Raw genomic sequence first — 137,794 nt, forward strand, 5'->3', positions numbered from 1 at the left:
TGCTGAGTATAGGAAACTGTTTGTCATGGGGTGGAGAATTGTGCTGTGTGTGGTAAATGAGTTGCAGGTATGTTGGGATCAGCACAAACGCCCAGTCCCCGAGTGAAGGGAATTAACCAGTTTAAGTTTAAAATTCTTCGACCTGGCTGGGAATCAAACTCAGAGCCACAAGGCTAAGACGCTGACCACTCAGCCATGGAGGCGGAAAAATAATTAGATGCAACGGTGCGAGACTGAGCTCCATGGCTCCATCAGTGGCCACTATCAGTGTATATGTAAGACGTGTATAGGTCGAATTTTTCCGTCGACGATCCTCTAATTGATTTCTTCGTTTGCAATTCGGGTAAATGCTTGAAGGTATCTTTCCGTAGACCATAGTCGCTTGCTTCCCAGTGTACATTACATATCATCTCCCTGATATGATGGTAGTATAACAAACTACTAACTGGAAGAGCGTTAGGTACATTACATATCATATCATATATTACATATCACCTCCCTGATATGATGGTAGTATAACAAACTACTAACTGGAAGAGCGTTAGGTACATTACATATCATATCATATATTACATATCATCTCCCTGATATGATGGTAGTATAACAAACTACTAACTGGAAGAGCGTTAGGTTCGATACAGAGTTTTTCCTGCAATTGCAAAGATTTTACTAAACTTACAGTCATATATAAACGTAAGTCCACTGTCATTTTATTTTTATGGCAATAAAATAATAATTAACCATTTTAAGTGTAAATTATGTCCGCCTCTGTGGTGTAGTGGTTAGCGTGATTAGCTGCCACACCCGGAGGCCCGGGTTCCATTCCCGGCCTGCCACGAAATTTGAAAAGTTGTACGAGGGCTGGAACGGAGTCCACTCAGCCTCGGGAGGCCAACTGAGTAGAGGTGGGTTCGATTCCCACCTCAGCCATCCTGGAAGTGGTTTTCCGTGGTTTTCCCATTTCTCCTCCAGGCAAATGCTGGGATGGTACCTAACTTAAGGCCACGACCGCTTCCTTCCCTCTTCCTTGTCTAACCCTTCCAATCTTCCCATCCCCCACCAAGGTCCCTGTTCAACATAGCAGGTGAGGCCGCCTGGGCGAGGTATTGGTCATCCTCCCCAGTTGTATTCCCAGACCCAATGTCTCACGCTCCAGGACACTGCCCTTGAGCCGGTAGAGGTGGGATCCCTTGCTGAGTCCGAGGGAATTAATGGCGTATGGTCTCCGGAGAGGCCTGGTGCAGATCTTTTTCTAGTAGACGGTCTGTGAAGATGAGGGCCCTACCTAGGATGATTTCTAATGTTGAATACGTCACACACACCCAGCCCCTGAGCCCTTGGAATTAACCCTCAAACATACGCGTATGGGGTGGAATCCACCCCAGGTCATTTTATTTCCTAGCGAAATGTACAAATAACGTTTCTGTGCTCTCCCCACTCTTGTACTTTTCTGGCTAGATCCCCGCAGAAGGAGTCATTCTTACATAATCTATCTTAAAATCTACAATTAATACAGTAATTCATATTTTACAATACAATGATAGGTGGGGTGGAAAGCACCCCCACGCGTGTGTCTGTGTCCTAAGATCTGGCGCGTGTGCTTGAGGGTTAACCAATTAAGGTTAAAATCCCCGACCCGGCCGGGAATCGAACCCGGGACCCTGTGAACCGAAGGCCAGTACGCTGACCATTCAGCCAACGAGTCAGACATTATTAATGTTAAAGAAGAGAGAAAATAAATACAAGAGCAGATCTGTGCCTGAGAGGCAAACCAACGTAAGTCACCCCACACTTTAGTAATTTGACAGGAGAGAAGAAACACGTCAGTGAAGAGCATTTTTGCTGGATTTTGACTTAGGCGATAAATGTTCATCATTGTTCTTTATATATTTTGCGTAATTTTGGTCACTGATCACCTTCACTAATATAATTTACAATTAAAAGTATTTATTATTATTTTATTGCCATAAAAATTACAGTGGACTTACAGTTATATGGCTCTAAGTTTCACAAAATGTAACTTACGTTGGTTAGGCTCTCAGGTACAGAATTAGGAACATGCAGGTGACAAATAAAGAGGAGGAGAGGAACAACTCGGCAACTCATTACGCTTTGACACTGTATGTGCTTATTGGAGAGGTTCAATTCACATAAAAGTGCGTGGAACCGGTACAGGTCCTACCCCTTAAAATACACCAGCAATAATACATCACTATCAAGCTCAACAACAATAAGGATTATCCGAAAATGTTCCAAGAGTAAGTGTGCGGGACTGAAGTAGCATCTACTACCACTGCAAGTATGTTGAGCATTTCACTGTAGTCGCATCAAATGGGGCAAGGAAGGGCAAGTTCAAGGTCCTGATAGCATTCTACGACAGCGTGATTAGATCGTGCTCGTCGAAACATTGACGCCTCGTTTGTACGGGTATTTTTGAGCAAGCCAAGGTTTCAATTGTCTGAACTCACTTCAAAAAATATCGCCCGGTCGTTCATGAATTTTATATATTACTAGCTGTAGTACTCGGCTCTGCTTGGGTACTTTTTAAATGTTTAATTTTATGATTTGTATTAGGTAGACTTGCCCGTTTGAAGTGATTTTTGTTGCTTTATTTGTCGTGACGTTGATTGATATTTTACGAACGTTTTTTGTAGAATTATACAGTTGCTGTTATATCTTTAGTTTTAAGTTACGGTACAGATTATTTAGTTTCGCGTTAAACTTCATCGTTGTGGCCGCTCGGATTGTCTAGGAAGTAGTTGACCTTTCAAATAAATAACAAAACTATAAGTTATAACTGTAACATACGGTACATATTTACGCGTGCACTATAAATATGATGTACTCGATACCCATGGGCGTAATTTGAGCATTTCGACTGGGGGTGGGGTGGGCGCAGGGATTACCGGGGCTCAAAGGGTTCCTGCTTTTGAGGGCGATTTCTAATCTATCTCTTGTTCAAGTATGTCAATAATACGAAACGGCATTTAGTTTTGTAGTAGGTAGGCCTACCGTACTGTTGAACTGTCTCAAATGGAGTTTTACTTCCACCGACAGTTTTTGCCGGATTGTTTCCTTGGCAACTCTGCTGCTTTAAATCCACATTTCTCTGCTACCTCCGTGCAGTGATTGAACAATATTGAGTAAAAATTCTTCAATCCTAAAAAATCGTAAAATTACAAGTGTGTTGTTATTCACTGGCTTTACAAGTTCGTAGCTCAGGGTCTTTGATGATGAGTCACACTGCGTTACAACTCTACCAGTGGCGACGCGTGACGTTTTGAAAACTGTTACCACACTCCTTCTGAGAGTATATTGCCGCTCGCACCGCAGTATTTTTATGTGCAGTACCGACGTCATTTCATAAAAGTGAAAGACTTGATAATTGATATTACTTTTGTAAAATATAACAGCATGTGAAGTCTCCGTGGCTCAGACGGCAGCGCGTCGGCCTCTCACCACTAGATACCGTGGTTCAAATCCCGGTCACTCCATGTGAGATTTGTGCTGGACAAAGCGGAGGCGGGTCAGCTTTTTCTCCGGGTACTCCGGTTTTCCCTGTCATCTTTCATTCCAGCAACATTCTCCATTCTCACTTCATAGCATCTATCAGTCATTAATACATCACTTTGGGAGTGGCGACCCCATCGTACTAACAGCCTATATCTGCTTCATTCATTCCATCCCTGACCCGTCAGTGACTGGAAAACAGGTTGTAGGTTTTCATTTTCAACATCATGTGAAAATGATGAAATGGCACAATATATATTGAACACGAGTGAGAAACTAGCAGTCTCGATCATGCACTCAGGCCCGGAACTAGGGCGGGGCAGGGGGAGCACCTGCCCCGGGCGGCACATTTCAGGGGGCGGCAAAATTTGAAAAGTTTATTAAAAAATAATAAGTTATTTAATTTTTCAAAATAATAATACCACAATTAATATTGTTTAATTTTATTTAATTTTGTTGCCCAATTCATCAACTTTATTACACTGACAATGTACACCAAGTTATTTTCTTCATTATAAGACACGACACAAGAATTAACGTAATTCATGGGTCTGGAATGAGTCTTATACTGTTATGTCTACTACTGATACGAAAATTAATAGTATGAGCGCTCGGCAGCGGGGTCGGTCTCGAAAACAGCCTGACCTTGACGCAATGCATGAGCATCTCATCTACCTCACCCTCTTACTCCCCATGCTCCTCTCTGCTTCCATAAACAGTAACAAAACAGACACCTGGAGTCATCCTTGTCGTTATTGACGGCTACACCTGTAGCCTGCGTACACTGTTGTCTGCGTGTGTTGATAGGAACCGACCAGGCGCGGCTCCATAATACAATCTGCAGAGCTGCAGAACCACCACAATGAAAGATGTACAGTAATATATAGCGATTAGCGAACCTATCCTTCATATTGAGTGTATATATCGAGCCAAAGATCGATACCCATACAGCTGCTGGTGATCTGGCAACCCTGTTTAGATCTGTGAACGACAGAACATTAGGACAGCACACTTAACTACAGCTTTCTTCCGGTAGATGGCTAAGAGTCGCCCATAAGATTCTGTATGAACTGCACGCCTGGCTGGCCTATTCCCGTGACCATAGAGTTAGTAAATAACACGCTAGAGGTAGCACCAGCGCCACCGTCCGTGAGAGAATCGTTGCAGCAAGCGAGCATGTTGAAATGTCAGCTGTTTGGGAAAAGCTCCCTTGTATTCATCAGTGTAAATAGAAAAATTGTAAAACTGTGTGGATATTGATATGGTTTAAATTCTTACATGTAAACATTCTCAGATACTAAAGTATAGTTGTGGTGCTTCTCTTCAGTAGAAAGAAACTCCAAATGGCTTAAATACAGGATAAATGCGCACCGGTATTAAAAGAGGATGGTTGTGATTAAGTAACACAAAATCAATTTAATGTTCATGTTAAGTCTTCAAACAACGTAACTTAAGATTGGGGGTATGTATATTTCTCTATCTTTTGTGTAAAGGACCAGGACTTCAGCATAATTCTATACAACGAACGTAAACATTCTCTCTCGTACGAAACGAATGAGCGAGTTCTTAGGCCTACAAGTAATCATGACTATGTTTCTCCATAATGGTAGTGAATTCTTCCGAGTTAGGTAGTCATGAAAATGAAAACATAAACGACAGTACCGTACTATTAGATGATGTTCCCCCTCCATTAAGAAAGCCGGAAACTTTGGAAATATGAATGTGTCGATAGGTCAACATTTTTTTTTCAATAAGCGGAAGAGGGGCTTTTTGTAACTCTTTAATTGTTGTTTTTTTGTACAAGTCAGTTATTTATATTGTCAATGTCCCTCGAAATCGAGGTCTTACAAATTGAAATGAACATCTACTTGTATTATTTCGGTACATTTTTGAGAAGTTCACACTGATAGGACATGGAGTAAAGCGTTTCCGCAGAGTTGGTGGACGGATTCACACAAGCTCAGCTGATACTTCCCGAATGCAATACGAATTTAGATAAGTCTATTACACTTACTGCAATGGACTGGGCATCACAGAGCAGAACCACCAATATTATTCAGCACGAGTCGCCACTGGAACCGACAGATGATTTATTTTATTTGCATTTAGTATTTAGTTATTAGTGTTCGGAGTGTTGGTTAGTTATTCGTGTTACCGTTTATCAGCGTTTGGAAAACGGAATTGTTTAGTACACTTTGAGCTGCGTTTTCATCAATTTCTAAATTATGGATGGCAGGAAACGACTCAGTGGAACCGAGTATAGCAAACTTGCCAAAGAAAAAAGAAGAAAGAAAGCCATGTGCTGTCACAAACACCAAAATTAGAAGCATTTTTTTAAAAATCTAATGTTAATGAAGATGAAGGCTCAAAAGAAAAATCAGGTAAGTAAACATTAATTTTTATTTCAATAATTATATTGTAGCACACTAGGGAAGAGATGAATTAATTGTGCCTTATCGGACTTTACGACAACTGTTTTAATACTTCATTTTTTAATATATCATATTACTGATTGAATTTTAATCCCGGCTTTTAATATTTTAGATGACATTGAAGCTGGAGAGGAAGGCACGCAACATGTCAAACTTTGCAAGAAACTCAGTCCTACTGGTGAAGCGAATGAAGATGAATTATTATCTCGTCCAGACACTACAACGGGTCTTCAAGAAACGTCCGAGTTTTCCTTTGATTTTAGAGATCCTGGTTCAAGGCCACAGAATTTTTCAGATTCTGAAAGGTGTTACATAACAAAAATGAGCTTTGAAAATCTGATTGAGCCAAATTTAAGTAATAACAGCAGAGAAGTATGTAACTTAACGAAAGATTGGTTTTATATAGTTCTCACAAATGGAGAAAAAGTGAAGAGATCATGGTTAGGCTATAGTGAAAGTAAGAAAGCTCTATGTTGTGTTCCCTGCAGACAGTTTTCACACTTAGCATCAAAACAAGTGCCTTCCTTAGATAAAGAAAAAGGACTTACTAATTGGAGAAAACTCAGTGAAAAATTGCCTGAACATGAAAATTCATCCAACCACAGACTTTGCTTTTGTTCGCGGAAAGCTTTAGAATCCTGTTTAGGAAAGGGAGGTATTGATGCAGAACTCCAAAACCAGATCCATCAAGAAGAGTCTCACTGGAAGGCGGTATTGCGCTGCATTATCGATGCTATTATATTCCTAGCAAAGCAAGGGAGTCCATTCCGAGGAACTAAAGAAGACTGTGATTTCAGCGACCCATCCAGTGGAAAGTTTTTGAACACAGTAGAACTTATATCGCATTACAATGTCCCTCTTCTACAACATATTGAGGGGCATAAGAAAGGGAAAATCTCGTATTTCTCACATAAAATACAAGATGAGTTCCTTGAAATTATTGCCAATAACATAAGGCAAAAGATAATACAAGACATTTTGGATGCGTAATATTATTCCTTAATATTTGACTGCACTCCGGATATCAGCCACAGTGAGCAAGTATTTCGTTATGTCAAAACAAATACATCGGAAGTAGAAGAAAGTTTTATTGATTTTTTCCCAGTTAGTGATAAAACAGGTGAAGGTCTCAACCAAGAAATCCTAAAAAAAAACCATTAGACAAAGATGGACTAAACTTAGAGAACTGTAGAGGCCAATCCTACGACAATAAGGCAAGTACAGCCGGGAAGTACACAGGAGTTTAGTCCAGGCTACTTCAGGAGAAAGAGCCAGCATATTTTGTCCTATGTGCTGCTCACTCCCTCAATTTAGCTGGTGCTAATGCAGCCAGTGCTACTATTGAGGCTCAGAATTTTTTTAGGAACTTTGAACCGTATGTATTCTTTCTTTGCGGCTTCAACTTCACGCTGGTAAGTTCTCCGAAAATATGTGCCACTGACATTGAAACCTGAAAGCAATATCAGATGGTCTGAAAGTTTAGATGCGGTCGAACCTGTGTGTAAACATTACGGTAAAGTTGTGCAGGCTCTAGGGGATCTTAAAAGCCATGATCTCTCAACACGTCAAACTAAGAGTGAGGCCAGCTCCCTTTTGAAAAATATTGTGAAACTTGAATTAATCGTTTTCACATGGTTTTAGCATGCTTTGTTCAAAAAGGTCAAACATGTCAAGGAGTTTTGCAAAGAAAAGATGTAATTGTAGATTTGGCTGCCCGGAACCTTCAAGGGCTTTTAACCCCTTAAAGTCTTACAGAGAGTTTGCTCAATCTGAGGCCATTAGTGAGGATAAATTCTTAGCAAGCATGAGAGATCTACCATCTGAGTTCTCAGAAAAAAAGGCAAAGAAAAAGAAAAATTGTCTGATGAGCTGTGTGGCTAATGAAGCTCCGACAAGTACTGAAAATGTGTACCAGTAGCTACGTTAGAAGTTATTGACCAGATGATTACGGAACTCAGTGACGGGTTTAAGGCGTTGGACAACATAAACAGCAAATTTGGAATTTTTAATGGAGCTCGAATTAAAGAAATGCAAAGAAAAGATCTAGAAATGAAAGCAGAAGAATTGGCAAATATCTACACTGTTGATCTCAACATTGAAGAATTTAAATTTGAAATAGAAGGTTCCTAGCACCACGCTTTATCAGTTGACGAAATTTAAAGGAAGCCACATCAAGAGAAATGTTGAGTCTTATTTATAAAATAAACTATAGGAAGGCTACCCTAACATTACTACTGCACTGATAATGTTTCTCACGTTGCCAGTTACAGTGTCATCTGGAGAACGAAGTTTTGGCAAACTCAAAATCATCAAAAACTACATGAGAAATACAATGGAATAGGAGAGACTCTCTAATCTAAGTATAATATCAATTGAACACAAAGGGGCATCCCTTATCAACTTTGACGACATCAGCAGTACATTTGCAGCTAAGAAAGCTCAAAGAATTCAATTTTGGGGTACAATACATAACACATTTTTGCGTAGTTACAATTGAGTTACACTATGAACAAATTATCTGTATTAGTCATGTATAAGTGTATTAATATGTATAAGTATATTAATATAAGTGTTTTTCATAAATAAAACTTCTTAATAGTATACATGTGGTGTGTAATTTCAACTGCCGCATCTAAAAATATAGCTTACGGAGGTATTATATTTTAGTGGTAGGGGGAAGGAGGGGTGTCTGGAGTTGGTGGGCGGCAAACTGATTTTTCCCCCTGACAAATCTCCTAGTTCCAGTCTTGCACTCTGCCACGAAATTTGAAAAGTGGTACGAAGGATTTAACGGGGTCCACTCAGCCTCGGGAGGTCAACTGAGTAGAGGGGGTTCGATTCTCACCTCAGACATCCTCGGAGTGGTTTTTCGTGGTTTCGCCACTTCTTCTCCAGGCAAATGCGTGGATGGTACCTAATTTAAAGCCATTGCCGCTTCCTTCCCACTGGGATTTTCCTCTCCCACCGTCGCCATAAAATCGATCTATGTCGGTGCGACATGAGAAAATTTGTAAGTACATCTTCCACTAATCTCGGAGATATGTTCGGAATTACAAGATTAATAATTCGGACTTCTTGTCAGATCACTACTTTCTTTAGTATTTTCTGACAGATTAAGAGCTACGAAGTTTGAGTGTAGCGTTTAATTTTTATTTTCATAATAGTTGTAGTAATAGACTAATACAGTTATAATAATAATAATAATAATAATAATAATAATAATAATAATAATAATAATAATAATAATAATAACAATGTTTTTTATGTTCCATTGGAGACGCGAGGTGGTGCTGGCCTTCTGACCCCAATTTAGGACGTTCGATTCTGGTCAGCCCAATGGTATTTGATGGTGATCAAATACGTCGGGCTCTTGTCGACAGATTTACTGGCACGTAAAAGCACTCCTAAGGGACTAAATTCCGGTACCTTGGCGTCTCCGGAAACCGCCGGAAAAGTAGTTAGTAGTTAGACGTATATTATTATAGATGCGAGGTGTTGGAGTTTTGCCCGCAGTATTCTTTAACGTGCTTTGTAAATCTATCGATCAGAAGCGGACGTATTTGAGCAGCTTCTAATACCACCGGACTGAGCTAGGATCGAGAGCTGAAACACGCGCAAATCGCATAGTATAATGTGAGTGGTTTAGCGGTAAAAATGTTTACCTTATGGTATTTAGAGGTGTCTAGTACACTAATCGGACGTCCTATAGGCTTTGTGTTTGCGCTATGTTGTGCATTATAACAAAATGCAGAAATGAAGTCCGGGGTGTTTCTGCAAACTGCGAGTAGTTCTCCCAAAAATCCATGATAATGAAATCACGTTGTGGGAGAACATTCAACATAAGGAGTTCGATAATAGCACTAGACGCGTCACGTGCCGGTTCGGTTGTCTGCTGTTCCTAGCGACGGGGATGTGGTTAGACGGTTTCCCGCCCCCTACATGCAACCGGACTAAGGTATGAGCTACCCGCCTGACCTTCACCTGAATAACAGCTATCAGAGAGGCGAATTATCGTCCGTACTGGTCGTACGCGAGTTAATTCGTAGTTCCACTACATGCCAGTATATGAAAACCATGAATACCATGATATGCTGCTAGTGTATCGTGAGACAGAACAGAATACGGGTCGCGCTCAACGAAACTATTGAAAAAGGTCTCCCAACATATGGATGCCGAATCTAGAAACGATACTTGCTGTAGTGTAGCGTGTTCGCGATACAGGCTGTGTTACATCACGCTATGAAAGGCGAGGGCCTGAATGGCCACGTGTAATCCTAGACGCGGAAGAAGACATCCTGACAACGATGATCCCGGACGCCGTACGCGTAGTTTAACACGTGCCGTTGCTATACCAACTTGGACCATACGTAGGATACTGCATGAAGAGTCGTAACCACATTCAACGTGTGCAGTGTCTTTCACTAGCTGATTACCAATTTTTTTACAAGCTGATGTACGTCGCCACGACACAGATAGGTCTTACGGCAACAGATATATCTAAGGGCTAGAATCTGAAAGAAAGCAACCGTGGTCTTAATTAAGGTACAGCCCCAGCATTTGCTTGTGTGAAAATGGGAAACCACGGAAAACCATCTTCAGGGCTGATAACAGAGGGGTTCGAACCCACTATATCACACTCATGGGCTGTGGAACAGCCCCATTCAGTAGGACAAGGCAATTTCCAGCACCGCTTCCTAATTAATATCTGATTGGGTGCAGTAGGATGTCAGTTACGTGGACGAATCATCTTTTTATTAATGCCATCTTGCTCCTGTAGATACAGTAAGTTAGTGGAGCTTTCAGAGGACGTGTCGCTTCCACTACGTAGAACCACGTGTATTTTACACGATGGTGCAGACATTTCCTTAACGGTGGACAGGACGATGTGGAACTATCAATTGGCCAGCCCGATCTCCAGACCTTATTCCAATGGATTTTTTATGTCTGGAGGGACATGAAACACAATGTATATCGAACTGAAGTAACCACTTCGGATGACTTCCGTGAACGTATTGTTTAAGCAGCAAAGGATATTCTGAACAACCCTGGTGTCTTGGCTCGAATGCGCCGCAACTGGATTCAGAGAAGTGAAGCCTGCAGAGATGCCCAGGGTGGTCACTTTGAACAATTGCTACGAGTTTCACTTTGGTATGTCAGATGTTACGCCATTTCTGCAGCGTTTTGACTTGGAAGCACAGTACTGAAACGATGTAGTATTTTGAGTCTCGATAGTTCGATATTCTCATAAATCCGAGCAGAGAAACTGATGTACCGGTAACAAAAATTATAAATCTAGAGTTTCAGTGCGCGAGTGCCTTGTACGTGGCGAAAGCTGAACACAACACACGGAAGACGTGCTTGTTAAAACGCTAGACATTGACCTTGAACACAGTTCAGCAGTTCGTCAATCCTACCCTGCACGTGGTTTGGGTTCATTACGTGTGTTCGAGCAGTTTATATTTTGTTTTTATTCACTATGAGGTAAAACAGAAGACATTTTGCGTTTTTAAGGACCGATGACCTTAAAATAGCCATCATCATCATCATTATCACATTTAATTATTCAATAAAATGCTTGTTTTTTATTCATCACTACTGAAATAGGAATTATAAGTTAACATATAACTTAAGAAGGTTGCCTACGGCGTTTTTTAAAATACAAGAGACAATATAAAATTTCCTTTAGTGTAAGGCAATCTGTATATTTTTGTTTTCTAAACTATTGTGCTATAATGCTTAACATAGGTACATTTTTCGTGTAGTCAGGCGTTTTCGTGTACGGTCGTAAATCCGTGCTTTTCTATTCCAAATAGTCTTGTTATTGTCCACCTGAAATTACGGAGCCCCTACTGTATGTCAATTCATTCTTTTCTACAACAGAGTGTTACTATTACGACTGTAGTTTCTACGACCACACCACTCTTATGTCTGTGTCACAAATGTGAGCCTAGGTCCGCTATGTCCTGCTTGACTATGTGGCTCTCGTTACCTTCTTATTCTTCTACTGGATCTTTATGCCATAACAGGTATATTCTACCGCACCATCTTAACACGCAGTAGCGTAATCTGCTGCGATTTGTTATTAGCACCATCATAGTAAAATGTAGGGTGTAGTTGTGGCGAAATCCTCTTAGATACGTTCGACATCTCTGAATTGTGTATAATTTGATAACTCATCTTGTACTCATGAAAGCAACCGTCGGACTGGCGTTCAGTTTAACAGCTACATGTATCTCACGTTTAACCTTGTTTATGTTTCTCAGATTTGTTGATGTGTATGTTTGATGTTTATACACGAAAACCGGTTTGTCACACTTCGTCCTCTCGTGCTTACCACAATGCTAGATTAAAGCTGATTCATCCCCAAGAGACCTGGTTCTCGTCTTACGCATAGTAATCTGTAGTTAACTACTGCGACCGATGATGTCTCACGTGACGTATATTTCACCTTGTTTCCTCAGAAACCACGCATATTTTACTATTTTATTCCACGTATTTCAGCTCTTAATGAACTGATAATAATAATAATAATAATAATAATAATAATAATAATAATAATAATAATAATAATAATAATAATAATAATAATAATAATAATAATAATAATAATTGCTTTACGTCCCACTAAATACTTTAACGGTTTTCTGAGACTCAGAGATGTCAGACTTTAGTCCCGCAGGTGTTCGTTTAATGTACCAGTAAATCTACCGACACGAGGCTGACGTATTTGAGCACCTCCAAATACCACCGGACTGGGCCAGGTTCGAACCTGCGAAGTTGGAGTCAAAAGGCCGGCACTTCAACTGTCTGAGCCACTCAGCCCGAACGAAACGTAGGTGCGTTTAATTTACTTAGTTGTATAACATATCCATTATTCGTTTGAAACAAAACGTTCGATGTGCTTCGATAATTCAATTCCGATGCTACTCGTTTGGCCATCCTATCCATGCATGTTTTTCCTTTGCGTAAGGAACTGCATTCTTCCTTCTACTTTTACGCAATGCACAACGGGGATCGTACCATATTTCACGTCCCGGAGTGCCTATCCCAACCAATAATTATATTACACGCTCGTACAGGTCCCCCACCGACACAGATTTTCAGGTCATTTACATACTCACAGGACCATGGGGATGATGACCACAGATATCCCAATCCCTTAAAGGACGTAACAGCAAATGAACCATTATTAACGCTGACAATTCAATACATCTCTAGGGTCCGAAACCGATGACCAGGGTTGTCTGAAGCCCCTAAGACGGAAACTAAATACTAAAACCCACAAAACCAGTCTGGCGAAAATGTAAAGTAACATGCATACACTAGTAGCAGCCTTCAGCTCTTATCGTAGTTCAGTTGCTCTTAAACATAAAACCAGTTTGGCGAGTATATTACGTAATATCTCGTGGCATTGCATATGTAGCGCTCAGCTGTTACAGTAGTACATTTGCTCTTAAACAGAAACCAGTTTTTCATGTGTGGCGCGTAACTTGCCTGTTATCTAAGGAAAGCTATTCATTCAGAAGAAAAAGGCATACTACCTATTCTAAAAAAATTGTATCCCTTTGCTCTCAAAAATAACTTCAGGCGATTACTAAAAGTTTGATATATAGTGGTTCGTCACATCGTTCTGTATTGCTACTAAATTTTCTGCACTTATACCCCTAACACACTGTATAATTACTTAGCTAGTATGGTGCAAATGCTTTAGTTTCTCCCTCCTAATAGTGATCGGTCTAGTTCTATATAAAAATTCGCAGTGCATCCGCTACGTTCAGATTCAAATCCTCTTATTTCATTTTTATGATCTGTACTCCCTTCTTTACAGACTTGTCTACGTTTAACAGTAGATCACAATACCAGCACCTCCTAGAGAACAAGGCCTGGCAACACGAATGAGAGTACCTGATGACGTACGTGCGCGTGGGCCCATGCCAGTATCTCAGTTAGCTTGGTGCCGCTTGGCGTATTAGGACGCGTTTCCCTGTTATGTGTGTTTGTTATCTGGTATATCAATCTTAATCGAGTCTTGTGTGTTAACACTCGCTTAATATTCCTATTAGTGTAAGTTCAGTTAAATGTGTTATTACTTATACATTGTTAATATTAATAAATTGTTTTAAAGTGCCGGCATGGCCGCCACGTGGGGTTAGAACTAAGTTTATTTTAATGGTGTGTTGCTGTGAATTGCGATCACTGTTTTTCAAATTATGAATAAAGATGCCTCAGAAATGCAGTGTTCCAAATTGTAAGGGCAAATCTCGCACTGACCCTAAAGTGAGAGTTTTCTCGTTTCCAACTGACGACTCGGAGAGAGCTAAGTGGTTAAGGGATATTCGCGGAGATGATTTCGTTCCTTCCAAAAATGCAAAGGTAAATCTTAGTTATTAGGGTATTATGTCTGATTTCAATCATTCAGTGACTTAAGTTGTGGAATGGTCCTTGAAATGGAGCCCTGTGTTGTAGATGTTATGAGCTCCATTTCAAAACTCAGGAGGTTGAATGAACGACCAGCATGTATGATGAGAGGAATGGGAAATTATTGACTGCACCTTTATCTAATCCAAAGCTTGTGAAAGGTTTGTGGATAGGTCTCTAATATCTTTAATATTTATTTATTTTTTGATAGGGGCTTTACGTCGCACCGACACAGATAGGTCTTATGGCGACGATTGATATTTATAAATTAACTAGAAGATTTTTTCGGGGTGATTTATATCTTACTTGTTTAAGCATTCGCTGTATTGAATTTACCAGTTATTACATTTAGTTTGGGATGTGCTGAGTATTCACATTACTTTATAGGAGTACTGTTGTGATTATAGTGTTATTCTGGCACAAGTTACTCATTATGAAGGCATATAAGGTATTGGCTTTCAAGTATTCTTACTGTGCTGGATCCTTAACTGCAAGTGAGGCAGTTCTATTTATTATATCGTATGAGGGAATATACCTCTTAGTGTGGTTTAATATTTTTAGTTCATGCTAGACAACAATGTTATTGTGTTTATTGCAATTATGTTAGGTTCTATATAATTATTTTTAAATTACATTCACTCAATGATTTTTTCTGTCTCCTTGTGTGCTATTCATTTTATATTAAAATCAAGCAGATATATCTAGGACATGACATAGTCCTGTGAAGTAAGTGGTGCCATGAATTAATAGATGAGTGCATTTATATCCAGGTGAATGAATTAGAATTCGGTCTAAACGCTCTAGGAGCTGTTCCTTCTCAGTTTCCAAACTGCCCAGAGTACTTGTCTGATACCACATCTGCCCACTGAGAAGCGTTGTCGAGTAGACAATGAAAGTTTGGCCAAGGCTCTTGCTCAAAGTCTAGATACCTATCAAGATCATGTCAGTAGCCTACTATTTCAGTCAAGAACTTCCAGGAATTTAAGGGAAAATTAAGTTCAATATCTGTAAAACAAGGCTGAAACTGCATTGAAAAGGAACAGTGTGTTTACTTCATTTTAAGCAATGAAGAGCCTATCCCACGTCTTCATTGCTGTGTTAAGGTCAGCAGAGGGGCTGAGGCTTTCTCATTTTCTCAGTGCATTACTATAATTAATTACTGAATTGATGAACCTCTATAAATTCCATCGAAAGGGAATGTTTAAACTCTGAATTCAGGGTAAGTTCCTTCAGTAGTAAACATTCCTGTTTGAGTAATTGTGAATTCAATTATGAATTTCCTCTTCCTGCATTATAACCTATTCGTACACTCTGGTAATGAATTTTCTCTTGGAAAAGTACTCCTTCCAGCTTTTGTTATTGCATTAATGAATGTAACATGTATCTGTGAAAAATTGGGGATTAACTTTAATTGATCTCATTTGTATCATATCTACGCAATGCAGCTGGTTCATAAAGCATGAAATGAGTAGTTCAATGAAGGTTCTGCTACATTTTTATTGATGTAATGACAGGGATGCAAGTACTTAATATGGTTTCTTAGGATTTTAACAATTACTGTTCACAGAGATTTCCTTTTATATTTTCTTATATCAAGTTCACCTCATGTCCGTTTCAATTTTAAGCAACCTGTTGAAGTTAAATTGAAAACAATTTCAGAAAGTGTGAGATGGACAGCAGGCAATGGTATGTTGATAAACGGGGTTAAAAGTCAGGTTGTGAGTGTCACAAATAGGAAAAGTCCTCTCAGTTTTAATTACTGCGTTGATGGGGTGAAGTTCCTTTTGGGGATCATTGTAAGTATCTAGGTGTTAATATACGGAAAGATCTTCATTGGGGGAATCACATAAATGGGATTGTAAATAAAGGGTACATATCTCTGCACATGGTTATGAGGGTGTTTAGGGGTTGTAGTAAGGATGTAAAGGAGAGGGCATATAAGTCTCTGGTAAGACCCCAACTAGAGTATGGTTCCAGTGTATGGAACCCTCACCAGGATTACCTGATTCAAGAACTGGAAAAATAAAAAAAAAAGCAGCTCGATTTGTTCTGGGAGATTTCCGACAAAAGAGTAGCGTTACAAAAATGTTGCAAAGTTTGGGTTGGGAAGAATTGAGAGAAAGAAGAAGAGCTGCTCGACTAAGTGGTATGTTCCGAGCTGTCAGCGGAGAGATGGCGTGGAATGACATTAGTAGACGAATAAGTTTGAATGGCGTTTATAAAAGTAGGAAAGATCACAGTATGAAGATAAAGTTGGAATTCAAGAGGACAAACTGGGGTAAATATTCATTTATAGGAAGGGGAGTTAGGGATTGGAATAACTTACCAAGGGAGACGTTCATTAAATTTCCAATTTCTTTGAAATCATTTAGGAAAAGGCTAGGAAAGTAACAGATAGGAAATCTGCCACCTGGGCGACTGCCCTAAATGCAGATCAGTATTGATTGATTGATTGATTGATTGAACATAGTGATGAAGAAGTTGCAGAATTTTACTCCCAAATCACAGGTGTTCTACAACAACTATCGAACAAAGATCTTAGTATAATCATGTGCGATTTTGTGTGATTTTAATGCCAAGATTGGAAGAGGATCTGACGGCGGCATTATAGGTCACTATGGACTTGGTGAAAGAAATGAGAGAGGCGAAGTACTTAGTGCATTTGCAGGAGAATGGAAATTTGTAATAACGAACACATTCTTCACACTACCACCCACACACCACTACCACACTATCACTGGAAATCCCCAGGAGATTCAGATGATAACATTACCGGGATTCAGACTGATTATGTCTTGATAAATCAAACGTATAAAATAGCTGTGTTTCAATGACAACATATCCAGGTGCTGATATTAACTCAGACCACATTCCCCTAGTTGGTGTCTTTAAAAATCAGAATGAAAAGAATTCAGAAGAAAAGATTCAAAGTGTATGATATCCGAAAATTTACAGAACATTCCATAAGAGAAAATGCAGGAGTCCATCTCAACAATGAACTTAAGTCTCTGTCAGGTAACTTGTGCACTGAAGAGAAAATTAAAAAAATATACTCGATAGTGGAATCCGTTAAAGAGGAACATTTGAAACTTAATGTGACAAAAAAAGAACTCATGAATGACCGAAGAAATACTTGAAATGATGGACAGAAGGAGGAGAGTGAAAAGTAAAACTGATGAACACAGGAATATCAACAAGATCAGGAAACGGATACGAGAAGCTAAGGAAAGAGAAATACAGGAATGCGCAATGAAATAGAGAAATTACAACTGAAGCATGACAATTTCAATGTTCACCGGAAGGTCAGAGAGGTGACTGGGAAATACAAATCAAGAACAACGAACAGGTTGGTGAATAGTGAAGGGGAAATAATCGTTGGACAATAGGAGCTAAAACACACATGGAAAACATACGTAGAACAACTCTTTTATGACAATCGTCCCGAACCTCCTGAAATAAACTGCGAAACAGGACCTAGAATTCTGATGGAAGAAGTACAAACTGCAATAAATGAAATGAAAGATGGTGAATCACCTGGCCCTGACAATGTAAATTCCGAAATTCTAAAGCTTCTCTGTGAAGATAATTTAAAATGGTTGACTGCATTATTCAACTACATCTACGACTCTGGTTTCATTCCACGGGATTGGTTTAAAACTGAATTTATTACATTGCCCAAAAAACCCGGAGCTAAAACATGTGGTGAATACAGGACCATCAGCCTCATGAGATATTTCTGAGGATCATTCACCGAAGAATATACAAGATCTGTGAAGAACAAATTTCTCCTACACAATTTGGTTTCAGAAATGCATTTCGTACGCGTGAAGCATTGTTTTGTATCCAGGTGGTATTTCAAAGGTGCAGAGACGTGAATTGCGACATTTATATCTGTTTTATTGATTACCAGAAGGCTTTCGACAGAGTAAAACACCAAAAGATCGTAGAAATCTTAAAAAGCATTGGTTTGGATGACAAGTACCTGCGTATAATAGTAAACTTATATTGGAACAAGTCGGCTTCTGTGAGGTTGGACAGAGAAAATGCGGAGAACATTTCAATATCTATTCAGAACGCACCTTTAAGGAAGCTCTTGATGAAGTGGAGATAGGAGTGCTCTTAAACGGCAAATATATCAACAACATCCGATATGCCGACGACACAGTCGTCTTTTCTGATAGTGAGGATAGTTTACAGTATCTTGTAGATAGACTTACACAAAAGAGCTCTGATCAACACTCAAAAAACGAAAACAATGATAATCAGTAAAAACAAGGTTCTTACATGTCATCTTAAGATAGGCCAGAACAACATTGAACAAGTCCATAAATACACGTATCTTGGTACCACCATAAATGACCAATGGATCTTTCTGATGAGGTGAAGACCCGAATTGGAAAAGCCAGGGCTGTTTTCAATAAGATGAGCATTCTGTTTAAGAATCACGGGTTAGAAACGTCGACGAAGATCAGACTTCTACGCTGCCATGTGTTCTCCACTCTCTTCTATGGTGTTGAAATATGAACTCTAACAGAATCGTTGGGTAAACGCTTGGAGGCTTTTGAGATGTGGCTCTATAGAAGAATGTTAAGAATACCGTGGACATTGCATGTCACAAATGTCGATATTCTACGAAGAATGAGGAAAGAGAAAGAAGTATTGACCACCGTGAAAGCAAGAAAGATCTAGTACCTGGGACACATCATCCGGAACAGCAGCAGATACAATCTCCTTCAGACCATCCTGCAAGGAAAAATTCCAGGGAAAAGAAGTGTTGGCCGAAGAAGAATATCCTGGCTTAAGAACATCAGAACGTGGACCTCTAAAACATCTACAGAGCTTTTCCGAGCCGCAAGTGACAGGACGAGCACAGCCAAGATGGTTGCCAAGATCCAGAACGGATAGGAACCAGAAGAAGAAGAAGAAGATTCGGGAGATAGGCGGTTCGAATTCCACTGTCGGCAGCCCCGAAGATGGTTTTCCGTGGTTTCCTATTTTCACACCAGGAAAATGCTGGAGCTGCACCTTTATTACGCTTCCTTCTCACTTCTACACCTTTTCTGTCCCATTGTCGTCATAATCTGTGTCGGTGTGACGTAAAGCCAATTTTAAAATGTCATCATATTTAGGACTATACAACTGTCGAGATCCATAGTTATAAACGATGAGAAGTATTTTCTGGGCAGACATTATTGGCGAGTAATCAATAATAATAATAATAATAATAATAATAATAATAATAATAATAATAATAATAATAATAATAATAATAATAATAATAATAATAATAGTTACGCGGTTACCCGTGGAGCAGAAAGAGGTTAAAGAACGTGCCGGGGTGAATGGGTCTATATGCAATATCAAAATTGAATTAAAACTTTAAAAGGTTATATTTCTTTTCCAAAACAAACTTAACAACATATTAGGAACAGAAGCAATTTTGAAACAAGAGTAGTGATTTTTACAAACTCTGGGCTTCAAGCCCCTAGTTTTACAATTTTACAAAAGGAAGAGGTATTATTTAGTGAGGGGAAGAAATTCCCTAATTCAAAGAGCACTTGCTCCCGAAATTACAACATCTAGCCTTCAAGAGGCATTCATTAATCTTACAAAAACTTTGAAAAAGAGCAAACAGGCTCTCAGTTTTCCAAGCCCACTCAAGGCAACACCAACTTACAATTTCTGGCCTCTCAAGGCACAACTTACAATTGGAAAATGATTATACAGGGGTATTTAATACCCAACCTACTGGGCCTTCAAAGAAAAAGAACAACGGTTAAATAAATGGCCCGAACACAAAATGAAAGGAGGCGAAAACTTGCACTCCTAGATGTGAACACTTAAAACCTAAAGGGCACTAGGCCGATGAAACAGGGGCTATTCCCAAACTACTGAGGTGATTCCTATAGAAATTACATTACCAAGTTACAGGATGAAAAGCAGTAATGAAAAGTAGTCACCTCAAACCAAGATGAAGGGGAGCTCGAGAGGGTACATCACTCTCTATCCCCGATTTACAGTTCAAGATTTTATGAAGTTTTTACATTAGCCGGCAGAATGTTACATTGTTAGAAAAGTAGATTACATAGTTAACGATTCGGACCTTTCCCTCAGGTTAAACTGCGGAGTTAGCAAGAAAGAAGATGTTATGTGGCCATTACCTTGTCGATGTACTGCAGACTGATGAAAGAGGCCGCCCGCCTCTTGCTTTGACACGCCCACTTAGTAAGATGACGATCAATTGGCCAAGAGAAGTGAAAAGCCGCAGTTTATAAACCCTCAGGGAAGGTTCGAGATCATTCATGAATAAACCAGCCACACCCTCTCCATTTAATTGGTCCAATTCAAAGTTACACTTCAGGATCCAACAAGAAGCCAGTGATAGGTAGAAAATTAATTACAGAAATTGGGGATTGGCTAGATTCAAAACTGGTGGAAAGGAAAATAAAATATTGCCAACCCAAAAATAAATGAACATCAATAAAAAACTTATGACTACAAAACTTCTTTAAATCAAAAGTTCTTTCACTTCGCAGTAGCGTGCATGATCATAGTTTTTGTGGTGTCATCTGTGGGAAAATGTCCAAACTTCTTGATGAATGGCAACCAAAACACTGATAACTTCAGTCAGTGTAGGCAACTACACAATAAAAAAATTACTCGATATTTTAGTGGTGACATCTTCTGATTACATTTCTAAGTAGGTGTAGTGTCAGTTTCACTGTTTTACCAATAGAGGAGTTCATTTAGGCGCTAGTTTTTAATGCGCGGCATTGAGGTGTATCTTCCGGTGAAACAATAATAATAATAATAATAATAATAATAATAATAATAATAATAATAATAATAATAATAATAATAATAATAATAATAATAATGTCTTTTGCGTTACGTCCAACTAACTACTTTAGGGTTTTCGGAGATGATGAGGTGCCGTAATTTAGTCCCGCAGGAGTTCTTTTTACGTGCCAGTAAATCTACTGGGACGAGTGTGACGTATTTGAGCACCTTCAAATACCACCGGACTGGGCCAGGTTCGAACTTGTGAGGTTGGAGTCAAAAGGCCAACACCTCAACCGTCTGAGTCACGCAGCCCGGTAGGAAGCACGAAATGTAGGTACGTTTAATTTATTTATTTGTATAACATGTCCATTATTCGTTTGAAGCAAAACTTTTGCTGTGCTTCGATAATTCACTTCCGATACTACTCATTTGAACATCCAATCCCATCCATGATTTCGTTGACGTAAAGAACTTGTTTACATACACGTCAACCGATTTTGCTTCTTTTTTTCTACCTTTACGCAATGCACAACGGGGATCGTAGCGTATTTCACGTCCCGATTCGCCCATCCCAACCTTACGCTCCAATAATTATACCACACGCTCGTACAGATCCCGCACCGACACAGGTTTTCAGGTCATTCCCATACTCAATAGACCATGGGGCTGATGGTCACAGATATCCCAATCCCCTAAAGGACGTAACACCAAAATAACCATTATTTACACTGACAATTCGACACATCTCCAGGGTCCGAAACCGATGACCAGGGTTTTCTGAAGCCCGTAAGACGGAAACAAAATACTAACAGCAGCAATACCAGTCTGGCGAGAATGTTACGTAACATGGCATACCGTAGTAGCAGTCTTCAGCTGTTATCGTAATTCAGTTGCTCTTAAACACAAAACCAGTTTTGCAAGTATGTTACGTAACATCTCGTGTGGCATTGCATCGGTAGCGTTCTGCTGTTACAGTAGTGCATGTGCTCTTAAACATAAATAGAAATCAGTTTGGCATGGATGGCGCGTAACCTGCCTGTTATCGAAGGAAAGTTATTCATTCATAAGAGCAAGTAGTATTACCTATTCTAAAACTTTGTATGCCTTTGCTCTCGAAAATAACTTCCGAAGATTACTAAAAGTTTGATATATAGTGGTCCGTCACATCGTTCTCTATTGCTACAAGAAATATCTGCACCTATACCCCTAACACCATGTATATAAATATAAGCAAACTTGAAGGTTCAATAATACTGCTTTGAGGAATTCTCCTCTTAATTAATACAGGGTCAGATAAAGCTACGCCTACTCTAATCCTCTGAGATCTATTTTCTAGAAATATAGCCACCCATTCAGTCACTGTTTTGTCAAGTCCTATTGCACTCATTTTTGCCAGTATTCTCCCATGATCCACCCTATCAAATGCCTTAGACAGGCCAATCGCGATACAATTCACTTGACGTCCAGATTCCAGGATATCTACTATATCTTGCTTGAATCCTACAAGTTGTGCTTCAGTTGAATAACCTTTCCTAAACCCGAACTGCCTTCTACCGAACCAGTTATTAATTTCGAAAACATGTCTAATATAATTAGAAAGAGTGCTTTCCCAAAGCTTACATGCAACGCATGTCAAACTCACTGGCCTGTAATTTTCAGTTTTATGTCTATCGCCTTTCCTTTGTACACAGGGGCTACTATAGCATAGTAGGTCGTTTACCACCTGGCATGCGGGTTGCCTACCTCACAGGCGATCCCCCATTTTCAATCCAACCTTGAACTAGTTCCCTTACCCATATAATATTTCTTCTCAACCATTTCCTGGACATTGTCGTTTTTTAGAATCCCTCACTTCATATTTTCTTATCTGCCATACTTGAGATATTTGCTTTAAGTTTCTGAAGCCATCCATTTCTCCTTCGTGACATCTACTACGCAGGTGTTGTATCCAACTTGTTCCTATTGGCCGCTCTGCACCTCTCACTTCCTTGGTACCCTGTTATTCAAAATTATATTAATTTACTGTTCAGTAGAAATTGCTAACCCGAACGGAATCGAACTACAAGTGTTCTGCATTCTCACGCCAGTGCCTTAACCCGAGACCACACTTCAATGTCGAGCATTTATCATGATATCATTGGTAATGAAGTGCAATAAATAAAAGGCTTAATGAAATCCATTTCTACAAGTAAAATTATCGTGAATTTTATTTAGCATGTACCCTACTATAACAAACATACTGTAAGTGACCTAAATAAGATTATAAATAAGAATTATTTTAAATACGGTATCTTTCTTTCTTTCTTTCTTTCTTTCTTAATCTGTTTACCCTCCAGGGTTGGTTTTTCCCTTGGACTCAGCGAGGGATCCCATCTCTACCGCCTTAAGGGCAGTGTCCTGGAGCGTGAGCCTTTAGGCTGGGGGATACAAATGGGGAGGAGGACCAGTAACTCGCCCAAGTGGTCTCACCTGCTATGCTTGACAGGGGCCTTGTGGAGGGGATGGGAAACTGGAAGGGATAGACAAGGAAGAGGGAAGGAAATAGCCGTAGCCTTAAGTTAGGTACCATCCCGGCTATTGCCTGGAGGAGAAGTGGGAAACCACGGATAACTTCCAGGATGGCTGAAGTGGGAATCGCACCCACCTCTACTCAGTTGACCTCCCGAGGCTGAGTGTACCCCGTTCCAGCCCTCGTACCACTTTTCAAATTTCGTAGCAGAGCCGGGAATCGAACGCGGGTCTCCGGGGATGGCAGCTAATCACGCTAAACACTACACCACAGAAGTGGACTCATTTCTTCTTCTTCTTCTTCTTCTTCTTCTTCTTCTTCTTCTTCTTCTAATACTTCATCTGTTTACCCTCCAGGGTCGGTTTTTCCCTCGGACTCAGCGAGGGATCCTACCTCCACCGCCTGAAGGGCAGTGTTTTGGAGTTTCAGACTTTGGGTAGGAGAATACAACTGGGGAGGAGGGCAAGTACCTCGCCCAGGCGGCCTCACCTGCTATGCTGAACAGGAGGCTTGATGGGGGGTGGGAAGATTGGAAGGGATAGACAAGGGGGAAGGAAATGGCCGTAGCCTTAAGTTAGGTACCATCCCGGCATTTGCCTGGAGGAGAAGTGGGAAAGAACGAAAAACCCCTTCCAGGATGGCTGAGGTGGGAATCGAACCCTCCTCTACTCAGTTTACCTCCCAAGGCTGATCGGACCCCGTTCTAGCCCTCGTGGCAGAGCCGGGAATCGAACCCGGGCCTCCGGGGGTGACAGCTAATCACACTAACCACTACACCACCGAGGCGGACTATATTGTGCCTACAAAATCAAATTCATGGTACTTAGACTTGAGGAATGGACTTTCTTAGTTCCCTTCTCTTTAGGGCTTTATTACCCAGTATATCAATGGCAACGTTCGACGGTGATGTGTGGTCTTGGAGTAAGGCGCTGGAGTATGGATGCTCAACACTGGGGTTCGAGTCCCAATAGGTCAGAGCATTTTTATTGAATAACTAGCAACAGTACCCGTCGTTGACGGGACGATCATAATATAGAATGTGCAAAGTTAACCAACTCCCTAGCTACTTTCCGCCAATATTCAGTCGTGTTGGTTTACTCGGAACGCATCTATCGGGGATGACTGACAGCAGAAGAGATTCATCACATCACAACAATGGTCAAAATAATGTCATTGTTGCTAAGTTTAATGAGTTTTCGATACTGTAGGCCTTCACATTTAATTTCCTTCCGACTCTGGGATGTGAGAGCATCTAATGTAAAGGCAGTCCTTACTTCTTTCATGACTCCCTCTTGTCTTATTATTCAAGCGATCGTTCCTTTAAGTTTTTAAAATCATTTTTATTACCATCTTCACAATTTTCCTTGTCGATACGGACCGATGACAACGCTGCTTTACACCTTAAGACAATCATGACAAAAATCATCGCTAGTTATCAGGATTAAACAATATTTCCATGTTAACAATGCTTGGTATTGATATGAACCAAGTAACCAAAGTCTAAATGAATTTTTCTATTATCATGGTAGGTACAGTAAAACGGTAAGAGCGCGCGGCTGTGAGCTTGCATCCGGGAGATAGTAGGTTCGAATCCCACTATCGGCAGCCCTGAAAATGGTTTTCCGTGGTTTCCCATTTTCACACCAGGCAAATGCTGGGGCTGTACCTTAATTAAGGCCACGGCCGCTTCCTTCCAACTCCTCGGCCTTACCTATCCCATCGTCGCCATAAGACCTATCTGTGTCGGCGCGACGTAAAGCCCCTAGCAAAAAAAAAAAAACAACGGTAAGACATAAAAGTTTGGAACTTGTATTCTCTGTAACTTTTGTTATGTAATACTTTTCGATATGATGAATGACATTGATTTTTAAACATTACATTTTAGGCACCTTCCCCTAAACTACCATTTTATCCAGCATGAATAAAAATTACTTATAACCTAGACTGTTTTTTGTTTTTATATCTTTGCTGCCCTTTCCCAGTAGTACCCCATTCCTAACGTTTCCAAAATATTCCTTACCCCATCCACCCAGTATCCTTGGTTCTGATATTTCATTTGGTGCTCGTAGACTATCAGTAATAACACTTCGCCTCCTGCTCCCACCTTCAGTCTTAACCAATACTTAATTATCTTTTTAACAATATCTCCCTGTAGACTTACATCATAGCCCATAGTTCTTACACCACAATTGGCTGTTCAATTGTGATTATCTCAAATGTAGAAACTTTTTCTTCAAATCCCCAGATCTCTGCTAAGTACAATATCTTTGATTTAACTACTGCATTAAATACATTAAATAGCATGTAATCATTGTTTAGCATCTTTTTGTCCAACATGTTAATAGCTGACAGTGAATCCAAACCCTTCAATTTTGCTCTCTTTATTTGTTCTCACCATTTCCGCTTATTATCATACGCAGGTGTTCTATTTTCCTAACAACTTCTAATTTTACCTCACCCATCCAGCATTTAGCATTCGTTGTTAATTTGTAGCCTTTTTTACACACCATTACCTTCGTTTTCTGTGTATAAATTTTTAAATTCCAATCTTTTCAGTAATTTATCACTTCATTTATACTACTCTGCATACTCGCAGGAATCAGTGTGAGTAAGAGGATGTCATCTGCAAAAATGAGACCCGGAATATCCTGATTCTCAAGACTTGGGCAAACCCCCGACGTCAAGCATTTCGATTGAAATATATTATTTACTAGCAATTACCCACGGCTTCGCTCGCGTAGAGTTCGTAATTTGATCAAAGTAATCGTTCCTCGGCATTGTACTAAGACATTATTTGAAAATTCCTAAAGTATAAAAACTCACCCAAAAATTGAGTTTCATTTTCCCAGAAAGTCTTCTCTCAAGTCGAAAAATAAATACATCTTACTTTATTTTTAAAGGAGATTCCAAATACCTACATATTCCCACATCTCTAACATCGTCAGTTTTTGAGACATACATAAGTATTCCCATAAAAAGAATTCTACCCCTTGATCAGTGTATTTTCAAAAAATAAAAATATATGTTTATTTTTAAAGGAGATTCCAAATACCAACTTTCACGTCTGTAGCATCCTCAGTTTTTAAGATATAAGTATCCTCACAAAAAATAATTCAACTATATTTCACTTCTTTTCATCCCCCGTTTAAGTGCCTTTTCCGAAAACAAAAAGGTACATGTTCCTGTATTTTTAAAGGACTTTCGAAATACTTTCTTGTCTCTAACATGTTAAGTTTTTGACATGTAATGTAGATATACCGGTACTCATTTTAAAAATTCACTCGCTTTTCCAATTCTTTACAGCCCCTTAACTGGATTTTCCGAAAACAATAAAATACTTGTTTCATTATTTTTAAAGGAGATTTCAAATACCAGTTTTCATGCTTGTACACTCATAAGAACAATTCAACTTTATTCTTCTTCACTTCTTTCCACAATTTACCGCCTTATGTGGACTTTCCGAAAACAAAAAATACGTGTTTATTTATTTTAAAAGGAAATTCAAAATACCAACGTTTACGTCTGTAAGAGCTTCAGTTTTTAAGATAAAGTATCCTCATAAACATATATCAACTCCTTATTTACTTATTTTCAACCCCACACCCCTTCCGTCGATTTTCCGAAGAAAAAACCAAATGCGTGTTTCTTTATTTTTAAAGGAGATTCCAAATTCTAATTTTCACGTCGGTAACATCTTCAATTTTTGAGATATAAATATTCTCATAAAAGTAATTCAACTCCTTTTTCACCCCCCCCCCTTCCCACCCGTTAAGTTGATTCCCCCTCCCCAAAATACGTGTTTCTTTATTTTTAAAGCAGATTCCAAATACCAATTTTCACGTCTTTAACATCTTTAGTTTTTGAGATATAATTATACTCATACAAAGAATTCAACTAATTTTTCAATTCATTCGCCCCCGTTAAGTGGATTTTCCGAAGACGAAAGAACACGTGTTTCTTTACTTTGAAAGAAGATTCCAAATACAAATGTTCATGCCTCTAACATCTTCAGTTTTTGATATGCAAGTATCCTCATAAAAAGAAATCAACTCCTTTTTCACCCCAGCCCGTTAAGTTGATTCCCCCCTCCAAAAATTTGTGTTTCTATTTAAAGGAGATACAAATACAAATCTTCACGTGTGTAGCCGTAAGTTTTAGAGATATAAGTTTCTCCATAAAAATTAACTTTTCACTTCCTTTCACCCTCCCCCTTTAGTGAATTTTCCGAAAACCAAAAATACCTGTTTCTTTATTTATAAAATAGCTTTTAAATGCCAATTATCACGACTGTAACATCTTCAGTTTTGAAATAGGCATATGTATTGTCATAAAAAGGATTTAGACTCCTTTATCACCGTCCCCGCTCCCAAGTTGATTTCCCCCAAAAAATATGTGTTCCTTTATTTTTAAAGGATATTCCAAATACTAATTTTCACGTCTGTAAGATCTTTAGTTTTTAAGATATAAGTATCCTCATACAAAGAATTAAACTAATTTTCAATTAATTCACCCCCTTAAGTGGATTTTTCAAAGACAAAAGATTACGTATTTCTATACTTTGAAAGAAAATTCCAAATACAAAATTTCATGTCTGTAACATCTTCAGTTTTTGAGATATAAGTTTCCTCATGAAAAGAATTCAACTCCTTTTTCACTCCACCCCGCTCGTTATGTTGGTTCCCCACCCCCACCCAAAAATGCGTGCTTCTTTATTTTAAAGGTGATTCCAAATACCAATTTCCACGTCTGTAACTTTCAGTTTTGAGATATAAGTTTCTCCAGAAAAAGAATTAATTTTTTCACTTCCTTTCACACCCCCACTCAAGTGAGTTTTCCAAAAACAAACAGTACCCGTTACTTTAAAAGTAATTATCACGACTGTAACATCTTCAGTTTTTTAGATATATGTACCCTCGTAAACAGAATTCATTTCCGTTTCCATTCCCCCTCACTAAAATGCGTGTTTATTTATTTTTAAATGAGATTCCAATTACTAGTTTTCACGTTTGTAACATCTTTAGATTTTTTGGTGTGTGTGTGTGTGTGTACATACTCATACAAATAATTATGTCACACACACCCCCCGCCGTTAAGTGTTTTTTTCCGAAAACAATAGAATACGTGTTTCCTTATTTTCAAGGAGATTCCAAATACCAGTTTTCACGTCTGAAACATGTTAAGTTTTTGAGATATACTGTAGATATGCTAATTTTAATAATTCACCCTATTTTCAGTTCCCCTTAATTGGATTTTCCGAAAAAAGATATTTATGATTCTTTACTTTTACAGGAAATTCCAAATACCAGTTTTCAAAATCTGTCTGAGATAATTTGCAGATGTAGTCTTTTCAAAAATTCACCCCGTTTGTCACTTCTGTTCACTCCCTATTCATCGGATTATCCATAAACACGTGTTTCTTTATTTTCAAAGGAGATTCCAAATACCTATTTTCATGTCTTTAACATCTTCAGTTTTTGAGATACAAGTCTCCTCATAAAAGGTGTTCAACCCATTTTCCCCCTTTTTACACCCCTTAATGGGATATTCCGAAAACACAGAAACACGTGTTTCTTTATTTTAAAAGGAGATTCCAAATACCAATTTTTACGTCTGTAAACTTTTAAGTTTTTTAGATACAGATATCCTCATTTTAAAAATTCACCCCCGTTTTCACCCCTTTAGCGAAGGAATATCCAAAAATCCCCCCTTAGTGAGCTCCTATACCCTAATATAAATGTATCCCCAAAATTTCATTTCTTTATGTCCAGTAGTTTTGGCTCGGCGATGATGAATCAGTCAGTCAGTCAGTCAGGACAGAGTGACGATTGGAATTTAGAAGTAGGGGGGCAAAAGATTGTACAGACAGCAAATTTACCCGGGATTGTGGGATATAGCGAACGCGGGGGGGGGGATGCACATCAAAACTGGAAAGAAAAAAAGGCTACAAAATGGTAAGTTTTTTAAGATCTCTGAGCGAATTTCGACAGAGAGGTAAAGGTTGAGAGTTTACCAATAGTGGGGTAATAATAGTTTTTTGAGATGTTGATTCAGTACTACCTATACATTAAAACTTTCACCAAAGGAACAATAATTACACATGTATTAATGTACTGTTAAACAGAAGTACGGCGTGTTTATACAATTAAAAATGTATTTACTGTTTGACTACACACCAAGAAACTAATACACTAAAGAGACTGCCAGGCTGACGAATGAGTGTGGCAAGTGGGTTAAACATACCTCAGTGTTCATGACCTTGGCAAATATATATACCCCTGCCATGGGCGCCCGCAAGGGGGGGCACTTGCCCCCCCTGGAATTCTAAAAATGTTGATGTTCAATTGTTTAATATCATACCAGATTATTTCATAAACTGAACTTACTGACAGTCATCTAGCATCTGTTATAACTGGAAATTTCTGTAAACAATTTAATGTTGCTGACGTTATATTGGTTTTATATTCAAGAAAATTGTTAATGTGCCCCCCCCCCCTGGAAAAGATCCTGCGGGCGCCCATGACCCCTGCTACCCTTCCTCACAGCACATGCAAAGTCTCCACTACTGCGGTGGCGCTATACAAATCGGTTAGCCAGGACGAATGACTTTTTGTGCGTATTTCCGATAATAATTTTGTTAATAATTAAAGAAAATAAAGGAACGAATTAGCTGATAAGATAACGGGGCTTGTACAAACGGCCTTTTTTAAATAATTCCTAGTTTCAGCCGGCTAAAATGGAATACAAATGTAATGTTTTGTCCAAAAAGTGTGTGGGGGGGGGGGTGACTGCCACTCTCCCCTCGCCCTCCTAATCGCCGCTACTGAGTCAGGACATGTAAGAGTAAAAACAGTATAGGGGACTACTTACATCCCTGTTTCAAACATATGTTGGAGACTATCTCTCCGATTACTTTACCGGTACCCTCTTTAACTGTAATTGAGCACTACCAAGTATATTCTTTCCACCGCTCTGATCATCTTGTGTAACATTCCTATTCTTCCCATCTTTGCCACAACAGCCCCTCTACTCACAGAATCAAATGCTTTCTCCAGATCAATAATAGTGATGTACCAATTTTCTTCCATTTAAAAAAAAAATACATACCGGTATTTAGCCTATCCATTATTGTTCTCACCACAAATATATTGTCAGATGTTCTCATTCCTTCTCTGAAGCCCGACTGGAGTATAACGTAGACTGTAGCATCTTATTCCCAGACTTTACATACCTACCGATTTTCATTAAATTCTCTTCAGCCATTTTCTCGTGATGTCCGTATGTAGGCCTACAGACAGACAGACAGACAGACAGACAGACAGACAGACAGACAGACAGACAGACAGACAGACAGACAGACAGACAGACAGACAGACAGACAGACAGACAGACAGAAATGACGCGAAGTTAAAAAAGATCATTTCCCGGTTATTGTGGACACGACTGATACAGAAATACCAGTCTTTTAAAATTCTAATCAATGTACAGACAAAACTCTTATTTTACATATAGTCTGTATAGATAATAATAATTTAACAACTTTTATCCAAAGTGCCGGAATTTAGTCCCGTAGGAGTTATTTACGTGCCAGTAAATCTAACGACATTAAGGTGTCATATTACAGTATCTTCAAATACCACCGGGCTGAGCTGAGATCGGACCCACCTAATTGAGCTCAGTCGGTTAGCGGGCATAGTTGAAGCCTACCATCCCCAAGGTTTTCTTCCAACTTGTTCTTGAATTTTTATATTTTCTGTGTACGGTATATTATTTTATCTTTGAGATGGTGGTCTTTTTTCATCCTTCTCCAGTGAAAAGGTGAACCTCGGAGTGCGGCATGCACATTGCATACCGTACCGTACGATTAACGGCGGTGTAGAGTAATAGTAGGCTAACGTACTGCAGTTTAGTGCCCGAGCTAACCAATTGAATAAAGAACCTCAATGCCCTTGTTGATGTCAGTGTTTCTTTTTAAACAGTTTTTAGAGCTGTACATATTTTGATTAGACTTCCAGACCTCTGATAATGAACTAGGGAACAGACTGGTAAGGTTATCGATAAATAGTATGACCCCTCAGCAATGAAGCCCGTTGAGGAAAGCAAGCGTTGAATTGAAAACACGCCAACATTTTAGAATTATGGTCATGAATAAATCCACGAATACCGTATTAACAATATAATGGCAATATAAAATAGTAAGTTGAGGCGAAAGAAATAGCAAAAGAAGCAAATAGCGTGATCTGAAAGGGCTTATTTATAGTGCCGGTAGGTGGTTTGTTCTGCATATACAGTAGCGTAATCTGAAGGGGCTTATAGCAGGTAGTTTGTTTCGCTTATAGGTACGGTAGCATAATCTGAAGGGGAGTATTTAGGGTATTGATCTAATTATGAATGTTTCAAGATGGGAAATGAGCTTTCATTTATAAACGTGAACTCTGTATTGAATGAAATCAAGTCGTTTATTAACTCGTGTATGATGGATGTTGGTACTGTGTACCGGTAGGTACTGTACCATGCGAAACCGGTAATTCCCACAGTGCAGAAGGATAGCTCGATCGAGATTAATTCAAGAAGCGCTCCGTCACTAGCTTATTTATGAGGTGGTACTCTGCTAAGACTAGCTTGTGATTGGCCTTAGATATGCCTAAGATGTACAGTCGACAATGACGTCAAAGAAAGAAACTTCTTTCGCGCTTGGTATTCGTGTAGTTTAGCAAGTGGCAGCAGGTTTGTCCACGTTTTAGGTTGATTGATGATTGAAAGAAGTTGTTAACTCTGAAGTGTCATTTTTATCCGATATTACTTCTAGGTCTGGGAAAGTAATTCCACCGTAACTATTCATCAATTTCTAGCGGAAAAGAAGTGAGGAAAATATTGGTAGGCCCCTACCCTGTCTAAAAGATCTAGGCCTAAGCATTTATGCAGACGTTCCGTACGTGTTTTCGGCACAGACTAGTATCACTGAAAGTTACGGTATTTAGTTCATAATAAATACCTACGGTATGTCAAAATTTCTGTGTAAAGATACAGTTAGGTAGAATGCCATTAGTGCCAGTATTTTGCATGTCAGTCACTTTTATCCAAATAAGTTGTAGATAATAATAATAATAATAATAATAATAATAATAATAATAATAATAATAATAATAAACAATCTTATCATAGCACAGAGAAAAAGAGTATTGCTGTACCAATAGGCTAATCATGACAATAATAATTAAGAAACCTTTGATTTTAATCCATTAACTCTTGATAGCAAATATTAATTCATAAGTAATTGGGATTAATCTTTATTGGGCAGGTACAGTATAGAATAATAAAGTGTTAAAAGCTTTTTTTTTTTTTTTAAATTAGCTGCATCCTGCTCCTCTTTCTTTTCTTTATAGCCTTTCTATAGGAACCATCATTAGCCAGAAGAGTAGTTGTTTGATTCTTGTTTGTTATTATTGAAATCGATTTTTGTAAAGATTGGAAAACAATTTATTACATTTAAAGAACACATTAAGAGTGAAGATATTATTCTTCCACTGCCTGACTACTTTCATATGCAAGTTTTATCTCATCAGAAGGAAATGGTTTTTAGGCCATTTACTTGGACTATATAGATCATACCGGTACTACAATCAATCTATATCTACATTGTTCTGAATTTTAAAAGAATGGTACGTTAGGCCTATTTCTGTATCGGTCGTGTCCATAGTAACAAAGAAATGCGCTTTTTAATTTCCGTAATTTCTGTCTGTATGTGCGGTGTGTACGCGCATCACCCAAAACGGCTGAAGAGAATTTAATGAAAATCGGTATGTAAAGTCGGGGGATAAGTCGCTACAATCTAGGCCATAAATAATTTTATTCACGCTGAGCGAAATGGTAGTTTAGGGGAAGGCCTAAAATTTAATTCTCAAATATTTATGTTATTAGTGGTCCTATCGATAAATACAGCATAACTAAAGTTATATAGTATTAAATGTTCAATCACTCATGTATTTTTACCGTACCGGCTGTGATAACGGAGATATTCATGAATTTGGATTTTTGTTGCTAAGTCCATATCAGCGCCGAGTCACGAGAAAATGGGTAAACAGAATTTAATGAAAATCGATATGTAAAGTCGAGGAATAAGGAACTACAGTCTACGCTATAAACAATTTTATTCGCCCAGGTTGTAATGGTAGTTTAGGGGAAGGTACCTAAAATTAATTTTTAATTACATATGTTATTGGTCCTATCAAAAAGTACTACATAAGAAAAGTTACGGTATAGAGAAAACAATTTTCGATCATTTATGTCTTATTCAGTTTTACCGTACCGACTATGATAAGAGTAGTACTGGTAGTGATGGAGATTATTTTAAGAGGGACTACAACAATGCAACCATCCTCTAGCCTATATAACACTAATCAAAGGGAAAAAAATGGAAGGGGTCCGACACTTCAAAGAATGAAGATATCCCCCTAAGAAAGACAAGGGCCACGAAGGACGTGAAAATGAAAGACTCCGTAGGTCTCCACACATAATACTGTCGGGGTCAGAAAATGACAAGCGTTGACCAAGGGAGGTTGGATAGAATAGGTGAAAGTGAGTTTGTGGGGTCACATTTAGTCGCCTCTTACAATAGGCAGGGGATACCATGGGTGATTTTTTACCGCCCCACCCATAGGAAAATGACTATAATAAGAGAATTCATGAATTTAGACTTTTGTTGCTTAATTCATATGAACACCGAGCATTGCTGTGTGGAAATATTGTTCAATCATATTAACTGGCGATGTATTTTGTCATGATTGTCTTAAGGTGTGAAAACGCATAGTCACTGGTCCATATCGACAAGAGAAATTGTGAAGATGATTATAATAATGAGGAAAAAATCATGAAGGAACGATCGCTTGAATAATAAGACAAGAGGGAGTCTTGAAAGAAAGGAGGACTCACTTTACATAAGATGCCCTAATATCACAGATTCAGAAGAAACTAAATGTGAAGGCCTACAATATAGAGAGCTCATAAAATTGATCAACAATGGAAGAGAAAAATGTAAGTACCGTATGTTACAGGATATAACATACTGTCTAAAAGATCTAGGCCTAAGCATTTATGCAGATCTTCTGTAGGTGTATTCGGCACAGACTAGTATCACTGAAAGTTATTTAGATCATAACAAACACCTGTAATTCTTCTGTAAAGGTCTCTCTCCAAACCTTTTGTTATAGCCATATTACATTCTAATTGCACTTTCAATTCATTCAAGCCCACATACAAGCATTGCTTATGCAGGATTCACTGTTGTGTATTCTTAGATAAAAAATAATGTAGCTTATCCATAGCTGTGAATAAAATGAAGTTTGCTATTACTACTACTATCAACTAGTGTACATACATTCTGAGAATTCTAGCTGCCCAGGAACACTGACAGTGACTGTTTATTTACACATTACCAGCGTGCATTATTTTATTCATAACTCAGATTGTATCTGATGAGGTGATGGTCAGGCAGTTTAGTTAAACTTGACAAGGAAGAGACTTATGTGTGCTAATTAATTATTTTTTTATTTCAAGCTTTCATTTCATACCCTGATGGGGCTCCTAGAGGTTGATGCTCTCTCTCAGTACTGGTAGTGATGGAGATTATTTTAAGAGGGCCTACAACTATGCAACCATCCTCGATTGAAAATACCCTAGTTATTATTGTAACTCTTTAAGGGTGGTTGGAAATTATAACTTAGTTTTTAAATGAATCTTGGTACAATTTTTTGTTCTGTAATACAAACAGGGATTGTATCAGTTTCTTAACAAAATGTAACAGATATAAATGGCTTTAACATTTGTGTGTCCATGGGTTCAAATGTTTGATTCTATGAGTATGTATTTATTTTCTGTTTCACTGTTCAGTCAGTTACCACTCATATGTATTTTGGGCAGTTGCCCAGGTGGAAAACTTCCAATCTGTTGTTTATATAGTCTTTTGTTAAATGTTCAAAGAAGTTGAAGATTTATTGAACATCGTCCTTGGTAAATTATTCCAATCCCTTACTTCTCCTCATATAAATAAATATTTGACCAATTTGTTCTTTTAAATTCCATTTTTGTTTTCATATTAAGATTTTCTACTTTTAAAAACACCACTCTAGTTTATTCATCTACAAATGTAATTCCATGCTATCTCTCCCTGACAGCTTGAACATACCACTTAGTCGAGCAGCTCATCCCAAGTCTTCTTAGATCAAAGTTTAAAATATTTTCACTACTCTTTTGTTGGAAATCATCCAGAACAAAATGTGCTGCTTTCCTTTGAATATTTTCCAGTTCTCAAATCAAGTAATATTGCTGAGGGTTCCATATACTGAAACCATACTTTAATTAGGGTCTTGCTAGTGACTTAAACTCCCACTCATTCCCATCCTCTAAATACCCTCACAACCATATGAAGAAATCTGTAACCTTCATTTACATTTCCATTAATGTGATTACCCCATTGAAGAACATTCCTTATGTTAATATTTGGTTACTTATAGTGATTACTTCCACTCCATCAACAATGGAATTAAAACCGAGAAGACTTTTACTCTTGGTGGAACTTACAACCTGACTCTTCACCCCATTTACTACCATACCACTGTCCGCTGTCTGTCTCACGTAATCATAAAGGTCTTTTTTTTCAATTGTTCACAATTCTGCATCTTATTTATTATTCTCTACAGTAAAACATCATCTGCAAAAAGCCTTATCTGTGATCCTAGTTCTTCACTGCAATCATTCATACAATCACACCTGTCCTTACAGACATCTTTATTCAGTGGACACCTCCCTATATGGACATTTTTTCCATGGACAATTTTATTTTACATAAGTGGACCCCTCAAACCCTGGACAGGAGCCATTCACCATTAGTCTTGTCCACTTATCTTAAACAGACACATTCCAAGACACTTTCTTTACAACGGGCTCCGTTATCCCTTCTTTTAAAACCATTCTGCAGACATATGGGAATTTCTTTTGAATGTACTATTTCGAATCCAAAGAACATCTAGTTGTTCAGGAATGCTGCCAGTGTGTTTGTTTAATGGATACCAAAGGATTTTCCAATCCAGTATGCATCATTTTATATATAACTGAGATTGTATCTGATGAGGTGGTCAGATAGTTTAGTTAACCTTGACAAGGAAGAGACTTACATGTGCTTACATTTCTTCATTTCAAGCTTTCATTCCATACCCTGATGGGCTACTAGAGGTTGATGCCCTTTCTCAGGCCAGGAGAAGTGTTGCGGTGATTTGGAGTGCAGAGAAGGGTGAGAGGGAGTGGCTGTGGCCTATAAAAGGAACTGTCCCTGTATTCATCTTAGTCAAGAAAATAGAAAACCATAGAAAAACCATTCTGAGGACAGCCAAAGGTGGGACTAACCCACTGCTGGCATGCTATAGAGCCGATGCCACTCTGTTCGGTATGCGCTAAATATTGAGACAGAAATACCATAGCATTTCAATTGCCCATTAAACATGGGTCAAAAGGGGTGAGCATGTTTAGATCTCAAGGCAATAAGAAATCTAATTACAGAAAGTGCGAAAAGACTTTCAGTGTGAAAACCAAACCCCATGGCTCAAAAGTCCCGAAGGGCCATGGCCTACCATGCGACCGCTGCTCAGCCCAAAGGCCTGCAGATTATGAGGTGTCATGTGGTCAGCATGACAATTCTTTCAGTGAAAAAGCTCTTCAAAAAATTCCAATGAGGTAACACAATTGTGAAGAATAAACATTACACTTTAAATCAGTGGGAAGAAAATAGACATCTAGGAGTGAAAAGAAAGTGAGAGTTAATTTTTACAGAAGTGAATGTGTATATGAGTGGTTCAAGTGTTCTTTAGTTAAGAAATAGTGAGTGAGTGGGCCAATGTTACAAGAAAAATCACACAAAATGTCAAATAATCTGACAGTTGAGATTCTTAATTAGATTTAAAATTTGTGTGTCATGCTGTATGAAGAAAAGATGTTCTGAATTTAATCAGACAAAATTTAAACATTACTTCCTCAAAACTGTAATGTTTGTAAAGGCTGTAAAATCATTTCTAATATCCCCCATTCCAATTAGAAATGATTTAGAATAATCAAAATCAAAATATTTTTTTTTACAAGCTTGTTTCAGTAGACACCTCTTGTAACAAACACTTTTCCACGGAACTGATGGTTTCTGCAGAAGAGAGGTTTCACTATATTTCAGATATGCCACTATATCCAAACACATAACCTGTTTATAAGCATTCTTTTTGATTATCCCGGTCTAGAAAGCCAAGAATAACGGCTGAGAGGATTCGTTGTGTTGACCACACAGCACCTCATAATCTACAGGCCTTCGGGCTGAGCAGCGGTCACTTGGTAGGCCAAGGCCCTTCAAGGGCTGTGGTGCCATGGGAGGGGGGGGGGGGTTCTGATTATATTAGACACGTTTGCAAAATTACTATCTGGTTTGATAGAAGGCAGTTCAGTTTTAGGAAAGGTTACTTGCAGGATTCCAGAAAAATATAGCAGATATTTTAGATTCAGGAGGCCACATGGACTGTACTGCTATTGACCTATCCAAGGCTTTTGATAGGGTACATCCTAGGAGGTTATTGATGAAAATGAGGGCTATTGGACTAGACAAAAGAGTGGTTGAATGGGTGAGTACATTTCTAGAAAACAGAACTCAGAGAATTAATGTAGGTGAAGTGTGATCTGATCCTGTAATGATTAAGTGGGGGGAGGAGTCCCCACAGGGCAGTATTATTTGACCTTTATTTTTCTTATGGGCCAATGACCTAGATGTTAGACCCTTTTAAGCAACAAGCATATTCATTATCAGCATATTTTTCTTATATATATATCAAATCAAAATCTCTTTATTTGCAAATGAGGTGTCTACCTCAGTGGCAAATGGTACACTAAAATACATTATTGTCAAGCACTAAATTTTAAATTGACAAGAGAAGAAAAATATTTTTTCTAGAATACAATAATATAAAATTTATGCTAACAATTGTTTTTCTATTAAACAAACAGATCATCCTTAATAAATTTATATTGTTTACAAAATTATACTTATAATATCTCCTATACTTACAAACATAGTCAATTCATATACAGTATGTGGAATTACTTCAAATAATACTATGCAACTGGTATAAGATTAAAATTTACATTGCATTTATTTACTTTTTTTTTTTTTTCTTTAACCCATTTTGGAACCTAAGTAGCATAACAACCTGCTGCGTCTTAACCAGAGCCCCCTTTTGCCACCACTTTCTAAATGATGTTAGTAAAGAACTGCAGTAAAGAACTACAGTAGTAAATGAGTTGCAGGATTGTGAGCAACTGCAGGGGGACCTAGACAATGTTGTGAGACGGACAGCAGATAATGGTATGATGGTAAATCAGTGAAAAGTGCAGTTGTAAGTTTCACCAAGAAGAAAAGTCCTCTCAGTTTTAATTACTGTGTTGATGGAGTGATAGTACCTCATGGGAAACTGTAAGTACTTAGGTGTTAATATAAGGAATGAATGATCTTTGTCGGGGTAATCATATTAACGAGGTTGTTAAGAAAGGTTGCAGATCTCTTCATATGGTTATGAGAGTATTTAGGGGTTGTAGTAAGGATGTAAAGGAGGGGGCGTATACGTCTCTGGTAAGACCTCAATTAGAGTATGGTTCCAGTGTTTGGGACCCATACCAGGACTGCTTGATATGAGAACGGGAAAAGATATAAGGGACAGCAGCAAGATTTATTCTGGGTGATTTGTGACAAAGGAGTAGTGTTACGAAAATGTTTGGGCTCTATCAAAGGGTAGGAAGGGTCCACCTATTCAATACTATTAGTTTGTATATTGTCTTATAAAACTGGGACTAGTTTCGACCTCATATATATTGGGTCATCTTCAGCTACGCTCTAATTGGAAGACATATGCACACATATTATCAATAATGATATAAACACTGATATGACACAATTTACAGTCTTAATTTAAACCATTGATGATGTATGTATGCCGGCCCCGTGGTGTAGGGGTAGCGTGCCTGCCTCTTACTTGGAGGCCCCGGGTTCGATTCCCGGCTAGGTCAGGGGTTTTTACCTGGACCTGAGGGCTGGTTCGAGGTCCACTCAGCCTACGTGATTAGAATTGAGGAGCCATCTGACGGTGAGATAGCGGCCCCGGTCTAGTAAGCCAAGAATAATGGCCGCGAGGGTTCGTCGTGCTAACCTCACGACACCTCGAAATCTGCAGGCCTTCGGGCTGAGCAGCAGTCGCTTGGTACGCCAAGGCCCTTCAAGGGCTGTAGTGCCATGGGATTTAGTTTGGTTTTTATGAAGTCTGAATAACATATCTACACTTTAAATTAAATAACACATCAAAAATGTTGTGGTTGATGGCAAACTATTTTGTCGTTTCTACAGCAGCTATTATTTTTGAGTTGATCTGGGAGTTGGTATCCTTTTCTGTGTAAACACTGATATAATTTAAACCATTGATGAAGTCCGAATAACATATCCACACTTTAAACTAAATAACACATCAAGAATGTTGTGGTTGATGGTGAACTCTTTTGTCGTTTCTACAGCAGCCATTGTTTTTGAGTTGATCTGGGAGTTGGTATCCTTTTCTGTGTAGACGAGCAACTTGTTGATATTCATGTTTGTGCAATAGTAATATGGGTCAAGACTTATGTAGCTTTAAGGGGAACATTTGTACTTTGAATAGGTTTCCCTTCTTATCAATGTAGTGATCTATTGTGTAATTTATTTGGAGGTGAATGTCTTTATGTTGTTTACAAGTTACGTGCACTTGGTACGGATACCAACACCAGACTGGGACATTCACCTCCAAATAAATTAAACAAGAGATCACTACATTGATTATAAGGAAAACCTACGCAGTGGCCTCCACGGTGTGCACTAGCCATGTGTGCTGGTGGGTGTGCTAAGTACCAACTGATGAGCCCATCTTAGCACACGGGGGCAAAACGGTGGTAACCAGGAATGAGTTCGCTGGAAAATTTATAATGTCCAATAATGGACCATTTATATTGGTATGTAATACGTTTCGAGCTGTCAGCGGAGAGATGGTGTGGGTTGATATTAGTAGACGAATAAGCTTGAGTAGAGCTTTGAAAAGTAGGAAAGATCATAATATGAAGATAAATTGGGGTTCAAACCTCACTGTTGGCAGCCCTGAAGACAGCTTTCTATTTTCCCATTTTCACACCAAGTAAATGCCAGGGCTCTAACTTAATTAAGGCCATGGTTGCGTCCTACCCAGCCCTAACGCCGTCCTATCATATCATTGCCATAAGCTCTCTCAGAGTCAACAGGACAAAAAACACACAGCAAAAAAGGTCTGTCTCAGGTTGTGACGAAGACTGATCATGATCACCCTTTGTTAATCTCTTTTCCTTTAACCACATATCCATCTAGATTCCTTTTGACATGACGCAATGTAAACCACAAGGATGACAGGCAGCTGGCTGTATTTCAGCTGAGCACAAACAAGCAAACTCCAGGTACTCTGCGTCTTCATCAGCACCAATCAGAATTTAGCCTTCTCATGGTCAGTATTAAATGCGAATTGCACGTGTCAATTGAAAGAAAAAAATAACGGCAAAAATGAGCACCTGGAATCTGAGAATATAACATAAATACGTTCAATCTCACTGGCTATTGTTCTCATGTTTAATGGCGCAGAATTATTTTCCGTTGTTAATTATCTTAAATTTCCTTATGGCTGATATAAATAAAATGAAAAGCTAAGAAAATAATGCACCACTCTTGCACACGTCTATGCTTTAGTACATTGCCAAAATCTTAATTCCAGCTGCTTTACCAGTTTTCAAATTTTGTCTTGTTTTGTAAATATCTTTGTTATCATAGGTAAATTTTAGTACTTTGGTAGTATTAGTCACTTCCTCTATCTGGACATTATCCTTATATCTGACTATCTTTACATACTGCTGACTAAATGCTTCTGCCTTTTTTAAATCTTCATGTGTACACTCACCTTGCTCATTAATGATTCCTGGAACCTGCTTCTGCCTTAAAGTACCTATAGGTATACATACCTTTCCATTTATTTATTCATTCATTCATTTACATATTGCTGACAAAAGGTCCCATGAGCCTAGGGAGAGTACAGTACATACTTTTGTTAAAGTGACATTAATAATTACATTACAGATGGTGTAGTATAACTTCGTCAGTAAAGTGACAGATACATTTTTGGATAACTAGGAATTTTTAATGTGTTAACATCATAGTTTTTCACAAGTATATTCATATATTGCATGGCTATAAGATATTAAATATGGACAATGTATCCATGTATTTATATTAAGATATCTGTAAAACACGGAGGGACAGAGCCCGTAATGAGGAAATCCACAAGCAGGCTCAAGTTGTAAGACTGCAGGACAACAGAATTATAGAGCAGCGACTGAGATGGTATGGACATATGCAACGCATGCGAGATACCAAATTACCAAAACAAATGTGTGATCTAAAACTTGAAGACAAAAGACCAACAGGGCGACCAAGACTCAGATACAAGGACATGGTGAAGATTGACATTGAACAGCAAGGACGTACTTTGGAAAGCATCAAAGAAGGAGAGAAGTTCAGAGACCGGAACTGGTGAAGAAGCCTCGTTCGCCTACCCATTGCTTAAGATGGAACAACATGGGATATGTATGTATGTATGTATGTATCTGTATAGGAGTAATATTCCTTCAGTTTTTTCTTAAAACATTTAACCAATTTACAGTTTTTTATAACAGGAGGCAATACACTATATTCCCTACACATTGACAATTCTATGCTTTTCACTCTGTTGCTAAAATTCATATGACTGCAAATTATAATGGCCATCATATTCAACCCATTCGTTCAAAATCTCATGAACAGCTTGCAGTGAATATGCCGATGTGTGAGCTGTCCTGTTGGAAGTAAGCATACTGTTTTCCTTCTTCTGTGAGCGTTTGCGTGAATCATCACAAAATGTTATTCACAAAGCACTCTGAATTCACTTTGTTTAAAAAGAAATTTAGGATCGATCATCCATTTTGGACTAATCACACACCATACTCTTGACTTTTTGTTTTACAACAGAACTTTGCAAACTGCATCAGGACTTTCACTGCCCCAATACACCATTCTGACCATTCACACAACCACTGAGATGAAAGGAAGATTTGTCACTCACGGGATCCACAATTCCATCGTGTATGACTTATAAAATCCACCTACAAAACTAGGCCAGTAATACGATTTAATTTATGAAGCACAGAAATTCTGTATTGCTGTGTTCTCCTCCAGAGGTACAAACTCAAGACAGCAGCTTTCTCCAAGAATCGACCCATAGGAAAGTAGGAGGAACTGCTATGGAATTATATATTAAGGAGTCAAGCAGCGTAGGGAGCTGGGATTCATTGTATGTGTAATAAGGTATTAAAAACTAAGGAAATTGAATTTATGACTGTGATTGGTGGAGCCCGTAACCATGTAGAATGTTATATGGTGCAAAATCATAGAACATTTTCATAGACTCTGAGAACATTGGGTGGGGCTCAGAGGTCTATATAAGCCCAGGCAGCCCTACCCCGGGACCTTCTGTTAGAAACTCGCTGGTGCAGGTGCCAGGCGAATCTCTGTCAGTCAACAAGGAAATTGCACAATTAATAATAATAATAATAATAATAATAATAATAATAATAATAATAATAATAAGGGTGCACGGCTGTGAGCTTGCATCCGGGATATAGTGGGTTCGAATCCCACTGTTGGCAGCCCGGAAGATGGTTTTCCGTGGTTTCCCATTTTCACACCAGGCAAATGCTGAGGCTGTACCTTTATTAAGGCCATGGCTGCTTCCTTCCAACTCCTAGGCCTTTCCTATCCCATCAGGATTACTTCATTCAAGAACTGGAAAAAATCCAAAGAAAAGCAGCTCTATTTGTCCTGGGTGATTCCTGACAAAAGAGCAGCATTACGAAAATGTTGTAAAGTTTGGGCTGGAAAGACTTGGGAGAAAGGAGACAAGCTGCTTGACTAAGTGGTATGTTCCGAGCTGTCAGTGGAGAGATGGCGTGGAATGACATTAGTAGACAAATAAGTTTCAGTGGTTTCCTTAAAAGTAGGAAAGATCATAATATGAAGATAAAGTTGGAATTCAAGAGGACAAATTGGGGCAAATATTCATTTGTAGGAAGGAGAGTTGGGGATTGGAAAAACTTATCAAGGGAGACGTTCAATAAATTTCCAATTTCTTTGCAATTATTTAAGAAAAGGCTAAGAAAACAACAAATAAGGAATATGCCACCTGGGTGACTGCCCTAAATGCAGATCAGAAATGACTGAAAAAAAAAAAAAAATTGAATTGACATGGTCAGCGACATGAGGATTTTTTAATGGTAAATATATTTAACTTCATTATTTCTCACCATATTTTAATATTTCCCTCAAATTTTCCCAGGAAGGCTGTTTGTTTCTCTGGAAGGCTGTTTGGTGTCCTCACTAGAAGTCTCAGGCATACCCGTAAGGTATGCATACTAGAGCTTGAAAACCACTGCTCGATTGATCTCATCTGGTTTTAACACCACCATGTCTGGGACATTCTTCCCTCTAGTTGGTTATGTCACTAAATATTCAGCTGCTCTCCTTTCCAGATTACCTTGTTTATCATTTCTTGGTAATGCTTTCTGTCCTTTACATTACCTTCCCAGTTAACATTTGAGAAATTGATATGTAAGATTGTAAATTATCTTCTGATACTAGAAACTCTTGTGTACCCGTTGTGGACAGGTTATATTTTGTAATTACAGCAGTAATACCATCTGGTGGACATGAGTGGCAACAGAAGAGACAGAGCACATTTCTACTAACAGCAACAGTCAATCAGCGTAATTTTACTGTTGATGAGTTTTAAGGGCTTAGAACTCCCTCAATCTTCTAGTGAATGTTCTTTCATGTTTTTCTTCTCGTTTCTACAGTCATTATCTTCTAGCTCAATGAATGCATCATTTTACAGCTTATAAAAATAATCACTACGACCACCACCATCACCACTAGTTCATTACCATGACGACTGACCAAGATTTCTATGTCAGCGATGCTCACCATTGATGGACTTAGTAATAAGAATGAAATTTATGAATATTTCCATGTAGTTAAATTGTTTCAGGTATAAAAGATTGGAAATTGGGTTTTCTATAATATTTGTTATATGCACTATTTAAATAGAACTAACATACCAAGTTTTGAGAAATTCTTTAAAGCTAAAGGTATCATGACAAACAAACACACAAAAAGTGAAATGAACCTATTTTCAACTTTTGTATGGAACGTATTTAATCCAAGATAAATATCAAATATGAGGCAACAATTTTAATTGTATTTATATAGATACCGTAGTAAATACATGCCGCAGTTCATGTGCAGGAGTTGAAAATGATGACAGGATGTCGTGTACAATTGCATAGGCCTATATTGTAAAAAAAACTCTCTAGTTAAACTTAAAAGATAGGCCTACAATATTTCTTACAGTATATACTGGTATATGTGTATGGTCATTTTTTACATTTAATTAACAAAAGAGTTAGGTACCATTCTAGGATTCCAATAGACCTGTAGGTTCTATGGGTTCAAGAAGAATGACAGTCAGAAATTGACTTTCTTTTTTCATTTTCTCCAGCCATTATTGAAGCTGTTTCAAGGAATGTCTTTTATGAGAAAATGCCTAATACCCTTGAGGAAGATTCTACTGGAAAATCCTAACCTAAGAAATTCAAGGTCCTCTTTCAGTACAGTTATTGACACACCCACACAAGATAAGGTAAGAAAATACATACAGTACTAATATCTTCTTAATCAATTCTATAACTCAGTTGAATATAGGCCTATGTTTTCAGCATTCATTTCAATATTGTTGATGCTCAAGTACAGTAATAGGTGATAGATTCTAATTCCATAAATCAATGTTTTGTTTATATCAGAAGTGTTCTACCTGTCGTAGTAGCATAATACAATAGGTACTACTATATAAGCTTTAAAAAAAAACACCCAGCAACACTTCTTCTTTTCTACCGCTTTTCCCACGCCTGTTGGGTGGCGGGTGCGGACTGCATAGCATGTAGATTTGGCCCTGTTTTACAGCCGGATACCTTTCTTTCCTTATGCTAACCCTATACGGAGGGGTGTAATCACTATTGTGTGTTTCTGTGGTGGTGGGTAGTGTGGTGTGTTGTCTGAATATGAAGAGGAGAGTGTTGGGACAGACACAAACACCCAGTCCCTGAGCCAGAAGAATTAACCAGAAGTGATTATAAAATCCTCGACCTGGCTGGGAATCAAACCCGGGACCCTCTGAACCGAAGGACAGTACGCTGACCATGCAACCAACAAGTCGGACCCAGCAACAGTTCTATATGAACTAAATTTATATGATATACTAGACAACTATTATTTGCCCTAACAGTGTTTAAAATGCACAATTTTTTTTTTTTTCTAGTTGCTTTACTTCACACCGACACTGATAGGTCTTATGGCGATGATGGAACAGGGAAGGGCTAGGAGTGGGAAGGAAGCGGCCGTGGCCTTAATTAAGGCACAGCCCCAGCATTTGCCTGGTGTGAAAATGAGAAACCACGGAAAACCATTTTCAGGGCTGCCGACAGTGGAGTTTGAACCTACTCTCTCCCGAATACTGGATACTGGCCGCACTTAAGCGACTGCAGCTATCGAGCAATATATAAATGAAACATGTAATAACTTATATAAATAGGCTTACTTTCACTCTCAAAGTTGTGGTTTATGGTAACTATGACCATGGCAGAGTACAGACATATGCGGCTGTTGATAATGCCATCCATGTGTAACTTTTGACCAAGTAGGTCCTCTGAAAAAACATATTCCACATCAACATTCATCACACGTGTTGACATTTTACCTACTTTCATAGTAGGTATTATCAAGCTGAATATCAACTGTTCTTTCATCACAATGCAACAAGCCTATGGCTATGACCAAATCATACTCTATGATACTATAAACCTTGCGAGCCCTTGGCCTACTGACTAGCAGCTGCTCGTTAGGAAGGAACTACATATTGTGAGATCAGCATAATGAATCCCATTGTTGTTGGTGCCAGTTTACTTAATTGGGGCAGTTAACTTTCTTGAGTTGCAGTTTAAGAAATTTTTAACACATCATCATCATCATCATCATCACCATCATCAATTTTTTTCTTTGAGTAATAACCACCTGTAAAAAACTTAAGTAAGATTAACAAAACAGAAACCTTAAAGAATGGAGTTTGTAGGATATAACATGTCATAGGGTTAACTGCGGAATAAATGCATCTGAAATAAGGAAATGATTGGAGAACAAGATAAATAAAGGAAGCTATTGGTCTCTTTCTTTATATTCCACTCTCTCAGGCAGGTCTTATGGTGACAATGGGATAGGACAGGGTTAAGACTGGGAAGGAGGCTACCATGGCAGTGAGTTAAAAGACCAACATGTATTTGGTGTGTAAATGGGGAACCATGGAAAACCATCTTTAGAGCTGCCAACAGTGGAGTTTGAACCCACTATCTCCTGAATACAGGTGAACATCCTAACAGCTGACTCACTTGGTAAATGAGGGAGGCTGATCGAGGACTAAGATAAAGTAATGAGATATACAGACAATTTATTGAAAGGTTCCTCCTGTTCCCTCCTCTCAGGCAGCAAAATCCTGCAGCATGTGGGGAAAAGTTGCATATTCTCAGCTCTGTGAAACTATGTGGCAAAGATATCATCCGCTAATCCTTACCAGTGAAAATCTTCCAATGTACTGATTGCGATAAAAGATTCCCACAGTGAATCCTAGTACAGTTAGTTAACATTTGGGAGTAATATTGTGTGGCTATTGCTAACCTGATGCAGCCCTTGTAAGGCAGACCCTCCAGCAAGGGTCTGCTGTCTATAGGAATGATAATGTGTGTGGCACATGAGTTGCAGGAATGTTGGGGATTAAGTGTTTACAATTAAAATATCTTGACCCAGCTGGGCATCGAACCGAGTATCCCGTAGATGCAACATCAAGGTGCTGGATGCTCAACCATGGAACCATACTAAAGTAAACTCATATACTCAAGATGGCACAGCTCTTTTAAAGCACATCCCTAATGGAGATGAGCTGCATGTTTCTTGTTAACCTCATACCAGCCCTCCCACCAGCCTTAAATCTCTGGCAGTACTGGGGATCAAATCCGGGTCCTTTGAGGAAGGCAGCTAATAATGCTATTGTTATGCTACAGAGGATAACATTTGGGAGTGCTTAAATACAAGATACTTGAGTAGTAATGGCATAAGAGAATATGAATTTCAGGAAAAAGAAATCAGTTCTTTATCATTTCTTGAGACTTATGGCAATTCAAGAGACATCAAACACATCATTTTCTTATTGTTACTATTATTGTGGTGTGACTGCTCAGTGACTTCATCACTGTATTCTCTCCAAAGGGATCACAGTTCAAATCCTTTCTGATGTAGATGAGGTTACTGAAATGAAAAGTAATGTTCATGTGGTCTGGATTTGATGTAAGACTGGAGATTCCATATCTAAGATCACAATATCAAAATAAATACAAAAATATTATTATTATTCATTCATCTCGCTTCAGCCAGCTATGGATTACATCACTTCAACTGTCTCCTTTGGGTTTTGACATTTGCCTAGTACTCCTGCATTTATTCTCGGTGTTGTTCCTTTCTCTTCTGTGTCCATGGCTGTCCTGTTTATAGCTTCAGCTTTTCCTGGAACCCATGACATGCTTGAAGCTTTTTCTTGAGTGGGGCATGCTGTGTGACCTCCAGTTCTTCAAAATCTCTTACTACCTCAGTGAACCAGCTCCCTTTGATTTTCTTGTCCTGAAAGTAATGATCTGATTGGCCAATCTGGGTGGTTTCATTTGAATCACCTGTCCATAAAAGTCAAGCCATCTTTCTGGATGGTGTCAGTTACCTTCTCCACATGGGTGTATAATTCATGGTTGTGCCATTTTCTGAATTTACCATTTTCTTTGACAGAGCCCAGGATTTTTTTCTCAAAATCTTTATTTCTTTGGCCTCCAGTTTTTCAATCAGGCCTTTCTTGTTTATTGTGAGACATTTCATAGCATATAAGACTTCTGGTCAGATGGCACTGCAAACTTTTGTTTGTAGACATCCTCAGTTAGCTGGTATGCCATTTCCATTTTGTTCATGCATGATGTGAAGGCTTCTTTCTCAGACATATAACGTTCTATCCACTCTCCTAGGTACTTACATTTTTCTGCTTGCTTCATTTTTTCTTGTCCCATCCCTAGCTCTCTTAATATTTTCTCAAAGGAGGTCCAGAGTCCCACCTTCTAAGAATGTGCCCTAAGCTGACTTTTTTAAGGGAAACAGAAAAGTTGTCAGGATCATCTGCAAATGCTAGACAATTGATTGCAACGTTTAGGTTTCTGTGGTTGAGTCTGACCCCAATTTTGATTATTTCATAATCTATTTATATAAAACACTAATGTGTATGTTTCACAAAACTCAAGCTCTTAAACCAGAGGGAGTTAAAAGGTGCGGTTTGTACCAAAATCTTCCAAATTGTCTCAATAGTACAGGAAAAATCTTGCATTTCTTGAAATGTCAATGGAAATATATTTATAATTATAATATAATAATCCATCGTGCAGTCACCAGGATTAAATGCATAGATTCACTGTCATTAGGCAACGTACATAAGATAGGCAATACAAGTCAAGGAGCCATTTTACGTCCATGGTGTAGGAAGCCATTTTCGGCCCCCGGCATGAGGAGCTATATTCAGTAGGTAATATCCAGAACTGTTTGTGTGTATGTGTGCGATGCCCAGCCAAATCTATGCCAAGCAGAGATTTGAAATTGTTAACAGAGGTATATTCTTAGATGAATCTTTTTACAAGTCAAGACATGCCTTCATTAATTATTTTATTACTTTTTATTATTTCAATTATTTATTTTATAGGGGCTGCCTGGCCGAGGCGGTAAAGGCGTGCTCGGTTCGCCCGGAAGGACGTGGGTTCGAATCTCCATCAGGAAGTCGTAAAATTTAAGAAACAAGATTTCCACTTCCGGAGGTGCATATGGCCCTGCGGTTCACTCAGCCTACACCAAAAATGAGTACAAGGTTAATTCCTGGGGGCAAAGGCGGCCGGGCGTAGAGCTAACCACTCTACCCCATCACGTGTCGAGGTTAACAATAGCGGAAGCATTTACCTTCCACTCCTCCAAGGGCCTTCATGGCCTGTACGGAGGGTGACTTTGTCTTTGTTTTGTTATTTATTTTATGGGTAAAGCTCAATATTTACCCAATATTCATTTCATTCACTTAAAATTTTCATGCATGGCTGTGGCAAATAGCAATTCTTGCTCCGAGAAATGAAGTTGTGAACGTCATCAACAAGCATTTACAAGAATTACGTGGTGTTCTGCAAATGTACAAGTCTAAATCTATTAAAGAAAATATTTAAAATAGTCTATGTTGGGCCCACCTTGTCAATACACTTTTAATGATGAAAATTATTTATTCTATCATACATGTTTCAGGAACAATATGCATTCTCTTCATCAGTGAAGTTAGAATAAATAATTTTCAATCAATAAAAGTATACTGACAAGGTTGACACAACATAAACCATTTTAAATAGTTTCTTTAATAGATTAAGACAAGTCAGTACAGGATCAAATAAAATACCTATTATGGTTAAGTTTATAAAAAATGTACAAGTCTTTCGACGCGGCATGTAATACAGATGAGGCTGTCAACTACACAACAGAGCTTTTGAACAACTTGGAGTCACCTGGAGTATCCTTAAACATCTTGGAGCTGAATATTACTGGAGGCACCATCATGATCGGACATGCCATGAGCAATGTAGTAGTCACTCCTGAGATTCAAATCATCACTTCAGATATACCGTTTCAGTTTAGGTGTCTGCAGTTCTCCGTTTCTTTGAATTTCGCTAGTTGCATCAAGAAGGCACAAGGACAATCACTTAAAGTTGTAGGACTCACTCTTTGGAAACGATGCATCTCCCATGGTCAACTATACATGGGTTGTTCAAGAGTTCAAGTTCAAGAGTTCCAGCTCCAAATGGAAGGACACTTAATATAGTTCATCCCAAAGGTTTATAAGGAAAAATTAATTTGTTTTTTATACACTATTTTTTTAAATATTGTTTTAATATTATTTGTACCATTCACCAACCCGGTATCTTGGGCATTGAAAGTAACAATATAATTAAAAATAATGTAATTGTTTTGCTTTTAAATAAATGGTTTAAAAACATCTAATGGTTAAATTAATAAACGTAGGTGAAGCTGCGGGTACATGCTAGTTTTCAGTATTTTCATCATTTCTTTGTGCCAGTCACGGATGACTTTAATGAGGAAGCAGTTGAAAGCCCATTTCCTTGCCTAACTCCTGTCATGATCTCAAAGGCACCTGAAATCTCTCCCCTAAACTTCACTTTAGAGGTGGTGTTGGTGAGGGTTTTCTGTATGATCACCCTTGTTTTGTTGTCTAAGCCACATTCTTTTAGGATCTGGATTAGGGTGAAATGATCAATCGAGTCATAGTCCTTCTTGAAGTATACAAAGGTCTCCGTACATTTCTTATTCCTGACCTTCACATAAGAAAGTATGGATTTCAAGTTTAAAATCTCCTCGGCACATGAATGCCCTATCCTGAAGCCATATTGGTACTCTCCCAGTTGTGTATCTAGTTGCTCCTCTGCCCTAACTTGAAGAACTTTTCAGATAAATTTATAAGTTATTAGGAGGAGAGAGTTGTGCAGTACTTGTTCATGTCTGTCTTGTCACCTTTCTTATAAATGGAGTGAATCTGGGAAGACATCCAGTCATTAGGAAGTTTTTCAGTTTCCCAAATCTTGCAGATAATTTCCATTAGTTTATCCAGAGTCTTCTCACATACGTTTTTCAAAGCTCAGCAATTATAGAGTCTTCACCTGGTGCCTTGTAGTCCTTGAGTGAATGAATGATATGTTTGATTTCTTCTTTCATGGGAGGAGATAAATCTAGGTTAATGCATACATTATCCTCAAAAGAGAAGGCAGAAGCCTCACAGTTGAGAAGGGACTCAAAGTATTTTGCCATAATCTGGCAGTTGTCTATATCATTGTGAGCTACTTTACCATTTGAATTTTCGAACTTTAGGCTGGGAGGGTTGTATTTGCTGAGATTGTGTTTAAAGGCTTGATAGAAGTTTTGTGTATGGCTGTTAATGTCACATGTTTTCTGGTGTCCAGGAAATTTGTCCTGTTAGCTTCATTCTTTTGCGAGTTCCACCTCTACCAGGCAAGTTGTCTTTTCCTTACCACTGCTTCGCGTTCACTGTTCTGCTATGTACAAAGCATGTTTAAGTAAGTACTATTTTTAAATATGGCCACTGCAGCATTTTGGTCGTTGTTCAGAGTAAGCGCGCTCAGTACATACATCTGTAGGCTAGTAACAAACTCCATTATAGAAGCATTCACCTGTATTTACATTTGTTTGTGAGTATTGAAAATGCCTCTGTCAATTAACAGTCCAGCTGAGTGTGAAGTACATGCTGTGATTCTTTACATTTACAAGTAAATGCAAAAGACATGAAAGCTGTTGAAATTCATTGGCAGATTAGTGTATGAAGAACACAGCATGAGTGAAGGAATTGTAAGGAAATGGGGTAGAGCATTTAAAGAAGGCCATACTAATGTCCACAACGAGGAGCGTAGTGGGCGACCATCTGTCATTACTGAAGACTTGGCGCAAAAAGTCGATACAGAGGTTCGAGAAAACAGACACACTACGACTTCTTCATTAAGTTATGAGGTGCCTGAAATTTCAAGGAGTGTTCTTTATGAAATTGTGTCAGGATACTTACATTATTGGGAGTTGTACTCGAGCTTGGTACTGAGGATTCTGACAGAGGTGTACAAAACCAAGCATTAGACAGTGCTTTGACTTTCCTTGAGTGGTACAGTAATGAAGGTGAAGTGTTCCTCAGTCAAATTGTCACCAGCGGCAAAACATGGATGATTTAAGTTATGCCAGAATCAAAAAAGCAATCATGGAATAATAATAATCGTATGGCCTCAGCTACCATGTGGAGACATTTCAATTTGACGCCATCTGGCTGTCTGCTCGTCAATTTCGACGTTCCGTTTTACTCTAGGCCCACTAGATGGCAGACCGAGTAAACCGAAACTCTCTTGGGCGTCTATGGCTGAGATTTAATGAATTTTGTCGGGTAAACACCAAATGTGTCACCAGAGATCTTTTACATGCTGACATCGTACGACATGGAGTGTCGAATGGACTTTTTTCCGCCCTTCAAAAATCCGACTACCTCTGCTGGGTTTGAACCCGCTATTTTGGGATGCGGAGGCCGACACTCTACCACTGATCTACAGAGGAATGGAGACACTCAACATCACCCAAGAAAGTGAAGTGCAAGCAAACAATTTCAGCTCACAAACTTATGTACTCTGTGTTTGGGATAGGCAGGGTGTGTTGCTTGTGCAATTTTTGCACCAAGGTGACACAATAAATGCCAAGATTTATTATGAGACCTTATGTAACCTCCATTATGCAATCCGAAACAAACAGTGTGGCATGCTTAGAAGGGTGATTCTTTTGCTTCATGATAAGTACGACCTCACACGGCTAATCAAACCAAGACCTTATCACTTCATTTGGCTGGGAACAGTTTGATCATCCTCTGTATAGTCCTGACTTAGCTCCTAGTGACTACAACTTGTTTTTGCACTTGAAAAAGCATTTAGGAGGTCAGCACCACGACAATGATGATGACCTAAAAACGACGAGCTGCAGTGACTGGCACATCAGCCGGCAGATTTCTATGAGGATGGAATTCAGAAGCTGTTTTCACAATATGACAAGTGCCTTCGCTTGGAACTTATGTTGAGAAGTGGTTTAAGGTAGGTACAGGCTTACATCTAAAAAAAGAATTGTTTAAAAAATTGCATTACTTAGGTATTTTTCTATATCAAAACGGTACTTATCACAAGATATTAGAATAATTCCGTATTGACGGTTTACACTTTACAAAGGAAAAATTAAATGTATCCTCCTAATTCAATACAAAACAATTCCATCATTAGATGGAGCAATAAAATTCAAACATGTTTCGACTCGTTTGAGCCATCTTCAGTGAAATAAGCAGGGTTAATGTAATCTACATAATCATCATCATCATCATCATCATTATTTCCCTTTATCCAGCTGTAGCCGGGTAGGGGCAAATATGGTTCCTCTCCACTTTCTTCGGTCTTTCCACCACTCCTCCAACACTGTGTCCCAGTCCAGGTTTCTTTCTATAATGCTGCGTTGGATGGTATCCTTCCATCTCAATCGTGGTCGTCCACGGCCTCTCCTTCCTTGGATTTGCATTTCCATCACCTTTTTTGGCATTCTTTCATCGCTCATTCGCTTTATGTGCCCAAACCATCTTAGTCGGCTCTTCTCTATTCTATCATTCATTTTTTCCACTCCAATTTCTTCCCGGATTTTCTCATTCCTTATTTTGTCTCTTCTACTCTTCTGTATCATACTCCTCAAGAATTTCATTTCGGCTGCCTGTATTCGACTCTCATCCTTCTTTGTCATTGTCCAAGTTTCTGCTCCGTAAGTTGTTATGGGTACGTAATACATCTTGTACATAGTATCCTTTGCTTCCATTGGCACATCTTTGTCCCATAACATGTTTCTTACACTATGATAGAAACAATTTTGAACCTGGCAGTAGGTATAAAATGCCTTTGGGTGTGGCGAGCCCATCGTAACAATAGCCTATATGGACAAAGCAGATATGGTGCCTGTAATCTACATAATACAAGCTAAAAATGTGCTAAAAACATAATCAAGGAACAAAAGAAAAAACAAAAGAGACGTGACAGAAATAAAAACAATAACAATATACAATATTTACAACACTAGATGGAGCAATAAATAACTTGCTGAGACAAATTCAGTGCTAAAAAGGTTAATATAAAACATAATTGAATCAAAAAAAGTGTGCTAAAACTAAGAAAATAAAATAAATGATACAGGCGGAAATGAAACATTAAGTGCTAATGGTGAGGTTGCCGGCCTCTTAGTCTAAAAATTTTAGTTTGATAACAATTCAAAAACAAGACGAAATCACTGTGTTGAAAATTCAGGCTGACAGTCTGAGAGAATGCTGCTATTCTAAAATTTTTAATTCATCAGCGTTTTTCCATCACTTATCACATACATTTCACCTGGCACGTTGTCTCCTCTCAAACTGTGTTTCTCAAGCTTTTTCACTACCCTTCTAGTTATTCATGGTGATAGTTTTTCTATACGCCAGACACTAACGCCAGCGCGGTCACCTTCAGAATGAGACTGCCGTTGAGACTTATCGAGTGTAGACGTAGGAAGCCATGTCTCCGCTCTCATCTCGCAAGATGAAACTCAATCCAACAGGAGTCAGATAGAAATGAGTTCAACATCCCACTTAGGGATTATTCTTGTATTTAATTATTTCTTTTTACATTTTGTATAATGTAAGACTAGTTAGTTATTTGGGTTCTGGTGATTACAAATGCATGGGTCAAGATTGGTAAGATACGATTAGAATTCATCTTCACTCTTGTAAGTATAACCTTAATTATTTGTTGAATCATGTAATTTATTTTTATCATATGTTAATTAATGATTGGTGGAGTTATATGGTGTGATTTTGGGGTTCAATATTCTACTTCTATTTGCCGTTTGTGTGCCATGTTGGTGATATTTAATAGACTTGCCATTGTTTGACCAGTAACCTTGCAATTCTGTTTGGTTATCCAATTTTTTTCCCCTTTGATTATTATTTTGGCTCATGTATGGTGTTTTCTGGTATTATTTCCTTTGGTGCATGTGTTAATTCTATTAATTTTTCTTGTGCCTTGTAGATTTGGTATTCTTTGGCCTGGTTCTTGTTGATTTTCATTTTGTCATTCCATTATAATTTATTATATTAATTGCATTTATTTTGATTCTGTAATTACCTATGCACTGTGTAATCACCATTTCTGTCACCCCTTTCTTCTAAGTTAAAATATTATTATTACTATTATTATTATTTTGGTGTTTCGTAAATGTCATTTCACATGGATACTTTATCCCCATAGTACTTAAAATTTATATAGGTTGATTAGTACTATTATTTATTAATTCAAATATGGTAAGATTTTATTTCTCCTTATTATGTTAAAATCTTTCATTTACTTAAAATTTCATATTAGCTACAAAGTTCATATACATAAGTAATTTTTAAAGTATCCTAGATATTTTAAGGCTTGTTTATTTAAGGTATATAGTTTAACTGAAATATTCTTAAGTAGGATGTGTAACTTAAAATCCATTACAGTCGAACCTCCTTTCTGCGGACACCATCGGTTCCGAGGAAAATTATCCGTTATGAGAGGTATCCACGAAAACAAGTTTGTAAAAATAATCAAACCTGAAATATAAGCATACATATCTTTATTTTTATTATTCTAAGTCATTTCTGTGTTAGTATTTCATAGAGAGTTATTATAAGTGATTTTACATCATTTACAAACATTACAGCTTTGTGAAGTAATCCATTGTTACTCATGTTTAACAGACAACTGAAATGATACGGTATTTCTGTCTCACTAATTAGCGCCTGTACTGTCCTTTCCTTCTCAAGTTGACTACCTGAGCTCGACCTTATCAGCGACATTCCGAGTTATGAATAGAATGATGCAAGAAGGGAAGAAAATCCCCAGGTAACTTGTGAGTCAACAGTCTCTGGCAGCATTTCTGGACAATTAGAATTCTTGGAATAGGCCCATACACCACTAGGTAGAACTGCATTCCCATGTACCTTCTCTCCCCTTGCACTCGAAATAGTACAAACATTCAAAAGGGATTTCCTTATGTTTGAAGGATGGTTTTAAAAGAAAGGACGAATGAGGTCTGGCGTAATAAGTTGTCCTGCAACGTGTAAAGTGTCCGCTTAAGTCAAGTGGACGGGACAAATGGCGATGTCCGCTGTCCAGAGTTCGAGGTGTCCGCTTGTATGAGGCCAATTTAACACTTGTCTTATGTAAAATAAAATCGGTTCCGAGGAAAACTGTCCGTATAGGGAGGTGTCCACTAAATAAGGGTGTCCGTTAGGGCAGGTTCGACTGTATTTTGTGGGGGTTTAAGCTTTGCTTATTGGACTGTTTCAACATTTAATATCCTTATCTTATTTTCTCACTGCTGTATTATCTTGCCTTCTTTTGTCCAATTACCTAACTGTGTCATTGTTGTTCTTATCTTGTGCATCTTTCGTTTGTTCTTTTGTGGCGTCGCCGAATTGTTATTGTTTTGATCTTGGCATGAGATCGTGTTTGACACCCTGTGTGTGGACGCCTTGGGTTACCGAACCTGCCTTGATTTCTATTTTATTGCCCATAGGATTTAATTTTGTTGATTTACTAATCCATTGGATTTTATTTGGGATTTATGTTTGATTTATTTTTTTAATTTTGGGCTGGTTATGTGTTAATATATTTTGTGCCAGAACGGTCCTTACGTTTCAATTTCATGTGACGGTTATGGAACTATGCCTCAGACCATATCTCCGTTGTGTGATATCTCCACTAGGGATTGTCATGGACTTCTCTCGTTAATTTCAGCCTAGCTATTCATCTTGAATTCAATTTTATTAACATTTATTTAATGTTAAAAGACGTGTAGCGATAGTTTATGGTGCACCATACCTAAGTTTTGTTAGTAAAAATGAAAAAGATTTATATTAAATCCCTATATTTATGTTATTTCATTGATTTATTTATTAATTTTACAAAAAATTATATTATTACTAATCTGTTTACCTTATATTTTCAAATTTTCATTTATTTACAAAAAAATGATTCATTTAAAATTTATCTGTAATGTTATCTTGCCCTTAAAATTAATTATAATTTTATTTTAAAGAAAACTGGTGTTTCAGTATTTCCTGGGGATCATAGACCTTTTCTTATGGGGGTGGGTTTTCAGTTTAGATTTCTTTGCTTCTGCTCATGGTTGGGTAAGTTATATTATCTGAGTGTCTGTGTGTTGTATATTTTGATTTGTGCTTCCCTCCTTTGTTGTTAACGTAGCCCTATGGCATTTGTTGAGTGAAACATCATTCCTTTTCCTCTTGGGGTTGCGTTGCAGTGTGTGTGTGTCCAACCCTTGCTCGTTCCTCTACGAGATTGGGTATAAAGTGAGATGAATCTTTGTAGCAAGTTTCTATGACTGGATGCCCTTCCTGACATCACCCACATTAGAGGAGTTAATGAGATGAAATGGATGATGTGATATATGATAGTAGAAAGGGAGCAGGTGAAACCTAGTGCTGGCACATAGCCACCTAGCCAATGGAACTGCTGAAGGCTTAAAGTCCACATCCAACAGACGAATCACCATCAACAGATTCACGTGCCCTCACTCCACACGAACACGGCGGATAGGTCTGGAATTGAATCCAGGTTTTTGGCACGCAATCTAGTCATCAGAAATTGTATACAACCACCCCTCCCATCCTGCTGGTCAACATTCTGATGATGATTTTTTTTTTTTTTTCAACCAATGAGACTCAAACTGGCTAACCACAATGTCAAACCATAGAGGCTTGATACCTTAACAATGATGGCCACCAGGTAGACTCTGTATTTTCATTCACTGCAGTCTTAAAATGCACACATCCAAAAAAAAGTGTTGCGTCACCTCGGTTTCAAGATCGCCAGAACACTGACGCTGAATGTTTATATTGCATCAAGAACACAGTCCCGTTGACTGTTCCTACATGTCACTAAACCTGCCTAAAAATGTAAACAACCATGCTTGAGGAGGGCCTATTAGACAGAGTGCGAATGACAGCCGATCAGTTCTAGTCATTCCACCAGGAAGGAGGGACACTGCTCATGTTGTCTGTAGTTCTGCCAAGCCTAGAAGGTCATATCGCAGTTTGATAATATCCGCATTGGTACGTTGTGTCAGGAGGAATTCTCATCAAGTGAATCTCCAAGTGAACCAAAGTGATGTTGTTTGGACATGGAGGAGGTACAGAGATAGAGGAAATGTCGATGATATGCCTCGCTCAGGCTCCCCAAGGGCCACGGCTGCAGTGGATGACCGCTACTTACGGATTTCAGCTCGGAGGAACCCTGAAAGCAATGCCACCATGCTGAATATTGTGTTTCATGCAGCCACAGTATGTCGTGTTTCAACTCAAACTGTACTCAATAGGCTGCATGAAGCGCACCTTCACTTCCAACGTCCATGGCGAGGTCCACCTTTGCAACCTAGACACCATGCATTGCAGTACAGATGGGTCCAACAACATGCTGAATGGACCAGTCAGAACTGGCATCATGTTTTCTTCACAGACAAGTGTCACATATACCTTCAATCAGACAATCGTTGGAGACGTGTTTGGAGGCAGTCTGGTCAGGCTGAACGTCTTAAACACACTGTATCAGGGAGATACTTTGGAGTGGCACCATACGGGGGCCAACGTACGCCACTGGTGTTCATAAAGGCGCCAAAATGGCTGTACGATACAGAAATGACACCCTCTGACCTATAGTGTAATCATATCAACCATATCGGTAGCATTTTGGAGAGACATTCGTCTTCATGGACGACAATTCTCGCCCTCATCGTGCATATCTTGTGAATGAGTTCCTTTATGATAACAACATCGCTCGACTAAAGTGGCCAGCCTGTTCTCCAGGCATGAACCCTATCGAACATGGCTAGGATACATTGAAAAGGGTTGTTTTTGGTTGAGATGACCCACCAACCAATCTGAGAGATCTACACAGAATCGCCGTTGAGGAGTGGGACAATCTGGATCAGCAGTGCCTTCATGAACTAGTGGATAGTATGCCACGACGAATACAAGCATGCATCAAAGTAAGAGGACGTGCTACTGGGTATTAGAGGTACTGGTGTATGCTGCAATCTGGACCACAACTTCAGAAAGGCTAGCTGCATGAGTGTACAAATTGCAATATGTGGTTTTCATGAGCAATAAAAAGAGATGAAATGTTGTTTGTGTATATTTCTATTCCATTTGTATGTAAAGTTTCAGGACCTCTTAGCATGCAAAACATTTTTTGATGTGTGTAGATTGAGCTCGCAAGGCTGAGTGGCTCAGACGGTTGAGGCGCTGGCCTTCTGATCCCAACTTGACAGGTTCAATCCTGGCTCCATTCGGTGGTATTTGAAGGTGCTCAAATACATCATCTCCTATCGGCAGATTTACTGGCATGTTAAAGAACTCCTGCAGGACTAAATTCCGGCACCTCCGTGTCTCCAAAAACCGTCAAAGTAATTAGTAGGACATAAAACCAATAACATTATTATTTAAATAGATTGGCTTTTTCCTCATCAATTCCTGTTTTTCTACTTCCTTCTCATTTTTGCTTCCCAACTTCATCAAATACAGGAAAAGACAAAAAAGATAAAGATGAATACGGGTGGTAAACTTTACAAACGTAAAAAGAACACAAAAGGAGAATAAGAATCCAGCAGGCCAATATAATGTAATGGAATAAACAAGTGCAAATCAAGTCAAATATAGAAATATAAGAACATGAATAGGAACACATGATAGGATAAAAACAATGACATATCTGTTTGTGAAAAAGGAGCAACAGAAAGAGGAGACAAGAACAAACTTGAAAGTACAAAAGGTATTTTATGGTGTACTTATCTGAAAGTGAGTTTTAGATACATATATCAAAATCAAAACTGGTTATTTAGAACAAATCTTTGTGGTTTAACTCATTACTGTGTTTCTTTAAATATTACAATAGTACCCATATTTATGAATGTCTAAAATGAGGAACTGTATTTTTCAGCAAGTGCAAGAACAGAATCGCCGTAATGAGGAAGTAGGACATTTGACTGAGTTAGTGAGAGACTTTCTTGATCCTGCAGATTTCTATAATGCTCTTCGTAATATTGGCATTAACTTCTTCTGTGGTGTCCCGGATTCTCTTTTGAAAGGTAATTAAAACCTCCATTGAATCTGAATATATTTTAGTGTGATATAATTATAACATACAATTTGAAATATATTAAAAATGTAATAAATAATAATAATCGTATGGCCTCAGCTACCGTGTGCAGACATTTCAATTTGACACCATCTGGCTATCTGCTCGTCAATTTCGACGTTCCGTTTTACTCTAGGCCCCCACTAGATGGCAGACCGAGTACACCGAAACTCTCTTGGGCATCTATGGCTGAGATTTAATGAATTTTGTCGGGTAAACACCAAATGTGTCACCAGAGATCTTTTACATGCCGACATCGTAAGACATGGAGTGTAATTAAAAATATATACATTTTCAGAAAACAGTAGAACAACATTTTTGATCATTCTAGTATTCAAAGAATAAAATCAGTGTGTTGATTTTAAAGTAAATTCTGTATACATTTTAATTACTGAAGTGAAAAGTATAATAAAGTAACATCACCTTTATATGCTTGATTGGTTTCATTTAGAAGGACACTGCATTTTATAAACTCTTTGCTAGTTGGATAGTGTAATTAGAATATTTGCAGTCTCACTTCAAATTTCTTTCCAGAAACAATGAAAAGTTTCTCAATATATAACAGATTTCTTTTTTTTTTTTTTTTCATCTACACAATCACGCTTATTCCAAGAAATTTGCTAATGCTGAAGCCATGAAAGTAACCTCCTGCCAGTGAATGTCGGAAGCATGTCTAGTTATATACATATCAAGTATGTATACATATGCTAAAGCATAAATTGAATAATCTGTTTGTGGCAACCCTCAATGCTAATATCACCTCCTTTTCTTTCCCTATGTTTATTTGTTACCTTTTAGAAGTAAATAACAGTTAGTGCCCAGGAGTTTGTGTTCCAATATGAAGAATGAAGAGGAACAAATTAGTGTAAATCAAGTCACACATAGAAAGTTAGGAACATTGAAAGGAACACATAAGACAGCCATCCGTGCTTCTAGAGTACTACTCATGAGAATTCTTCCTCCTACATATAGAAAGTGTAGAGTAAGAAGTTTTTTCCTGTGGTTATTGTTTTAAGAGAAGGTACAACTGTGCAACCATCCTCTCTTTGATAAATTCATCATTTTCAGTTCCCCTTGTCCAGCTCCTGCCAGGTCAGGGTGTTGATGGCACTTCTTTCCGTTGCCTCTCCTTCCACCACTCCTCTTCAGTAACTGTATTCCAGTCTAGTCTTCTTTTCCTTATACTGCTCTTGACAGTGTCCATCCATCTTGCCCTCTTTCCATCTATCTTAGCCTCCAACACTTGTTTTGGTATCCTTCCCACCTCCATCCTCATAGTATGTCCAAACCATTTCAATTTATTTTTCTCCATCCTATCACTCTGTTTTTCTACCCCTATCTCTTTTCTGACCTCAACATTTCTTACTCTATCTCCCCTCGTCTTCCCTACTGTATTCCTCAGGAAGTTCGTCTTACTAGCCTGAATTTTACTTTCATTTCTTGCTGTCAAAGTCCACGTCTCTGATGCGTGCATTAATATAGGGGTATAGTATGAGGGCCATCTGGAAAGTAGTACCCGTTAGCGCCGCATGAAGCGCTGATGACTCGAGTAGCCACTGGGCAAGGTCAGACCGCGTCAGTGGCTTGTCTGCCTGCTCTGTGCGAGGTTGCGTGATGCTAGCATTGCCTGTGTTGTGTCTGTGATCATTTAAAATGTTTAAACAAATTGAGAACCCCGCCAGTTGTGAAGTGAGGGCCGTGATTAAATTTCTTAATGCACGAAATGTTCGACCTTGTGATATTCATTGCCAATTAACGGAGGTGTATGGACACAATGTGATGGACGAGTCGTCTGTTCGGCGCTGGTGTCGCAACTTCAACTTGGGCAGGGGGAATACACACGACGAGGAGCGTTCAGGGAGACCACCTGTAATTACAGACCAACTGCTGAGCGCAGTAGACGAATGCGTGAGGAACACTCAGCGCGTCACAATTGATGAACTCTGTGAACATTTTTCTAATGTGTCTCGAACAATTGTTCATGAAATTGTCAAAGACCATCTGCATTATTCAAAAATCTGTGCAAGGTGGGTCCCTCGCATGCTTACAGAGGAGCACAAAACCAAGCGTATGGCTGCAGCACTGACGTTTCTGGGACGTTATTCTGATGGAGACTCTTTCCTGACTCGCATCATTACTGGGGCCGAAACATGGGTTTGTTACGCATCACCTGAGAGTAAACGACAGTCAATGGAGTGGCATCATGCTCATTCACCAACCAAACCAAAAAAATTCAAGACAGTTCTGACCACCAGGAAACTCATGGCAACCATTTTCTGAGATTGCCGAGGTGTACTGCTCATTGATTTTATGGCCTGTGGAGGCACAATTAATGCTAATGCATATTGTGAAACATTAAAGAAATTACGGCGGGCAATACAAAATCGACGGCGAGGTCTATTGTCTACAGGCGTCATTCTCCTTCATGACAATGCCAGGCCTCATGCAACTGCGATAACACAACAACGTTTGCAGCAATTCAAGTGGGAAACCTTTGACCACCCCCATATAGCCCGGACTTGGCCCCTTCGGATTTTCATCTCTTTACGAAGCTTAAAGACTTTCTGACGGGAAAAAGATTTGACAGCGATGAAGAACTTAAACGAGCCGTGACTACGTATCTCAATACACTGGCGGCGCAGGACTATGACGCTGGAATACAAAAATTCGTCCCACGTTATGACAAATGCCTAAATTTGCTTGGAGATTATGTAGAGAAGTAGTGTAAAGTATGCTCTTTCCAATAAAATTGTATATATTGTTAATATTTACTCCTGTGTCTTTACTGTGCAAACAGGTACCACTTTCCGGATGGCCTTCGTACATCTTGTATATTACCTCTTTACATTTCATAGGAACTTCTCTGTTTCACACACACCAGGTTCCTTACATTCTGGTAAAATGTACTTCCCACTTGTACCCTTGTGCTGATCTCCTTATCCAACCTTGCATCTTACATTATTTCACTTCCCAAATATTTGAAGTATTCAACAACCTCAAGGTTTTGTCCTCTGATACTAACAATTCCTTCTTTCTTCTCTTGTCAACACTACTGTTTTGCTCTTCTCCACACCGATTTTCATACCATAATACTCAAAAGTTTGTCCTTATCCTTTTGCATTTTCATTGTTACCCTTGTCTCTTTCTGTTGCTCCTTCTGCTTGTCCTGTTCTTCCTTGTGTGTGTTCCTAGCCTTCCTTCTAGCTTGTTATCTTCATATTATACATCTGTGCGCCTGGTTGTTCTACTTTTAATTCTTACATCAAAGCCATTGATTTCTCTTTCTTCTCTTCCTGACGCACGCTAGCTAAGAGGTATCATTGCTGGCTTCTCACCAAGTTGCTGCAGTTTGAATCCTAGCTAATGCACATGGGTTTTTAAAACTGAAAAATCACATTTTTGTGGTTCAATATTACAAGTAAAACTGGAGGTCCCATGGCTATGTTCAACTAAATCTACAAGCCTGCTAGCTTTTTTCTCTAACTCTTTATACTACACTTTCCACATCAAAACAGGAGATTTTCTGGAACATGTAAAGGCAATTGCCGAACCACTTGATAAGCAACTTGTAAAGTCAGTGAACACCATGTAGTTCAGAATGAACTACTGGTAGATGGCAGCACGAACAGACAATGAGTAGAGTAAAAGTACTAATTCTTAGACAAATACTGATTTTGGTTCACATGTATGGTACTTAAGACTATAAACAAATAACATTAAAATATTTTGCTTTCAATAACAATTTTTTACATTTGCAATTATTTTACTAAAATCTAAATTTCATTTAAAGCCATTTTTCAGGTTAACAATATGAAAGAGTAAGGACCTGCAGCAGAAGTCTGCATGAAAGTCAAGAACCACTTGTGGTTCATGAGCTGGTAAATGCTCATACATGCTCTAAAGGAGATTGGTTGGGGCTAAGAAAAAAAATGATTTACTGTATTAGGGAAGTGGATTGATAAAGACGGCTGTGTGAAAAGATGAGTTTGTCCTTGTTCTTTTATGATTTCATAATTGCTCTTATCTCTCCATTCTGTTGTTACCTCTATCCGCACTAGCCTGACATTGTGTTCTTCCTTGTGTGTGTACGTCTAACTTCCTTCCTAGTTTCCTATCTTTGATATTTTATATTTGTATACGTGTTTGTTCCATTTCCATTTCTTATATTTTTACTATTACTACTGTTATAAAATTTACAGGCCTATATCATTTTATGCCAAGTTGTTTATTGTTATTATTTCCAGATTTCTGTGCCTATGTAGCAAGTCAAGAAACTGACGACCACCATGTAATTGTTGCTAATGAAGGCAGTGCCATTGGTTTGGCTGCTGGTTATCACCTTGCAACAAGGAAAACTTGTCTTGTGTACCTACAGGTAAATTCAGCACTGTAACATGTAGGACTAATTAATAAATTACTTAAGATAATTGTTTTGTAAACATTCAAACTCTGTCCGATAAAGATTATATTTTGAGAGTAGTATCCCATTAAATTCAGATTTTGAAAGTAGGGACTCACATACACTTGTTTCAAAATGCTGTGGAAGGCAGTTGAATTCATGGATGGGACCTGAGGACAACAAAATGTATCAAGTAGATTAATGGTCAGCTAGAAATTCAAACACTACAATACACATTGGAATGCAAAACCTTCCCATGAGCAGGGGTGTGCTTGCTCTGATTACAATTTGGTGGTTATGAAATGATGACTGAGGATAGGTTAGAATATTTTTTGTCATTTAACAACACAATTGTGGTGGCTGATATAATGAAGGTTGGCACACAGAACTCATGATGGTACAAGAATTCACCAATAGATTTCACTGTTCTTCCCATCTTTTCATCTTTTTATCATCTCTTAGGACTGTAATAGTACTGTGGAGGCAAGGAACAAATTAGTACAAAAAGAGGCTGAAGATGGAGACAAGAGAATAAAATTTAATATGTGAAATGAACCTCCCAAAAGAGTTGATACTTACTGTACAATATCTTCAAGTTGGTCTAATTAGTAATGTGCTTCTTATTCCAATATACTTTCTGGGGTTATAAAGTACCACAATGTTTATAATCAAACAATTCTCAATGAGAACTGATAAGAATCATTGTAGTTGAGAGAAGCAGTAATCAGGCAAGATGGAAAATAAGTCATAAACAAGAAAAGAGACCACAGAAGAGAAGTACCTCCACCATAAAGTATCTAACCTATTTATATAATTCAGTTTTATTATTGCATTAAAATTTTAATTACATGTCCTAGAATTCAGGGCTGGGTAATACAGTGAATCCACTCGTATCACTGGCGGCACATGAAGTGTACTCCATTCCTATGCTGTTACTTATTGGTTGGCGAGGTGAACCAGGGAAACGTGATGAGCCACAACATCTACTCCAAGGACATGTCACTCCTGGACTTCTGGGTATGCTAACAAAAATTCTTTCTTGACAGCATAAAAGCATGTTACATTAGATATTTTTTTATAACTAAGAAATCATGTAAGGGAGAAATTGGTATTGTAATTTAATAACAAATGAAATTTGTTACCATTGATGATTTCCTGGCCTGTACTTGTAGACATGATACAGGCTTTTTGGGCTTATGCCATGTCAAGAAAATAAGGTGATATTCTTTACGTTTTGCAGAGAACTTTGCTCTGCGTCTTCAGAAGAAAATTTTGACTGTTCACGAGGAAGACTTCACCACGAATAAAAGTTAATAATAGTTAATAATAGAAGTGTAAGTGGTACGTTCATTCATCACCAGATGCTGTATGGTAAGCCATAAGCCCAAAAAGCCTATATCATGTCAACAAATGAAATTATATAAGTGTGTTCCCAAAAAAGTAACCAAAATCACTTTCTAATTATATCATTAGTTCAATGCAGTTTTGTTACCACAATTAACAATGAACATTTAGCACATCCCTTACCAAACAACAATGTGTACAATGTGTCTTTTACCACTGTTTTTGACGAACTCCATATGCTTGGTAAGCCTCGTAACCATAACTTCACACTGCTCCCCGCTGATATTCTGCAGAACTGTCTCGATGTTCTCCCAAAGATGTGGAAAACTACTTGGAGTAGGTCTGAAGCACTGCTCTTTCAGTAATCCCCACAAAAATATGCATTATGCACTGATAGATCAAGACTTTGTGCAGGACGGAAAATCTGTGCCTCTTGAATTTAACCAACTGGGAAACATCTCTTGCAATAGGCATCCATTCTCTCAGCAGGTATGGGCAGTATCCCGATTGAGACACTTGCTTGTACATGTCAAGATTGTGTAATTCACAAAATATTGCCAAATCTGCTTGGAAACATGGAATAACGTTTTCTCTGTACACCTGTGTAGTGACAGTGGTGGTGTTGCCAGGGTCATCTTCAACGAAATATGGCCCAATAATACCTTGGCTGGACACAGCAGCCCATATTGAAGCTTTTTTCCAAATATAAAAGGTCTCTGTTCATATTCATCTGGCCATTCCCAACTAATGAAACAGCAATTTTGCTTACTGACATGTCCGGTGAATAGCACAACATTCCATCAGACCCCCACCAATTTCTGAGATAATGAGGATCTTCATATACATATGTCAGAACATGTGTACAATAAAGCATGTGTGCTTTGAAGTCTACTTCCTTCAGCTCATGGAATTCCTGCAATCGATATGATTGCGCTCCAATTTCTGCAATCATGCACTGCACACTAGAGAGAACTATAACAAGCTCTCTTGATATGCAAAATTTGCTTTTCTTTGGAGGACTAAGGACTTCTTTCATCACCCATCCTATATTGTCATTAAATCTTGTGGGTCTTGACCTTCCAGATCTTCCTTCATTATGATTACTGACATTAACTGTACTCCTAAACATTTCCACCCATTGAAGAATTGTTCTGTGTGGTAATAGGAGTATATGAAACATCTCCTCAAAAGCAGACAACACAATCTGCAGTGATGGTCCATTATTCCTTCCAGCACCACAGCTGCGAAAATAAGGTTCTACAGCTCAGGCATGTTCCACGATGGTGTACTGTGCATGATTAACTCCTTAGATCTGTAACAGAAATGCAATGAATTTTATCAGAAAGAGGTTTTGATTACATTGTTTTTAAGGCATCCTGTACATATAACTATACTGATAGCCACTTTAACAAGGGGTTGCCAAAGAATCGGCCTCCTACTCAGTTCATTGGAACAATTATTTATTTTTAAAATCTTGATACTATAATTTTGAAGCTGTGTGGTTATCAGCATGAGACTAACTTTTATTGTTTACTTCCTTGCAAAGAGTACAGGTGATGATTTATAATTTTAAGAGAGGAGATCATTACTGAAAAAAAAAAAAAAAAACTCATGAGCTACTGCTATAAATACTGGTACAGAAAGATATATTTCTGAAGATGAGTGTTCGTCAAAGAAAGTCTGTAACTTTGGGAGAGTAGGGATGTCTTCTCTTGTTCAATTTTGAACAATATTGTTTACATTTCACACAACAGGTGGCATTAAAATATTTTCTCTGATAAAACAACTCACCTCTTTTAGTTGATAGAACAGTTATAATCAAATAATAGATGCATTGCATGCAGTGGCGGCTGGTGGTATTTGAAGCTGGGTGTTGCACCTAATTTTTCAATGTCACATTTTTATATGAGAAGCTTACTGAAATAACCAAAAACTTTATTGTTGTTAAGTAATGAACTACATTCCTCTTAAAACTGAAATATATCTGGCAATTAAAACACAGGAAATAAGAGGCTAATTATACAGTATAACTACACTTATTCTTACCTCTCTTGAATTGAAAATTTACCCTTCAATTTTTCATTGATGAGAAATGTTGATAAAATTTTGGGTGGACCGGTATGGCTACCCTAGTAGCGTGGAAAAGAAATTACCATTGTGAGAGGGTAGAAAGCAGGCATGAAGTCATCTCCAAAGAGTGGTGCAATTTAACGGGTACTTTTGGAGTTGTTACTCAATAGGGGGTTTGCTGGTCCTATGCAACACCCAAGGGCCCATGCTAACGAGCGTACTATTTGATACTATATACAGGCTGAGGCTTATCGCTTGGGAGTTGCCGCAGGAAAACAAACCCCCTGAGGTGTTTATTGGTCCATTATGAAGCATTAGTATATCGAAAGACAAAAGATGGTTTATTTTACCAAATTTTAAGATATATGTTAGGTTTACTAAACTAAAAAATTAGAAGAAATAAAGACAAATGAAGTGTAAAATTATTGGGAGTTGTGCAACATTGCAACAATACCACGCACCGCCCCTGACTGCAGGCAATATTACTAATTAAATGATGCAGTTTTATGTATAGTAATTAAAAAAGAAATCTGTTTATATCATTGAGCAAGTCATCTTCCCATACTTATTCTATTACATATATATATATTTTTTGCACATGTCCAACTCTCACACAAAATATATTTTCCTTTCAAGACTGAATGCACCGTATGAGATAGAGGGAAATATGATTTATTAAAGCATCAACTTCCTGTATGTACAGTATGTCAAATGAAAAATGTAAAAGCTACAAAGCTGAGAACTAACATGTGTTATAAGTAGGCAGTATATGGATATTTCTTGCATATTAGTAACTATGAAAATTTATTTAAAATAAACAGTAGTACAAGTACTATTGTTGGAGTTAAATATTTCTTAAAACCCAAAAAATAATTGTATTATTTTATACTTTCCTTAAATTTTATTCAAAAAAGTATCAATTTATCCACTGGATGGTATGGATAATATTGGTATTTATTGGTTCAGAAATAAGTCATTATTTAAGAAATGTGAAGGAAATTTACTAGGTAGCCTCTTATATGCCCCAAACAGAATAAAAGTTCCGTGCTTTCTACAATAGGTAGTGGTGTGTATTCATGGTTCTGGCTAATAGACATACTGTTTGTACAGAGTTTTTCAAAGTTAATGTCAAACTAGTGTTGTCTGGTGGTCAACATCATTATATACCCTTAACCATCTCCAGTCAGGTTGGGGCAATTATGGTACTTTTCCATTTTCGCCTTTCCTTCCACACTATTCTTCTGAAATTCTGTTCCATTCCAGGTTCCTTCTTCTTATATTGGTCTTGATCCAGTGTGTGATTTGCAGGGGGCATGGGGATTCTGACAACCCCCCACCTCCCCATCTGAATTGAACAATCCCATCCTCTGATTTTAAATGACCCATCCCAACCAGGGATGCTTATTTCCCACTCACTGGTTAAATATGTGGAGCCATACAAAGATAGTATACATTATACAGTATACATTAAAATGTATTTATAAAGCTTGTTGCTGCTTGCAGCACTAGCACGAGTTGGAGGCAGAGTCGATCATCAAAGTCCACCCGAACATTGCCAGATGTCTGTGTAACTGTCAACAGCAAGCTCTTCCATTAGTTTGAGTATGTCTAGGCCTGTGTGCGTGAACTATGAAATTCCAGTATGTCTCAAAAACAAAGTAAAATTTTGTCATTCTTCAAGAATAGTGAACTGCTAGAAGTGTGTACAAATAGTGACAGACAGATACTAGCAATGGTGCTGAAAGAGTTAAAATAGATGCTGAATCTATGAAACAAAACGATAATGACAGTGTTAAAAAAGAGAAATTTGTGAATTTTTGAGGATCGAAAACTGTGAGAAGTCTCTAAAGTGTGAAAGAGAATAACAGTAAGGATGAAATAATAGGGGAAACTGTGTTGGTTTATCACGTTTGCAAAACTAGCAAAAGACTGAGCCATGGCTGTCTGTAAATGACAAAAAATTAGTAATGTGCATAGTGTGTTTGGAAGTGTGTGAATTTAAGGTGGAAAGTATGGAACATGTGTGTATGGGCTTGATATTGAGGAAGTTGCCATGCCAAGGGAGCACTTCAGTGTTTTTGACTTCAGAGAAAATAGTTCATGGTGTGAGTTAGTATAGTCACATCCTAGTCCATGAATCATGGTCTAGTACGTGGTCCTGAGAATCTGGGTATTTCAGTAATAACCTGGAAAGGCTAGGTTAAGCGGCAGGGAAACCTTTCTGGACACTATTAAAGAATCTTAGAGAAGGGAACTTCGGTAGAGATGGCAGAAGGGGCAAACCCGTAGCGTCTCTACTCCAGAGGAGCAGCTACGAAAGGCGTCTGTCTCCATGTTAGGGGCAGCCTAATTTTGAACCTGGCAGTAGGTATAAAATGCCTTTGGGTGTGGCAAGCCCGTTGTAACAATAGCCTATATGGATAAAGCAGATATGGTGCCTCGGAAAAGTTTAGGGTGTCCCCTGCTTAAAGCAACGTGCAGCTCTTCAGGTGTTTGGGGAACTTTGAGAAGTGGGCAACCAGCACCTAACTACATCAAGATTGCAACAGCAAATGTGCTGACACTGATGGGAAAGACAGAAGAACTGGTTGACTTCATGAAAGAAGCCATACTTGGACTGCGTGAGACAAAGAAGAGGGATACGGGAGAGATTACTCTGATAGAAGAATACAGGCTGTATTACAGCAAAGGATCTGAGGCAAAAAATGGAGTGGCCATCATACTTAGAAAAGAAATCCAAGAATATGTGGAATATACAAAATGTGTCAGCGATAAGATAATGGTGATGAGACTCCAGTTTGAAAATGGCATGAAAGATCTATTTCAGTTGTATTCCCCACAAACGGGTTGCATAGATAACATCTAGAGGACTTTTTAGAGGAAGTGGAGACACAGATAGAAGATATGGAAATGCTATTGATGGGAGATCTAAATGCACAGGTTGGAACGGAAAGACAAGGAAAGGAAGATGTTGTAGGGCCCTTTGGATATGGAAATGTAAATCCAGAAGGTGAGTTGTTAGTGGATTTTTGCATGACGAACCGAATGATTGTTGGAAACACCTGGTTTAGGAAAAAGAACAGTCAGAAGATTACAAGGTATGGTTGGGGAGACAGACGAACTAAGACCATGATTGATTATATAATCATAGAGAAAGAACACCGGAAGAACCTTTTAGATGTTACAGCTATGCCTGAAGAAGCCTTTGGTGGAGATCACAGAGTTATGATAGGAAAATTGAAAGTGGGAAAGATTGAAAAACTCCCATTCAGAAGAGAGAAAAGAATTAAAGTAAGGAAGCTGAAGGAGAAAAGCATACAAGAAGAATTTCAAAGGGAAATAATACCCTTGGTACCCAGGACGGAGATGGGGAACGTTGAAGATGAATGGAAAAGATTTAAGGAAGTACTGGTTGGATGTGCAGGAAAGGTACGTGGTAGAACATCAGGAAATGTGAAAGACAAAGAGACACATTGGTGGAATGATAGGGTAAAGATTAAAGTGAAGGAAAATGGCATGGAAACCATGGAAAACATCTAAGACTGAAGAAAGTAGAAGAAAATATGTGGAGGCACAGAATTTGACAAAGAAAGTAGTGGAGGAAGAAATTGAGAGATGATATGCAGGGCAGCAAGAAATTATTGTATGGTATTTTAAGAAACAAAAAGAGAGATCAAGTAAACACCAGATTTGTGAAGGATGAAGGTGGCATCATATTAACAAAGCCAGAAGAAATAAGAAACAGATGGAAAGAGTATTTTCAGAAGTTGCTGAACATGATAACTAATGACAGTCATTCAATGGACCACCAGGAAAGGCAATTAGTTGATGAAGAAATGAATAAAGAAATTACAATGAATGGAATTGAAATGGCAGTAAGAAAGATGAAGAATTAAAAAACTGCTGGAATAGATGAAATTTCAGTGGAGATGATAAAGGGAGCTGGAGCTGTAGGCCTGCAGTAGACATATTGAGTTCTCAGGATTGTCAGGAAGAATAAGGAGGTCCCTGAGGATTGGCAAAAAGGAATAATCATCCCAATTTTCAAGAAAGGCGATAAGAAAGTATTGAAGAACTACAGGGGAATTACTCTGATATTCCATGTTGCTAAGATAATGGAGAAGATACTGGAAAGTAGGATAAGGTTGAGGGTTGAAAATCAGATACAGGAAAATCAGTTTGGTTTCAGAAGTGGAAGGTCAACAATAGAGCCCATTTTCATTATGAGACATGCCCCTGGAAGTAGTTGAGCCGTTCAAATACCTGGGGTGTGTATTAATGGAGAATGCTCAACTGGATGCTGAGATTAGTAAGAGAATTCAAGCTGGGAGCTGTTTCTATCATAGTGAAAGAAACATGTTTTGGGGCAAAGATGTGTCAATGCAAGCACAGAAAACTATGTACAAGATGTATTACGTACCCATAACAACTTACGGAGCAGAAACTTGGACAATGACAAAGAAGGATGAGAGTCAATACAGGCAGCCGAAATGAAGTTCTTGAGGAGTATGATACAGAAAAACAGAAGACACAAAATAAGGAATGAGAAAATCTGGGAAAAAATTGGAGTGGAAAAAATGAATGATAGAATAGAGAAGAGCCGACTAAGATGGTTTGGGCACATAAAGTGAATGAGTGATGAAAGAATGCCAAAAAAAGGTGATGGAAATGCATGCAAGGAAGGAGACGTGGACGACCATGACTGAGATGGAAGGACACAATCCAATGCAATGTTATAGAAGGATACCTGGACTGGGACACAGTGTTGGAGGAGGAGTGGTGGATAGACCGCAGAAAGTGGAGAGGAACCATATTTGCCCCTACCCAGATACAGCTGGATAAAGGGAAATGATGATGATGATGAGAAAGGGGAAAAAGGAAATGAATAGCGTTTTTGGTAAATCAGGTGAACTCATAATAGATTCCAGGGAATCATTGGATATCTGGAAGGAATATTTTGAAAATCTTCTCAATATAAATGGAAATCTTTCAGGTAACATCACAAACAACCGAGCTCATGGGGAGGACAATGATGTTGCTCAAATTATGCTTGAGGAAGCGGAAAGCATGGTAAATAAACTCCATAGTCATAAAGCAGCAGGAACAGATGAAATTAAGCCTGAAATGGTTAAATATAATGGGAAGACAGGGAGGTTAGTAAGATACGGCGAAAGCAGTAATTGCACCTGTCTATAAGCAAAGGAGGAAGGATTGCAACAACTATCAAGGTATTTCATTGATCAATATGTCTGGCTCCATGGCTAAATGGTTAGCGTGCTGGCCTTTGGTCACAGGGGTCCCGGGTTCGATTCCCGGCAGGGTCGGGAATTTTAACCATAATTGGTTAATTTCCCTGGCATGGGGGATGGGGGATGTCTTCATCATCATTTCATCCTCATCAAGGCGTGCAGGTCACCTATGGGTGTCAAATCAAAAGACCTGCATCTGGCGAAATAAACTTGTCCTCGGACACTCCTGGCACTAAAAGCCATACACCATTTCATTTCATTGATCAATATACTAGTCAAGGTGTTTACTGGCATCTTAGAAGGGAGGCTGATATCAATGGTTGAGAGTGAGTAAGTTGGATGAAAACCAGCACATAGGGCCTGTCAGGATCAGATTTTCAGTATGCGCCAGATACTTGAAAAATGCTACGAGAGGAATATTTATATTTTTATTTATATTATATATATTTCGTAGATCTAGAGAAGGCATACGACAGAGTTCAGAGAGAAAAAATGTTAGCCATACTATGAGATTAAGGGTAGATTATTATACAAAATCTAAGGTATTTATGTTGACAATTGGGCTGCAGTGAGAATTGTTGATAGAATGAGTTCTTGGTTCAAGGGAGTTACTGGGGTTAGACAGGGCTGTAATCTTTCATCTTTGTTGTTCATAATTTACATGGATCATCTAATGAAAGGTAGCAAGTGGCATGGAGGGTGGAAATGTAATAGGCAGTTTGGCCAATGCCAACCACTTGGTCTTACTGGGGCAAATTGTGCTGAAATTGTGTGGAACTTGAAAATACTGTAGGTACAATGAGTATGATATGTGAGTCAGTAGGTAAGAAACCTAAGAGAATTGAATGTCAGGTTGGGAATACAAAGCTGGAGCAGGTGAATAATTTTAAGTACAATATTTGGAATGTGCTTTTTCCCAGGATGGTGGTACGGCAAGTGAGACTGAATCAAGAAGCAGCAAAGCTAAGACAATGAGTTCAGAGTTGTGATCTACATTATTCTGTAAGAAGGAAGTCAGCTCCTGGATAAAACTATCTTTACACCAGTCTGTTTTCAGACTAACGTTCCTTTATGGGAGTGAAAGTTGGGTGGATTCAGGATATCTTTTTCAGAAGTTGGAAGTAACAGACATAAAAGTAGCAAGAATTATTGCTGGTACAAACAGGTGGGAACAGTGGCAAGAGGGTACTCAATATGAGGAGATAAAGGCTAAGTTAAGAATGAACTTAATGGATGAAGATGTATGCATCAGCCAGCTTCGGTGGTGGGTCATGTGAGGCGAATGGGGAGGATAGGTTACCTAGGAGAATAATGGATTCAGTTATGGTGGGTAAGAGAAGTAGTGGGAGACCAAGACAATGATGGCTAGACTCAGTTTCTAACAATTTAAAGATAACAGGTATAAAACTAAATGAGGCCACAGTATATTTTCAAATAGAGGATTCTGGCAGCGGTTAGTAAATTCACAGAGGCCGAAAGGCATAACAGTCTATAATAAAAATATACACCATATGTAGAATTTGTTGACCTTTTTAGATGTGTATCATGGTGCCAGATCTTGCTGAAAAACACTCTTACGATCTGGAGAGATTTTTTGTAACTTAGGCACTACACTCCTTCGAAGGATATCTACGTACTGGACACTGTTCATCATACAGCATATACCCTGTAGGTAAAGCACCCCCAGATCATTAATTCTGGAGGATGTTTGGATGCTTGTTGAATATGGACCAGTGACATTTTCTCTTATGTTTCCTTACGCACATAAGGAACTCACGGACCACAAACTTCGAAAAATCTTTAATTTGAAAATACTACTTTCTTCCATTCTTCCATAGTCCAGTCTTTGTGTAGTTTAGTCCATGTCAATCGCTTTTTGAGCATAACATCCATCAGAAGCTGTTTCTCTCCTAGTCTGTGTACTCTTCTTTCTGCCTCCAACAGTCTATGTTGAACTGTTGTAACATGAACATTTTGCCCACTCTGACTTAAATCTTGGATTAGGTCAACAGTTGAAAGCCTAGGGTTTATTTTACTCTTCCTAATGAGTAAACAGTTTTCTTTTGGTGAAGTCTTGCATTTTCGACAACAGTTTCCTCCCTTCAGTGATAAAATGAGTGGCAATGTGTGAAGCATCCCAACTGTAAATTCCTCCAATAAGAAATCCTCCCCATGGATCACTCGGGTCATGATATGGGAAATCAGAAAGCGAAAGAGGCTATTTCAACGTTGGAAAACTAACCACCCAGTGAAGAAAATAGGGGAAGTTCCAGTCAAAGAGGAATGAAGGACTATGAACTAAGAACATGGTTTTCTCCAGCTACAACAAATACTTGTGGAATCTGGGTCACAGTAATAACACCAAAGTGCTCTGGAAATACATTCACAGCAAATGTGACAACACTGCACCCAGTAGCTTCCAACACAAGGGGACAAATATCTCAGGTATCTCCAACATAGCAAGAGCAGTCAATATCTCATTCAAGGACAACATGAATGAATCCACAAATACATCTTCCCTCTGGCCCTTGCTGCAAACGAAACCACTCCTCCCATTCAGGGAAGTACAAGTGACTTGTTACAAAATTGAGTTGCTACTTTGAAACCTGAATCCAAAGTGTGCCACAGGACCAGACTTTGTTCCTGCTAAAATTCTTTAGAACTCAGCGTTGCTTTTGCTTCATCTCTTACAGCTATTTACAATCTTTCCTCCAGTATATTACCACCAACATGAAAGACAGCCAATGCTGTACCAGTCTTTAGACATGGTGACAAGCAAAACATTCAGAACTATTGGTCAATTATAATCACCTCCATCCTATGCAAAATCCTCGAAAAAGTAATCAATGCCCGATTTATCGTACATCTGAAGAAGAGTTCCCTCATGAATGATGAGCAGCATGGGTTCGTACCAGGATGGTCCTGTGCTATACTTCTGATGAAGCTTGTCAGTGACTGGTCTGTCTCCCTCGAAAGTGAGCCGGACTGTGTCATCAAAGCAGCAAGTCTGGACTGGAGGAAGACTTTCAACTCTATGCCCCATCACTGGCTGCAGCTGTACGGGATCATGGGTTTGTTGCTAATGTAGGTGGACTCCTTCCTCACTGGCCAAACTCAATGCACTGTATTCACAGGTGAGGTGGCCGACGGTGATTCAATGACCTCAGGTGTAATTCAGGGGTCAGTCCTGGGCCCAACCCTATTCATCTTTATGCTAGTATTGTGCAGGCTGAGGATAGGTCCTTTACGATCCACGCACTCTTATCTCCTAAAGAGGGAAGACCCCCCAGTGTGTTTTTGTGGTGCCGACTTCACCTTGGCCCACATCCTCACAGAGTGCGCCTTGGCCTGCAGGAAACACTTGAACACATACTAGCCGATGACGCGACTACTGCTGATCTCGTCATCCGCTTTATGTGCGACAGTGGACATATGAAGGGTATATAAATTACAAGTGTACTGTTACTTAGGGAACGTACGTTCCCTTTTGATACGTTAGTAATCCTTTCGGCCTAATTCTATAATTCTTTTTTGTTTTATTTTGTACTGCGTTTCCAAATTCCTTTGTTGAATAAATAATTTTGTTTTATAATTCAAATTTCTTTTCTACTAATTTGTTCAGAGAGGATGATTACCTCATTGTACTTCCTCTTAAAACAAAAATCACCACCACCACCACCTCCCTCGGTATGTTACTTCAAAGATGGTTCAATGTGCAGATGACTGTACATTGTACCATGTGACCAAAAGAAATACAGATTCCAGTGCTCTTCTAAAAGACCTGAGAAACATGGTGTCACAACAATGAAATGTTTATAAACCCTCCTAAAACCAAACATATATCTGTAACATGTAAGCCTATTAAAAATCACAGACCTCCTCTGTTGTTCTATGTAGGTACATTGATTCCCCACTCAAGCAGTATCACACTTCAAGGACTAAAGTGGAATATGCACAACGAATATGTTATTTCCAAAGTCTCAAGATTGTTAAAGTTTGTTTTCCTTAAAGGCCCAGGCATCTTATTTTTGGACTTTTATTTCCTTAACTCACTGAATCCAAGATTCAATATTATCAATGTACTGAAAACCCCATTGCATTATTTTATATCGTTCAGGAGATACTGTATAAGCTGAAAACAGACACAGCGCTTGAGCAAGTGACGTCACTGTTGGCGAGCCACCTCCTGCGCACTATTAGTAGGTGTAGCAGAATCAGACATTGCAACTGTTGGTTCGGCATATTTAACTACTGTAAATGATTTCTAAGTGAAAACATGGTTTACAGTGTTGTGTACGATTGCAACCACACAAGCACTTTGGAAACATCAAAGAAAGGTGTAAGTTTTCACAGATTTCCCAATTGAGAGAAATCTCCATAGATATAGCATTTAACTATAAAAATTAAGTCACGCTAATTTCTCACCAACCCGACATAATTTTGTATGCTCTACACATTTCAGAGAGCAAGACTATGAACTATCACTTAAATATAACGCCGAACTCCTGAGACAAAACAGAAAACATGTATCAAAAAACAGGTTCTATGCCTGCACTAAATATGATGGGAATGAAATCTGTTCCTGTTGCAAAGCATACGTCTACATATATTACAAAGTAATTTGAAATATTCAAAATGTACTTTTAAATTTGTTATTAATGAATGTATTCCAGTTTTTGTCCCTCAGCAGACTGGAATCCTACTTGTGTACATCCTTGGGGATACTGTTCTCAGATTGGCTTCACTACACAAGATGGTATAACTTCTCTCTTCCAAAAGAAGTCCATGAATTGACCAAGTACACAAACTGGCAAAAGGCTACGGATCACTAGTTAGCATGAGTTTTCATAGTTAGTCTTTACACATTAGAAAAGTTCTTGTGCCAAACAATACACGTCACATTTCCGTGCATTTCATTCATTGTTTCACTCACTTTACAGCAGAGTGAGCATTGCTTCACAATGTTCGCACTTACACCAATCGGTGTTTCCCTGCCTTTCCAAAATAACAGATGCCGGTGGTTCGTTTTCTAGTCGAGATGTTGTGTACTTTGGTTCAAATTGATAAGGCTTCACTTTTCTGGACAAGACTATTCATTCAAACAACATGCTGACACAGAGAACAATGCAACAATGCCACGCTGTCGCCTACTTAAAACTTAGGATCTTCATATCTCGCAAGCTAATGGAGATCTTTAAGTTCTAATTTTGGCATTCCACTCTTCTATACGAAATCTAACTGAATTAATTAAAATAAAAAAATTGATTTTCATGAGTTTACTAGGCCTTTAAGCTGAGACGGTGCACACCTTCAACCAAGAGCGCAGCATATCTTGTTCTTGACAGACCTATAATTACATATGGAACCTCTGGATAGCAACAAACTTCGAAGGAGAACATTAAGAAACTCAAAAAGAAATCAAAAAAATAAAAATCTTGAACACTTTCAAAACCCCAAAAGAACCCATTGTTCCCATACAAGAAACATTTAAACTTTTTGACCTTATGTTCATCAAAAAATTGTTTTTCTGGCACCTACAATACTGATCCCCTATAGTATTTACAGTATATAAGATAAGATACAGATATGCAGCTTGCAGGCGAGGAGTGACTATACAATACTCAGGCCCACACATCAGCATTTCAGACCACATACTACCCTAGAGTTACTCACACCTACAATTCCCTTCCTGGTGAGACTAAGACCTCTCATCTGAAACCAAAGTGAACACTGGTATGTCACTCCTGCATTCAGTCAACCTCACTCCCCCTCCTCTTTCACTACTTAACTGCTTTATCTTGTTCTCCCACTTTATCCTTCCCACTTCTCCCCCATGTCTAAACCATCTCACCTTCATTTTTAGAATTAAGATCTTTTTGTATTAGCTGTATTTGTGTCAATGTACATTAATGGTTGTATATATTGTGAGGGCAGAGCCACTTCTTGTGTAAAAAAGTAACTTGTGCTCAAACTCTGCTTCCACTCACAGTGTATGTATTAATTTGACACCCATGTAAATTTCATTAGTATGCTGTATGTAGAAACATTTTAAAACATTTTTCAATTAATAATAATAATAATTTACAAAAAAGAAAAGGAAGTTCCTCAGAAAGATTTTGGATCCTAAGAAAAAGTTTTGTCTTCCACATGAGGTCAAAGAAGGAACTGTATGTGAGAGTTGAAAAGATCACCACCGTTATGAAACAACGAAGATTAAACTTTGAACACTGAGAGACTAGCCCACAAATAGCTCACTTTCCAGGAAAAATGAAAATCTTATCCCCACTGATTGAAGGAGGTGCACAAAGACATGCAAGTAAATGACATAAGACCAGGGGACATAATGGGAAGGATCATCCTTAGAAAGAAAGTTCCAGGGTTGAGAGAAAGAACCTGCAAAAACCACAGAACATCTCGGCAGATGAATGGCTGAAAAGGAGCGTGAGGTTGAAAAACCTTTGGTTATAGTGTAAACAAAAAAGGTGTAAGCCTAAGAAAGATAAGGAGGTAGCTTGTGTAACTGTAGTCTACAGGTGACTGCACTGAGGTAAATAATACTATAAAAAGTTATATTTGATGATTTGACAAAATCAGATGATGGAGTGTTGTTTTTTAGAGGCAGGCCTATGTTTTAGTGTTATATTTAATATTAAACAGACTGAAAAGCTTTAAAGTTACATTTGTACATGTTCTTACTTGTGTTCCTCATCATAAAGAATTTTGGTAAGTTCCCGCTTTGAACTGATATTCTGTAAACTGTATGTAGCAAGTTTGAAGACTGTTCAGGGCCTGAATACAAAATGGAAATGAAGATGTCAGGAAGGAAATTAGAATAGAAAAGTTGAATGATAAATGAGAAAATGTGTTATGAAGGTAGCCATACTTTTCAGTGTCGGCTCAGTTAATGTAAAGATCTTGCAAATTTTAAAATTAAAATTATAACATTAATATATGTTGTTAACATCTTCCCAAATTTAGAGCAATGGCTGAGAGTACTACAAAATAGAAATACAATGGAAGAAAATGAGATTTTATCCATTATGTAGCTTTAGTTGTCATTCTTAGGTAAATTACATTTTCCCAGCTAGAAAAGAAAACTCAAATCGGACATTCCTTTTATCTAGCTGTCTCATTCCTGAGAGGAAAAAACTTACAAAATATATATTTGTGTTTTATTTTAACAGATTCCCTTGGTATACAGTATGCCATACTCCCAGACTACATTGAGGGGGCAAACAAAACTCTACAAACTGCCAAAAAGCATATGGAGAAGTACAACAGTCCATATGCTCTGTTAGTTAAAAGACAGACCTTCCTGCCCTATAAACTGAAACTTTCACCATCTAAGTAAGTAATCTAAGGCAAAATATATTCAACTCATTTAAGTTCCTTCTTGCATTAGCACTACTAAACCTTGATACTATAATTTAATTTCTCTCACTATGCTATCATCAGCCTAAATTAATGAAAGGTTCATCAAGTCTAATTTGCTGTCTCTTATCATCACTTACTAGATTACATAAATTTCAGTTCAGAAGTACTTCTTTTGAGGTTTAAAAATTGATCCACTCTGCTGAAGAATATTGCTGAGCAATATTTGGAAGATGGAATCTCTTAATCCTTACTAATTAATCTGAATGTTGGTCTGTTTGTTTGTCTTTCTTTCACGTAAAAACTACTAGAACAATCAAGCTCAAATTTGGCAAACTTAAAACTAGTAACTTCTGTTAACATATGGGTACTTACTATTATACTGTCTCTTAAGGGGGCCATGCAGCAAAAGAAAATGTGAGGTCATGTAGAGGAAAATGTATACCTGAGGCCTTTTAAACTGAATATGTGCCTAAACCAGTAGTTCTATTAAGAAAGAGAACCTATCAGTACACTTAGAATTATATTTCTTACAAAAATGTTTATATGGATTTTCTCCCTAAACTCTTACAGTTTTTAGGAGAAAATGCTTTTCTGTGCTTTGATGCATTCTTTATCCAATGAAAACCATAATAACAGGTGAACTGTTAATCTTACAAACAAAAGGAGCATACATATACAATTTAGAATAAAAATTCCTGTTAAAATGTTCAAGAACATTTTCTTTGTAACTCCAGTTTGCCAGAAAATTACGCTTTTTACCTAATATGTTGAAGGAGCATTTCAAGCATGCGGCCAAGTGTGCTTGCATGTCCAGTGTAGTTTTGGATGTTCCTGAATCCTGAAATGGCATTTATGCTTTCAATCACAGAAACCTACCTTCAGGATCAGCCATTCTGAAATATCCCGGTGATATATGCTAAATTCTGGGGCACTATTACATGAGATTGAAACATGAAATTGTGAACGGGCATGTGATGTAGGCCTAAGTGAAAATTACAAAATTAAAGTGTAGCCATTCCTAACCTGTACTGTACATGGGTACTACAGCTCGTATTGATATAATTTCAAAATCTGCAAATGGTATACAAGTGTAAATATCAATTTTGTAGTATTGTTTATGGTTATATTTATGGTTAAACCAAATTATTTAGCTTTGGTATTACTGAACATTTTTTTTTTTTGCAACACTACAGTGGTTCCTTTGTTTGGTTCCTTGATGGTTAATAAATGCCAAGAAATGCTTAAAAAAACATAGAAATCAATCAATCAATCAATCAATCAATCAATCAATCAATCAATCAATCAATCAATCAATCAATCAATCAATCAATCAATCAATCACCACTGATCTGCATTTAGGGCAGTCATCCAGGTGGCAGATTCTCTATCAGTTGTTTACCTAGTCTTTTCTTAAATAATTTCAAAGAATTTAGAAATTTATCAAACATCTCCCTTGGTAAATTATTCCTTTTCCTATAAATGAATATTTGCTCCAGTATGTCTTATTGAATTCCAACTACTCAACCTTATTCATCTACTAATGTTGTTTTGTGCAATTTCTCCATATGACATACATACATACATACTGCTCAGTCCAATAGCTCGTCTCCTTTCTTCCAAGTCTTCCCAGCCCAAAGTTTGCAATATTTCCAACAGTTCAAATAGTGCTGCTTTTCTTTGAACTTTTTGCAGTTCTCGAATCAAGTAATCCTGGCGAGGGTCCCATGTACTGAAACCATACTCTAATTATTGCAGTCTTATCAGAATCCTTACTCATCATCATAATTTCTTCGCTTCAGCAAGCTGGGTGCGGTTGTATACAAGCCTCCATCCAGTTTGACTATCCATTCACAGATGTTGTTCATTAGTGCAACGCCAGTTTACATACCGAATTTCAAGGTCCTTGAAAATGTGCTTTTCCCACACATCACGAGGTCTTCCTCTTGGTCTCCTCCCACGAACATTGCGGTCAGGGTATGTTTGAGGAGTCCTGTGGGGATCCGTTTTTTTATGTGACCATACCATTGCAATCTCTTCAGTTCTAGGATCTCCAGCAAGCTTCTTTCCAATCCAAATTGCTGTCAGATATTCACATTTCTTTTTTTATCCATTTATGTTTTTTGTAGGCAAGAACACAGGAACTTCATTACTGTTGCCTGAAGATGACTCTTTGTTGATCCAGTAAGCATTGCTGCTTCCAGATCATATGTCAATATAGGTACCAGATATACAAGCTGATCTTGGAAACTAGTAGTACTGTGTTCAAGACAAGATTGAAAAAAGTTTCATAAGTTTTTACAATGTCATGAGTGATAAAAGTAGCGCAGGTTTGGCAGGTATGGTTTTGGAAGAGTGGAATATAGATAAAAATAAAGATGTAAGTCTAACCTATGATGGTTGCTGGGTAGGGTTGCCAGATTTCCGGATGGCAAATAAGGAACAGTCGCTCGATTCCAGATGGCAAATAAGGAACACTTCAATTTCCTTGCCATATAGCGCTAAATTAAGACACCATAGCGATAATTAAGAGAAAATACGAGGTATATATTAACAAGTAAATACCGTTAATAATATAACAGCGTCAGCATGAAATATGTAGGTACTTAACTTATTAAAAACTAATAGTGCGTTAGTCTTTACATTGAAATTAACATTTTACAAGTACTTGCCGTTTGAAGAAGCAATTTGTAACACTTTCTTATTCAACAAAACTTTCTTGAGAACTTCCTTACAATTGTCATCATAGTTGAAGTACACAAGAAGTTCATTTTTATTGTATCTGCCTGAGCATCTGTTTCTGACATCTCTCCATTTTATTGCCATTACTGAAAATACTCTTTCAGTATATGCATTCGATGGAGATTTACTTTAGACAAACGTAAGTACCATCAAAATGTTCTTCAGTTTTTCTAGACCAATTAAACCACTGATATATATAATGGAGGAGACTGCATGCCCGCTAGTACCGCTAGAACTCTGCCAGAAGCGCTGTTCTCAACTGTGATGGCTGATCATTGGTCAGGTCAGAATACAGAATATTTTGACCATAACCGCGTACGTTTTTGATACTATACTATTGTCTAAACCATGATATTTAAAAAACGGAACATTGGGCGTACGGTTTAAATAGTGCACCGTACGCGGAACAAAATGAGAAAAAACCGTATTGTTCCGGGCAAAACCGTACATCTGGCAACCCTATTGCTGGGTAATGGCAGGCTAACAAACGGGTATACAAAATACAAGTACAACCGCTACTCAGCCATGAGCGAACATTGTAGGGAGAAAAATTACAAATACACATCAATTGACCAAGATTTAAAGATCTTACACTATGAACAGAAAGGTCCCTTACTCAATATACTGGAGAATATTTATATAGATATTGACCAATATAACAATCCCGTGCACAACCTAAATGAAATCAACGAGAAGAAAAATGTGTTATTGGAAACCTTTGTTCTGCTCTTCTGTGAATAATTTATTAATAAAAAACGAATTTCACTACCAACATTCTAGAACAAGACCTGCCCTTCCCTCAACATCCCCTCCCCCGACTCACCTCATCCCTCCACCTTCACCCCTCCCTCTCCTCTTCCCCACCCAACCGCATCAGCACGGACACACGGTAAGCCACACACAAGCTTAGTTGTCAATGTGACTTGAGACTGACAAGGTCGTTCCACTCGAGACAACAACTTTTTATTACAACTAAGTCGATTGAGTTTTCTTTTCATACAATATTGTGACTTGTTTTTCATCCACTCATAGTTCTTTTTCTCTTTACAGATGTTACACACTTTTTAATCCAAGTTATTGATGGTCTCACTACACTGTCCAGCACAGTGCTTCATTTTAGCAGTCAGCAAGTTTTAATTGTCAATCAAGAACAACCTATCAGATGAGAGGACTTTGTACCTCAATATGTTTTTAAATTCATTAATCATGATCATTCTCATTTCACTTCATCAAGATTTTTAATTTGTTTTGTGTTATGTAAACATTATTCTGCTGCTGAAGATGGCCTTGAAAATAGGCTGAAACATGTATAGACTCGGTTCCATCTAACAGATGATTTGATTTGTATTGATAAGGAGGATTTTATAAATACTTTTTATTTGTAAAGTGATAACCGTCAATACAGAACTTCCAAAATATTGTTACACAGTTTTGTCCTCACGCAATCTTTATTCACTGCTATGCACACCAGTTGAATCTAGTGCTTTTATATGGTTCAAAAACAATAAAACAAGTATGTTTGTTTCTGATTTAACGACATTTCAGAGTTCTTGTTCAACAACCCATCTAAGCTCACCGTATTGCTTACTGAAAAGGAATTTAAGTTGCCACAGACCTGCACTACAAGATGGAACTTTCACTTGAGGGGCCATCACAACTATGATTAAATATTTCAATGAGTAGTACCAAGTTTTTAATGCAATAATTGATGACAAACATTCTCACTGGGACTACAACAACACAAATCGTGCAAGGGAACTGATTAAGTACATGGATGACACAATGTTGCATACCTGTTGTGCGTTTACAAGGCATGTTTTGTTCACGTCAAGACTTTGTTTAAATTTCAGGAGTCAGTAGGTGATATAAATGCATGGTATAATTAAATACAACTTGCAATTAATTGCAAATGTAAAGAACCTAATACCCGAGGCTTTCATTGATGAGAATGTGCAAAAATGTGTCATATTGAATGAGAATGTTTCAGTAACCCTAAAATGGCTAGGCTGAAGGCATATTCTTATCTGTTGATTTCATTGCCCACCTTTAAACTTAAAAAGAGCACCATTCGATAAGGTGACCACTTTATATTTCTAACACTAGGGTGTATAAACTACAGCGTTCTAATATTTTTAATTCATGCCATGCCACTGCTTTCCAGTCTCTCTCCTCTTACCTGTGCATTCAGATCTCTCATTATAATTAATTCCTTGTCTTCTGTGTATTTCTCCATTTCTTCAAGAAATTATTTTGATTCTCTTCTTTATTTCCATTTTGTGAAGCACCTACTTGGAACAGAACTTGTGTTCCTGTCTGAAACTGTATCCTTGCTCTTATCATTCTGCCATTGATCTTCTTCACCTCCTCCACATATTCCAGGACATCCTTTCTAATGATCATTCCTAATCTGTTTCCTGCATCCTGTCCTTCACTGTAAAACAGCCTGTACCCTTCCTTCAGTTTTCTTTCCCCTCTTCCTCTCCATGTTGTTTCACTAAGAAGGATGGATATGTTCTTCTCTTTCATGAACTCTGTCAGCTCTTTGGTCTTGTCTGTCAGGGTTAGGATGCCGACTGACCAGATTTGGATATATTGTGAATATTGGTTGCCCACTTCTCACAGCTCCCCCAGTATATGAAGAACCGTGCGTCGCTTGCAGGGGATGCCCTAGCATTTTACGAGGCCGCACCGTATTTGCACTCATTTTTTGGGCTGTTATTACGCTGGGTACACCACTCCCAAAGGTATTTTAGAACTGCTGCCAGCAGGTGATGAGGCTACTACCAACATGCAGTAGATGCCTTCTGCAGGCGCCCCTAACCTGGGGACAGACACTGCTTGATGGGTTCCAGTGTCATTTCCTACAGTGAGGGGACATCACCCCACGTAACAGAACTCATCCGCCCGACGCCGTTGGTCCCCTTTAAGGGGTTGTTGGCCTGAACTCATGTTTACATTTTTTTTTTGCTAGTTGTTTTACGTCGCACCGACACAGATAGGTCTTACGGTGACAACGGGACAGAAAAGGGCTAGGAGTGGGAAGGAAGCGGCCGTGGTCTTAATTTGCCTGGTGCGAAAATTGGAAACCATGGAAAACCATTTTCAGGGCTGCCGACAGTGGGGTTCGAACCTACTATCTACCGAATACTGGATACTGGCCGCACTTAAGCGACTGCAGCTATCGAGCTCGGTGAACTCATGTTTACTGCTGACACTCAGCACATAGTAGCTGGCTGTATAGTCTACTCTATTACCGTAGCGGACTGGATCAGCCAGACCCTACCCTGGCCTTGATATTAATGTAAAAAAAAAAAAAAAAAAAAAAAAGAATTAAACACATAGTCATCAGCAAACGTGACGTGCCACTTGGTGTAATCAAGGTTAATGGTTAACCTGTTGAAAGGGAAACTAAGTTCTGCTACTTGGGGGTTACCTTAAGTAAAGACTGGGATTCTTCCTTAGAAATCAGATGCTGCATAGAATGTGCAAGAAACACTTTCATTAAAATGTAAAAATTGCTACAGACATGACCTCAGTCTAAACTTGAAGAGTTGAATAATGAGGCGTTACATCTACTCCACACTCCTTTACGGTGTTCAAGTTTGGACACTAACTGATGCCATGAACAAGAAAATCCAAGCCTTCAAAATGTGGATCTACAGGTGTCTAATCAAGATTACATGGGTCTAACGTGTCCCAATGAAAAAGTCCTTCAATATATGGGTTGTTGGCCTGAACTCATGTTTACTGTTAAGAATAGGAAACCACGGTATTGTAACCTGTGCTCCTATTTTTATTACATAAAATGTTCACAGAAAATATAAATGAATTGAGCATGAAAATGATTATCTCTAGGGGTATATCATCAGCTAATGAAATCTAGACTATAAGCTTATTCTCACCTGTACACATTGCAAATCCTTTCATAACTTATAGCAAGGTAAAAGGAAATCACTTCGTACATACATAATTTTCACTTCAACAACTGATTTAGTATCTTACAAAAATAAACAATGCACTTATATTCTAATACGCATACCTCTTTCATCTTCAGGAATTATATTTATAAGAGAGGCTTTCCCTGCATGCACTAGTATACATTCTTATGCCTTCTTTACTTCTGCTATTGTTAGTTATTCTGCTTCTCAAGTAACAGGGTTAATCTACAAAGAGAGGGAATACAACAATAACAACGCTAATAACATTTGATTAACAAGAACTGCACTTGTAAACTACAACTTTATTCTACTTTCTTACTGCTAACCATGCTCGCTGCACTCTATCCCCGCCAGCATTTCCCCAGTCCATCTGCATGGCAACACCAGCTTTATGCTGCCTATCCCTTAAGACTTCATTTCCTGATCTATTATTTCCTGTATTACCTGACCTCAGTTAACTGCATTCCATTACACCATTACTTATGTTTTGGATTTATTTAATTTTGTCACTAGTCCAACCATTCATGCAATACAAGAATTAGAGAAGTGAGTTAATAGGATTATAAACATCTTAATCTGTGTATCTCTGGTTGGTTTTAGGTACACTATGACAAGAGAATTGGCACTCAGAGTTATAGTGGATTCTTTGGCGGAGCATGATATTGTTGTCAGTACTACAGGAATGCTGTCCCGTGAACTGTTTGAACATCGAGTTGCTCGTGAACAAGGTCATGAACGAGACTTTTTAACAGTCGGCTCTATGGGCCATGCCTCATCCATTGCACTGGGAATTGCAATTCAGAAACCATCTCGACAGGTTTGTTAATTTTTATTGCACTTAAGGAAAGAGAGAATCAAGTTTTATCATACACTGCAGAACATAGCATAAGATTAATTAGATGCCTGTTCGAAAGGATTAGTCATTTTTTCCTTTCTTAGATCTACAGAATACTGTAAATGTTACTTGAAATCAAATATCTAGCTCTTCCACTGTGAGCCACAACAGACCTAAAAATATAAACTTCCTAATCATTGCATAATGTTCAAATAGTGATTTTTCATTCTTCAGGCATGCCGAATCTGGATCCAGTCAGTTTTTCTCTATCACATCAGGTCAGGTTTCTTTACAAAATCAATATAAGTAAGACTTCCATAAAAATACAGCATTAATACACTCTATTACCACACATAAGGAATGCTTTTTCCTTGCTATATTACGCTGTTATATTTATGAGAATAAACATAAGTACTCTACTGTGTTTGAAGAAAAACACTAATTAAAAGCATCTGTAAACACTGCTTTGCACTTGCTGTTTTACTGGTAACATGTTCCAGAATAGCAATCCACGGTTTCAATTTTATGATATACTGACTTATTTTTAAAAACTTCTTTGCGTTGGTTTTCACTTGTGAGCTGTAGTTGGATTCTCTCTCTTCAGCAATCAGCAGCAATCCACCAGCATGTTCTTGTTCCATTTCCCTTGATATCTGCATTTCATTTCCCTTAGATCCTGATGGAATCTTTCTCCTTGCTCTTTGCCAGGATTCTTAGGTTCTAGGGGAAATAGCGCAGATCTGAATGTAAGATGTTAAGCTCATACTGCAGCCTAAATTTTGGAAAGAAACAAGCACTCTCCATCATTTGCTTGTAATCTGGATCCTTTGTGTTGCCAAGAAAGTTTTTGACTACATCCCAGAATGCCTTCCATGCTGAACATTCTTTTGTGCACATAAAGTCTTCAACATTAGCATCAGAAAGAAGTTTTCTGTATCTGGACCAGTGAAAATACTCTATGATTTTGGCATTACTGATGCCTGGGAATCGACATAGGTATTGAAAGCATTCACCTTCATTGTTTACAGCCTTAACAAATTGCTTCATAAGCCCCAGTTTGAGAAGTGGAGGTGAAAATATGTTAGACCTGTCCAACAGGCTCTTTTGTTTTATGCTTCCCGAGCCTACAATCCACTGTCTTTGCTGTCTTTGTGGCCATTCCTTTAGCATCCAGTAATATGACGGTGCTCAACTGCACCACTCACAAAGAAAGCAGGGTGCTTTGTGTAACCAGCATGTAGACCTAACAGAATACCAATCACTTTCAAGGTGACACTCTGGAGATAAAAATGTCACCTGCATAAAAGTAGACATATCACTAACAATTTTTTCATATACAATTGTTTTTCCAAAATAAATTTTTCTTTTGAAATTTTTAATTCCATTTTTTCATGAAATTTACTGTAAATAACATGTTAATGTAAATTCGTAATTAGGTAGATAATACTTCTTTTAAAAAAACTACTGTATGTATCGATTTTTCTGTACATAATTTATATAAGGAGATATATCGTACTAAAGTTTGTGTAATTTTTACGTTCTAAAATTTTGGACTTAAAAAATCCCTACTACTTGAAAAAATTCTGCAATAAAAAATTCCATGCACAGGTTTCTTAATATAGCTGTGATACATATACCATACAAATTTTGTTACATTTGGCAGAATATTACGGGAGAAAAATGGGATTTAAGTGTAAAATTACAATAGGCAAACAAAGCATTATTACAGTGATACATCGTAAATTGTCTGAATTCAGCAGAATAACTTCATGACAAGACAAAAGAAACTCAAACCTTTCAATTTCAGTCATTTAAAAAAGTCTCACCAAAATATCGATTTTTATCTCCGGTGTGTTGCCTTTTGAAATTTCATGAATTTCGAGGAAAATATCAAAATTGGGTTTAGAACTCTAAAAAATACCCTGATGTGTGTTCTTTCGAAAAATGCTTTCATTTTCTAAATGCCGCCATTTTTAAAGCCCACAGCACCTCCTTTAAATGGTGCTGCGCTAGCATTTAATTGTCCCATTCTCTACTGGGCACGCCCCTCCAGTTGCTGCTTTCCCTTTCTTATGTCTCTCTCATTTAGATTTCAAAAGGAATCTAGGAATTGAGTAGCAGAGGTGGTATTCTGTATGATGTAGTTTTAGAAATAATGCCAACATATCAGAGACTTGCATCAGATGCACTTATACAAAGGTGCACAAAAGGGAAGACACAAAATCCAAATGAGAGCCTTCACAGTGTTCTTTGGCATAAATGTCCAAAAGAAGTATTTGTTACTAGGAATAAACTTCAGCTTGGTATTGTGAGTGCTGTAAGCGAGTTCAATATGGGGTGTGTTAGAACACTTGAAGTCGTTCAGTCCATCAGAGGGAAGCCAGTACCAACTTCTGCTGTGGACATCAGTCACCAGCGAGGCCAAAGGCGCATACAGCAAAACGGGAAAAGGAGCTTAGGTGAAAGCATAGAGCTAAGGGAAAAGAATAAGGTGATGAAAATATCACTGGAGGAGAGAAGAAAGAAGTCTGAAGGTCATACTTATTGTGCAGGACAGTTCTAAAGTGAGTGAAGTTGCATAGATTTTTATTTTGCATTTTATGGCTTAGCAAAATCTTCATGATTTCTTTCAGAAAAATAATCCCTTATCACACAATTTTTTGTCTGATTTAGGTGAAATTTTACACAGTAGTAGTTAGATAGTTGGTGCATAAATGTCAGTGTGCATTTTGATCTTTAAGGTGCTTCAATTCTTTTTTTGACCTACCAAAATTTTGTGTGTACACATATTAAAAAAAAAACCATTACATTTAAAAAACTTCTACAGGCCAATATATTTCTCAAACAACAAACTGTGATACTGATATTTGTTGGCATAACTATACAGAATATTTGTGCAAAATTTGGTGCCAAATGGAAAAATATTGTGATGCAAAGGAAAAGGTAAAAGGAAAGTAAAAAAAATTCCTACTCAAAAAGTTGTATAGGGAGAATATTGAAAGTTGGTTGCATTACTATATCCGAGGAGTTACATCTCAGAAAAAAAAAAAAAAAAATGGTAACAATTCATTGAAAAATATAGTAGTTAGAAATTTCACTATAGTGTCCCCTTAAGTCCTCGCAACTTTTAACTGAATGTGCAAAGGGAACTGATGCAAATTTGTTTCCATTGTGAAAAAGAACGCACTTCAAACTACGATCGGAAGCATCAATAAAAAGTCTTCAGTGGGTAGAGTCATACTGTGGTATTCTTAGTTTCAGCATAAACTCCAGAATGCTGTTGCAGTAAACCAAACTTCCCTCTTCATAAAAGAAGGATGTAATGGTTTTTTTTTTTTTTTATGATGTCTGTACCAATAGTACGTCATCTCCCAATATATTTCTTTCAGAGAGTCTAGAAGAGTCTCAGCAGATTCCTTTGTAAGACCAAGATCTCGAACAAAGTAATTTAATGCACTTTGTTTAAAAAATTTGGGTTGATTTCTAACAACTCCTGGCGAGAAATCAAAGTCAGAGGTAGCACTGGTCATTTACCCATCAGATTCAGAAGAGGAACAATCGTGTAAATGTTCCGGATGCTGTGGTATTTGTACATCAAGGCCATGGGTAATGGGTAAAATTGCAGATGAAATATTGCTTTACTTTTGTTCCTGCTGTCAAACCCTACACATTCACAGAGCAGAAGTAGCTGTGCGTGCTATGGTCTGTAGATTGTCGCTACACCATTGGAATTCTAAATGGTAATGAAATTCGCTCACCGTTGCCCACTGCTGTAACTGCTCTATACAGGTCCTACAAGTTTTATGTGGTGCCCACGGCCTGTCTTGGTCTCCTGGTTTGATACCGAAGTACACATAGTGGGTTTTTCTCATGAACTTGCTGCACCACTGTTTTATCAGCACAAAACGTCCAAACACAGAGCAGGATATATCTGGACCATTCTTGCAGCCATAATGTGGCATGTTGATATAAGTTAAATAAAAAGATGAACACAGTATGTCATTCACATATATGAAGACAAAAATCTCTTTTCACTACCAAACGAAGTACGATTCTGACTGTGGCGCACAGAGCGCTGCATCAGAATGGCACCGCTCAGCAATGTTGCCAGCTCTAGGCTGTGAGCGTGATTATACAGGCTTGCCAGATGGTTGCAAGAGTTCGCGTTAATAAATAAATCCAGAAATCTTATTTAAAGTAACACTTCTGCTAACAACATAACGAGTACATTTGTGCATGAACATAAAAAATGTAAAGGAGGTAATATCAGATTTTAAAGAAATGTAATGTGACGTGCAAAAATTAACATCAGATCCTGATTCAGAATGCTAAAGGATGGCAGCAATGAAACTACTGCAGGTCGGAGTAACCTATCACAATTGACCAGTCTGCAAAGGAAACTTTCTGATACAGAACATCTGTCTGTGCAGTGTCCAGCTGGACAAAGACTGAAATAATGTGTTGCTGCTTGACAATGCCAGCAATTATAACTTTCGGGTATTTTAGAATTGTGTTTAGAGTTAAGTTTCTCTTAAAACCACTGTTACCTAATCTGCTGGATATTCTAGGACAAAATAATTGGGTGATTTTAATTTTCCTTTTTTGCCATTTGTTTTACATTGAACCAACACAGACAGGTCTTATGGCAGTGATAGGACAAGACAAGACTAAAGATTAGGAAGAAAGCAACTGTGGGCTTAATTAAGGTACAGCCCCAGCATTTTCCTGGTGTAAAAATGGAAATCTATTAAAGATCATCTTCAGAGCTGCTGGCAGTGGGGTTCAAACTCACCACTTAACCGCTATATGACCCAAACTGCATAGCCAAATTGCTTGTTTTTATTTTTTATTTTAAAGAGTTATACAACTTTTCTGTTGCTTTGACAGATAATCTATTTTGCTTCGTTTATTTTTTTCAGATGATATTTTTCACTTCTTTGATTCATAATTTAATTTTGAAAATTTAATATTTCAATATAATATTTGTAATTCACTAATTTCATCATTACTCATCCATTTCACCCTCATGAACTTGAAATATAGCACTGCCTGAGTAAAAACAGTAAGATCTTACTACCCATCAAGTTTTTGGCAGTTGTCCCAGATACAGGATGAAGGGCGCTGAAACATGCTTTTATCTTACCTTATGTTGACTTCAAACTTTATCTGCACCGGCCATACTGCTGCTCCCACTAACAAGCATATTGGCCAGGAGTAGGACAAAAGAATGCTGCACATGTTCTCTTGCCAATTCCTGCTCAACGTGCTGTACTACATAGCTTGGCTTGCTTGCCATCACCACCACCACCAATTCCGCATCAGTGTAGTTAGAGTTGGAAACTACTTCTCGACACTTCAGCAAACATATGTTCCAGTCTTTTGAAGTCATTAGTCCTTCATAATCATAACTCATTCTGCTGTGCAGTGCATCGCATGTTATTAGCCACATTGTCTCATCATTCATCTGATGATGAGGATGATGTAATCGATCTACGTATTCCTTCCAGTTTTTCAACATCTACAAAGACAATCTCACACACTGCCACCAAAAAAATAAAGTTAAGGAGTACACTTCACTCAACAAAGACTCATTGGAGGAGAAAGACTTTGCCAAATGGCTTGTAGAGGAAACCGACTCGAAAGAAAAACATCTGATTTATCCCATCACATTTTCCATAAATTTTATACGCAGGAAAGCTGTAGTTGATCACCAAAAATACATTATGTCAAAACTGCAGCAGCAACAAAATTAAACAATGACTACTTTCCTTGTGCACAAATTTACATCAGAAGAAGATGGTCTTTGAAGAACTGAAGTTTCATCTTTCTATTACAGCATGAAACATAGTCAACATTACAACTCAATGGACTATCAAATGAAATTGAACCGTACTTTGTTGCTGACTGTCATATACAGTAGTAGTAAAAACTGTGTGTGGCTGAACTGAAGCAACTTCCCTCAACATGTACTTGGGCTATTTAGTCAAGAGGTTGTGACAGAAGAACTTCACTTAACATTCTATTTTTCTGTGTCCTTGATGCGTTAAAATAGAGGCAGTATTAAATTTTACTCATATGACTGTTTTCATATAAGATGCCAAGATGTAAGGGTAGCATGGGTTGTCCAGCCAAGACATCTTTGAAAGCTGGCAACCCTACATTTTTGTAAAACCATGATTCAACATTATGAGTTTCCATATCTTCCAACAGTTGCCTTGTAGATGAAGTAAGGGACTACTAAGGGCATGGGAGTTCATCCTGACAGAAAATTCCTCAACTGTGTTAGGCAGAGCAAGTTAACAGAAGAGGAAAAAGGGGGATTGTTTTCAACAATAAAACAAGCCTTGTTCTCACACTTGACCTTGTAGAGAATCGATGATGATGATGATGATGATAAAACGGAGTATCCGTATCTTCATACACTGCTATTCAAATCTAGAAAAGTCCTGTCCTCATCATTCTCACTTCTTCTATATCCATTTCTTCTCAGTTCTGGACAAGCTAGTTTCCACAATTCTGATGAGGCTGGGAGGCAGAAATGAGCTTGTCGAAAAGTGAGAAGAAATGGATATAGAAAAACTGGGGTTGGTGAGGAGAGAGCCTTTCTATTTGAAGAGTGCAGTTTATGAACATGTGGGGATTGTCTTTGTCCTCTTTTTTTTTACAACTTGCTTTACATCGCACCGACACAGATAGGTCTTACGGCAACGATGAAATAGAAAAGGCCTAGGAGTGGGAAAGAATCGGCCGTAGCCTTAATTTAGGTACAGCCCCAGCATTTGCCTGGTGCAAAAATGGGAAACCACAGAAAACCATCTTCAGGGCTGCCGACAGTGGGTCTCAAACACACTATCTCCCGGATGCAAGCTCACTCTCCTAACTGCACGGTCAACTCGCACAGTTGTCTTTATTGTTTTCAGGCTTGTCTTTATCTCCTCTTTCTGTTGCACCCTCTTCCAATATGACGTATCATTGTGTTTATCCTATAACATGTTCCTATGTTTATATGATTTAATATTTCCACCTGTTTATTCCTTTCCATTAACAGTATAGCACATAATGAAAACATGTCGTGAATACTGTCGTATAAAGAAACAGAGGAAACTGAGAATTCTTCATATTTTCATGTAAGAGACAGACACACAGAATAACAATGCATTTGGTCGGTCGCATTTTCAAAAGCTGACCAAGTGCCTGGCTCCAACGGATCACTTTTGTTTGTCTTGCCATTTATCTATCATCCTTGTTCATCAATAGGTCTCTGTTGTGAATTGTTGGTTGAATTTACCAGTCTTGTTTGCACTTCAGTACTGTCTTGGTTTGAACAGCTAGCTATAGCTTCACTGCAATTCATTTCTTCTAAGCTGTATGATGATGATGATGATGATGCAATGATATGCCATCTATGAGTTGTATTTCAACAAAGTTTGGAACTGAACCGGAATCAATTTTGTTTTCATCCAATGGTTGTGGTTCCTGAGACTCAAGTGACCTTCCTTCATTCTTCTGCAGCAAATCAGTCTTGGTTACTACACACTGCATGGCCTTTTTTGTCCTAGGTTCTGACATTTTTCTATACTGAGCCCCAGATATATGTTTCCTTGGACTCATGGCTTTTTACAGTAATCAACAGATCTGCTTGGTAGCACACTACATATTTTCAAGACTGCAAAGTAGCTCCATGGCCAGGGGAGTTTGGCAATCTGAGTTGTATTATCATGATTGGATTGTACAGTTCACATTTCTAAGGAAAAGCAAAGAAAGCACTATGGAAAGTTTATCTTGACATTTTATTGAACACAATTAAAAGAACCATTATAGAAAAACTGCTCATAGTTTTCAAAAACTAGAAAAACTTGGAAGAGTACAGAAAAAGAAATTTGCAAAGGAGGCATGAACAAAATCAGAAAAAAGAAATTACTATTTTACTAGTTGAGTCTCTTTCATCTATACATAAATGTACCAGTCAGTCACATTAAAACCTGGTTGATTACATGACCACTTAATTTTCACTCTCTTAACACAGTAGCTATGCACGTAGGATGCTCACTGAAGGCCTACTTAGAGGTTATATCCAGCCTGTGAGCCTATTTTGCTTTAAATCACTTCATAATTTTTTATACAAATAATTTCAGAGACCTTTTCATACAAAAATGTATGTAATATTTGTTTCTTGCCTAGCTGAAATTATTTGTGGCAATTTTTGACGAAACACAACATTTCATAATGTGCCATTTCACTGTTATAAGAAGTTCCGCCCGTAAGTAGAACAAAGATGGAACCCAGGTATCTTAGAATAATTAACGTCGAAAGTGAAGGCGAAAGTATTCACATCAAGCGGGAGAGAAAAAGAATTAAGATCCAGAAGGCAGTGAAAAGGATCGAACGGGAATATTGTTACTAACAATTATTAAGAAAAAAAAATTAGAAAAACGAGATTGGATTACTACCTGAAATATACGAGTCGAAGACGGAAGTAACTGCACCAGAATTTTAAGGACGGTACAACAAGAAATCAGCTCAGTGGGATAAAGAACGGATTTTTAGAAGCTACGTTGCGAATTAAGTAGAAGACTAATAATTTCATTCAGCGAATTCCAAGAAACGTGGAGAGTTGAGAATAACGGCAACAAGCTTACGTCACAACAGTCTCTGCTGACATATTTCACGATATTACCGAAGTTAGAGAGTTACAGAAAGGGAGTCCTACAATAACCCGAAATTGCGTGAAGAAAGAGAATTTGCTCATTTCAAATTATAAAATTACATCACCCCAAGGAGAATATTCGACAAATAGATCAACTCTTTCAAAAGGAACAATCTTTGCATTAGACAGTTTCTCACAGCTATTCACAATGGAAATGCTAATTAATCTTATTTGCTATTCTATTCCAACTAGTCCAGAGATAAGCAAGATGTTCTAAGAAGATGATAAGCCAGACTGCCCAAATGGGTGCCGCCGGATGACGTTGCCTACCGAGATGACTAAGCCCAGAGGAGAATGATGCGAATATTTCCCGTCCACCTAGGGAAATAAGAGGCGATGTTTCAATATGTCCTGTCAGCTGGACATATGACGACGACTGGAGCTGCTGAGTTCAGATAAGTCTTACTTTTAAATTAGTGTAATAATGTTTATATTCAACTGTAAGTGTAATATGATTTATTAATTTGTTCCGTGCGAAATAATTAAGTGACAAGAGTGGTGTGATGGGTTAGAATGAAGGTGGATAGGTAATCTTCAGATATGCATGACAAATCCTTAGATAGGTAGTCAATCAGTGATGAAAGCCTACGTTCGAAATGTGATCCATGTAGTGTAAGATACTTAGTCAAGATGACAGTAAGTTGTATGATATGTAAAAGAGCGATGTAGGTACGTGTGTATATTGGTTATAGCCAATGAATGTCAAGTTAGGAACCAGGAGTAGGATATACTTGCTAGTTAGACAAATGTATTTATGATAATTGGAGGTTATGACGGAATGAAGGTCATAGTATCTGGAAATATGTCCATGAAACGTGATTAAAATAATAAGGGCCACGATTGAAAGAAGTGAACCCGTATTTAGTAAGGAAACAGAATATATTTTTGAAAGTATAATAATAATATTTTTTTTTTTTTTTTTTTTTTTTGCTAGGGGCTTTACGTCGCACCGACACGGATAGGTCTTATGGCGACGATGGGATAGGAAAGGCCTAGGAGTTGGAAGGAAGCGGCCGTGGCCTTAATTAAGGTACAGCCCCAGCATTTGCCTGGTGTGAAAATGGGAAACCACGGAAAACCATCTTCAGGGCTGCCGATAGTGGGATTCGAACCTACTATCTCCCGGATGCAAGCTCACAGCCGCGCGCCTCTACGCGCACGGCCAACTCGCCCGGTAATAATATTTTAAGAGAAGTTGATACGTGATTAATAATTTAGAATAGTTATAGTTATTGATTCTTCGCAAGGATGAGCACGGTGATGTAGAGTTTTGCTAATAAGGAAATGAACGTGTAGCAGTTTCATGTACTGTTTATCTTACGAGCAAGCATAAAGAAATACAAATAAGATCGGAGTGACATCTGTTGGTTAGAACGCACACTTGGTAATGTCAACGAAATCTCAGTTAGGAGGACGAACTAAACACATGTACTGTCACAAATGTTTTCTAATACTAATCTATTCTCAGACGAGAGGAACGTAGTAACTTCTTAGGCAACATCCTATCACTGATGACTGAATGAAAATGTAGGAATCATATTCGACGGTCAAGTCTTCACACACCATGCACCACTTTAGATAGCATATTTCAGATGAGACTAGTAGAGTAGTCGTTAACAAGTATAATATCGCACGTATGTTTAACTTAAAATGACGATAGGATTCGGATCTTTAAATGGTATGTGTATCTTATTGGTACTGATTGAACCTTTTATGAGAACTACATTGATTTAAAAGGGGGACTTATCAGACTTCACGCAGAATGAAACAACGTAAATAAAGGAGCATGAATATTCAATATCCAACATTGTGACTTAATTATGTATGGAAGCATTAGGGAACTATCCTCCCAGGTTAATGTCCATAGGTATTTATTAGTATGTTGAGAAAGATAGGAATGATTATATGGCAGTAAATGAATATGAGCTCCGAGGGAGAGCTAACAGTTAATTCAAACCTGACATGCAGTAGGGGAAATTCCAATTCATGAGATATGGTTATAAATCTCAAAATGCGTCCTGGATACCATGAAAAGACACCCTCAGTCTATATTTTTGCTTATTAGAACTCACGTTGTAAATATTTTTCTTTTTCTTTGCTAGGGTGCACCCAAATGAATTTTTTTTTTTGTAGTTATCCAGATAAGTTTTTCTTTAGTTACCCAAGTAGGTTTTTAATTACTTATACGAATTTTAATTACTTACCTATGTTATAAACTATATCACTAATTTAAGTATTCAAACATATTTGACTTCATCGTTTCAATCCATTAATTGTACGTTTTATTTCAATTTGATTATTTCTTTAAGGGCCTTAGAGAGAGAATTTAACATTTTCCTTTGGACTTATGATTCTTAATTTGATAATTATGAGCTGGATCATAATAATATTCAATTGAATAATGGCTTATGCGGAACTTAATAATTTGCCATACACTGTATTCTGTCCCTGATTTTGTGGGCAAGCAAGACCTGAGCACTTAGTGCAATGGATTTTAGGTGTAGATCTATTGTAAAGGATGACGAAATCAAGCAACTTTTCCTTTAGAGTGCATAGTGGGTGCCGGATGTGCAAAATACCGGCAGATTCTCCGTAAACATTGCTTACATATATTTTTGCACGATACCGTCATTTCTTCGGTTCTTCTTTTTACCCAGAAATGTGGAAGAGTTGAATGAAGGAGTGATATGGAGCAATTAGAAGAGAAAAGGAAATGATTAATTATATAATCGAATGGAGAAATAGGTAGACTTATGAGGTTAAGTCCATGTTCCCTAGAAACAAGCCAAGTGAACAGTCGATCATACAGTTTCCTTTACCAGATTTTCTTGTGGGAGGATAGCTTAATTTTCGAATTCTGGATTGAAACATTTTTATAATAAACAAATATGTAAAGTTTAAAACAGTTCTTTCAATGTGTTCATAGTATAGAGACCTAGATTTAAGTGAATGAATGCAGTAACATCTTGATAGCATAAGAATTCGAATAAGCAACATATGAGAGTCGTTTCTATAGGTGATTTAAATCTTATTTGGCTCCGTATGGTATATCTTTCTCTTATTCGGAACTCACCGCCCAAATTGTAGAATTGTATTAGTTGGAAAGGTCATAATTAAGCTAGCCTGGATATTATGCGTCCTCTCAGGGAGCCGGGAATGGCGCAATAATGAACAGTAAGTGTGGTAGGCCAGTCTGCATCAACTACTAGAGTTTCACATATTTCTACTACTACGTTTTTTACTATTGTTTTACTTTTACTAAACTGCATAGTTAACTCAGCTATTTTCATGATAATAAATAGTATTTTAATAAAAACAACCTAAAACCAATTTTGGGAGAGCTTTAATTAAACACGAATAAGTTGATTTGATTCTGGCATTTTATTCTCCGTATTACTTACCTCAGATTAAATGTGAATGGTGTAGACACAATCAATTATATTTCACAAACTTTGTGGACCACTCAGTATAGCGTGAAGGCTAATAATAATTAATCAATGGATGATTGCAGCTCACGACCGTGAACGTGTCAACACACTGTAACTGTACAAGAACTGAATCCTTAATTTAAAGAAAGGAAAAAAAATGGTTAAAGATTGTTATTTATGTTGATATGTATTTGGTTATCATTACCATTCTATGTACTTTCCAGTTATTGGTAATAGTCATGAAACAGCATTCAATTATATTACATATGTAGGTGTAAGTAGTAGTATGTATATATTATTTGTTAATTTTGATTATTATGTTATATTGATTTGTATGAATTCATATTGTATTGTAATTGTAATGTAGTTGCCTAAGCATGGATGATTTATATATGCCTATATTTAAAATGATTAAATTATTTTTTAGCAACATTAAAAAGGTGTTGCCATGTTGTTTAAAAAATAAAAAAAGAAGCGAAGCAGATGTACAGAAAAGAAAACAGATATACTGTAAAGGGAAGAATATTATTAGAACTATAATTTTAATGAATTGTAAACATTGTGGATTGCAGGCTAAGAGATGATTTAAAAGAATTGTATGTGATATAGAGGAATAGATATAGAAATGCGGCATATACATTAAATTTGAAGAATGTGGCGTAGTATTGGATATTGATGATGGCTAAATGGTTAGTGTGCTGGCCTTTGGTCACAGGGGTACCGGGTCGATTCCTGGCAGGGTCAGGAATTTTAACCATAATTTGTTAATTCCACTGGCACGGGGACTGGGTGTAGGTGTCGTCTTCATCATAATTGTATCCTCATCACGATGCGCAGGTTGCCTACCAGCGTCAAATCAAAATACCTGCATCTGGTAAGCTGAACTTGTCCTCGGACACTCCCGGCACTAAAAGCCATACATCATTTCATTTCATCACTCAGATTAAATACAGTATACTGAAATGTTATCATACTTAACACTGCCATGATATTTTCCTTTGCTATATAAGAAAATAATGCAAAGATTATAATTAGAATTATAATTAGAATATGGGCTGCTTGGAAGAAATTTGTTACCTAAAATACCTTCGTAATTAAAAAAAAATGAATGCAGAAAATAAGCAAGACTTGATAGAGTGGAGCATTGACTACAAGAGGAACATAAATCTAATATCCAGGTTATTTGGATAATGAAAACAGTTTCAATGTCACTGAGCTTGCGGTGGATCGTCTATGAGTTCAGGATCAAAGGCATTATCGAGACAGCGCTTAGAGGTAATTGACCATGACTCTTCAAGGTCATAATAAACAGAATACTTACAAACTGAAGTGAGCAACTTGTATCCAACATTTCAGAGGACAAGAGGTACGTGTAATAGGATGTTAGTGTGTAGTACTTTAAGATATTAAATGATTTATTGATGTGAAATTTAACCATATACGAAGTAATTTTAAAAACCTTGCACTACTTTCGATGGGAAATATATGTATACTGATGATTGTAAAGTATCCGTCTGTACATGACACACCCCTACGGATATAGGTTCTTTAGGCTCAAATTATTTAAATATTTTCTTTTAATAATATAGATATTAATTCAAGGAGGAGCACAAGGGTTACAACATGCACAGGCTTTAGAAGTTCAGACAATTACTGTAAATAATTCTGTTTGGTTAGGTATATCATGTAATTCACTACAATATATTGTGAACTAATCTTCTCTTCACAATATAAAAATTAACATACTTACCAGGTGATGGATTCTGAGGGATGAAAAATAATCTTTCTATTAACAATTTAATTTTAATGATAGAAAAATAGATTAACAAATGTATAAATATTTAATATAATTAACAAATTGAAATAGGAAATAAAGAGGGGGAGGAGGGAAGAGAAGTTATATAATGCAAAGGACAAATCTTCAACAATAAATTAATCAGAAATTTACAGCTCCCAAAAGGGTTGATTTAACAACAGGTTGAAAAGAAAAAAACAACCCACCTTGCTGATCTATAAATTTACTTGAAGTGCACCTTAAAGGACAGTCTTTATAGATAACACAATTATGAAAACAAAATTTGACGCTGTTAGTACCGCTATACTGGCTTAAGAAATTGGCGTGAAGATATTCAAAAGTCAGTTCATCTGAAGTTATAAGACTGCTCGACTTCATATCTCCAGGATGCGGTCCTCAGACGAGTACTGGCAGCAGCGACATGGCATCAAGGCCAGGTGACATAGCATGCAAAAAGCTGTAGTGTGAGATGATGTGGCAAAGAGCAGGCTTGAAGTGAAGGGACAAAGGGGTGTTGGAACTCATGCTTAAATAGCAGAACCAGTAGGCATGGCTAAATTAATAAACTAAGGTAGTGAAGATTGGACAGAGGTTTCAGTAAAATAAATAAAATAAATGTAATCGACTATGGAGTTACAATAAAGACGCAGTGGTTACGAAAAAAGTTAAGATTAATAGGGAAAGAACTAATACATTAATGACGATATAATGGTGTCACATAGCACATCACAGCACACGCAATGAACAACCAATAAGATTCAAATTACCAAAGGTACTAGAATATGAACAATCACAAGATGGAAGGATGGTTAGTAAGTGAACAACTGGGCAAGAACATGGACAAACAACAAAATTCTAACTCAATGAAACAATATTATAAAGTGCCAAATAAAACTACCATAAAGAATGTCATGAAGAAGTACTGCAACATTTAAACACATTAACGAATTACATGTATAGAAAACCAGTTAGGCTCGAATAATAACATCTAAATATTTTTTGCAAAAATGCAAACAGTTTCACTAGGTGAGATACAATTCTTTGATTGTTTAATCATAATGTAATATAATTTTATTTTTGATGTGAATGATAGTTTTTGAGCTGCAATGTGAAACTCTATCCCCCTGATTTTTATCATCAGGTTTCCTGTAATGTCCTCTGTATTGGAGCAGATTGAAAGATGTATTCGTGGAAAAAAAAAAAAAAAAAAAAAAACCAACAACACGTTATTAGAAGTTTATATTCACACAATGGTGAAAACGTACATTTTTATATAACAAAAATAATGTATTTTATACTCAGACCAGCTCCTTGGCTAAATGGTTAGCGTACTGGCCTTTGGCTCAGAGGACCCAGGTTCAACTGAGGATTTCAACTGCATTTGGTATGCCTCTGGTTCTGGGACTAGGGTTTTTTTTTTTTTTTTTTTGCTAGGGGCTTTACGTCGCACCGACACAAATAGGTCTTATGGCGACGATGGGATAGGAAAGGCCTAGGAGTTGGAAGGAAGCGGCCGTGGCCTTAATTAAGGTACAGCCCCAGCATTTGCCTGGTGTGAAAATGGGAAACCACGGAAAACCATCTTCAGGGCTGCCGATAGTGGGATTCGAACCTACTAACTCCCGGATGCAAGCTCACAGCCGCGCGCCTCTACGCGCACGGCCAACTCGCCCGGTGGACTAGGTGTGCTCATACTACTGCACTTCTTTTCATCTAGTATTAGTATTTATTAATGAACAAAACAGGCGTTCAGCCCCGAATACACGTTCACAATAATAATAAATAAATAAATAAATAACTAATAATAAACGCAGTCCAACCCAAGCCACCACCCTCCACCACATACCAAATAAAATGAAATGAACACCTCATCAGCCTGTTCTATGTTTACAATCTGCTGCTGGTGTTGCAACTTGCTGCTTGTTATCACTCACACGTACCCACTCATCACGCGACCTTCTTGCTTCAGCAATTCCATCACCTCTATTGTTCCCTGACCTACTCCAAAATAAGCTACACCAGCAACATTACACTATTGCATACCAAACCAGCCATGACACTAACATTGCATTCAATCTTTCAGATTCCACCTCCTATAGTACAAGTCTAAATAATAACAACAATATTCCGTCATAACATTCCAATCCATCATACCACAGCTTTTACCAATCAGCGTTAACATTGCTTCATATCATTTCAATCCGCCATAACACTCCATAATAAAATTACCTCTCCATCTCCCAAAAATTTCGACCATGCATAACAAATACCAATCACGCCTATACCAACACCTCTCCAACATCATACTCCTTCCTCCTCTCCATACAAACAAACCACAATTTACAAAATTGTAATAAAATCACCTCCCTCCAGCTCCAAAAATTCAATACTCATACCAGACACCAATACAATAATACTCTCTCCCAACTTCCACGAATTCGGCCGTAAATAAACCATCTCAATACCATACCATACATCACCCAATCATACATACTAAGCCTCCAATGCTTCCGACACCATATCTCAGCAATACAACACATACCAACACCTCTCCAACATCATATTTCTTCCTCCTCTCCCTACAAACAAACCAAAATTTACAAAATGACAATAAACTCACCTCTATCCAGCTCCAGAAATTAAATACTTATACCAGACATCAATACAATAATACCACCTCCCAACTCCCACGAAGTCAACCATAAATAAACCATCTCAGTACCAAACCATACATCACCTAAATACTAAACCTTCAATACTTCCCACACCACATTTCAGCAATACAGCACCAACTCCACATTATATACCACCTCTACTTATATCACCACTTCTCCCACACTACATTCCAACGATATAACACTTTTCCAACACCACATTTACCACCACTCCTCCAACTCCAAATATCACAATAAATATATCACTTCACCATTACCACATCTCAGCCTTCACCAATTATTTACCATCATAACCTAATGAAATTACAATGAATAACCAATACCAGTCACGCATATACCAACACCTTTCCAACATATTTCTTCCTCCTATACCACTTCTCCATTACCATATTTATACCACCACTCCTCCAACTCCACATATCAACAATAAATATACCACTTCACCATTGCCACATTTCAGCCTTCACAAATAATTACCATCATAACCTAATAAACTTACAATGAATAACAATTACTAACATATCATAAAACAAACAGACCATGCAATCCTGCCCTCTTACCCAACTCCACCTAACTAAGTACTCAGTCCCTATATTCCCTAATCCATTAGAATTTTAACATACTATCCCCTTCCCTTATACAGATAACTATTCCACCCCCCTATTCCCCTGCCCACCCTCTAACTCACTCTCCTTCATTTTACTCTCGCAGGCCTTTTTTGTCGCACAAAAATACCTGTTCAATTCACCCCCTTTTTCCCATTGTTTAATAATCCATCTCAGTATTGCGTTCTCATCTCCTCTCCCCAGTATTTCCCGATGCTCGGCACTCAATAATCCATGTCTTAACCCCCTCGTTACCTCACAGTCTCTTAGCAAGTGAAACTCATCATTTACATCTCCACAAAGTACACACCTTGTCTTATCCCTGCCCTGTAACCAGCCTTTATTCCTTGGCAGACCTAAAAGCCACCACATCATCCCATATCGTTTTGACCTATCGACGTATCTAATATTCAACCCTGCTATCTCCTCTATTTTCGTCAAAACAGTCAGCGAATTTCTTAGTCTGCTTTCCCCCAATAATTTCTGCCTATGGATATCTCTAATTCTCCTTTCCAGTATATTCATCCCTCTCACTTCTGTCTTTGACCAAACCTCCCCCCACAGGTGTCCTAATCCTATCCTCTCCAAATATCCCTTTATTTTTTCTAACCATCCACCCTTATACATGCTCTTAAATTGCTGTACATATGCTGCCTGTAAAACTCTCCCACCTTCCTGTCTTTTTAAATTCATCCAATATCTAACTATTCTTTTCACACCCTCTGATTCCAAATCCTCCCCACACATTAATTCCGCCCCTACATTTGCTGTACACCTCGGTAAGCCCATCACTAACTTGGCAAAACTACTAACAATCCTTCTTAGTTCCTCTCTTTTCTCATCCAGCCCCCAAACTTCTGCTCCGTATAATACCCTCCCCACGATTACCGACCTGAACACGAGTCTCAGTGTTTTGTAACTGATCCCCGGGTACTTGAGTAGCAAATTTCTGACTGAGGCTAAGGCTGCCAATCCTCTATATTTCATTCTTTTGATCTGGTCACTCCAAGTTCCTTTATCATTAAAAATAACTCCTAGATATTCCAGCTTCCTTACCTGTTCCAATCTTTCTCCCTGAATTACCCAATTTCCTTCTATCTTTCTTCTTTTGTTCACCTGTACTACCAATATTTTAGACTTATTTCCATTAATTTTCAATCCCCATTTCCTCGCAAATAGCATCACTGACTCTAAGGCCCTATTCATCGCCCCTGAAGTTAACGTCATCAATAACACATCATCCGCAAATATCAGTCCTGGCACTTCCAAACCATTAATTACTGGTACAGCCCAATTTTCTGCCCCAAACCCCTCTAAAATATCGTTGATAAATAAAATAAACAGTATGGGCGATAACTTGCATCCTTGTTTTAAACCCACCTTGGACTCTAATGGTCCACTCATTCTCCCTTCTCCCAATTTTACACAAAACCTGACGTCCCTATATATTCCTTCCACTGCCCTCAACATCTTCTCCGAAATCCCTAACCTACCTAATTTCTCTAGTAGGGCCTCTCTATTTACCTTATCAAAAGCTTTCTCAAAATCTATTGCTGCTACATAAACCGTACTTCTATCCATATTCTTATACTTTTCTAAAATAGTCTTTACTATCATTATATTATCCACTGTTCTTTTCTTTTTCCTAAATCCCCCTTGGTAATCTGTCAAAATTTCATTTTCTTCCGCCCACCCGCTTATTCTGTTCGCTAGCACCCCAGTATATATTTTACTCAAAGAATCCAACAGAGATATACCCCTATAACTGTTCACATTGTTCCTACTACCCTTTCCCTTGTATATAGGGCATATAATTCCTGTTTCCCATTCCCTAGGGTAATTTCCTCCCTCGAATATCCTATTGAATAGTTTCACCATGCCCTCTATCATTATCTCATTTTTACTAATTTCCTTCCAAAACTTATTATTTATACCATTGCACCCCCCGGCCGACTTCGCTCTGGCTCTGCTTATCACTCCCCGGATTTCCTCTCTTGTGATTTCTTTATCCAAGTCATAAATTGCCACTCCCCTATTCCTCCAAATTACTTCTTCTCCCGAACCTCTCCATCTATCACCCCCCTTTTTTCCTAGTAATTCATCGAAGTGCCTGACCCATTGCACTTCCTCAATACTCGTTCTCTCCATATTCCTTCCACCCTTAATAATTCTATTAATCTTATCCCAGACTCTCTCAAAATTGTTAGTCTTGCAGTCATTATTTATGGCTTCCATTTGTTCCTCTAACCACGTCTTTTTTGCCTCAGAGATTTTCTTTTTATACTCCTTCCTCAATCTACAGAAAAACTCCCTTTCTTGGCTCCCACCTTTCCTTCTATATTCTCCTAACGCGTCCATCACCTTTCTCCGCAATCCTTCACACTCCCTATTAAACCATTCTTCTCCCTCTTTCTTATTTCCTTTTCTAGCTTTCACCTTCTGCGCTATCATCTTTATTGGATGTAGCAACAATTCCAAGGCTTTATCAGTATCATTCTCTTCTAACGCCCCTTCCCACCCATATTTCAGAAGATGTAGCTCCTCCTTTACTACCCTATTCCAATCCCGGCCCACCTTCTCTGTCCATTTGTACTTATTATAACCCCTCCCTCGTTTATCCTTTGTCTCATTTTCCTTCATTGTACACTTCTCTTCCTCTCTTTTCAGCATAACCCTCACCGGGAAATGGTGTGACTCAATCCAATCTCCTATTTCCATACTTACAACTTCCTCAATCATCCCTTCCGAGCTCAAAACCATATCTATCACACTACCCCCTTTCTCCGTAACATATGTCAATTTCCCCGTCCTGTCACCCTCTATCCACCCATTCAGAATATACAAGTTTCCCACAGCACACATCTCTAGGAGCTTCTCTCCATAACTATTTGTAATTTTGTCCTCACTCCTTCTGCTTTCTAACAAACACATTCCATCCTCCCTACTATAAACTGGGCTCTGTTCTCCTATTCTCGCGTTCCAATCCCCAAATAACAACATATCCTCCTCCCCTGGATACATTCCCCTTATCCTACCAATATCCACCAATAACTCTTCAAAAAAATATTTATTTGCATATTCTGAATTACTAGGGTGGCAGTAAACAAAAGCTAGATTTATTTTCTTCCTCCATCCCTCTCTCCCTCCCAAATTCAATCTCAGCCATATGGTTTCCATCATATCGGTCTCTATATCCTCTACTCTTTCACTAATTTCTTCCCTAATTAGAACTATCATCCCTCCTGGTGCTCGTCCCTTATTCCTCTCTTTTCTTCTATATTTATATTTTATCTCAAACCCCTTCCATGCAATCTCCCTCCCTGTTTCCAACCATGTCTCCAAGAGTGCCACAACATCGAAACTTTCAATTACTTCCCTAACTTTCTTGTTTCCTAATTTGCTCCTTACTCCTTCAATATTCACACATCCTATCTTCCAATATTGTTATAACTTTCCCTCCCTCCCTTCTAGGTCTCCCCCTCTATTCTTACTTCTAGTATTTATCGACCTCTCTCCCTCTGTATCCTCCATCCCTTTACGTACTTTTCCCCATATGTCTTTTAAGCTCTTACTCCTGACTTTACTCATAATTTTTTTACCTTCTTGTCGATCTGTCTCCTCTTGACCTTTCTTGTTCACTACACCACTGCACCCTGCACTCCCCCCTTCTTGCTGCTCACCCCCACTCTCCCCCTCACTATTTTGGACTTCTGAATCCACCTCCCTTTGTCCTTTCTTGCTCACTGCACCTCTACACTCTCCTCTCCCAGTTTCTTGCGGCCCACTCTCACCGTCCACTTCACTATCTTGGTCTTCTGTCTCCCGGCTGCACTGCCCATTCTCTTCCGAGATGCCCTGCTCTCCTGCCACGTCCCTCCTCCTCTTCTTTTCTTCTTTCTTCTTCCCATCTTGCCTTGTCCTCTCACCGCTCTCAACCCTCTCGTTTTCGTCCATTTCCTTTAGCTTAGTCACTGAATGAACTCTGACCCATCGCCCGTTTGTCACCTCCAACCTCAGACCTCTTATTCGGGCCTTTAGCCCCTGGTTCCTCGCTCTCCATAGGTGCCTATTCAAGATCTTCGCGTTTTCACTTCCTTCTCTTCCCATGTCTCCTTTCACCCCTATTTTCCGCCCTTGTAAATTCTTGCTGTTCCTTAACACAGAATCTGCCATTAAGGTTGAGAACAATTTAACCCTAATTGGCCTCCGACCTTTGATTTTACCAACTCTCTCTACATCATCAATGTCTACCTCACTAAAGTTTATCTTCATAACATCACGTATAGCTTCCACCACCTTAAATATCAGCTCAATCTTGCTCTCTCTCGCCCCTTCCTCAATTCCATATATAAATATGGCTTTTTTCAATCTCTCCTGCCTGTACCCCTCCGCTTCTTTCTTCAACTTCATCACCTCATCTTTCAGATGTTTCACTTCCCCTCTCAATAACTCGATTTCTTTCTCGTTATTGACCACTCTCCTGCTCGATTCCTCTGTCTTCGTTTCAAGCCATTTCTTCATGTTCCCTATCTCCCTTCTCTGCTCCTCCATCATGTCCTTTATTTCCTGCACCTTATCCCATTGACACTTCTCCTGCATAACTTCACTTACAACCACCCTGAGTGCGGCCAAATCCTCCGTACTATATTTTCCACTGGTATTTGGGCCTGGGTTTACTTCCACCCCCCCAATAACCAGTAACACTGCTATCACTGTCACCACCAGCACCGCTTCACTCATTTTCAATCCGTCCGTCACCAATCCACTCCTGGCCTCCTTCTTCTGCCTTGCCTGCCATTTCCCAATAGCGGCCCGGTACTGTTCAATGCCGACCATGTTTACAGCACGCACTTCGCTACGCAACCTCTCTCCTCGACCGCTCGAGCTAGACTGACTTCTTTTCATCTACATACAATACGAGGTGTGGCTATAAATAAACAGAACTGATATCATAAACATTTATTGAAAGAATCTTCACTTCACTTAATCACCTTCAAAATCTCCCCTTCTCTGTTCATGGATTGCTGCATATCGATCTTCCACTGTTCATAACAATGCTGAAAGTCATTAACTGTCAACCTGTGCAGTACCTTGTCTGTTTCAGCCTTTAACTCTTCCATGGACTGAAAATGAGTTCCCTTCAACACACACTGTGGGGAAGAGAAAAAAAAGTCAAAAGTGAGTATGGGGTGATGTTCAAGAACTGGAATGCATTTATCAGCCAAAAAAGACTTCAAAGAAAGGACATTGTGAGCTGGTGCATTAACCTGAAGTAGAAACCAGCTTTGAACAAATTTTTCTCTTATTCAATTTGTCATGCAAAATTTCTCACAGTCTCTCTATCAGTGCTCACAATATCTGCTATCATCCTGATACTCAGTTGTTGTTCAGCATACACAATTTCACTAATTTTCTGAGTGGTTTCATCCATTTCTTTGTGAGATTCAATAACCTGGATGCTCCTCATCTTCCACTTCCTCCCACCCCTCACTAAACCCTTTGTGCTACTAAAAAACTTGTGTGACAGAAGAATCCCTGCACACCTCCTTCATTAAATTAAAGGACCCTGTGAGAGTTCTTTTTCTTTTTTCAATTTTGTATCGAATTTTAAATTCACTTGCATTTTGATCTTCAAACCAGTGATGATTCCTGGCAACCAGACAAGACAGCATTCACTTCAAACTTAGCTCAAAAGCAGACTAACAAATATAGCAGGAAGAAATCACCTGCAATGTGTTCCTGTAGCTTCAAGGATAACAACTTTCTCTCTCAATCCTCTCTCTCACTACTCCCATAGAAGGCAGAAGAGTAGTCCTGTTTATTAATAGTTGCATCTTGTACACCACACTATCAAACATCACAGAAACATGCAACAGCTTTCCACATAGGGTTGGCATCAGAAAGGGCATCTGGCTGTAAAACTGGGCCAAATCTACATCAAGTGCCAACTCCAATAAATTGGGACAAAGAAGAAGAAGGATAATTTATCTTATACTCAATGTCATGTTGAATAACCTGACTGTAGCCTATAGTGTATAGTATATCAAAGGTTTAGACTGATGAGACAAATTAAAGAGCTAAATTTATCATTCATGAAAGGTTGTTGTATTAAGTTGTTTCACAATGTTTACAGGTAATAAGATTACTACTTCTTTTCCAGGTCTACTGTTTAGATGGTGATGGTTCAGTCATCATGCATATGGGTTCAATGGCTATTATTGGTCAAGTTCAGCCCCAAAACTTCAAACACGTTGTACTCAACAATGGTGCTCATGACTCCGTTGGAGGTCAACGAACAGCTGCCTTTGGAAAGAACTTCAACTTCCTTGATATCGCCAAGGGAAATGGATACAAAGAGGTACCAGCGAAAGACTATACATTTACTGCACTATTAGCACATTATTTTTGACCTGACATGTTATCCATACCCTTTGCTGGAAGGATTATGCTTTCTTGTTTGTTGAAAGGGTTCCATTTTCATCCTTTCAACCAAATATGCTTTAAACTAATAATAGGGAAATCTATTGGCCCAGAAATTTTGATACGATACTAGCAAAATGTACCTATCATTGGTGGGTCAGTTGTTTGACCACCTGCACAGTGGTAGGAAAGCCTGAGAGAAACTCATGCAGTAACCAAACAAATTAAAAATGCTGGATTATTATGATGTTTTGCACAACTGCTGACATCCTGATCATAACCACAGAATCTTGTGTCAGTAGATCTACTGGCACATTGAAGAATTCCTGCAAAACAAAATCTCCAGCACATCAACATTTCATAAAACTGTAAAAGTAGTTAGCAGTAAGGAAAAACCAACAACATTAGTCTATTAGTTCTTCTTCTAGAAGAGTAACAGTCTCGGCTGTATGTGTTAATTTCACATGAAAACCCACATACTCATTACAGATACTCTACTCTTAAGAGGAATTCGTTTTTATTTAGAGAATAAGAATTCTCTTTAGGACCTATACAGAGTATCTTCTAAATAGCAGTGCAAGCCAAGCCCATGAGAATGCTGGGTATGAAAGGACTGTTCTACACTGAGGGCAGTTTGAGAACAAATAACGAACTTGGCAACATTGCACAGCAGATATACGTTCTGGGAAAACAAATGCAGGCACATAGTGAAAGGGCCAAGGTAATTCAGCGAGGAGTGAAGCTGGAAATTAAACTACATTAGAACACAGCTAAAAGAATATCATACAGAATTAAAAGTACTGTATATTAGAACTTTCGCTTGCGATTTGATAGTAAATTTTTAGAAGAAATAAGAAATCATCGTATTCCATACTATGAATCTGCGTGCCCTAATTGCGTCCTTGCGCATTGCGAACTGAAATGTTAACGAAAACATGAAATGTTAATGAAAATTTTCATTCACAAAAGTTCAAGAAATTTTGCTTATCAACATGAATGAAAAGTTAATGAACACACTATTTTGTTTATTAACATAAAAAAAGTTCATGAACATTGTTCATTAACAGTGTTTATTAACAAAGTTAACGAGAACATCTTGGTGTGGACGCACCTTAACTTTCATCACAATTTCAACAGGCTACTATAATCTATTAGTTTCATGGTCCATATTGATAGTTCAAGTACAAGTATGAAGGATGAGTTCTCCACCTAATCAATACTTTATTTTACATAGTGTCAGTATTATTTACATAAAAAAACAGTACTGGTTTCGACCTGTAAATAGGTCATCTTCAGCTGCTAGAGAACCTACTTAATAGCGAATGTACAGAGTAAATACTACTAAAATTAAAAATTAAACAAGGATGCCATTAAATAAACATGAATGCCACTATTCTACAATTACTGAATGTTAAGATATATACATATGGTACAGTTTTGGGGTTAAGGGGCTATTTTCCTGGCCCTATGATTTCTACATATTTCAAAAATTACACTTACTGAGCTTGGAATTGGATACAGTTCTTAGAGTTTATCAAGAATCACAGACATTCAGGTGTCAAGTTATCTGTGTCCAACGGTTTATGAGATGTTTAAAGTGCATTGTTGTGCTGAAAATATGCGGGGACGTCGTGTTCCTTAGAATAAGAGGTTCAGCAACCAGTTCACAGACACATAGCTTATACTCAGTCCATATCACTGCTGAAAAATATGTTAGTGAGTGCCACTATTCTAAAAAATACTTAACATTAAGACATATACATATGGTACAGTTTTGGGGTTGAAGGGTTTTAAACTGGCCCCATGATTACTACATATTACAAAAGTTCTATTTGCTGAGGTTGAAATTGGATACAATTCTTAGAGTTTATGAAGAATCACTGACATCTGGTGTCAGGCTCAGATATCTAATGTTAAATGCCAGTACTATGTCCAACGATTATTCAAAGTGCATTGTTGGGCCGTAAATATGCGGAGACGTCGTGTTCATTAGAATAAGAGGTTTCGTAATCTGTTTACAGATACATAGCTCTTTCTCAGTCTATATCAATGATTAAAAAAACATGCTAGTTTATATTAGACTTCCTTATTGAGGTTTACGTTGCTGTGCACAACATATTGAAATCAATGAAAGTGAGTTGTGGGTGCTCCTCTCTTCATACTTGCATTCCCTCAGGTAATTTTAAAAAATGTGTGAGCTGGATATGTCCTCAAGCATAGTTAGGAGTGTGCTGCACATTGTTGCGTGATGTACATATGGTACAAGTTATCATGTTGAAATATGGACCAATTTAACATTATTGTGTGATGTACAGTACTGTCAATCACTTGTTTCCTTTTTTTTTTCACTATAAGAAAGTGATGAAAAACTAGTGTTTAACAATTGTTTTACTATGGTTTCACTACCCATATTAAAACATATTTATTCCGACTTGATTATGTAAGCAATAATACATTCGCACAGAACTCGAAAATAAAAATCAACACCAAGCGTTGGAAAGTGAAACAACGTCTAGGCCAGGTTTTGAAAGCATGAGGTACATGTACTGAGAGTGTATGTGCGATTCCAGGGAGTGACGTTGCCAAGTTGTTGGAAACAGATCCAAAGCCTTAGCAGGTTGGTAGACTAGCAGAGGATTCTGGATGGTGCAGAGAGTAACTGCAGTATATGGAGTGGAACAACGAACGATTATGATAGAAAATCACATTATAATGTAACATAACATTTAAACAAATGAATTAAAATAATTTATTATTTTTCTTTTGATTTTATTTGGGTGTTAACACACAACTTACACACGCCAAGAAAATGCCACTGTTGTATGTCTATAAGTTTTGTTACAAATACAATACATTAGAGAAGCACTGATAGATGAAAATTTTCGCCAGCCTTTCTATGAAGGTATTTATTAATAGCTGGTAGGACAGGTAGGAAATAACTTGATGATAACTAAATATATATTATATCTATTTCGGCCTTCTTCTACACAACCTTATGTTATGTACTTGCTTTACTGTCTCATCTTTTATTAGATAAAAGTTTTACGATTTTATTAATAGCTTCACTTATTCTTTTCCTTCAGGGCAAAATGGCAGTTACTGAAGAAGAATTGAAGAGTCATGTCAAATGGCTAAAAGAAGTTGAGGGTCCAGCTGTTCTTGAGATTAGGATTAGACAAGGCAGCAGAAAAGGACTAGGTCGTCCAACACGAACTCCAATCCAGAACAAAGCTGATTTCATGAACTTCCTTGCATATGGTAGCTAATCATTTATGAGAGAAATAGAAAGAATATATTCTCTAATTGATCCCAGTACTGACAATGACTGTGTGTCACAAAATGGCCATATGACAGTGAATGCAGAGCACAGGAAGTGGCAGACAAAAGCACTGAAATTATAACAACTTGCTGGCATGCTGGAGCCCAAGTTAATTAATAGCTGTTAATATAATTAACATTCCTTTCATTTTACATGCTTATTTTATATACTTTTAAATAAAGGCAACATCTGATCCATGTTAAAAAATTGATATTATAGTTGTCAACATGGTTTAAAGAAGTATGGAGTTGATCAACTCATTTTCCCCTTTAAAATATAACCACCACTACTAATCAACAGTGCTGAAGATTTTTTTCACTAGGACCACTAGAGCAGTCAAAATGACTGCTACACATTTTCCAAACTCTATTTTGACTACAGATTTTATCGTAGGATATTCGGCTGCAGTGCCTTTACCTGATTACATAAAATCAAGTTCATGGTCCGTATCACACTTTAACAGATTCACAACTAACAAGAGCATTCCCTACTCGTCACCACCGATTTCACTCAAATTTATAGAACATGCAGGGCTTGGCTAGAAATGAAACTACCCAAAGTGGGAACTCCAGATGACCAAGCGTATAGAAAATAAATAAAAAAATAATAATGTTGATGTGGCTCTCGCACCGTATAAGCCATTTACGTTAGTGCGCACGCCGGGCAGTAGTTGGCATAGCGGTAAGAGCTCGGACTAGTAATTCGATGGTCGTGGGATCGACTCCCTGTGTGGAGAATATTTTTTTCAATTTTTATATTATTCTTTTATTTTAATTTATTTTATTTATTTGTATGCAAAAGGCATACAGGACATCATTTTTTTTATGAGCGCACAATTGTAGAAAATTTGGAGTTGCGAACTTTCCCGATGTGTTCAAACAGAAATTATTCTTTTTTCTCTCCTTTATTGGCTTCTCCCCTCCTTGGGGAATGTGCCATAAACATGAATAGTCGTTTCACTGTAAGATTCGTTTTCACCTGACAAGTGAAGGTTGCTCCTGGCGGCTGTACACAAACAATAGATTCTTGGCACAGGTAGAAAAAAGTCTGACAATTAAATCCCAATTTTTTTACCTTTTCTGTGCCTTTTGTGTATAAATAAATAAAATGAATTATTCACCTCTTTGCTTAATTGGAAAATTTATGATTAAATAAAATTCAGGAAATACCTGAAAAAGAAACGAGTTAATTAAAACAGAATGACATGTTTCGTTCTTGAAAGTTGACAGAAACAAACCAGGCTCCTCACGGGGAGTTGAACCCACGACCATCGAATTACCAGTCCAAGCTCTTACCGCTACGCCAACTACTGCTCGGCAAGCACAATAACGTAAGTGTCTTATACAGTACGAGAGCCGCGTCAACATTTTTATTTTTATATTCTATACGCTTGGCCATCTGGAGTTCCCACTTCGGGTACTTTCATTTCTAGCCAAGCCCTGCATGTTCTATAAATTTGAGCAAAATCAGTGGTGACAAGTAGGGAATGCCCCCTTGTAAGTATTTTTTATTTTCCACCTTGTCGATATATTAATTGCTTAATCATCCGTGAACAGCACTGAGCTCCACTGCACCACAGTCCAGTTTTGATGGGTGTTGGTGAATTGCATCCGAGAGATGCAGTGCTCACGTGTAAGCAGAGGTTGTAGGGCGGGCCTCTTGGACTTTAAATCCACTTCATACAAACTTCTTCTTACTGTCCTTTCGCTGATGTTCATGCCCCGTATTTGCTGCAAACTATTTCGGGCCTCCACAGCTGTTGTATGTCGATCACGAAGAACTTGCATTACAAGAAAGTCACCATCGCGCTGTATATACAGTGTATATTTATACTTTCTTTGATATCAGCAAAGAACTGGGCTGAAAAATTACTATACATTATTTTCGGTTAAGATAATGTAACAATTTTGCCATTAACATGAAAATTTAAAACTGACAAAATACGTGAATGGCTTATTACTGCATCCAAATTTAATAAGGAATATGCCACTTGGGCAACAGCCATAAATACAGATCAGTGGTGACTGACTGACTGATTGAAAAATGAATAATACATTCTTCCTTCGGACATAAAAATGGAACTGAAACATTAAGTCATACCAAAAAATGACATTCAGGTCTTCTGTGTTAATAAGGGAACATTTAAGAAGCAGTCATAAGTACAGTAGACGTTCCCTTAACCAGCCGATCCAGCGAAGAATCTGAAACTGTTAGATTCTTCAGTCTCGAAACTAATTTATGATTAAATAAAATTCAGGAAATAAAAAGAAAACATCATCATCAGATTCTATCAAATCACACTTATTTTCAGATTCTTTTTTCAGGTATAATGCATTGTTAAATGTTTGCTTTTTCAGGTATTTTTCTAAATTGTATTTAATCATAAACTAGTTTCAACAGACTGAAGAATCTAACAGTTATAGATTAACCAAGTTGAAATTGAAAAGAAAATGGCTTCCACTACAACAAACCAGTGAGTAACGTTGTTTCCGATTTCCCACACTCGCAAGCATGGAATATTTTGAACAGCATACAGCATCATCTGCAAGAGGCATTATGTTTATGAGGAAAGGACGTGTTTTAGCCATCAAATAAAAAGAATCGTTGGATACAAAAAAGTTATTACATATAAGTAAATTCAGTTTCATGAGTTACGGTCGATTTATTTATTGGTATTATAGTTTTTAAAAGATCTTTTGGAACAGCTAGACAACAGAACCATTGGTATTATACCACTCAGTAATAATATTTATGACTCTGGTGAGATTCTTCAAGATTGGTTTCAGTCAAACTTCATTCCTATTTCCTAGAAACATACTATCAAGAAGCGTGTTGATTATAGAACCATAACAGTGTTCTCCCTAGGACCTTTTTTATGGGTGCACCGCCCTGTCGTTTTTACAGACCGCCCAGCTAATATAACCTAGATGTGTGCTAATTACACAATATTAATACATATTTGAGTCACTGAGTGCTCCAAATTAACATGTAAATACTGTAAAACTGTTAATTTAAATGATAAACATTACTGTCAGCATAATTGCATCAATTAAATCGGAGATCAATTGTTTAGCTTGACCACCACAGTGTCATGCGCGAGCGGGGTCTGGATTAGTGTGGAATCGCATGCGAGCCCTCTATTCCGCATCACGTCACAAACCCATATGGCAGTCCACATGTCTACGGCAACCGAGTGGTAGGCCTAAGTCTGCTGTTACATGATTTAGAAGCAGCAGTTGAACACTAGAATTTCAAAATACTCTGTTATGTCTTGTTCATGATAATAACTCAATAGTTAGTGTTTACCTGTCTGATATAATTGTTGATATCCTGATGGGAATGAACTGAACTTTTTCATATTGAAGTTTTACGTAGTATTCTCCGCCCGGCTACTCATTCCTGCCATGCGGCTGACGAAATTTTTTGGGGAGAACACCGCATAAGCTTAATGAGTCACTTCTCACCGAGCGAGTGGCTGCGTGATTTGGGCGACATAACTGTTAACTTGCATGTGGTATAAAGTGCGTTCGAACCCACTGTTGGCATTTTCACACCAGGCAAATGCTGGGGAACCTTAATTAAGGCCGCGGTGGCTTGCTCTCTGCTCCTAGCCCTTTCCCATTCCATTGTCGCCATAAGACCTATCTGCAATTTGCATATGATAAATTTCAGTGTGATTCCATAATGATAATTTACAAAGGAATAGGAAAATGATAATATAATTGTCCACCTAGTCAATACAAATTCATGTATTTAAAATTTTTAAATTGCAAAACCGTTATATAATTAGGACATGTTTCAGCCTCCCTAGGCCATCTTCAGCTATGTTAGATAATATAAAAGGGGTGAAACAATCAGAATTTTATATCATAATTCTTATATTCAAGTGATAAAAGGTTCATGTCTTAAAATGTTCTCTTTTAAAAAACATCGTGAGAAAAATGAGTCAAAATATTGTGAAACAGAAAAAATAAAATTGGATTTGTGGTCCTTAGAATGTTAAAAAGTCTGTAAAATCTTGTAGAAATGTAATAAAAATTCACCCTATTTGGAGTTACAAAGGCTTCTCTTATTAAATGTTGTCAAATTTCAATGCTTTCCCAGTTTTTGGCAATGAACTAAGCTGATGTCCACAGTATTAGAACTTTACAAGCTGATTTTTAAGAAAGAGATTTTATTTTATTACACTTCTACAAGATTTTACGGACTTTTTAATGTTCTATGCAACACAAATCCAATTTCATTTTTTTAAGTTTCACAACATTTTGACTCATTTTTCTCATTATGTTTTTTAAAAGAAAACATTTTAACACATGAACCTTTCATCACATCCAGGTAAGAATTATGATGTAAAATTCTGATTGTTCAAGTAATATGTAAGTTTCATCCCTTTCATATTATCTAATATAGCTGAAGGTGGCCCAAGGAGGCTGAAGCATGTCCTAATTATGTAATGGTTTTGCAGTTTAAAAATTGTACATAAGTGTATTTGTATTGACCAGATGGACAATTATATTACCATTTTTCTATTCCATTGTACAATAATTTGTGAATATATATACATACACGTGTATGAGCCACCTCTTGAACTTTTCTCAAAATTATTCACACTCCTTATTTTTCTTCTTCTTCTTCCTAGCGTTTTCCTTCTGGTGCAGGGTTCCCTGTTTTAATCTTGGCTTGCCATTTTGCATGATCTTGGGCATCGTGTGGTCTTAAGAGTCTTCATATCACCATTTACTGCCTCATGCCAGTACTGCTTTGGACGTCCACGTGAATGCTGACCATCAATTTCAAAGGAGTGTTGGGAGTGGGTGAAATTGGCAACTGCTCCAGGTGTGGCACGCAAGTCGTGACCATAACATTGGAGATGTTCTTCCCGTGTCTTCTCAGTGATGAGTGCGATATCCATTTGCTGGCAATCAGCCAATGGAACATATTAATTTCCTGCATAATGAACAGTTTAATAAGGAATATGCAGGAACTTGCATTGTCTGTCAGGACTAATGTTTGTAGCTAAGAGTATAATATCTGTTACTCGTACCGTCAGACGCAGAGAGTAACTTGACCTAACATGAGTGGGATCATTGTAGGAGAGAGAACGCAACCTTGACGATCACCTGAAGTAATATCATAGGCTCGGTTATGTTTCCTTCGTGGACAATTTGACATACATCTCAAGGATTAGTTGGAAATATTACCTGCAATGCCATGAGCGTATTCCACATTGCGTTCCAATTCACTGAGTGAAATGCTTTTCTTCAAAATTTAAAAAGGTGAGATATAATGTGCTCTGCCATTCTATGCTTTGTTCTAGAATGATGCAGTGTTTATGAGATCACTACAGCAGTAAATTTTGCGTAAGCCTTAGCACAATTTGCGACTGACTGCATCCTTGATTTGATTGAAGATGTTGATAGTAATTTACAGGAAATGGACAACAGTGATGACTCTCCAGTTGTTGCAATCCAAAGTATCACCTTTCTTTGGGACCTTTACTTTAGTCTCCTTTTCCAGCCTCTTGGCAATTTCTCTTCCTGCCATATGTTTTCAAAAATTGGCTTCAGCAAGCTGACCGAAATTTCAGCATCGACTTTGAGAATATCCAGGGAAATGTTATCATTTCTTGGTGCCTTTCCGTTCCTGATCTGGTTTAATGCTGTTTATATTTCTCCAGTAGTTGGACAATGCAGTGGGATATCTGGATCTGCATTATTTCTTTTCGTGTGTTTTGTCCGGAGTTTCTTTTGTGAAATGTTCCGGTCTCCAGCTTGTTTTTCACAGGCTTATGTCTTCTGAACGGTCTCTTGGACAAGGTTATTGTGATGCTGTAAAGTTCCTACTACCACCTTTACATGCAGGTTCCTCAGTCCCTCCGCACACTTTTCTTCACCTCTCTGTTGATATCACTGAAGTCTGCTTGCAATTGTTCTTTTTGTTATTTGCTAAAACAGCTGTTGATATCAGATTTCTTAGATCTTCTAAGTTTAATAATGTTCCAGGTACTTTCGGACAGATGTCATTTTTGATAGCCTAGCACTGCTTTGCATTTATCAAGCAAAACATTCTTTGTCTTATCCTCTCCTGTTTCAATGTCTGAATCTAGTTCATGTTGGTTCCTGAGTTCTAACTTATCCACAGAGATGCATACGAGATGCTGTCAGTTGGTACAATTATTTTATTCACATCTATTTACAAATTAAACACACACACAACCTTAATCACTGCTGTCAAAACCAAAACACTCCCATCACAATGTCGCCATTTAAAAAATGCCAATTGTTGCACATGGAGATTACAACCTTGAAACACAGTTGAAGCAGTTGACTGCGTAAAAGCATGTCACAAGTATAACCTTGCTACATCATAACTCTACTAAACAACAACTCGCTAACCAGTAACTCCCTTCCAATAACTCGTCGTTCCCACCAAGACTATCTCCTCATATATGTGCCTGGCCAGGCTTCTAGAAAACTACATTACAAAAAAAAAACCTACCTTCTTGAAAATTCTAGAGTGCCTAATACATAGATTATAATGTACAGAATATTCTCCATCGTTCTAGTGCCTATTACCATTCTGGAAGTTACAGTGTGTTTCACAATTATGGATTACAGATCATACAGGTAAGAATAAATTATAATATTAATTTACAGGTATTTACATTAACTGAACTCATAAATATTTATGTACAGCACGTTTCATGACATAACCTCACAAACAATGCGATCGTATCATAATAATAATAATAATAATAATAATAATACAAATACTAACTGATGTAACAATTCATAGCCATACATACAAGTAATAATAATAATTGTAAAATAATAATAATAATAATAATAATTCAAGCTCCTTGCATTATTTACCTATGGGTGAGAGAATATTGTTTTCAAGTCATATCTGTTTATAGCACTTGTGTCAGTTCTAGTCAGAATTCTGCCCATTTTGTGTCATCCTTGAGTTTCTCTATGCCAATTTTTCTGTGAGCTGCCATTATTTTTCAGCTGAAATTCTGCAAGCATAAGGTGGTGAGACATCTGCTCCTCTCTTGTACCTCGTGTCAGCTAAGTAGTGCTAGAACTTCCTGCTTATGGCAATGTGGTCTATCTGGCTTTTAGAACTGAGGTTGGGTGATACCCATGAGGTTTAAGGGCAATGTTTATGAGGAAATATAGTGTTCCTGTAACCAACTCATATTTGAACAAAAGTTGAATATTTCTCCATTTTCATTCCTTTCCCCAAGTCTGTGAACACCCATCAATTGCTTCAATCCTTTATTCCTCAATCCTACTTTGGTGTTTAGATCACCAATAACTATAATAATGTCCTTTCTTGCTCCCTTAATTGTATCACTGAGAAGATGGTAAAAGATGGTAAAACTCTTATAGTGTGATATCAAATACCTCTGCAGGTGCATAGTACTGGATGTGGTTATACTGTGATTTACTTTGGAAGCAGGCTGTCATGAGCCTTTCAGATATTGGTTGTCAGCTGAGCAGGGCTCCTTGTTGCTTCTTTGTTTAGTATCAGTCCTACATCATTTCCTTTTCTTCCAGGATAGAAGAACGTGGGGTCCTTGGGTGTTTGTGCTTAACCAAAGTGAGACCATCTAACCTCACTCAATCCGAGGAAATCTAATATAAAGTAAAGGATCATTTCTCTTGCGACCTGTCTCAATCTACTGCTCTTTTCCAAGGTTCTGACATTCCCGAATCCATTTCTAGCTTTTCGTTCCCCTTAAATGCCTGGTAATCATTTAAAGAACATACCTGCTCAATCTGTACTGTAGATGTCTTTCAGACTGTACTTTCAAAATGTAGAATGCTGGAAGGAGCGTAATATTCTGAGAATATTCTACAATGGCATTATCCACATTGTAGCTTTACCACAAGCTCTGCATTCCATACTGCCACATCTGACTTTAAAGTGGTGTAACCATCCGGAAAAAGCATGGGCGTTGTCAATATTTAGTTCCTTTGTAAATTCTAATGCCTTTTCTTTCATAAGTGAGACAGGGATCTATGCCGACATTATACCAAAACAGAGTTACTGGTACTTCCATGTTCCTTGCACGTGTATATCTCTACGTGTAACAGTATTATTAACTGGCACTATTATATTCCCTATAACTTTTCCAAGAGTAGTTTTGAAGAATTCTTAACATTCATTTATCTTTGCAAGAGAGGGATCCATGCCGGTTGGAACCTACCTCCTGTTTGCAGCAGAAGCCTATGCTAGGAAGCTCAGTGAATAGTGTCTGTTTTCAATCATGTGTCAGTTGATTCGATCATGGTGAATGATGAAGGTGAGTTAGCCATAATGTGAGAAATGACAATACTTTAGAAAAGAAGAGAACCAAAGTTTGTAGGAACTTAGGATTAGAATATGTTAGTAACAAAACAAATAAAATAGTGCCCAGAAAGCAACAGAGAAGTGGTTGTGACTGCAGTGTTAGGCCAGAGACAGCTAAACTCACATGGTATAACTATCACATGCTAAGTGTTTCAGAGAAATAAAATATTTTTGTGAATTCTACAGATGTGGTGACTATAATACGTACACAAAAAAAATCTCTACTCACTCTTAAGTTGCCAACAATGTAATCAAATATATGTGAAGAAGAAATGTTTCTTTCACACACAGTGTTAAAATCTTGCAGGGACAGCGTCTTAGATTCTGCAATAAAGCATTTTGTGATATTTTTGGTATCTCCACAAAAAGCCTACTTGCTATAATTAATTAATGCGTAAATAAATAATAATATTTTTATTGCAGCCAAATAGCCATTTAAAAAAAAGAGAGGTAGAATACACTATGCACCTTGTTTTGCATAGTTTTTAGTTGATTTTGTTCTTTTGCTGCCGAGTTCTAAGTGATAGCATTCACACATATGTCCACCTAGTTTACATTCACATGTCTCTGTTGGTTCGTGGTAAGATGTGTCAATACAAATAATATACATGTGCCTCATGTCACAATTCGATGTTGACCACGTCTGATCTATCATAGCCCCAGTTCCATAGAATTCTGGAGGTATATCTTCTCTTTTTCTTTGTTGAGTGATGTTAGATTTTCTGAAGCTCTAGTGTTGGGTAGAGGCACAAGTGTTCTGAGGTCTTCTTCAATGAGAAATGATTCTCATAAGAGAAGGTAGACGAGTCATGATCTTGTAGTCTGTTACTCCGATTGCTCTTTCGACGTATAATGCTTTTACTCTTTCTAGTGTTGATAGGTTCTTTTCTGTGAGGTTTGGCCATATGATTTCTGTCCCATATGTTAGTACAGGCATGATTTTAATTCTGAATAACATCATTAAGGTTTCTAAGCTAACGGTTCTGATGTAGCGTATTTCATGTATCGATCATACCGCTTGCATTGTTTTCTCTGTCACATGCTTTGTGAACCATTTAGTGGTTGTTTGCAGAATGATGCCAAGGTATTTAATGTCTTTTACAGTGGTTATTTCCGTCCTCTTGATGAAGATTTCTGCCAAAGTTGGAGCCTCCCCTCCTCGTCTAAACTCACCATTTCTGTTTTTGGAATGTTAATTCCAAACTTGTGCTTGGAGCATCATTCTTTCATGTCGTTTACTTTTTGGGAGTTTTATGATGTCTTTTGATCCAATCACTGTATTGTCAGCATATGTGTATGACACTGTCCTCCTTTTAGGCTATTCTCATAATTTCCTCTGCTGCTAGGATGAAAAGTAAAGGGCTAACTGGATCACCCTGTAACACTCCATTTGTTTGGAGTATCGGTTCTGAGAATGAATGTGTCTGAAATTATTTTATTCCATCCAAGTATTGATTTTATGATTTGTGTCCATATCTTATTTCTGTCTAGGGTTTCATCTAGTTTCTGTATCACAAGTTCCTGATTTATAAAATCAAATGCCTTAGTTAAGTCTATAAATACTATGTTGAACTTTTCTTTCAAGGGCTTCCCATATGTTGTTTAGTAGCAGTTCTATTGTATTTAGAGTTGATTTTCTTTTTCTGAACCTGAATTGAGTATCTGGAAGGTGTTTTCACTGTAAATATTTTGAAAGGGATATTGTCCAGAGCGATGACTCTGTATTTATTGGTGTCCTCTGAATCTCCTTCATCTTTATACAGCACATTCACAATGGATTGTCTCCACCTCTCTGGTATTGAAGCTATCTCAATGCATTTATTAGGTATTAGGGGGTGAGCAGTGTCTTTTATGTATTCACTACATATGTTGTCTGGTCTTGCAGCTTCCTTGTTCTTTGTGTTTTCGATGACATTTTGGACCTCATTTGTAGTCAGTGGATTCAATTCTATTAGTGATTGTAGGCCTATTTCTCACGTGTTTTCTGGTGTGTTCTTTATTCCTTCCTTGTTGAATATATCAATACATACGTACATACGTACATACATACATACATACATACATACATACATACATCATTATAGACCATTATGCCTTTCAGCTTTTACTCTGCAAGCCTCTGAGAATTTACTAAATGTCGCCACAATCCTCTATATCCAACCAGTGCTGTGGCCTCATTTAGCACTATACCTCTTATCTTTAAATAGTTAGAAACTGAGTCTACCATCGTCATCTTGGTCTCCCTCTACTTCTCTTACCCTTCATACAGTGACCCTTATTCTCCTAGGTAACCTATCCATTCGCCTCACATGATCCCACCACCGAAGCCGGTTTATGCCTACAGCTTCATCCACTGAGTTCATTCCTAACTTAGCCTTTAACTCCTCATTCCAAGTACCCTACTGCCATTGTTCCCACCTGTTTGTACCAGCAATCATTCTCGCTACTTTCATGTCTGTTACTTATAACTTATGAATAAGATATCCTGAGTCCACCCAGCTTTTGCTCCCGTAAAGCAAAGTTGGTCTGAAAACAGACCGATGTAAAGATCATTTCGTCTGGGAGCTGACTTCCTTCTTACAGAATACTGTTGATCATAACTGCGAGCTCACACCATTAACTTTACTGCACCTTGATTCAATCTCACTTTATTACCATCCTGGGAGAACACACATCCTAAATACTTGAAATTATCTACCTGTTCCAGCTTTGTATCACCAATTTGACATTTAATTCTCTTGGATTTCGTACCTACTAACATCAACTTAGTCTTCGAAAGGCTAATCTTCATATCATACTCATTGCACCTATTTTCAAGTTCCAAGATATTACTGTAGACTACAGGCTTTCGGCACAATCTGCCAATAAGACCAAATCGTCAGCATAGGCCAGACTGCTTACTACATTTCCACATAACTGAATCCCTCCCTGGCACTTTATACCTTTCTGCAGATGATCCAAGTAAACTACGAACAACAAAGGTGAAAGATTACAGCCTTGCCTAACCCCTGTAAGTACCCTGAACCAAGAACTCATTCTACCATCAATTCTCACCGAAGCCCAATTGTTAACATAAATGCCTTTGATTGATTTTAATAATCTACCTTTAATTTCATAGTCCCCCAGAATGGCGAACATCTTTTCCCTCGGTACCCTGTCATATGCTATCTCTAGATCTATGAAACATAAACACAGCTATCTACTCCTCTCGTAGCATTTTTCAATTACCTGGCACATACTGAATATCTGATCCTGACAGCCCCTCTGTGGTCTGAAAAAGCACTGATTTGCATCCAACTTCCTCTCAACCACTGATTGCACCCTTTCTTCCAAGAGGCCAGTGAATACTTTGCCTGGTATACTAATCAATGAGATACCTCGATAGTTGTTGCAATCCTTCCTGTTCCCTTGCTTATAGATAGGTGCAATTATTGCTTTTGTCCAATCTGAAGATACCTTAACACTCCATACTAATCTTACTATTCTATGAAGCCATTTCATCCCTGCCTTCCCATTATACTTCACCATTTCAGGTTAAATTTCTACTACTGCTACATGACAATGGAGTTTATTTACCACCTTTTCCACTTCCTCAAGCGTAATTTCATCAACATCATTTTCCTCAATCCCATGAGCTCAGTTGTTGTGACACCACCAGGAAGATTTCCTTTTGCGCTGAGATGATTTTCAAAATAGTCCCTCCACCTGTCCCGTGATTCCCTGGGATCTATTATGAGTTTACCTGAATTACCCAAAACACTGTTCATTTCCTTTTTCCCTCCCTTCCTAAGATTCTTTATTACTGTCTTGAAAGGTTTCCCTGCTGCTTGACCTAGCCTTTCCAGGTTATTACCAAAATCTTCCCACGACTTCTTTTCGGATTCGACAACTATTTGTTTTATTAAGAGATAAAAATTGTTTTTTCTGTCATATGTTTCAATAACTTCATTAATCTAACATACGAGTTTCTTTAACTAGTTATATCTCTTTTGACAAATAATATACAACTATATTGTACTATTTCACTCATATCAGCATTTAAAGCTTGATACTTGTATCTTTTTTTTTAAATTTTCATCGGATTTCCACTAATTTCTGGAAGCACAGTGCCCCTTGACACATACGTCTTGCTACTCTTCAAGAACTTGCTCCGTACTATGTTTACGTATTCGATCTACAACTTCTTTATGATTTTTGGTACTATCGACACGCAGTGCTTATCCCTAAATTTTAACAATACTTTATGAACTGCAACTGAACTCTTCAAGGACTTGCTCTGTACTACATTTAAATTCTTATTTATTCTTATTTATTCCAACACGTCTTACTAACATATTTGATCTATGACTTCTTCATGATTTTTAGAACTATCGACATGCAGTGCTGATCCTTAAAATTATACTGTGTATCTTGAACTGAAACTGTAAAATATGTATTTGATTTTAGACTTCTTCTTAGCACTGAAAACTCAACAAACAGTGCTCCATAGTGTGTTATAGTGCTTTGTTAACTGCATCTCAAAGTTTCATCTTAACTTCATATTCTTTTTTGCCTGTGCTTCTTATTTGTGATTTTGACTGAACTTCAACGCACAGTGCTCCCTAAAGATTTTTGTGCACCAGGCGAGATGGCTGTGTGGTTAGGGGTGCGCAGCTGTGAGCTTGCATCCTGGAGATAGTGGGTTCGAATCCTAAAGTCGGCAGCCCTGAAGATGGTTTTCCGTGGTTTCCCATTTTGACACCAGGCAAATGCTGGGGCTGTACCTTAATTAAGGCCATGGCCGCTTCCTTCCCATTCCTAGGCCTTTCTGCCCCATCGTCGCCATAAGATCTATCTGTGACGGTGCGACGTAAAGCAAAATAGAAAAAAAAAAAAATTTTAACTTTGCATTTTATGTATCTGTGCATTGTTTTACTCTTACTTGTGATCGTCTGATGATGACCAAGAATGCTGGTCGAAACCGGTACCAATTTTAATTAGATAGGAATGTAAACTTATATTTCTTTTAATAGTATTGAAACGCATACTAGCACAGAAGTCCAGCAAACCCCTCCCATTCCTATTATCTTCCCCAACATTTACCAATCACCCTTTCATATCCTTCAGTTCTATTTCCAACTCTCGCATTGAAATCGCCCAATAGCACTATCCTATCCTTGCTGTTGACTCTGACTATGATGTCACTCAATGCTTCATAAAATTTGTCAACTTCATCTTCATCTGCAACCTCGCATGGCGAATACAATAAGACAATTCTCATCCTAATTCCTCCAACTGCCAAATCTACCCATATCATTCGCTTATTTACATGCCTAACAGAAACTTTTCTTCATGCAATAGTAATCCTGATAAACAGTCCTACCCCACACTCTGCCCTTCTGTTTTTTAACACCTGTCAAGTACACTTTATAATCTCCTATCTCTTCCTCACTATCTTCCCTTACCCGATTAACATTTACTCCTAGCACATCCTGATACATCCTCTTTGCTGACTCAGCCAGTTCTACTTTCGTTCTTCCATAAGCCCCATTAATATTGATAGCTCCCCATTGAATTCCATTTTGTTCGCCAAGTTGTTTCCATGGAGTCCCTTCCCTGTCAAATGGGAGTGGGACTCTGGTACTCCCATAGGTCTGAGGCTTGCTTAGAATGTTCTGAGCTTAGTAATTTCGTGAAGAAAGATGCTACCCTACTTACACACAGTCCAAGTGAGGATCTCTTCTCTAACAGGTTAGGGACAACCAGTGGATTGTATAGTCCTAGCCACCTGAACACAAGGAGGGCAAAGACTCAGAATATGTCTGAGATGCCCACTCCCATTTCGTAGCAACTGGTATTGTGACTCTCAGGACCGCTTACTAGGCCAATGAGCCGTTGCCCAGGGCTCATGAACTAGGATGTGACTACAGTAATCCACACCATGAACTAATTAAATAAATAAATAAGGATTGAATAAATAAATCACCATTGATCTGCATTTCTCTATCATCTGTTTATCTAGTCTTCAAAAACATCTTTCTAATTCCTATATCAATGTTTGAAGTGAGCAAATATCTTTTCTTAAGGAAGTTCTTCCTTGCTTGTGTTAATCTGCATTTTATGTCCTCCTTACTTCTGCTATCGGTAGTTACTTTACTACCCAAGTAACAATATTCATCTACTTCCTTTAAGACTTCATTACCGAATTTAATATTTCCTGCATCGTTCGACTGCACTCCATTACTTTCGTTTTGGACTTATTTATTATCATCTTGTACTCCTTACCCAAGACTTTGTCCATACCATTCAGCAGCTTCTCGAGATCTTCCGCTGTCTCAGATAAAATAACAATATCATCGGCGAATCTCAAGGTTTTGATTTCGTCTCCTTGGATTGTGATTCCCTTTCCAAATCCTCTTTCATTTCCTTTAATGCCTGTTCTATGTAAACATTGAAAAGGAGGGGGGACAAACTGCAGCCTCGCCTCACTCCTTTCTGGATTGCTGCTTCTTTTTCAAAGCCCTCGATTCTTATCACTGCAGACTGATTTTCATACAAATTGTAGGTAATTCTTCGTTCTTGGTTTCTGATCCCAATCACTTCAGAATCTTAAATAGCTTGGTCCAATCAACATTATCGAATGCCTTTCCTAGATCTACGTGTACGTGGGCTGGTCCTTCTTGATTTGATCCTCTAAGATCAGACGTAAAGTCAGGATTGCTTCTCGTGTTCCTACATTTCTTCTGAAGCCAAACTGATCTTCTCCTAACTCAGCTTCAACTTGTTTTTCCATTCTTCTGTAAACAATAAGTGTTAAAATTTTGCAGGCATGAGATACTTAACTAATGGTGCGATAGTTTTCACACCTCTCAGCACCAGCTTTCTTGGGAATAGGTATTACAACATTCTGCCAAAAATCAGATGGAACTTCTCCTGTCTAATACATCTTACACACTAAATGGAATAACATTTCCATGCTGGTTTCTCCTAAGGCAGTCAGTAATTCCAAGGGAATGTCATCAATTCCAGGTGCCCTGTTCCTATTTAGGTCGCTCACAGCTCTGTCAAACGCTGACCTCAAAATTGGGTCTCCCATTTCATCAGCATCGACAGCCTCTTCTTGTTCCATTTACCTTTCCCAGGACCAGGCAACCTTCGATATTCTTGCATTTCTCCTTTAGCCAGTCTTCCTTAGCTACCTTGCACTTTCTATCCACTTCATTTAATCACCTGTATTCCTTTCTGCCCTCTTCATTTCTAGCATTCTTGTATTTTCATTGTTCATCAATCAGGTCTAGTATCTCCTGAGTTATCCACTGATTCTTAGTTGATCTTTTCTTCCTTCCTAACATTTCTTCAGCAGCCCTGCTGACTTCATTTTTCATGACTGTCCACTCTTCCTCTATTGTGTTTCCTTCAGCCTTTTAATTTAGTCCTTTTGCAACATGTTCCTTGAAACAATCCCTCACACTCTTTTCTTTCAACTTGTCTAGATCCCATCTTTTTGCATTCTTTCCTTTCTTCAATTTCTTCAGCTTCAGATGGCATTTCATGACCAACAAGTTGTGGTCAGAGTCCACATCTGCTCCTGGGAAAGTTTTGCAATCCAACATCTGGTTTCTGAATCACTGCCTAATCATAATGAAGTCTCGTCCACGTATAAAGCCGTCGTTTGTGGTGTTTGAACCAAGTATTGGCAAGGACTAAATTATGATCAGTGCAGAATTCAACCAGCCGACTTCCTCTTTCGTTCCTTTGTCCCAATCCGAATTCTCCTACTGTATTACCTTCTCTTCCTTGGCCTACCACTGCATTCCAGTCTCCCATCACAATTAGATTCTCATCACCTTTTACATATTATATCTTCTATCTCTTCATATGTTCTTTCGATTTCCTCATCATCCGCTGAGCTAGTGGGCATATAGACCTGCACTACTGTGGTGAGCATTGGTTTAGTATCTATCTTGACGACAATAATTCTTTCACTATGCTGGTCATAGTAGCTTGCCCGCTGCCCTATTTTCTTATTCATTATTAAACCAACTCCTGCATTTCCTCTGTTTGATTTTATGTTGATAATTCGGTAGTCGCCTGACCAGAAATCCTGTTCTTCCTGCCAACGTACTTCACTTATACCATCTACATCTAACTTTAGTCTATCCATCTCCCTTTTCAGATTCTCTAATCTACCACAACGATTCAAACTTCTAACATTCCATGCTCCGACTCGCAGAATGTCAGTATCCATCTTCCCGGAGATCTGAATGGGGGACTAGTTTACCTCCGGAATATTTTACCCGGGAGGAAGCCATTATCAGTACATCATTCATACAGAGAGAACTGCATGTCATCGGGAGTTAGTTACGGCTGTAGTTTCCCATTGTTTTCAGCCATGTAGCAGTATCAACACAGCTAAGCCATGGTGAGTATTATTACAAGGCCATATCAGCCAATCATCCAGACTGCCGCCCTTGCAACTTCCGAAAGGCTGCTACCCCCCTTTCAATGAACCATTCCTTAGTCCGGTCTCTCAACAGATATCCATCCGATATGGTTGCACCTGCGGCTTGGCTATCTGCTTCATTGTGACACACAAGCCTCCCCACCGCGGCAAGGTCACATAGTTCGCAGGGGAGGTGAGTACACTTACAGAAATATATTTACGAGGCATTTCAAATTGCATTTAAGACTTATACTGATACATGTAAAGTTTGTGATTAGTGGCTTTCAAAGAAAGATGTAATCCTACTCGATTTAACAATAAATCAGCATAAGTGACAGCAGCATATAATCTACTTTCCAAGTCCTGAGCAAAATATTTGAATGAAAGTTGTGATTACTCCATAATCACCTAACAATTTTCAGAGGTCGCGTGTAACTTAAGATCGGTAGGAGTGTATGATTAGGGCATTCACATCTGTAATAAAAAGAATGCAGTAAACGCATGTGGCAAGAACATACTGCCTCATGGAGAGCTTCGGACGTTGCTTCATGTCTTTTTTAAATGTTAAGCGACCCAGAAAATACATTAAACAAGTGGAAGCAGCGATTTTTTCCTGACTCCTGCTCAGCACAGAACAAAAATCATATATTGTACGTGACGTAATGATGGAGGGAATGTTTGATTCAATTGAAAACTATTAGTTTGTCCTTGGGCATACTTTTCTGTCTTCTGATAGTGTTTTTAGTGTGATAGAAAATAAAATAAGGAAGAATGTCTATGTATTTACACCAGCAAATTGGTATCACATGGTGGAAAATGCAAGTGTGAAAAATACTTTTCGGGTGGTAAGGATGATGACGGAAGATGTTAAATTTCCATGAAAATGAAAAAAAGTGCATGAAAATGCAGCTAGGAAAGACAGCTGTTTTTAAGACTGAGGCAAATAATGCACAAATACTACAATATAATTAAATATTCAGAACTGTATCGTTGGAAACAAGTTCAAATGTTTGAGAAGGTAGCAGAAAGAAAAGCAGAGCACCGACATGACAGCATCCACAAAATATATTCCTGCCTTCCAATACTGACTGCTTATATCCTGTTGGAAGAAAAATACATGTAGCCAAGTACAAGGATTTGATGCCTCTGTCACTGTGCCACAGAACCTCAATATCCTTCAGCCTGACAATGTGACAGCATCTGAGATGACTGAAGAAGATCTGGACAGCTAAAGATAGGAAAAACAGATGGATGTTATAGTTATTTACTTTTTATTTTGTCACTATTCTTAATCCAGTTACATATTTTAGTGACAGTGGCACTAAAAAACATTATTCCTATGATACTGGTAGAACAAGACTGAAATAGTATTATCAACAACAATTTAATTATTATTCATCAATTAATTTGTATTTGTGCATAAACTATCTCCTTATCTGAGCTGAAACTAGAAGATCACATTTTACTAAAATGCTCTTACAAATAATAGGTGAAGTAAGTTGCTTCATTGAAACATTGTTGGTTGTTTTTTTTCTTTTTCACATTAACCAATTTGCAAGCCTAGCACCACAATTGCTCTTAGACAGGACTTGCTTTAAAAATAATTTCAAGAAGATTGAAGTTTGTCTTTTCAAATAAATAAGAACGTGTATGTTAACCCGATAAATCTTTCATTTCAAACATATACGCAACACTCAAAGTATCTCTGTTCCTTGGCATAGATCCCTCCCTCACTCAGCTCCTCAATTGTTCCCAAAAACTGACACATTAGCTGCATGCTATTGTTGAAACTATGAAAAACATATATTACTCCAAGTCTGCAAACTTTCCATCCTGGATATGCATACGCTTCTCACTAGGCCCAGTTTTTGGAGCACAAGAACTTTTCTGCGATTCATGGGCCATTATGGTAGTTACAGTGAAGTAAGGGATTTTCAGACACTTCATGATGCTCACTTTATTTTCATTAGGACATCATTGCACCGCTTCAATTATTTCTAATTTTTCCTGAATGCAAGATATCTCCTTTTATTCTGTGATGCATTCATCATTCTAGTATGCACTATGACTACTCTCACTCTAGATAACCCCTTGCTCAACCACTGCTATGTTCGTCTTCATGATGCATTCAACCCCATTCTTATCTTCAAAGTCATCCCAAGTCAACTGATGGGAAGCTGTGACACTTGCAAACCTTCCTGGTGTTGCCAAATATTGCAGCTCTGCACAAGAATCTTCTCTACAAACAGAGTTGCTGCTCCTGGCGTAGCACAGTGGCCCGTTGTTGTACAAATAAGCCTGCTAGCCGAAAAGAGCATTCCCATTGAGCCAAATGCCTGGCAATGCATAAGAGCAACAAAATGACTGTGGAGGAATAAAATTGACAGTATACAAAATAATGTAAAAACTATAAATGAGAAATGTTTAAGTGGGGTGATTTTGTATGCAAAACTGAAACAGTGTGACATATAGAACGCACAAGTGTGAAAAAAGTAGAAGTGAGAAACATATAAATGAAGTTTTGCTATATTACTTAACTTCACTAACTAGTCATGACTATTCTGAGGCAAAAATGTTGTTGCAGTAGACAGTCTGCTGCAGAAGGGAATAATTTCATTTGATTCCAAATACACTGGTGGAAAAAAATATCCAAACACCAAGAAGGCTTGTGCTAGATTAACGAATGTTGGTAGGCATGTTTATACATCTAAAAGATGACGTTGATTCAAACTTCCCACAAATTGCATTAGTGTGGTGGTAATAGTGGCCCCATGATGTTGCACATCAGGTTTGCTTTAAATACGAGCTGTACTGTGCGAGAGTGTTAGTTACCTGTGAGACTGGACGGAGTGACTGTGAGTGGGTCAAGAATGCCTTTATGATGACAAAGAGGCCAGTATCAACAGCTCACTGCAGTTGAACGAGGCCGTATAACAGGGCTGCATGAAGGTGGATTTTCCTTCCGCGCTATTGCAGAATGACTTGGCAGGAATGTCTCCACTGTGCATGCATGCTGGCAGCAGTGGTCACGAGATGGTACGCTTGCAAGACGACGGGCTCCAGACGTCCCCGTGGCACCAACAAGAGGGACAACCGTCGTATTCGGCGTATGGCTGTGGCACAGCGGACTCCGTCTGCAGCAGCAATTCAAGCGGCACTTCACACCACAGTGACACAACAAACTGTTCGACATCGGTTGCTTGAAGGACACCTCCGAGCCAGACGCCCTGTGGCGTGCATTCCACTTACCCCAGACCACCGCCGTCCGCAATGTCAGTGGTGTCAAGTGAGAGCTCATTGGTGATGGAGTGGAGGTCCGTTGTGTTTTCCGATGAAAGCCGGTTCTGCCTTGGTGCCAGTGATGGCTGTGTGTTGGTTAGGAGGAGGCCCGGTGAGTGCCTGCAATCCACCTGTCTGCAGCGTCGACACTCTGGACCTGCACTGGGAGTTCTGGTCTGGGGATCAATTTCCTACGACAGCAGGAGCACATTTAAAGATAAAAATTTCATTGTTCCGTATTGAAATTATTGATGTTAAAAATTAAATAACTGGAGGTTCAACCTATTCAATACTCAAAAGAAAGAAACGTAGCAATCACATTTCTATTTAAATGGGACCGGTTTCGACCTTAGTCTAGGTCATCATCAGCCATAAAAAACATGTAAAATGTTTAAGAATGTTGGAGGTCAGTTTTTCACTGTTAGGCACAAAGACACGACATCACATTCTGTTCTGCACAAAGTCACAACATTAACAATCAACTTGCGAAGATCAAAAAGGCTTGAATTCGCAGACAAACAGATCTGTAGATGAAAGCCGCCAGCTCCCGGTGACTACGTGGCACACTCAAGGTCACGCGCTGCGGCCAAACACCAAAGCAGAGTGGAGAACGTTTCGAAGGTCCAGAACCTGTCACGGCTGCGGGAAGCCAAGTACGTATATAAAAAATGTACGATGCCAATTAGTATAACCGAATGAGCACCCGTACTCCAGCTAAGATCTTGGTAAACAGTTGATTTGAAAAAACAATTGTAGAGAGAAGAAAAAAATGTAGTAAAAAGCGCAATATCGGAAAACAAATGAAAACTTATATGCACAGTGCGCTATTTAAAAAATTTTTTTTTAGGTTATGATTGAAGTATTACATGTAATAAATATCATTTTTGGTCCGTATTGATGATGTAGATTGAAATAATAACACTAAGCCAATTATCAGACCACCCAATCAATACAAAATTTATGTAAATCATCCAAGACGATTTTGTATTGATTAGGCGGTCCAACAAACAACTCAATGTTATTATTTCAATATGATTGAAGTAGTCGAAGTTGGCGCAAGACAAAAATTTTTGAAAGAGGAGAATAAATTAAACGAGGAAGAGTGATAGTGAAATAAGAGAAAGAATAAAAGAAATTGAAGTTAGATGGTAATGAGGAAAGATAAGATAGGGAAATGAAGGAGGGGTAGTTTAAGGTGGGTTAGGAGGGTGGGTTATTGGAGGTAGAAAATGTGGGTGGGAACTATGTAAGACATGGAAAATAGAATTGGGGTTTTGGAATTTGGAATTTTTGAGAAGAAGAATTAGGAAGTCAAAAAGGATATTGGGTTTTTCAGAAATGTCGTTTAAATTGAAATTAGGGTTGAAGTACTGGTCAAGGTGGATAAAGCAATTTTCAGTAATGTTTAAGAGGGGGCCTTTGTTAATGATTTTAAGTATGTTTATGTCATTGTCAATACTGGTGAAATTATGTTTGGAGTCTTGTATGTGCTGTCCTATGGCAGAGAATCTGTTGTATTTAATGGCGTTGACATGTTCAGAGTACCTGATATTGAAGTTGCGGCCAGTTTGTCCGACGTAGGAGGAACTGCAGTTGTTACATTTAAATCTGTATACACCAGATTTAGAAAAGGCATTAGACTTATTTAGAGATTTAGAGTTGTGTAAGATATCAAGACTTCTATTGTTAGTTCTAAAAGAAATTTTCATATTATGTTTTTTAAAGATATTAGTTATTTTATAAGCATCCTGAGTAAAAGTGAAGGTGGAAAAAGCAGTTGGTTTTATTGTGTCTTTAGATAAAGTGGTTTTTGGACGGTGTTTGAATTTGTTGATAATGCGGTTAATGAAGGAGTTGTTAAAGCCATTAAATTTAGCAATGTTGCGGATGATGTTTAATTCATTATTTAAATCTTTTTTGGACATAGGGGTGTTGAAGGCACGAAAAATTAAGCTGTTATAAGTAGCACGTTTATGAGCTTGGGGGTGCGAAGAATCTTGTCTTATTGTAGTTGCTGTTTGGGTT

At 38.1% G+C, this 137,794-nt stretch overlaps 1 protein-coding gene across 6 annotated transcripts; it reads left to right on the plus strand.

Annotated features, from left to right (window-relative positions):
* Window positions 1–32,339: 32,339 nt before the first annotated feature.
* LOC136866376 (phosphonopyruvate decarboxylase) lies at window positions 32,340–115,921 on the plus strand. Of its 6 annotated transcripts, none has more exons than XM_067143269.2 (9): window positions 32,340–32,376; window positions 45,354–45,494; window positions 60,616–60,763; window positions 65,058–65,188; window positions 66,070–66,229; window positions 81,060–81,222; window positions 88,527–88,743; window positions 112,132–112,329; window positions 115,475–115,921. In XM_067143269.2, exons 2-9 carry the CDS (start codon window positions 45,378–45,380, stop codon window positions 115,655–115,657), a joined length of 1,317 nt encoding a protein of 438 aa, XP_066999370.2. In that variant the 5' UTR covers window positions 32,340–32,376; window positions 45,354–45,377; the 3' UTR covers window positions 115,658–115,921. The 6 variants fall into 6 exon arrangements, with proteins under 6 accessions (XP_066999370.2, XP_066999369.2, XP_066999372.2 ...); XM_067143268.2 differs by having other exon boundaries at window positions 32,354–32,526; XM_067143271.2 differs by lacking the exon at window positions 32,340–32,376 and adding an exon at window positions 32,516–32,649.
* The last annotated feature ends 21,873 nt before the right edge of the window (window positions 115,922–137,794 follow it).

Source organism: Anabrus simplex, chromosome 3, assembly GCF_040414725.1.
Source record: "Anabrus simplex isolate iqAnaSimp1 chromosome 3, ASM4041472v1, whole genome shotgun sequence".
Classification (NCBI taxonomy): domain Eukaryota; kingdom Metazoa; phylum Arthropoda; class Insecta; order Orthoptera; family Tettigoniidae; genus Anabrus; species Anabrus simplex.

Coding starts and splice junctions, on each gene's coding strand:
- LOC136866376 (XM_067143267.2), top strand. Junction 45,495..60,615: donor ACACACCCACACAAGATAAG/GTAAGAAAATAC, acceptor TGTATTTTTCAG/CAAGTGCAAGAACAGAATCG. Junction 65,189..66,069: donor CTTGTCTTGTGTACCTACAG/GTAAATTCAGCA, acceptor TACATGTCCTAG/AATTCAGGGCTGGGTAATAC.